This window comes from Salminus brasiliensis, chromosome 3 (genome assembly GCF_030463535.1).
Source record: "Salminus brasiliensis chromosome 3, fSalBra1.hap2, whole genome shotgun sequence".
NCBI classification, from domain to species: domain Eukaryota; kingdom Metazoa; phylum Chordata; class Actinopteri; order Characiformes; family Bryconidae; genus Salminus; species Salminus brasiliensis.
In genome coordinates, this window is record NC_132880.1 from 32,596,070 (window position 1) to 32,740,248 (window position 144,179).

A 144,179-nucleotide genomic window follows, 5' to 3' on the forward strand; every position below is an offset into this window, starting at 1 on the left:
TGAGGTGTGTAACAATGCTGCAGCCGTAAGGAGAGTTTTATGAGGGCTGTTTGCTGTTGTTTCTATTTTCTTGTGCCAAACAAACTTCTTCCACTCGAAGTGGTTTAGTATCAAAACAGGAATAAAAAATGAACCATCACTGGCAAATTATCGGCCCTAAAGAAGTGCTCATTTATGAAGTCAGTTTTAGTTAGTCATCTTCCGCCTTCAGAGAAACCTTTATATACAGAGTAAATAACCCTCTGCGTATAAAAGCCAAACTTGATGATAGTCTCCATTTGATGTGACAATATGGAATCAGCTCTAGCACAGAGGGAAGTGGTGCATGTTTTTGAAAACTAGCCAGTCGTTTTCTTCTACCAATCAAAAAGGGTCACGATGAGCTGGGTCTAAAAACTTTAGGTTTAACTTTAGGTTTTTGAAAAAGAGGACATTCGGGACACTCGGGTGTCCATCATGGGTAGGATGTCATGGCTGGGGGGCTATGAATAGGACGCAGTGGTAAGACTGTGGAGTTAAATATCTTTAAAATCAGGCAACTATGATAATTAACAGCAATGCATAAATATTTACATCTTTTACTAAAACTAATAAACAGCCTTGATAGTTTATATGACCAAATCATTACGTTTTGTAAAAGAAAATGTGACCAAATATACACTAATAGTGGCAATAAGAAGGTGGGCCTTGAACAAATGCGTTTACAGCTGTAGAAACAAATGCTGGTGCAGGAAAAAAAGGACGCCTGTCCATGCTAGTTTAGCTCCCCTCCATTTCACAAAGCATTGTAAAGGTCTAGAGCTTTGTAAGCATTTCAGCTTTTCATATCGTTGTATGGCTTTAAATAAAAAACCTCAACCCTCAAAATAAATGGCAGTTACTTTGGTAGGTCAGCCTTATATACTGATGTTCACATGTCTCCCAATTATATTCAACAACTGTTCTAGATTTGTCTGAAAGATCTACAGTTATCTCTTCATTGTTGGTAGAGAAGGGATTTGGGATTTCATATGCTAACATGACAACGCAAGACCCCACACCTCTTATCAAGTAATATGTAATGTCACATAATGTCATGAAAAACTATACCAGATTTAAACCCCAGTCAGAACCTGTGATGGGAAAGGTCTGGAGAAAAAAGGAACAAGCACAGCGGGAGGAATGTGGACTGCAGTGAAGAACTTGTGGGAAGAAGTTAATTTAGATAATTTCAAGAAACGTTATGAAGATGTGTTGAAGTGGATGAGAACCTACAAAATACTGATACATGATCTAAGAATTCATTTACTCCTGGCATCCTGATAAGATTGTAGCCATAGGCATTTACACTTGGTTATCAAATGCTCCTCCAATTAGACTGAAATCTGATTGCCGTGTGGGACGGAATTGGCAAGTTCACTCATGGCGTGGCAATTATTACTGGTGTTATGGTTGTACTGGGAGGGGTTTTGATTGTCGAATTTGTCTTGGAGAGATGGATGCGCTTATACTGGCTCAAATGTGTCTCAGACCACCTCCTGAAGTGGTTTGAGTGACAGGATTTGTATCTGGTTTAAATGTGTCTTGGGTGTGTTTACACATGTTTTTTTATGTGGCTTGGCCTGATCCAGAAATAATTCTGATACTTAAGATGCATGAAGTGACCAGGTGTAAACAGGGTCTTAGAAATTAAAAGTTACCAAACTGACACCGTAGTGGTAATTGCAAAGTTACTTGGGTTGTACCATCAAGATTACATCTTCAGATAGGAAATGTGAACAGTGTGTAATTTTAAATCATGTGTTAAACACCCAGTTAGAGTTTTAACACATGAAGGAAATTGTACCTGAAGGAAAAAGCACCTGAAGGAAATTGTGCAGTCCACAAATTCTGGCTTATCATTGTTGTAAGTATCATATTTGTCAGCAGTATTGGTCAGTCTGTGTCTTTTTTCCCTTCTGTAGAGTCTATAAAGGATGTTTGCAGTGGAGTAACGGGTGCTTCTTAATCACCTGCTTAACCCTGCACTGTAGAGGGCATTGCAGGACAGGAGTCACTTTAAGGTCTAAAGGGCCAGTTCCATTCCTGGATTACACTCCATGCAGCTTACTGCTTTATGAAACCCTGGCACACGTACAGGGCTTCTGACACAAAGTTTGGAATGTGGTGCAACAATCAGCTTTAATTCTACTGCCGTGATACACTGCAGAAATATGGTGCAAATATTTCCTCAATCTGTAGAGCATTGCATCCGTTGTGAGATCATATTTGATGCACATCCAAAGTTATATGAATAAGCATGAAGAAATTCATCTTCAGTTTCTCTTTGTGTCTAACCGGTGGGTTTTTGTGTCTGTCATCTGTCTCTTATCTGTAACTGATGGATTTATGGGTCCATCTATGTTTTTGTGTGAAACTGACCAATGAATGGACACCAATGGAAATCCAATAAATTACTCTCAAGTCATTTTTTTTTTCATTTTGTCAAAGTTCATTACTGATGTATACACATATACATGTATATGTACATATATCCCACAAACGCCCAAACAAATTGGTCACATGAGGAAAGGCATGCTTAGAAATATGAAGAATTTATAAAATCAGACTTAAATTTTTTACAGGTTTAGGGTCAGAGTATCTTTTTACACAGTGTTCAAGGAGAGTGAGCTGAGATTGTTCTGAACGTTTTGATATAAAACATGTGGGCATTATCTTATAAAAGGTACATTGCAAAAGAAAAAATGGTCAAAAGTCACAGTGTAGTTGATGGAAATTTGGAAATGGATTATTTTACTAAGTAATTTGCCATAGTTTTGTAGTTGCTTTGACTAACAGTCAGTGATGTATGGGGAGAAAGGGTCTCTTGAATTGCAGTGCTTATTGACAGAGACAAGCCTACCCTGCTAGGTCGGAATTTGTCAAAATCTTGAAAACTAAGTCTTGAAACTGATTCTATTGACCATCTAGGACATCCAAAACAAAGGAAGGTTTGTGCTTTATCTAGAAAAGTGACAGATGATCAGAGGTGTATGAAACTACGATATTGTGGGTGAATCGTGTCCACAAATGACAGAAGGAACAGAATGAGGAGAAAAGCATTGCCTGTCTTAGTTCATGCCAAAATCTGGCTGTGAGAATTTGGCTGCTTCATAAGCTGTGTTTAGAAATGCATTGTGAAGTGGAGGAGGAATTGTTTTCACAGTTTTTTTTTTCCTCTCTGACTCTCATATTTGTGGCTGACTTTGTGGTCAGCCCTCCTCGAAGCAACACACACACACACTCACAGTGTATAGGGCAGTACTTATAACCCCTTGTTAAAGAGACTGCTACGCCTGTTGTCCGTTTCGCGGGCAGGCATGATAAAGAAACATTTTGTCTCATTTTTCTCTTGCAATGAATTTTTTATGAACTTACAGTGTGTCAGCTTTTTAGATGGTTCATAGGCGTAGCTTCTTTTCAACCCAGCTCTGTGGCCTAGTTTATCATACACAACATGCTTGTGTGTGTGTCTGTATGTGTATGTGTGTCTGAGGACTCTTGATACAGCTTGTAAAAAAGCAACAGCGACACTGAAGCTTAAAGCCTGCCAGCAGCACTGTGAGGGAAAGGCCCAGGAGGAAGACGAGGCAGAGGCTTCGAGCTGTGTGAAGTGTACTTTCAGGCATTAAATTTACAAAAGAGAGAGACACACAGAGAGAAAGAGAGAGAGCAAGAGAGAGCGAGAGAAAGCTCCCTACCACAGCAGAGTCGCCGCCATTTGCACAGAATTAGGTCAACACTTTCTCTCCTCCAAGTCTTTCCCCTCCCCTCTGCCTCATTCCCTCTCTTCCTCTCGCGCCTCTCGCTCGATTCTCCTTCTTCTTTTTGTTGAGCGTTCAATTAGAAATTCTCTTTCACCTCATGTAAGCAGCTGGCAGCAGAGTGAGTGAAGGAGAGCGAGAGATGAGAGAGAAGATAGAGATAAAGGCACAACGAGAGGGACAAAAGTATTGGGACACCTGCTAATTCATTGTTTCCTCCGAAATCAAGAGTATTAAAAAAAGACTTTATCCTGCTTTTGTTGAAGTATCTGTCTCAACTGTCCAGGGAAGGTTTTCTACTAGATTCTGGAACTTTGCTGTGAGGATTTGATTGCATTCAGTGACAACAGCGTCAGTCAGGTCAGGATGCTGAATTCTCATCAACCCACCTCATTCCTCAACTCCCCAACTCATCAAAAGTGTTGGATGGAGCACCAACCATCATTCCTGAGAACACAGTTCGACTGTTCCACAGCTCAATGCTGTGGGGCTTTATATCCCTCTAGCCCACACCTGGCATTAGGCATGGTGCCCACATGTTCATGTCTATCTGCCCCAGAGAGTCCTATTCTATTGGCAGTACTTCTCTACAGGGACTAGACTAGCTGTGTGTGTACATTTGCACATATGTGTCAGCAATCGGTGCAACTTAGAGTAGCTAAAAAAACTGAATGCATTCATTAGAAGGGGTGTCCACAAACATTAGGACACCTAGTGTGGATAGATATACAGATACACAGACATACAGACAGATAGAGGAGGAGAGAGAGAGGGAGAGAAATAGCTCCTGTAAATATCTATCCCTTGTATATGTGAGAGCCCCATCACCCTTGAAGCAGCATTTCACACACTCTCCATCACACACAGGGCTACAAGACATAAAACAGATGGAGCTGCTAGCAAATGGAATTATGTGGTATATGATACTGCATATCATATTTTATCATGTAAGCCATGTTTTCTCATGCCTCAAACACATATGAACATATCTATATATTCACTATATAAGGAATATAGATTATAGTAACATGATGTTAAGGATATTAGCGCTTTCTGTTGGTCCCTTCATCCTGCAATATTGGCTATTGTTTGAAATGATGAAGTGTTGATATGCTGATATAGGTTTTTTTGTATTTATCTTGTATATTTATTAAAAACATAGTGTACTCCCCTTAATTAAGCATGTTATGTACGGTCATTTACTAAAAGAAAGTCCTTGTATTCGTACCAAATCAGGCCAATTAAACTAGATCCTAAATGATACTCTGACAATAGTAGCAAACTGGAGCTCTAGTCCCCCTCAAGAGTTCCCTTGTGATTAATCGTAATTAACCACACATTATAATGTGATTAGATGTGATTAAATATTTGAATTGTTTGATAGCTCCTGTAATTACAACATGAATTACATTTGCATTCAGTTCATGGTGTTATGTACTGTATAAAGGCAGCTTTGGAAATTGTGTTATCTCAGCAGTATGTTTTTACCTGTATAACCTATATATACCAGCGCACAAACTCTTACCAAGCACTTTATTAGGAACATAGTAATATACTAATACTGGGTAGGACCTTTGTTTGCTCTCAAAACATGCCTCGATTCTTAGTGGCAGCTTCAACTTTCTGTTCTTGGCTAACAGAAGTGAAACCTGATAAGGCATTCTGCTGTTGTAGCCCATCCACCTCAAGGTTCAGATGCTAAGATACTTTTCTGCTCACCACAATGGTACAGAGCTTTTCTGTCTGCTCTGACCAGTCTAGCCATTCTCTTTTGACTTCTCTCATCAACACAGCGATTTCAGTCTGTCAGTTAAACGAACACAGTTAGAAGAACACAGATTTGGCTGTTGACTTTTCTGTACACTCACTGTATGGATTTGTTCAGGTACACCAGTGGCTGGCCAGATTCGAGTGCAGGTCAGGTCAGTAAGTGCTTATTATTGACTTGTTTGATCAGAGCAACTTACATAACACAACTGATATGTAATTCCTATACTGACTTAAATGTTTTTGATTGAACGTACAAACTAAATAAACATCTATGATTATTTATTTGGCTTTTTCATGAAGTCCCTAATATACTGTACCAAATAAATACAGAAGGCTGGGAAATCATATTTAAAATAAATAAATAAATAAATAAAAACGTTAAATGTCAGCTTTACAGGAGTCAACACAGTGATACGCCATGAAACATCTAGGAGGCTTTCTTTAAGTGTGTGTCATCATGGGAGTTCAGTATAGGGTCAGTAAACACACAATGGTGTAAAAAGCTAGCCTTGTCTGATTTGTCTGAATGGAAATATATTAGCAACATCCGTTTCCTCTCATATATATGTCATCTCTGATCTATGTTTGAAACCTACAAAGCTAACCATTCATTCATTTACCTTCTCATTTACATCTTACTTCTCCATCTGCTTCTTCCTGGTCAAGGTCACAGTAGGCCTAACTGGACTCACTGGGCACAAGCTAGGAATACCTCCTGGACAGGGTGCCAGTCCGTTGCATGGTACCACAAACACCTATTCATTTTTCTAACCATGTGTTTTTGGGAGGTGGGAGGAAACCAAAGTACCGTGAATATACGTACAGAGAACATACCCCAACTCTTCATAGACAGAGATCAGAGCTATGCAGCTTACATACTACCTGCTGCGCCACCATGCCACCCAAAAATGAAGCAAAACCTCAAAATATATATGTCAGTATTAATTGACCAATCTGTGCTTTCGCCATAAACGTGTAATTTCATCAAAACCACCCAGCAAGCACCAGACATCAGTTTGAAATACATTTTCTGGTACTGCCACCAGTTCATAGCTCCCCCTAGCATTAAGAATGCTCCTGACACAAGGAGAGTAAAGACCTAACCGATAAATGCAAAGCCAGTCATCAAACTCTTTTCGAACTGCCGCCAGTGCTAACAGACTTAGCCTTAGCTGTCCAACATCGCATCAAGTGAGATGTGCGACAAAGTTCCATCTATGCACCCGGAGAGAGCACAGCCAATTGTGCTCTCCAAGACTCTGGCTGCTGATGACAAAGCGGCCTGTCTCAGGATTCCATCTTGTGACTCCCTGGCAAAAGTGGTGGCACATTAGGATGCTGAGGACACTGAATTTTTATTGAAAATGAAAAACAAGTTGACGTCAAAAAACAGATGCTGAAGTATGGTTAAAATCAGAGTCACATATCTGTCAAATACCAACATTGCACTGACATCGAGGTCCAATGTTAGACAGATGTTGAAACACAAAACTTACAGTCAAGTCTAACAACGAGAAGAATTTTACGTTGCGTGGACGTTGACATTATGGTGTTTAGCAGACATTGGGTTTTGGTCACCATACCTCACAACTAAATGGTGATTTTATGTCAATATGATGTGGGCATGTTATGTTTGGAATATGTGATTTTGGTTACTTAACATCACAAAATGGAATTTTGGTCACCCGATGTCACAACCTACATTAAACCAGACAGCAGCGTCTACTGACATTGGTAGCCAGCTGGGTGATGTTACTTACAACTGACAATATGCTGACTCTGTACTAACTGGCGTACTTTATATATATATATATATATATATATATATATATATATATATATATATATATATATATATATATATATATATATAAAATATATAAGCTACTTATATAAGCTACTAATATTAAAGAGGCTGACTCAATTAAGTTTGCATTTATTTTGTAATGTATTTTTGAATACAATACATTTCAAAAGACATCAAAGAAAGCATAGGTTCTTTTAACCATGAGTGTGTCATGTGTGTAGTACTGCGAGAAGGAGCTGTGAGGACTGAGAGAGCTAGGATGATCATTAGAGTTTAAAATGGCGGCATATCTGAGGGCCATGTATGATTTATGAACATTGGCACAGCGGAGTGGAGTCAGAGTGAACTGTCATCATCAACCCCACGCTCTCTCTACCTCTCTCTCTATGTCTCTCTCTCTCTCTGACATTTACTCTCGATCTCTTCCCTTCTGACTCTCTGTCTCTCTCTTACACATGTTTCTTCTGTCACTTTTTCTCTATCTATCTATCTGTCTGTCTGTCTATCTGTCTATCTAGCTGTCTATCTAGCTCTTATTGCAGGAGATGGACAGCTGGACTGAAACACAGAGGTCATATCTGTTTAGAGTTACATGTTACATCTTCCAGAAAAAAACATTTTTATAAAATCTTAAATAAAATTTTAGAAAAAGTCTTCATCATATCTTAGATTAAAGTCTCATTAAAAGTGCACGTATTTGTCACTGTGGACTGTACAGTGAAATGTGTCCTCCGCATTTAACCCATCTGGTAGTGAACACACACTCACACACACACGTGTTAGGGGCAGTGAGCACACACACACACACACACACACCCAGAGCAGTGGGCAGCCAACTCCAGCGCCCAGGGAGCAGAGAGGGTAAAGGGCCTTGCTCAAGGGCCCAACAGTGGCAGCTTGCCGAGCCCGGGAATCGAACCCACAACCCTGTTATCAATATCCCGGCGCTCTAACCGCTGAGCCGCCACTGCTATAAAAGAATGCTGTTGGATTTACTAAACTAGGCATGGACTTACTAAACTTGATTATATTCTAATTATATTGTAGTATATGCACTATTCTGTAATTCTTGATAGTTTATGCCTAGAATTACCCTCACTGGGCAAGTCAACCAACTGGTTGATTTGCATATCTGCATGTATTTCCTAGCGATGACTGTTAAAGTTTTAAACAATTAAAATAATCATGTTTGTATAATGTATATTTTGGCACAATTTATAAATAAACTATGAACTAAATGACTCCTATTCCACATATTATTGACTGTCTTTTTACTTAACCTGATGTACATGTTTTACTTTTAACTTTTAGTTTAACAGATACAAAATGATTTGCACAGCATATTTATTTTCTGTCATTTCAGTCATTTAAAATATATTTTATGTATGTCCCAATGTTGTGGTCAACTCTTCCACCAACAATATCTTAATTATTTGTAAAATCTGTTATTGTGAAACTAAGTGAAAATCCATGAAATGTTGAAAACCTCCTGTTGTTAGGAATGCCATGTGGTATCTAATACAAGGTCAGCATGTGGAGCTAAGGCAAAATGAACAGTTAAACAATAACATAAACAATAGCTGACGATAAATCAAATCTTCCCATACTTAAAATGTACCCACAATTCAGGATTTTTAAAATTTTTCTCATTATTATCATCCTGGAAACATCATGCATGTCGAACAGTATTCCTTCCAGACCTTCCAACTCTGTAGAGATTATATACAAATACATCTAATGTGTTGAATTCAATTCATGAAGGCCATGCTCAGTGGTTCCCAACCCTAGTCCTGGAGGACCCCCTGCTCCCAACACACCTGATCCAGCTAATCAGCTAATTAGCAAGCCCTTCCTGAGCTGAATGTAGTGTGTTAGAGCAGGAAACCACTAAAATGTGCAGGACAGGGGGTCATTCAGAACCAGGGTTGGGAAACACTGTTCGAGCTGATGGGCAAAGTCAACCAAGTGTGTTCAATGAGAGTCTCCACAAGGACAAGAGTGTGACATATGTGGTGTACACCCTGAGTTTTTCCTCATGATTGGACACATACTTGAGTCGTCTACTACTGAGGTTTTCTGAGGTCTTCTAGGTTTTCACTGTATTCTTAATTTTAACAATGTACTTTATTAAAAAGTTGATTTGGGCTCTGAGTCTCCGTGGCTTATTTTCAGCCTGCATTCCTAACATTGACACCTCTTTCATGCTGACCTGTTGCACAGTGGATGTCATCACTTACTACAATCAGGTCTGCACCTTGAATCACATTTAGTCACATAAGTATTCCAGGAGCATTCTGGAAAGAAACATCTTGGGATCTTTTATAGTTCCTCACCTGGCTATTATGAGTTGGGTCAGCTGCTCACTGGGAATCCCCTGGTGGCAGAATTTAGAGTGGAAGAGTGAGGATGTGGGATGCGAGAAAGCTTCCAGTTAAAATCAATGACTGCCCACTGCAGGTTTCCCACACATAGCTGACTGGAATATAGGTCAGGGCTGCCCATACATGTTCCGCTGCCAACTCACTGTGCATCAGCATAGCTCTCTGAGAAGGCAAATGTGGATAATTGGGTAATTAGATAACACAAATGATGAGGAATGCCACCTTCACCTCAGTAAATCTGACCTGGTGACATGAGGATTTCTATAGAATCTCCTGAGAATGAATGTGAAACAATGGAGCTGCTTTTTGATAATGATCACCGAACACTCTATACTTAAGAGACTCCATGCATTGCTAAAAAGGCTATCTTGGCAAGTGAAATCCTCTTAAACCTAGCTTACTTCTAGACTCCCCAATCATGTGATGCCACTGTTACTGGGAAGGTGAAGGCATTACAACTTTTCAAACTGTTGCTAACACAGCTCAGCATTAGACAGCTCAGCATACTTGAAGGACAATGCTAACAGCTAATTCTATTACTATGTTGAGGGAGGGGGGGTGGGACTCACCCAGAAAGAGTGATGTCAATTATGCTCTTTTAAGCTCCTAGCCACAGATGCTGTTCAGACAGAATCAATATACACAGTGCTTTAATGAGTCCACACTGCTAATGCTAGCACTTATCATTAACAACTGTGGATTACTAAACTTAACTAGGATAATTTAGCATGTGGGGCTTTCAAAGAATCATTGAGGTTACTGATTATGGATCCTAATGGTATTATGACTCTCTTAACTTAGAACTACTATGTGACTGTCCCAGTGAATCATTCTCAAAAAAAGGCTATGACATCCTAAAGTACGCTCTAAACAATGTATATATATACATATACATATACAATATATATATATATATATATATATATATATATATATATATATATATATATATATATATATATATATATATATATATATGTCCTTTGACTAGTAACAATATTGGACGCCTTTATATAAAATGTTATTTTTGAATTGGATGCTTTGAGTTCAATTTAAAAAGGCCATTGAGCTGATCAGTTGAATCAAGTGTGTTGAATTAGACAGATCACAAAAGACAGAAGCGTGGCCTACACTCTTCAGAGTTCCTCTTCATGATTGAAAATATTTGTCAGTCCTTTACCACTGAGGCCTTCTAAGGTCTTCTAGATTTGCTAGCCTCACCACTGTACCTATAATTTTGTTTCCAGCCTGCCTTCCTCACGTTAACACTACTTTTGTGCTGACTAGTTACACAGTGAATGTAATCATTATTTCCTATCAGGTCTACATGTTCAATCACATATGCTCACATTAGTATTCCAGGAGCATTCTAAGAGGGAACTTCTGTTTCTCTTAGGACCTCTTACAGTTCCTCACCTGGTTATTATTTGGTGGATCAGCTGCTCAGTGGAAATCCCCTTGTGGCAGATTTTAGAGTGGAAGAGTGAGGATGTGGGATGTGAGAAACCTTCCAGTTAAAAATCAATGACTCTGCCCACTGCAGATTACTGATAGCAGAGTGGAGCCCTCTATATAGAATGCTACTTGTTTTATTCTTCATATATGTTACTGTCTATATACATATAACACATATGTGTTAAGTTGAAGTTTTTTGTTAAATCTGTTCTTTGAATAGTAATATACACTTTTTACAAGCCTTAAAAGTCTATACATCTTCACATAAAGTTATAGAAAATGATGACTATGTTTTCTTAGTGTTATTTGTTTGCAAATATTAGTTACTATAGATTCAACCAGTTTTTTTATTGCTTTTTAATTTATTTCAGTGTATTTTGTAGGGAGCTGGCATGTTGTCTTTATGTCACTTTTGTCGCCTATCATGCTGAACTGCACTGATGGGAAAATATAGAATGATAATAGGACAATATGGCACCTGGCTGGGAATATACAGTAGTTCCAGTTATGACTAAATGGTGATTTAAAAAATGAAAGCTTTAGTAAATGTTCTACCAGGAGACTGGTATGCTAGGTCACCTATTACTCCAATCATCCAATCATCAGCTTCCATCTGTCTTTAAAAGACTTACACACCTACTATGCTGTTTTTGGATGCTAAAGTTTCGCCTTTTCCCTCCTTCCTCCCCTCCGTTATCAGTTTGGGCTCAATGGTTGCCCAGGGGGTTGGCTCCGCCCCTGTCATCCATGTATGGCAGGATCTGCGAAGGCCCACAAATGCCTGTGTGAACTAGTAGACCCCTTTTTAGAGAAAATATTCATTTAAAAAGTTAATTTAGTGCAAACCATGTCATTCTGACATGCCTAGTAGTATTTGTATCACTGGTCCCTGCAGGTCCCTGTCTACGTGTGCCTTTGTTTATTCTACACTCTCTGTTAGTAAAGTAGTATTTACTGGCTAATAAGACATGGTGGAGCCGACTTGGTGGGTGGAAATATAAAACAACGTTGACTCTTCAAAAAGGCACAGAGCCATCAGCTGTCCTGTCTTCCCCAGTTGCTCAGCATTTATGGGCATGACCAACTCTGATTGGCTGAAATGTCATTGGTTGATAAGCGATGGCAATACATGATTGGCTAGCTGCAGCACTGTCTGGGTTTTCCCATTGTCTTGTTGACTGTGGGGGAATTCAGTGTGGTTAAGGATGTTGAGCTGTTTGAGTTTTATCAGCCTAAAGCCCCCTGTCACTGTCAGTGGGGGGCTGGGGGGGGTCATACTGATCAATCCACATACTTCCATTTAGTCCTTCAGTAGCTATTATTTTTCATTTAAGCCAGTGTACACACCCTTCTTCCAATCACGCTCAGTTGTAGCTTAATCTATGTGACTCTGTGTGTGTGTGTGTATGTGTGTGTGTGTGTGTGTGTGTGTGTGTGTGTGTGTGTTCTGTATGTGTGTAACGGTCCCAGCTGTCGGGTTGTTACTCAGCCCTTCCCCCATTCCCCTCAAAGCAAACACCCCTCCTATTGTTCCCATTGAACACAGGGACTAGTGTTATTGACTCAGCATTGCACATATTGACCACTGCTTGGCCCTGCCCTAGTGCAGCCATCAGCAACACAGTCCTCTATCACTGCATGTCCCAGCACCATCTCGCACATTACATACCACTTTAATGGGCCTTAAACACTAAATCACTCAAAACATATGCACACACACTTAGTGGATGAACTGACTAATACAAATGCTCCAAAATTAAAATTTCCCATTTACATAGTAATTTCCACAGTTACCATTTTGGAGATACAAGGTTTTTACAGGAACTGTGGGCCTCACTCACCAATATCTTCACAAGAATTTTGCTTAAATGTGTTCTTGAGAAAAATGCTAACAAGATCCATAGGCCTAAGGCCTAAAGGCTTACTTATTGAGCAGATGGAGCTGAATTTCTGAATTTATTATTCTCTGTCTGTATTGTGTTGTGTTGTGTTGTATTGTTGTATTGTCTGTCTGCACTTGTGTTCTGTATGCACTGTGTCTATGTTGCACCATGGTCCTGGAGGAACGTTGTTTCAGTTTACTGTGTACTCTGTATGTAGTTGAAATGACAATAAAAACCCACTTGACTTGACTTGACTTGACAAAGTTTTGAAACTGCAGATGTGTTCACAGTTTAAAACGATGGATCCCATTGTCCTGGAAAATTGAACAAATCCCAAAGAAGAAAACACTGATGAATGTCTGATTCTTCATGGAAACTGCTTCTTCTGAAGAACGGTTGATGAAAAAGGCTCCATGGTTTTATTAGAGATGCATGAGTATGAAGGGCCTTTTAAAGGCTTACATCTCTTGCTGTAAATGTTCTTTACCAATTTAATGGTTCTAATTACACAAACATGGTTCTTCATGAAACCAAAAGTGGTTCTTCTATGGCATTGCTTAAATAACCCTTTGCACCTTTAGCAGTTCGATCATAACATTAAACCACTTCCTTGTTTCTGCACTTATTGTCCATCATATCAGCTCTATACATGCCAGATACATACCTTTGTTTCTCTGCATACTTTGTTAGCTCCCTTTTACCCTGTTCTTTAACGATCAGGACCCCACAGGACCACCCAGAGCAGGTAGTATTTGGGTGGTGGTCATTCTCGTTGTGGTGGCGTGTTAGTGTGTTTTGTGCTGGTATGAGTGGATCAGGCACAGCAGTACTGATGGAGTTTTTAAACACTGTGTCCACTTACTGTCCACTCTATCAAACACTACTACCTAGTTGGTCCACCTTGTAGCTGTAAAGTCAGAGACAGAAGCTCATCTGCACAGTTTGTGTCCTTCATCAGGCTAACAAAGTATGCAGAGAAACAGATGCACTATAATCTGTAATCACAGAACTACAAAGAAACAAGGAGGTGGTATTAATGTTATGGCTGATTGGTGTACAGTAGATTTTCTGAACACTTTTACCCTGGAAATGTATGACAGCACACATTCTCATACATACATAACATCAGCTGGGACATGGAAAGGGAGGACAATAGGCCCAAGAACGAGACGAGAGGAGGGTGAGAGGCAGTGAGGAATAGGAGGCAAAGAAAAAAAATGCATTCCTCAGTATGAGACTGAAAATAACTGAATGCAAAAGAGCGACGTTGAAGAAGGCAGAAAGAGATCCATGGTGCTGACAGAGAGGGTGTGTATGTGTGATCAGACTTCTGTGGCTGTGGCTAGAGCTGGCAGATTAGTCCTTACTGGCTGATGGGGCTGTAGTGGCTACACTAGGAGCAAGAGATTGTGACTAATGAGAAGGTCTCACAAAGCCCTGTACATCTCACCCTTAAAGATATCAGAGCACCCCAAACTGCAAATTAGCTTTATAAGCAAAATGTACAGATGTTCAGCTGTTTGCAACAAACCAATTAAACAAGACCAGTTTAAATAGCTCAACGCAACTAATATAACATGTGTTTTTTATTATATTCAACTCCTTTATGACAAAAGTCTTTAGTACTCAGCAGATTACCCTTTTGCTGTTATGACCTGCTGCAAATGCCATGCATTGACAGACACCAACTTCAGTCAGCATTTAACTTCCTTATGGGCAGTGGTTTTGCATCTCTGCAACCACCTTCTTCAAATCCCACCAAATATTTTCTATGGGGTTCAAGTCAAGAGACTGTGACAGCCAATTCAGAATCTTCTAGGACTGCTTCTGAAATCAAGCCTTGGTGGACTCTGAGGTATGCTTGGGATAATTGTCCTGTTAGAAGGTCCAATGACGCCCAAGCTTCAGCTTGCTCACAGAAGGCATTAGGTTTTATCCTAAGTTTTCCTGATACTTGATTGAATCCATCTTGCTCTGCACACACTGCAGGTTTCCAGTGCCAGAGGCAGCAAATCAGCCCCCAAGCACCATCACCCCGAGCCACCACCATGCTTCGCTGTAGCTTCACTATGTTCTTTTTAGCTTATGCTTCGTTCTTCCTCCTCCAGATCCATAGACCTAAAAGTTCCCAACATTCCTGTGGCTTATGGAGCTGATGGAGCTGAATTTCTTGTGCTTTTGGGTCAGTAGAGGAGTACGGCCATGGAGAGCTTCAGCATTTAGTAAGCACTTCCTTGTCCACACTGAAACCACATTTTGCTGCAGGTCTTTTGCAGACACTCAAGGGTTTGTTTTTTGACCACCTGCCTCCTCAGCTTTATTGGTCACATTTGAATCAAGTAAAGACACTTGCTAGGATCTCTTCTTTTAACTTGCAACCCCAAAACACGTTAAAGAGTGGAGGGTCGCCTGAGTAATCCAATGAAAGGCATTTCTTCAGGCATTCTGGCCTTGGAGCATGTTCACCCTAGGACAATTTACACACTGTAAATGCTCTTCATTCCTCAGCAATTCCTGAAATTCCAACAATTCCAGCAATGCATCTTACATTATGTTTGGGAGCCATGGCCCATTCTGCACAAACACTGCATGCTGGAACTTGTAAATCTCAAAAAGTTCTGTAAACACTGGTCCAAAGCAGGAAGGAAGCACTGACTATGCAAACCATGTGGTTTCTTTTTCCTTGTCTCAAATCAGAGGTCATATCTCAGTTCAGTTTCAAATATGCATATTTCAGCACAACTAACAGTGCCTTACTGTAAGCAAAAATAAATAAAGAAAAGAAAATGCAGGAAACCTAACCATGAGATAACCCTGATCCAAACATGCCCCTGTTGGCCAGCAAGTCAGCATTAGTATGCTGATTGTAACCTTTCAATGTGCACAATGGTTGATGGCCCTCTTTATTCATGACTTTGGAACTGAAAGCCCAAACAGTCTTTGCTTTAAAATGCAATGAGTGCTAATGAGTCAAACCCAGCTCACCAGTTGTCCTCCACCTTCAGTTTAACGCCTTGCTGATGAGCCAGAATGTCATTAAGACCTTTGTTTTGCTTTCTTTCTCTCAGCTTGCAGTACATCACCAGGAATAGCTAGGGATAGCTGATGAAAACTCAAATGTTTACAATTTCCACTCAACAGAAATGTAGTTGACCGGCCAGTTAAACATAAATACAGACCCAGTTAGGTAGCCTCTACCGCTGTTATTAGCTATTTAACTTCCCTTTTAAGCTTTTATTAATAGAAGTATTCCATAACCGCAAAGAGACGTCTGGGTGAGATTTATACTTATCTACAACAACTAGAACACAGTTTAAGGAATGGATACTATATGTCCAAATGTTTGCGGACCCCTCTTTTAATAAATGCACTCACCTACTTTAAGTTGCAGCCATTGCTGACACACATGCAAAAATACACACACAGCATGTCTAGCCCCTGTAGAGAAGTACTGTCAATAGAATAGGACACTCTGGAGCAGATAAACATTAACCTTTTGGTACCATGCCTAATGCCAGGTGTGGGCTACAGGGGTATAAAACTGTGATCATTCAACATCCTAACCTCCCTAATGCTCTTGGTGCTAAATGCAAACAAATCCTCACAGCAATGTTCTAAAATCTAGTAGAGAGCCTTCGCTGGATAGTAGAGACAGAAAAAAAACTCTTTTTTGATTTTAAAAGAAACAGAATCAGAATGAATGAGCTGGTGTCCCAATACTTGTGTCCATTTATTGCATGTCTTTGCTAATTAGTTAATGGGTTTTTAAACAAGATTCAGCTTAAGCAGTTTTACTGATGACATTAAAAATATGAAGAACAGGACCAGGCCTTCTATGACAGGAGACATCAGTGAACATAGTGCCAGCAGACTCAAGATTGGAAAAAAAAGATTGGATGTTATGAAGAGCCCAGGCAGATCAATTGTCAGGTAGAGTGTTAAAACATGCGCAGATCAGCAAATCCTTTTATTTTTTCCACTATTTTTTTCCATTGTTTCCACTGTTACAAAAGGTTCCAAAGTGCCAGTGCCTAAAATACGTTCTCCTGAACTATTAAATGATCGTAGGCCAGTTGCCTTTACTTCTTTAATAATGAACTTTTTAAATAAGAGATGTTTACACAGATAGAAACAGATAGTTAGATCCCTTACAGTTTGCGCATAGGGCTGGTAAAAGTGTTTAAGATGCTATTTTCACGTCCCTCCACCTTTTGTTTAAACATCTTCAGTCTCCTGGGTCACATACCAGACTTTTCTTTATTGATTTTTCCCAGGCTTTCAATACCACTCACCTGCACATTTTAGCTGAGAAACTTATTTCTCTTCATTATCTTTATTTAAACAGAATTGGCTGGATATTACATTTCTCAACTGGTCGATCCCAGTGTGTGAGAGTCGATGCTGTGTATTCTAAAACATTGTATTCCTCCACTGGTTCATGTTGTTGGTCCTCTCTCCTTTATATTATGCATACCAATGAGTGTCAGAGCAACTCTGAAAATAGATATCTCATAAAATGTGCGGATGATATGGTAATTGGAAGGCAGGCACCTTGATCATGGAGTAGTAGTTCAGGACTTTGTGTGAAAAGTCGTTTCTTCATTTAAGGACATGAATATTCATTTTTGGAAGTCACTGGAACACTCACAAAAGGCTCTGCGCTTGAACTGGTGGACAGCTACACTATATGCCCCCTTCAAATGAATGCATTTAGCTACTTCATGTTCCTGCAGAGAATTTTTGCCAATAGAATAGGACTCACTGGAGCAGATAAACATGAACCTATTGGCACTATGCTTAATGCCAGATGTGGGCTAGGGGGGTATAAAACTGCCCAGCACTGATCTGTGGAGTCGTGGAACTGGGTTCTCTGGAATGAAGGTGGTCCATCCAGTACGTTTAGGATGAGTTGGAGAGTTGGGGATAAGGTGGGGTGGGGTGGTGATCATCAAATATCCTGACCTGAAATCACATCCTCACAGCAATGCCCCAAAATCTAGTAGAAAGTCTTTCCTGGACAGTAGAGACATAAGAGATAAACTCCTTTAATACCCTTGATTTTTCAGAGGAAACCATAGAGAGCAGTTGTCCCAATACTTTTGTCCATATAGTATACTTTTCTTCTTTCCCCAAGATGAACATCACCGCGACACTCTGCTAGCTGCCGTGACCACGGCTTTGTCTGTGCCAGCGTCCACCGAAGGGTAGCTCAAATTCGGTCAGCTAGGAAGCTAAAACTGGAGAACTTAACTGGGGTAGGCTAGGTGTTTAGTCTTTTGGAGAATCTCAGCGGTGGAAAGCACACCTCAGAGAAAACACTGTGGCTATTGACCAAAAGCTAAACCTTAGCCAGTTGGGTCATATTGTCATGTCTTATTGACATGAGAGGACAGCAGCACTTTGTGGTAAGATATGCTCGGCTAGGTTATGTGGCTCCAGTCACAAGCCTTTACACCTATTTACTTTATTTTGCTCCTTAGTAGCTTTCTTTTTGCAGTAGAAACTGAATGTGGATCAGGCTGTGTTATGGTTAAGCTGAAGAGAGCGAAGACGAGCTCACGTCAGCCTCAACACTGCAGGATGCCACTGCTTTCCATTCACTTCAAAGCCGGGAACTTCACAAAGCCTGGCTTGTTTAAGGCTGGTTAAAGACCCAACAAGCTGAATTGTTGCTCTCCCCCCCTCACCCGCAGTCCCCTAAATAGAGTTTTAATGACTGTTACACAAAGTGCTCTATTGTACCGGACACACAGCATCACTGTCATTGAACAGTAGTTAGATCTATATGCTTTAATACATAGTCATTAAGATTATGCTTTGAGCTGGTAAATGCCAAAAAGGACTGTTAACAAGCCCCAGTAGCTTGATAAAACTAAGGCCGCAGCAGAAACTGGGGTAACCAGAGAGGAGTGAAAAGACTAGGCCAACAACACAGCTAGCATTTATCAAGAGCTTTTTAATATGACATGCTGTGTTGCTTGTTTAACAACCCGGCTCTTGTAATGTTTGGAAGAACATGTCCTGATAACACCCTTAAATAGCGGACCAAAGAGGAACTATACAGTGCCAACAGAATGAAAATAATAGAGCAAATAACTGTCTGAAATATGCGCTGCCATTCTAATAGGACTAGGAAAACAAACAAAAAAAAAACAATATAAGAAACCTACATACCTACCTTTCCAGGAAATGATTACATACAATAGCAGGAATAATTTCAGTATAACAAATAAGCAAAAAGGCCTGAAAGAGAGGTTTGGGTACCCTGTATGGTCAGTAAGTAATAAGGTTTCTACAGTAAAATCTGTGGAAGTCATCTTCAGCATTCTACAGTCTAATGTTCCCTTCCAGGATCCGCTGGTATTTCATTGAGTCCATTCTTTTCTCTACCAGTGAAAAGACCTTCACTTTACCTGAACTGCCATTTCTTAATTACATTATGAACTAGAGAAACATCTACTTGCAAATGCTTTGCTATCTTCTAATGGCCTTCTCTTGCTTTGTGGTCTTTTTGGCAGCTGCTTACAGAAGCACATGGCTGCTAATCTTTCAGGAAGGTTTGAGAAGTCTGAGTATTTATAAAGTTTTGTCATATGTATCATCTGGTCGTCCGTACTAACCTACTAACCTTCCTACAGGATGGACACAAATGATTGAGACAAGTAATGCCAGGTTCATCAGATTGTTGTACTCTCCACAAAACACAGCTTGAAGTGGTTGTGGTTTGCACACTGATCAGCGACATGGGATCTTTCACCAGGAGGAACTTGAGATGAGCTCTCCAAGAACATGTTTTGTCATGACAACACACACAAGATCTGATGCTGATAGATATGGTCCAGATATTAAACCTGCTAGATATTTGTAATGGGCCTGCGAGACATCTGCGATCACTTGGAAAGCTCTTGGGTCATGTATGAGCAGTTCACACATAGTACCCGAGCCAGTTGGCCTCCAACCTGAGGCTTTTGTCGCCGATCTCCAAAAATTGCAGATTGTGTAGTGTGAACCTGACATTAGGCTTACAAACTAACATACTTCTACCATATGGGGACATACACCAAAAAACATTTAACAGACACAGCTCAGCATCTTAGCCGAGTAATCAGGGTCACTAAGTGTAAGCCCCAAAAAGATATGCTCTGTTTTGCAAGTCTTGGTTAAAGTGGAGATCGACAGCTTCCTCCCATCTCCACTTTATCCAAGACCTGCAAAACAGAGACAGATACAGCAACACAGCAATGACCCACTCCAGCATGCAGAGTCTGCATGAAGCGACTGAAAACATGCAGCCAGCAGTCGTCGCATAATTAAATTCAGCAACGTCATGAGCGATCTGCTAACGGCCTTTAATGAGGTTATCAGCTGAAGGTATTTCATCTCACGCCCCTGTACCGAGTGGATTTATGGAGGCTACACTTTTGTGTCTGCGGGTATGCAGTCGCTTTGAAGCTGCATTTGCATCCCAAAATATGGTAGGGTTGTGATTGTGATGAAAATAGAGTCGTGTTGTGACAGTCTCCCGCTGCACTACTTCCTCCTGAGCCAACAAAAAGCTGCTTCCTCCTTGCTGGCTACTATTTTGGAGATAGCATTGTGGCTGAAGAGGAAACTGAGTGATGGCAGCTGGTTTTATCAAAGCAAAACATGGTCAACACAGAGACAAATGTGAACCAGATAGTGATGATGACACTTTATAGAAAATGAATTTAAAATTTTAATATTAGTTTAGCCAAAGATCTGATCTAACCAAATCTTTGCACAAGTTTTACATTAAAGCCAGGGGAGGGCAATGTAGCTAGTAAGAAAGAAACAATGGAAGCTTATAGGTAGTGCATTGTGCATTGAGTGTACGTGGAGTCCTGGGGTAATGTCCTCTTTTAAAGCCGCTACTTGGTGATTTTATTTCCATTCAGGTCAACCATATAAATGTTTTTCCCCTGCTATGTTTGAGATATTCCACAAACTCAGATCTGATCATTTCCCTGCTAAAAATATCTAACTCTAGACCAGCTTTTGCTACTAGCTGGTTTCAGATGGTCATAGCTAGTGTTTAATCTTCGAAGTCGGTCATTCAGGCAATAACATATCCTACACTGGTTGACCAGCTTAGCTCTTTACCAGCATAGTGTATGTTTTTTTTTTTTTCATTTGATTATGATGGCTGAGACGGTCTATTAGCATGACCAATTTGACCAAGCTGGTTGTGATGCTGGTTGAACAGTGTGGTCTTGCTGATTGGCCAGCTTGGTCATGCTGATCAAATACCTTGTTCATATGAGTTGGTTGGTCATACTGGACATGCTGGTCAACAAGCTTGGTCATGCTGGTAGACTAACTAAACCATCAAACTCAATCTCAAACAAAGCATACCCTACCCTGGTCAAGAGCTAAGCTTAATCACTTGACTAACTGGGTCCAATTGGGAATCCGAATGTTTTTTCCATGGGTTCTGTGTTGGCCTCACATACAGATGCCCACAAGGGTCAGTGATGGGACTAGGAGGGAAAAGAGGGGTTAGGAGATCTGTAGATAAAGTGGTTAGACAAATCATTTAGGACCAATACTTTTAGTCATGTAAAGACACATCTCAATAATTTTGCAGGCAGATTCTGCCTTGTGTTGGGAAAAAAAGGGGGTTTGGAGTCCACTCCTAACCATTTACATGCCCTGAGTGGTATAAAGTATTACTGGTAATAAAGGCTACATAACACCTACATAAGACTTTTATAACAACTGGCATGAACCTACATAAACATTGCCTTATTCCATTAAGCCTCAGCTGTATCTTTCTGAGGTGCGCAAAAGGTTAGTTACAGATGTCCCCATTACACAATTATCCAATCCAAACAGGGCTGCAGACCAGCTTAAGTGGTTTTGGAGGTTGTCTGACATACTGTTGTTCTTTCAAAATGGACAAAAGGAATGTAGCATAGCGAAAACAGCAGTAGCAGCCATCTTGAACCATCCAATTGGTCTGTATTTTTTGTCTTTTTTTACTGTTACAGATTACAGTAACCACATACACATTTCTATGTGAGATAAGCTTTGGCAAGTTTGTAATGATAAGGCTTTAATGTTCTGTGATGCTAACAGTGGCAATAAGCTTCCATTGCCTGTTACCCACATTGGCCTTGTCGCTAGTCTTGAAGCATCAAACATAATGCTTTCCTGGTCAAACTACATTTGGAAAAAAGGGAAAACTTTACATTTGATTTTTGACTGACTGACCCATCACTTTTATATAAAGGCAAAAGCAGTGAGGAGAGCACTGGAGAGAAGGAGGAGGAGTACGCTCCGAACAGCCTTGCTGCCTTTGAGCTGAGCTGCCATGTGGGATTCTCTCTCTTCGTTAGATTTCGGTCGGTGACCTACTTTGGCTGCGGTTCACGCTGAAGGGGGAGAGAGCGTTTGACTGAGCCTTCACCTCTACAAAGGAGCCGATAATGGTTGGCTACTGCTCTTCTGGGTTTTTTTTTTTCCAGCACCACGAAAGGAGGACTTAATGAAAGTGATCAGTAGTGCCACTCACCTTCCACACCAAATAACTGGCCTACAGAATCTCACACTTTAACTGAAAGGTTGGGGATGGGGGTGGGGGTCTCATCAGCGAGGGGGAGGAAAAAGAGGGTGCACACTCGATTAAAAAAGGAGTGGAGCTGGCAAAAAGGAGAGAAAAGGAAAAAAGAAAAGCCGAGGTGGAAGCAATCAGAGGAAGAGAGTTGAAGAGGGAAGTGAACGGGGAAAGTAGAGGTAGTTAGGAAAGAGAAGGGGAGGAAGAAGGGCATGATAAGATTACTTAGATGGATTGATGGATAGAGGCTGAGAGAGATACAGCCAGGGTGGGTCTCATTACTGTTTCTGCCAAGAGACACCGCACACACCCCTCCCCAAACTCCTCAAAACCCTCACTACCCTCACCCTCTTACACACATGCTTGTTTTAATATATTAGTGAGGACCACCATTAATTTTTGGATTTCTGTAGATGAGTAACACCTACACCTAAACTCCTCAGGCCCCATATTTAAGCTTACAAGTTGACATTCATAACTACATTATTGTCATAATTAACAATAGTTTCATAGGCCCTAATATAGCGCCTGGTGGGATGCCACAAAATATGCTAAACCAGTTACCAAATATGTCTTGGATTCAGAAGGTAAACCCTAACCAAACCCCAATTTAATTAAACCTCAGCCCAAACCTAAACCTAACTTTAACCTTAGTAGTCGCTTCTAAACCTAACCACAACCCTAACCTTAACTTAACCCCAGTAACATCCACCCAAACCTAACCCTTACTACTCTAACTCTACTAAGCCTAAACGTAATCCTAACCATTACCATGCTAACCTTAAACCTAACCCTAGCCGAACGTTAATGCCAGTAACCTACACCCAAACCTAACTAATCAAAATTCAACAATCAAAAATCTATGATTTTGCTTTAAATGTGTTACATTTGTTTAAAAAAAAACATATGTAGAAACAAGGACTAGAACAAATGTTGTCACTTCTGCTCATTTTTAATGTTGGCCTATTATATCTTTGTGAGGGTGTATGGTCCTCAGAAAGATAGTAGTACAAGCACACACACACACACACACTTGCACAAGGGAAGGTTAGCTCTCTGTCCATTCGCCATTAATTAGATTTAGCCTCTGCCAACCAAAAAGTGAGCTTATCTTTCACTTCAGTAATCCCAGTGCCTATTAGCTCTTCTGCTCCAGTGCTGTCCCCTCTATCAGACTGTACAGCCTAAACAGCCCTGACTACTGCTCTACAGATCAGAATCACTTCATTTTTTTATGCTTTCACACGTATAGTCTTTCTAATGTAGCTTCTTTATGTATATAAAGTAATAACCTAATATATGGTTGTTTTTTTACCAATCCAAAGAACCAATTAAGCACACAATGAACTTGTATGATTAGCTCAAATGGAAACCAGAAAGGTTTGTCCTCATATGGATGTCCACCAAGGTCAGTGATGGGACCAGGAGAGGTTAGACATGGTCCCCATTTAGGTTGTAAACTGCACATGGGGCCTAGATGGGAGATTAACCTCTTAACACTCATATTACTGAGTAACTACAGGGATTTCTGTACAAACTGGTGGGGCTATTCTTAATAATATAGTAATATAAGTTATGTATTATAGTAATAAAAGTTTGTAATATCACTTTTAGGGGGTTAGGTTAGACTGTTTTTGTTAAGGTGGGCATTTTTAAGTATTTTTGGTATTTCTTAAATACTCACCAACATGTACATGTTTAGATGTTTTAATCAGTATTTCAAGCATTTTGGGTAACATACGTATATCTTTTCTGGTCATGTTACCTGCCTCAAAATTTGATCGTCATTTCAAGTAGGAGACATTCTAATGTTTTTCTAGAATTTTCCATCATTTTAGAAACACCTACACCTCATCATTCTAGATACAGCTAAGGAGGCATGCAGACAACACTCTCTCAAGTGTGCTCTCAAGTGTGCAAAGAAACAATGCTGGCTTGTGTTATTTATGTCTTGTATATTTTATATTATATTATATTATATTATATTATATTATATTATATTAGTCAACTCCAGTGAATTTAACAATTCAAAACTTCAATTCAAAAATTTTCACTACTTAAAAGTAGCTTGTTTAATGGAGCGACTTTCACCAGCGAACAATAGGCATAATTGTATACAACTTTATTACAACATGCAAAAAAACAGCTGATTAAAAACACAAGAAGAACCGTTTTCTTTTGTTTGCATTTAGATTGATAAGTGGAGTTGTGACGTAAGTAAATGCTCCCCATCTCCCAGAATCTGGGGGCTTGGCTGCATGCACCCACCTGGCAGTCGCCCTGAAGTCCAGCCCAAAAGCCTCCTGAGCTCGACTCCCTGTTCCAGCTCCATTAGCGTGCACAGTACTAGCAAAATGACCACTGACTAAAGCCAGAATGTACATTCATATTGCTTAATTAGTAAAACCATTATGTGAAAACAAAATATGATTTTAAATGTCAGTATGCACAAATATGATGGTTTACTTATATTCAATTCTGCATTGAGCCAGTTATGTTGCTTGGCAACCATAGTCTACTGTTCATGAACTACAAGGCTTGGCAGAAATAATGCTAAAGATTTAGGATCATTTGGTGTATTTTATCATTCTACATTTAGCGTCATGTGCCTGTTTACCCTTAGTAAAACCTCAATATCACACCGCGCCTGCATAGTATAATGATTTTATACATGAAAGAGCCAACAAACGGGTTATTGCTGGAGCTCAGAGGGTTTGATTTGATTGTGAATGTTGATTCAAACTTGTGAATGGTGATCCCAAACTTTTGAACGCTGGTGTAGATGGCCGCCTTGTTTCAGCTCCACTCCTCCATTTTGTGCTTTTGTGCTGTGGGTGGAAAGGCAGCGTGTGCAGACTGGAAGCTTTTGAGAGCCGAGCTGTATTCCTGCAGTGTGTCAGCATTGTTCGCCTCTCTAAAATGCCACTGTCTGCGGGTGCGCGCATCATTGTTAGAGCAATAGTGCGTTATTATGCACAGACAAACTCAACGACAGCTGGGTGTGAATGTTGTGTGTCTGAGTGTGTGTACCGTGTGTGTGTGCGCTTTAGATGGAGCGTGACGAACAGTTCACTAGGGCAGCACGGGCCCACTGGCAGTGCAGCTGCAGCATTAGTGGGTCAGTGTGCCATCATCCCATTCATCAGTATCACCGTTCTCTCTCTCTCTCTCTCTGTCTCTCTCTGTCTCTCTTTCTTTCTCTCTCTCTCTTTCTCGCTGCCCCCTCACATCCTTTCATTTAAAACCTCAGATCAGGCAAAAATCTGACGAGTACCGCCAAACGGATCACTTTACCTAAGGCATGCCAAGGATGATGGACACTTAGCCACATCCACCTTTAATAAAGTCCAAAGTTGAATAGTGTAAGAATAACCTTGAAGGCCTTTGTGGCCCTTTAATAGTTCAATTCAAGTTCCTTTTATAGCATTTACCGAAGTCCTAGTACTTACTTAACTAATAGATTACTTTTCATACAGGTTCATAAAGTGATCTTTAGACAATGATCTCATTAATGATCAATGAGATAAAAAGAGGTTAAAGGCTCCATATCCTACATTGTGTGGTTTTATGGGCTCTGAGAGGTGCAACAGACTAAGGTGCTGCTATGACCCTGGTTTGAATCCTGTGGCCTGAAAGAGCACAATTGATCTTGCTCTCTTTGGATGGGTGGATGACTCTCTCTCTCTCTCCCCACATCACTTCTGTGTGATGCTGGCTGGCGTCTGTTAGTGATGCATCAGAGCTGGGTGCCTAAGACACGGTAAGATAAGGTAAAGGTTTATATTTGGTGAGGGTATTGTCATATGTACTGCATATGTACTCCTCCGCATTTGACACATCTGTGGTTTTGAACACACACGCTAGTGAACTAGGGACAGTGAGCACACACACCCAGAGCGGTGGGCAGCCAACTCTAGCGCCCGGGGAGCAGAGAGGGTGAAGGGCCTTGCTCCAGGGCCCAACAGTGGCAGTTTGCCGAGCCCCGGGAATCAAACTCACAATCCTGTCATCAGTAGCCCGGAGCTCTAACCGACGAGCTAGTTTGAATAGGCAAAAAAAATCAAAGATACATCTACATTTAGACGCTACTAAACACAAGTCAATATGGAGACTATAGTACTCTACTGTTCGCCCAAGTATTCTCAGAAGAGGTGGGTCTTCAGTCTGAGTTTGAAGACACCGAGGGACTCTGCCGTTCGGACACCCAGGAGAAGTTTGTTCAACCACTTTGGTGCCAGGACAGAAAAAAGCCTGGTTGCTTGTCTTCCATAGATTTTGAGGGATGGCTTTTGACCATTGCCAAACAGTGTTATACTACATCACAATTTAGGATGGAGGAAAAAGAAAAAGCAATATATATATATATATATATATATATATATATATATATATATATATATATATATATATATATTTTTTTTTTTTTTTTTTTTTTTTTTTTTTTTTTTAATTATTATTCTATTGAATAATAAAAAGCCATGGTTTAAAAAAAACCTCAGTGATTTTCAATCTAATCTATAGAAAAATGGTTGATTACCACAGACTGTACTTTCAAACCTTCTGCATTTCTGGAAAAGAACATAAAACCCCTTGACTTGAAACTGACTTGAAAGTAGAAGTACCTGCCCACTGACGTCTAGTATGCGTGTGTTGCGATACAGTAGGTTTCACAACTGCTGTTTTGGGAAACTGATTTGTTTGGCAGTCATCAATATCTGAATGAATATGAATGTGGCAGATATAGATTAGGCTGGATAATGTAATATATATTAAACGTATTAAACATATTAATAACCCATAGATTTTTAGGAATTAATTAAAAATAGAGAGAAAAAAAATGTTTTTTCAGTTGTTTTACCCCACTTGAATGTATTTTTTAGTTTACTTATTTTGAGCAATAATTTTTTTTAGCAATTGCATGACTGTGCAAATTATGTGCATTTGAACACAGTAAATACATCGTTTTTGCAGAGTAGAGCATTTATTGTATATTATACATTGTGTTTAGCGTGGTATGGTGGTCCTACAGAAGGACTATAGTATTATGCATCAGCTTAGCTTATTCAGGCATTACCTGCTGACATCAGCTTTCCACTCACGTTTTATATATGTATCCACACACATACATACACACACACACAGAAACAGAGAATAAGGATTTGCAAAGTAATGTACTCAGCTAAACAGTAAACGGTGAAGTGTGGGTGCAAATGCCTCTTGACACACGAGCACACCACTGACCTTATTACTATGACAACAGATGTAAATGGGGGTGGGGAGATCACATAAAAACAAAAACACACTCACAGCCGCAATATGTGGCTATTTTTACATTTAAGAATCATAGTGATGACACATTGAGGAGCTGGACTTTTTTTGGACTGACTGCTTTTCACCTCCAGCTTTTTTTAAAGACAACAGTTTTTTTTTAGTTTAGCTCAGATTTAGTTTGTAATAAGCAAAGGTTTGAGCTGAACTGAATTAAACGGAATAGAACTGAATTGGATTAAACTGGATTGAATCTGAGTATGGAGTGTGCATTGAATCTGATGCGTCTTCTGAACACGGATGTGTTTCCTAAGATGGTTCTCACTTCCTCACAAAATCACGAGTGGCTATGCGTGAGCGTGTGTGTATGTGTGTGTGTGTGTGTGTGTGTGTGTGTGTGTGCCTGTGCATGCATGTGGAGAGGCTGCAGTGCCCACGCTGAAGGTAAAAATAATCGCTTCTTCTTTCATCCTTTCATACATGTGAGCACATTCAGCAGTTCCTCCCCCCTTAAACATACACACACACACATACACAGCACCTTCCTCCTGTCGTCTTCTCTCCCAAATCCTATACTAGGGGGGTGGGTTACAGGGAAAAAGGAAAAAGAGGAAAGAAGCAGAAATAAAAGGAGAGGAAGCAGACAGGCTGGAACTAAGAAACACACGGTAGAAAGTATGACCACTGTAGTGTATTATCACTTAGTATAGTGATAATACATAGTGGGTGACTAGTGTTGGGATAATTCACAGTGGATGGATAGCATAATGATAATACACAGTTGATACATAGCATAGTGATAATACACAACGTATGGATACTACAGGGATAATACACAGTGGATGGATAGTATAGTGATAATAAACAGTGGATGGATAGTATAGTGATAATAAACAGTGGATGGATAGTATAGTGATAATAAACATTGGATGGTTAGTATAGTGATAATAAACAGTGGATGGATAGTATAGTGATAATAAACAGTGGATGGATAGTACAGCAATAATACAGAGTAGATATATAGCATAGGGATAATACACAGTGTATGGTTAGTAAAGTGATAATACACAGTGGATGGATGGAATAGTGATATACAGTAGATATACAGTATATATACTACAGTATATACAGTGGATGGACAGCATAATGATAATTCAGAATAGATGGGTAGTATGGAGATAATACAGAATGGATGGGTAGTATGGAGATAATACAGAATGGATGGGTAGTATGGTGATAATACAGAATAGATGGGTAGTATGGAGATAATACAGAATGGATGGGTAGTACGGTGATAGTGAAATGCTTTTGTAAGTCGCTCTTGATAAGAGCATCTGCTAAATGCTGCAAATGTAAATGTAAATAATACACAGTGGATGAATAGTATTGTGATAATACACAGTGGATGAATAGTATAGTGATAAAACACAGTGGATGAATAATATGGTGATAATGCACAGTGGATAATTAGTATTGTGATAATACACAGTGGATGAATAGTATAGTAATAAAACACAGTGGATGAATAATATGGTGATAATGCACAGTGGATGAATAGTATAGTAATAAAACACAGTGGATGAATAATATGGTGATAATGCACAGTGGATGGATAGTACAGTGATAATACACAGTGGATGAATAGTACTGTGATAATACACAGTGGATGAATAGTATAGCGATAATATACCATGTATGGATAGTATAGTGCTATTACACAGTAGATGGATAGTATAGTATATATATATATATACACTGGATATACAGCGGATTGACAGCATAAGGATAATACATAGTGGATGGCTGGTGTTAAATAAAAGAAATACAGCTCTACTGATATATAAACACATGCACATGTAAAACAACCTGCTGGTCAGCTTGGGGGGGGGCAAATCCATTTACTCTGCTATCCATCAAATGCCAGTGGCTCATACACAAACACACACACAAACTGGCTGCTGTGCACAATACCTCCTGCTTCACCAATCCCATGTATCAATCTGGAGCTTGGTGCTATTTGTGGCACACATGTACACTCAGCCCTATGTTAGAAAGACAGAAACCTTAACCTTGAAACCCCTTCATTACAGCCCATAACTCTACTGCCTGGTCCCACACTAAAGGAAATGCATCATCTGTTGATAAGGTAGCACTTCGTCATTGTACAAATACACACATCTTACATCGGTCTACCTGTATATGTCATATGAGGTCTTATACATGTACATATACACATATTCATTATTTGATTTTTCTACATTACTTGTGCGTTTTCAGTGGTGGCTTTATTTATTTTATTCCTTTCCTGGAACAATTGAAGAATTTAATTCCAAAACCTGTCCCCTGTCTCAAATGTGCCCTCTTCCACTTGACCTCACCATTGTCCCTTGAGGACATCTCAGATGCCATCTTAAGAACTGTTCCATTACTGTGTTGGCCAAAGTGAGGTTGGTTATATGAGCCCTCGGAGGGCAGGGGACAGAGTGAACACAAGCCCTGTCTTTGGCAGCAAAATGTGCCCCTTGCCTTTCAATGTAGCCTGATGCATTTCTCTTTTTAAGCCCAGATAAAATGGGGGACAGTGCTGTTTCTGATGCATAGCAGTAAACTACTATTTCAAAGCCCTTCAAAAAAATATTCGATTTGTTGAGCTTTAGGTTACAAATTAATCTATTTGTAATGTGGCCACTGATTCAGCTTTGTTACTTTACTCAAGTTTGCTATTTAGCAAAAACAAAAAAGATAGCCCACACAGCACAGTTTTAAACAAATGATTACGGCCAGACAAAGACACTATTCACCACATTTCTTCTCAAGAATATTTTGCATTGCAAAATTTGCATAGCTAACTGATAAGCACACTAAAGCTAATATAGCCAGGAGTGTGCCAATTGAAAGCTCACCTCCTTGATGTTTCAAATGGCCACTTGTGTAACATAGGTATGACACACTTTTAAGAGATGAATCCGTGAGATAAAGGTCCGTAGTAGAGACAGTTACTCCAACAAAAGCAGGATCCTTGTTTATTATTACCATTGATTTTGGAAGAAACAATGAAAAATGAACGAGCAGATGCCCTAATACTTTTGGCACATGGCACATTCTATACAGTTCCCAGGAAAAGTAAGTGAACCCTTTGGAATTACCTGGAATTTTGCATTATTTACTAATAACATGTGTGGTCTGATTGTTATCTAACAATAACACACATACAGTTGTACTGTTCATGTCTGTTATTGAGCACATTGAGTAAACATCCTCAGTGCGGGCTAGAAAAAGTAAGTGAATTTCTGTGTCAGTGACATCTCCAAGAGCTAACTGGCAAAAGGTGTTCCAGCTACAGAGATGGGATTAGAAGTGTGGGTGAATTGACTATTAAATAAAGGCTCCCGAAACCTGGTTCTCAAGGAAGAACTGCTTGAACAGGGTTGCTGCCAGAGATTTTGGGAATGGAATATATTACACTGGGCCCCATAGCTCTTACAAATCTGCCAAATTCATTAAATACTCATTTTCTAGGGCCCTAATCAGTTACAGGCCACCACAATTGTCCTAACATGTGGGTTTTTGTTTTTATAATGTGTTACATTCTCTACAATATTAAATGCATTAAATGCAAAAAACTGCACAAAACATGGTGACCATTTGAATAGGGGTGTCCAAAGTTCTGCTTTCTATTGTATGTGCATAATAATTGGTGAGCCGATTCTGACTCTTCTACTGATTCAAATGCATAGCCATGGTCCTCATGCATGGCTGCTTGCAGGCTAGTGTGTGTAGCAGTGAGGCATGCGAGAGGAAAAGACGGTGTGTGGGAGAAGGATGGAGAAAGAGTAATAGACGGAGGGAGGCATCTGTTCTCCATATCCAGGCAGCTTGAGTGGCTGTCCTAATTGAATTCACAATATCTCTCCTCCTGCAGTAAACAAACCATTTTTCTCATTTGGAGATTGCTGCGGAACAGAGGCCCCACAGTTGAGATGGCATGAGGGCCATTGTGTGGCTCATTAGTGGTTGGGTGAATGAGGGTTGGGTGGCAGATAATAGAATACAGAGGACAAATAAATCCACCTTTTGTTTTTGTGATGTAAACAGCTGATTCGCTTAGGTGTGGTTGGGTCTTAATGATCTGCGGAATTAGGGGAAAACTCTGTTCAGTAGCCTGCCCTCATGGATTATTGACACATTTGCAGAGAAGAAGAAATACCAACTTATTACTCAGTTATTTGGCTATCTGACATTTCTCGTGGAATCTCTCAAACTTTCCACCTGGGATTTCCCCTCATATTCACTGGCACAGAGTCAGAAAAAGGGAAAGCAAAAGCAGTAGAAAAGGGAAGTGACGAAGCGAAAGCGAAAGCCACAGCACTCTGTGAGTAACACTTTGGAGTAAATGATATGATAATGAACTCGACTGTGGGATTCCCAGTAGAATCCTTGCTGAGGAAAGCACCTTCTGCTGGCAAACTAGTTGGCAAACACATGGCCAGGGCCTGTGTCAGCGTTTACAGCTCAAAGGTCATTAGCGTACAACATTCTCTTCACAGAACAATGAAGGCATGAACTAGGATAGGGCACAGTTCAGTGGATTAAAGCTGTGTGTTTGAAATGCTTGTGGAGTAGGAACTGCTACTTTGAGCCCTTAAACCCTACAGGCCTCTAAGTGCACCCAGGCCTCGGTTCCTTGTATACGCTCAGAAATAGTGGGTGCCAAAAAGCATTCAGTTCTAGTTCCCTGATGAACCTTTCTTTAGTGCAAGTTCTGAACCAGTTACATGTTTCCCTAGAATCATACATCAAAGCCACTATTTTTAAGAGATTAATTACATAACTTCATCAAGGGTTCTATACAGATTTGTGGCAACTTAAAGAACCATGTGTATGCTTAAAAGGTTCTTTGCCTGGCTTTTAAATAGCTTTCCTCTGTGATGGAAAAGCTCTTATATGTGGTGCATATAGGTATAGAACCTTTTAAAGGATCTATATAGTACTTAAAAGAGTTTCATTATTGTTATGAATCAAAGAACCATTTTTGTACCATAAAGAATCCTTTTGATTAGGAGTTTCAGTTTCATCAAAAATTAAGGTTCCAAAAATAGTTGTTTGAGTAGTGGCATAGAACCACTTTTGGTTCCCTAAAAAACTCTCTATGATTTTTTAGAGAACCATTTCTTTGTAAATATGATGCAAAAATGAATGTGAAAAGTTTATGAAAGTTTAAAATAACCTTCAGACAAATTTACCGGGAGGGGGGTTCTTCAAGGGTTCTCCAGTAAAGCAAAGGTTTCTGAATTGAGAGATTACAGCTCAAAGATAAAAGAATATAATGGGTATATATAATATACGGAAAGCCTTTTGGCTTTTTGGCTTTTGGAACCTTTTAAAAAATAGAGTTCTATAAAGGACCACTGGGGGTTCCACTGTAGTTTCTACTCAAAGAACCCTTTATCGGTACTATATTGTACCAACTGTTTTTGACTGGACTGTAGTCACGCTTTTTAACCCCTTATGTTCTGTGACTTTTATAACACCCCAAGGATTAGTAACCAGTGACTACATGGAAAGCAATGCTAGCTGGCTGAGTTGTTCCGAAGGTCCTAACAGTGGGGTGAAAAAAAGCCAGAAATCACTGGTGGTTCTGAGGAGTTTAAAAGGTTACGAAACCAAAAATGGCTGAAAGGACCCAAAAAGATGCCTGATATGAAGATGTTGTGGGTAGTTTGAAACAACTGTCCCTCCATCGCCACCAGCACACCCCTCAAGCTCACTGCACATCAACAAGGCCTAGTCTGAGGCTTGTCAGGGGGATCCCAGATGTGCCCAGCCTTTGACCTTTTGATCCCAACAGCTCCATGCTAAAGCTCAAAGCTAAAGTCAAGGCACCTCCTCATCCCGGTCCAAGTGGGACATCTGGCTGATAGTTGCTCAGGCCATATGCTCACACTGTCTTAGACGCAGGCTAAGGTTCTTAGCTTTCCTTACAGATCAATAAGCACTCATTATTGGAGATTTATTAGGGATGCGGCCTCCTTCGGGATTTGGAGTGATGATGGACAGGATGTAGGAAGACAAAAGACAGTATTTTTGACTACAAAAGATAAGAGGAAACACATGGAGCAATACGCATGAACCCGTTTACAGTAACATCCACTGTATAAAGTCCCAACTTACATTCTTGGGAATTTTCCAGCAATTTCTTCACATTGCATGCCAAAAAGCTTAAGAGGAAGTGTCCACTTCTATGAAAGGCAAAGGGGGAAATCTTGATGTTGCTCTAAAGCTATTATTTTTCCATTTTCAAGACTCAACACTGTTACAAAATATATTAATATACTACCACTAACTACCAGAGGTGGGTGGGGAGTTGCATGTACTCAAGCAATATTGTGATGGATTTGTTACTTCATTCTGTTACATTGGTAAAAGGCTTTGTATTGCTTTGTGATTGATCATAACTGTTTAAATTTAAAATTGGTATGTTAGACCAATTATTAGCGTAAAAAAGAGAAAAGTATAGTATAAGAAACCTTGGTTCCTGTGCTGAGAGATGCTGGATGTGAAGGTGGTACATTCTATGTGTTACTCAGTACTTACATGTACAGTACTTACTTACATCAGCTTTTTTATCTGGCTTCTGGCTATCTGTGCTCCTACTAAAGTTAGGTAAGATAGATCAGGGCACAGTCTAACAATGTATGGGTCAAAGCTCATATATGACATTGCAATGTGAATGTGGGAAGATAAGCATTCGTTCTAATCTTACATTTTACCCCATGTAACATTATCTATATATACTATCTATATATGTAACTGTTTTTGTGTGAATCTGCCAGTTGTTCTTTACATTGTATAAATTTTTATTAATGAATTTAATGACTTCCATTAAAAGTTTTTTTCTCTTCTCCTCTAAAGTTGCCATTTTTAACATACAAGGTTTTTGCATGACAGCGACAACATGAGTTGTATTTACTAAGAAACCAAAAATGTTGGCCCATATGTAGGTCCTTAGAGTTTAAAGAGGTTAATTAATATAGTAATATAATGTTGAAGTCACTCATCCTTCTCACTCTCTCTCACTCTCTTCTCCAGGCCTCCCCTCACCCCAGCTTGTGATGCTCATCAGTTGGCTTTCTGAAAAGAGAACAATAGGGCCTTTTCAGGATATAAATCTCACTCTGTGTTCAGGCATGAAATCTGGGCAGCCAAACAAAAAGAGCCATTGACTCTTGTTGAGGGAAAAAAAGGGAGAGATAAGATGCCCCACGTCGAGCCTCGCTGAAACCAGTTCACTGCTCCAGGGCCGCAGCCAGAGAGGGGGCAAGAGGGGCAAAAAGCTGTAGGAACCACCCCAAAAAAAAAAAAAAAATAGTGAGGGTAGTGGGCCATTCACCTCTTCTGTTTGTCCTTCCCCTGTAGTCGTTCCGCTATCTGGGGCAGCGTTCTCTAAATGAGGCTGTCTTCAACAACAACAACAAAAACCCTTGTACTTCTGCTTTGTGGGGTCGAGGCTGAGTTTAAGAGTTTAAAAGTTGAAATGGTCTCTCTGCAGCTGACTAGACACACAAATACCAGGGCCAGCACGGTTAAACTAACATGAAAACATCATCTTCACTCATTATTGCTGGTAAAATCAATCATGCTCTGTGGCTTGTGCTCTGAAAAGATTGGTAGAGTTTAGGTCGTCTTTTGTAAATTTTTCATCTGAACTCAGGTCGCTCACTGAAGATGGAAGACTGAGGATGATTCTCTTCGCTTAATGACTCCACTTAAATGCATTATGCATTAATACAGCACAGTATTCACTGAGATAAATGAAATATGCCCTGAAAAAGCAGTTATAACCCTTAAAACCCTTTAAAAAATTCCAAACTCAACACTAATAAAGTGAAGAATTGAAATGTAAACTGCTGTTTTGGGTGATTCTTGCATCACTTGGACACTTTTGCATCCATAAAGAACATTTTATAGGAATCCTCTTTAAAGAGTCATTTTGTTTGAGATGAGATATAAAAGTATAAATAACCTTCAAGTCATGGGAAAGTACTTAGGACTAGAATGATATGTCCAAGATTGGAAGGGCAAATGCTAGCACAGGCTTCCTTTGAGACACATGAAACAGTTATTTTTTAACTATTGTAAATACAACATTATTGGACAGCTGAAACACACTTGGAGGGGAACATTAACTGCCAGTTCAGATTACCACGTTGGCTAGCACCACACCCCCCATCCAGCCAACTATGCTGTCTTAGAAAACTTCTCATGGATGGCTATGGCATCGCCAGCGATTAGACTCGTAACAGGTTGGGCCTATGCACAGATCTATGCAGAAAACTCAGTGAACATTGAAATGTTCCAAGAGGTCTTCAGGAGGGTAATGTGAACTGGTTTTATGACCACAAAATCCTAGATGTCTTGAAGAGGCAGGACATGATTGAATAGTTGTGTTTCTTATGGAATATAGCACATCCTCAATCTTCCCGAAGTCATGCTGATTACAGTCATCTTTTACATTTAAAGTGCTTCTTCAACCCCTGTCCTGCTGCTTGCAGTGGTCGAAAGGGTCGACTAGAAGGGGTTATTTGCGGTTCTGCGAGTTAAAATCCTTGTAAAGTGGATGAGCTGATTTACCTGTACAAGACCTAGTATAATTCCTGGGAAATTACCTGGAAGCGTGGTCCCAGATTTGGGTTTTAATATTGGGGAGGGGGAACTTTTATCCAATGTGAATTACAGACGATTGATTTGGGTGAGGGATGTTAACATAGAAGCAGGAATCATGTGGGAATGCATTAGGTTGATTAATAATGTATTTGGTTTGGCATTACATTGCCATGGTAAAGCTCATAAACTACTAGAAAAATAAAGAGCCAAAAACAATGTGAATATCCCTGCATTGCCGTCACCAATATTATGAGCAGATCATACAGAAGGAAAATAGGGAAGGCAATTACATTACCCACGTTTAAAAAAATATTCTCTGAAATACTTCCAATTATAAATCCATTATTATGTAAAAATGCGATTTTGATTTAAAAAACAATAAAACACAACATTCACTTAGCTTAAGCTCATGCTGTGCTGCTGTTTTTGCTTATTAATGCTTGCTTCAAGACTGTCAGCCTTACTTTTTCTTGAACCTTTCCCACTCAAAGCAGAAACTAGCTCAAAATATGTGTTCAAATGTGAGTGTAATCTTAATGATTTTTTTATAATCTCACTTTATAATCAAATATTACTCATGGATATTCATATTGACCTTGTAAAACAGTATTTTAAGACCATTTAAGACCATTTAGCTGCTAGATATTTAACACTGGAATCAATATTCCCTCAAAAGACCATGCATTTTCATTTTTTCACAGTTACACAGCCAGCCAAGATGCTCATGGGTGGAACGTGGGCTAGGTGGGTTCCAAGTGGGCATGGACCATGAGTGGGTTTGTACAGACTTTGTTACTTGAACCTGGTTGGGCTTTTCCATTGTTACAGCCCACCTCAATCTCACATCGGCCTCTTCTAGGCCCCATGTGCAGTCTACAACCCAGATAGGGCCCATGCTTAACCCCTCCTGGTCCCATTACTGACCCTGATTGGCATGAAACTTCCTGGCTCCCCTATGGGACTGACATGGACATGGTTTCCTTTAGAAAGTAACTAAAACACAGCGAATTTGTCATTTCCACTGCATTTTCAAACTACCCCAATTTGGCAGGACCCAGGCATGATAGAAAAAGCACAGTGTTCCTAGTTGCTGTAGCAATCCTGCAGATTAAAGTCCCTTCTGTGTAATATGGGTAATACAACCCTTAGTTTTAGGTGTGCAAACATTTGGCGCCAAACCAGAGAAAAGCCATGATTGTGAAACTGTTATAACAGTCTGATAACAGCAGTGATAGGGAAACTGAAACTATGGGATGGCTCATGCATGAACAGAAGCTGACTGAAATGAGGTAAAGCCCAAACAGATCTGGTAGAAATCCTGGTAATTCCCAGAGTTTGGAGTCTGAAATGGGCTAAGGTGGTAGAAAGGTAAGTGAGAAGCCTTCAGAAATGTCTCTTGACCATGGAATTCCAAGATGGCTTGCAATTAGTTTGCATGTTGACTCCTCAACACAATTTCCTTCTCCATAAATACTGATAACTTTCATATCTTATGTCCTAAATGCTCCTATATTCCCATCGACAGCATCCCCACCCACCAGTCCTGCTCCCTGCCATGATCCAAACAGTGGTGACGGAGAAAAGGTGTGTGATAAGATGTGTGATAACTGTCTTCAGCTCCTCTGTCCATTGCTGCCGTCCCATCACAGGCCCATCAACACGCCCATTCACATTCATGCCTGAGGTCGCGGTTATCTCCCCTCTGATAAGGCCGCTCTGCAGGGACATTAAACACCACCACAATGAGGACTCTCTGGCTGAGCAGAAAAACGTGTGAAATGCAGGCTACTCTGTGGAGCACTGCAGCTATTTGCTTTCACCCCTGACTCTCCGACTGATCTCGTGACAATGAGGCCCTTTCACACCAGCTGATTGTGGGGAGGGGGGGGTGAGGCATACAGAATGAGATGATGTGTCCTGACCCGTCATCAGGAAAATAAACCACATCACAAAAGCCCTGGGGACTAGGAGACTCCACCCCCAACTCCTCTTTCACTCTCAACCCCCAACTCTCTCTCTCTCTTTCCCCAAGAAAAAAAGAAGAGACTGTTTCAATATACGAGCATGACATTCCCTCATCTGACACACACAAAAAAGCATTCTAACCCCCCCCCCCCCCCCCCCCGAGGTGGTGACCATTCTGAGAAAGAGGCAAGACGCAAATGAGGTAAAAAAGAGTCTTCATGAGCACTGCATGCCTCACATTCCTCGTTCTTCCACAGACAGTAGAGACTTTATGTCATTTGGCAAGGCCAAGGATAGGAGGGAGATAGAAGGCCACGGGATGGAGAAAGAGATAGAGAGAGACAGAAACCCAGGCAAAAGCTATGAACAGCATATCGATTTCTTCTTTTATTTAAATTACATCACATATCATACTTTAAGCAAAGCCATAGAAGAACCACCTTTGATGGCAGCTTGCCGAGCCCGGGTATCGAACCCACAACCCTGTCATCAATAGCCTGGAGCTCTTACTGCCCCAACACCTTTATTTACACCTTTAATAAGAATGTATTTAGTAATTTTATGCAATGCAAACTAACTGTGCTATTCTCCAGTTTTGGAGTGAGGAATGAAAGCTTGGGCTCTCTAGCCAGTGCTGGGTATTTAGGGGGTTAAGACTAATGCCTAATGACTAATTTCAACATCTTAATTGACTATAATACTCATCGCATGTACAGCCAGTGCAGTTGAGAATTCGGTTATCATGTGATGTCAACACACACTGCTAAAAAATAGCAATCTGCAAACACTGAACACTGAATACATGCATGTATAGATGAATATATAGTTTGTTTGTAATAGAGGCTGAAAAAATGTACTCTATAACATAACGGCACCATTTGTGTAGTGGAAAATGCTTGCTCACGCAAGTTCTTATTGGCAAGGCTCCTAACACTGCTTTCTATTATATCATCATAGTTTGTAAGTTTCTCTTTTGATAAAAGCATCTGCAAAATTACATTATTTTCAATGTAAATACACATGTAGGCCGTTTTCGCACACACACATATTGTTGACTTTGATTCTGGTGACTTAAGCTTATCCGAAATTGTGCCCTATCTACTGTATAGTGCACTACTTTGGGGTTCCACAGTTTTGTAGCAGTGTCTGAAAGCGTTGTGTCGAATTTTCAGTCCCATGTAATCATCCCGAAATGCACTGTTATATATTGTGTAAATACAAATGTGGGCCGTTTTCATAGACATATATTGCTGTTTTTGATTCTGGTGACTTAAGCTTTTTTATAATTGTGCCCTATTCACTATATAGTGCACTGTTTTGGGGTTTAACCATTTTGTAGTGGTGTCCGAAAGCATAGAGCCCGATTTTCAAACCCACAATACACCATAATATATAGCAAACTAACAATGCAGACTAGCGGACATGGAATATCCATAATCCTTGGGATTGTTGTTACGAACACAGCTTTGGTCTAGGACAGGTTGGTGAATTCCCCTCTTAAACACACCTGATTTCACATACTTAATTACCAGGTATTAGAGCAGGGAAATCACCAAAATGTACTAGACGCTGGCCCACCAGGACCAGGATTGATAGCTCTGAGCCGTTGAGGCATGCACTCCTCAAGACCTCTGAAAGAATTGTGTGGTAAGCTAGACTTTGCTCTTCACACACATCAATAAGCCTTGGGCACCCATGACCCCGTCACTGGTTGTCCGTCTTGGCATTTTGAAGACGCTCTGACCCAGTCGTCTAGTCATCGCAATTTGTCCCTTGTCAGAGTGGCTCACATTCTTACGCTCGTCCATTTTTCCTGCTTCCAACACATCACCTTCAAGAACTGACTGTTCACTTGCTGCCTATTACAGGTGTCATTACAATGAGATAATCAGTGTTATTCACTTCACTTGTCAGTGCTTTTAATCTCACGACTGATTGATGTATTTACATCTACATATGTACATATACATATATTTATTCTCTAGTAGGCTGAAGTGGTGGTCCGATATTTCCACCAAACCATTTCAATAACTTCAATAACAACAGATCTGCACTTATATAGCTTATATTTGTGCTGTATACATACTAATCATTCTAATGACGCCTACATAGAGATTTCATAGCACAAGCCTGAAGGAGTACTTGAGTTTTTACGGTCATATTTATGCCAGATGGCATCAGACGCTTTATGAGATGTATGACATTGTATTGACTTAATGACCCTTGAGGTAAAAGAAAAAGACCCGTGTTACCATTATATGACTGTTCTGAATCATTATTTCCAAATGATCAACCTTAAAAGGCAGAGGCCTTAATCAAAACACCATATATCAGCTACATTTAGTCTTAATACTTCAGTGTACCTAAAGGCAAGTACATGTAAACCTACTTAAGTAGAATTGTGCACATATAACATCTACCTTTGCTCTATATTTTCCTGTCACTCAAGTACAGGACTGATCTGAATCTTCCTTAGAACTGATATACTGTGTTCTTCAGCAGGCCGCTGCCTTGTGAGCTCTGTTTCTTGGGAGCGATGCTTCATAACAGTGTTATAAATGAAACAAAGCTGCTTAGTCACTCTAGGTTTAGCCCCCCTATGTCAGTACAGCGTTATTTACTTCACAAAACATCTAATTTCATCTTGTGATCACTGGTGTAACTTGTCCATTAATACTGTATTGTCTTATGAATAGGTTACTCAGCGCTCTCTGCTCTCTGCTCAGTGTACCTACTTGTGGTCAACTTACTGGGGATTGATCTATTCTGCTTCACCTCAAGTAGAAACTTAGGAACTGATGTGTTCTTGAGCCTGTGCTTTAGAAGTGCTGCTATTTGGGAATTAAGATTCACGACAGTGTTGTTATAAGTGGAGCTGATCCTTCAGGCTCTTCGTTTAAAAGAGCCCTTATGTCAGTAGGACATGTTATCTTAGGATTTCTGGAAAATTCATTCGTAACATTCTTGTATGCTTTTATAAAGGTGTTATTCAGTGTGTTTCGAGGTCCCTGTGTCATCAGATGTCGTGTTACTGTGCTTTCCTTAAGCCTCAGGGCTTTATATCTTCTCCACCGAACAGGCCCATAACTTCCAATAACTTCGACTCTCAAGCTCAGCTCAACAGGTCCAGTCCCCTCCACTGGATCTCAAGCTCTGATGCCATTTTCTTTCCCACATAATGAGCGAAGAGGAGGGTCGCGGCGGGGGTCCACAGGAGGGCGTAACACGGGCCCTGATTGGCTGGGGCGGCGGAGCCACGCCCGTGGGCGGGACCCGGGGTTTTCTTGAAGCGCCGTTCAACTGGTGTTGTTAGTAGTGGAGCAGCACTCGGAGAGATCGGGCGGAGGAGGACGAGAAGGGAAAGAGAGTTTTTACAAAAAAAGAAAAACACAGAAAAGACTCGCACCTTTGGATGCGCAGCGAGCCCGAGGCTTTGGATTTACTTCTCAGCGCCCTGATTCGGTTTCGTTTGCTTTGAAACACTCAAAACACCCCGAGTGATCGCGATGGGATCCCAGGCATCTAAGGGAGGAGTGGCCGTGGAGGGCAAAGCCGCCGAGGCTTCCGCCGCCAAGACGAACGGACAGGTAGGACCGAGTGGATGCGCTCAGACTGTTTTTCCACGATGGTTTTCTGTGAGGAAAAAAAAACCCAGTCCGTTTTCGCTCCTCGAGGAGCATTTCGATGCTAGGCACGCGCCCCCTCCCTCCTCGCCACACGCGGGAGAGTCAAAAAATTCTCCACCGACCCACCCACCCGTTGCACCGTACACGGCCATTTAATCTCATGCACGGGCTATTTAATCACAAGCTTGGTCAATTAATCGTGGTCGGTGTTTCTTAGGGGGTGCGTAAGGGTTTGGAGACGCCGCCGTGTAGGAGGATGCTCCGGTGTGCTTTTTTCAATCAAGCATTAATCAATTAGCTAGTCAATAGGGGCATGTTTTCGGTGGTGCGACTGCAGTTTTCTGGTGTTTTTTTGAGCTGGGAGTCACATTTGTGTGTGTTTTTCATTCATGCGTCGAATAATCCAAGCCTAAAATCCGCCAGACGCGCGCGCGTGCGTTCAAGTCTAGACACACTGGGCTCCGTAGTAAATCCACATGTCTCAGACTGGCACTAGTTATGAATCAAACTGGTGATGATTTTACGCAAAAACATGTCCCACGTCAGTTCCCCGGTCGTACTCGTGGGGTGTGTACGTGTTTCGGTGTTTTTTGAGGTAAACTGGTCGTCGTCGAGCGAGTGTAGCGCAGTGAAAACGCACCGCGCATCGATCCGTTTCAGTCTTTTGTCTGAAAGCCGCCGTCTCGACCAGCCTCGACCGATCCGTGCTCTGTAGTCGCCCCCTGTGTGCAGGCTGCGGTACTGCAAGGCGTCTCCTCCATCACTTGCATTGTGTACGTGATTGGTCACCGGCGTAGTCGTCGACGATTGAATGGATGGAGATGAGGTTTTCCTCCGACGGAAACAATAACTATGTTGTACAACTAGAAAAGCGTGTGTACATCCATTATGAAAAGCAGAAACACATATTAATTAAATTTCCCTCCCTCCCTTTCAGGAGAACGGACACGTCAAAACCAACGGCGACGTGTCTGCCAAGGCGGAGGGAGATTCAGCAGCCACCACCAACGGCTCGGCTGAGGCAGCCAAGGAGACCGAGGCCGGAGCGGGAGACGCCATCGAGCCGGCACCGGCCGCCGAGGGAGATGCCGCCAAGCCTGAGGGCGAGGCCGCCAAGGAGACCCCCAAAAAGAAGAAGAAGAAGTTCTCCCTGAAGAACTCCTTCAAATTCAAGGGCCTCTCGCTGAAAAAGAGCAAGAAGAGCGCAGAGGTGAAGGAAGAGGCCAAGGCCGAGGAGGCCGCAGAGGAGAAGCCCGAGGAGAACGGGGCAGCTGCAGCGCCCGCCGAGGAGGAGAAGAAGGAGGAGGCCAAGGCAGAGGAGACCCCCGCCCCGGCCGAGACTCCCAAGGCTGAGGAAACCCCGGCCAAGGCCGAGGAGGCCGCCACCCCCAAGGAAGAGGCTGCCCCTGCTGCTGCCGCCGCTGCCGCACCTGCTGCTGAGCCCACAAAACCCACAGAGGAGACCAACTCCACACCCGCACCATCCGAACAGAAGGAGTGATTGTACTTCACAAGGACTTTGTGAACTGTTTTTCAAGAAAAAATATATATATATTTATATATATGTGTATATGTATACATATGTATATATACATGGATATATGTATATGTATATATACACATGTATGTGAAAAAAAAAGAAAAAAGAGAGACTCCTCGTGCCACTTTCTTCAAGATTAATATGAAATGACAGACTAGATTCACTAGTTCACTTCCCTATTAATGGCTCAAAGATCCGGGACTCTGAATTTAGGCTGAAATCACCTCGGAACCGGGATTTCAAAGCAGGAGTGAGAGAAGTGTGAGTTTGAGAACAGGATGAAGAAGACAGAAGAAGGAAAGACGAAGAGGCATCTTTCAAAACCCATCACCACAGAGATGCTATAATATAAAAAAGAGAAGTGCAAGATAAACATCACCACATAATAATGACTGTTAAAAAAATGGAAAAGAAAAAAAAAGACTTGCCAACTTTCTACATTCCTATATTTTAACCCAAATTTAAGTATTTTGTGGTGTATAGAGAACCATTTTAAATATCCAGAAGGCTTTGTCTTGTTTGTTTGAAATCGCATTTTAATTTTCATCTTGGCTAAAAAAACACATTTGAGCTTGCTATGTTCACATTTGAAGTTTTAAAAGAAGCAGAGTTGTTATGTGTTAAATGTGAGCCTTGATCTGCTTTTTTGTCTCTGTAAATACATTTGACTGATTTTGTTCTTTATTTTGCTAATGTTAAAAGATGTTACTGGTTTTATTGTAAAGTTGATAATGGTAAATAAATGTTGGTTACCTAACGAAGGCTGGGAAGTGTCCTTCTTCTTTTCAGTGAGGATGAGGTGGAAAAACACACTTATGCTTCTTCTTGACCATCAGGTTTTAATGATGTTTACATATGAGAGGAACGTTTACGTTAAGTACAGGAACAAAAACACCACACACATCACAGAGCTACACATGCAGAATATATCCTATACATACAATGAACCACTGGGTTAGTGTGGGCAGAAACATATGTCACCCCTGGATGATGATTTTACACATATTTAATTTGGGGGCATTTCTGCCTGTTATTAACTTTAACAAGACAAGGATGTTATTAAATATTATTGTTAGGTGCCAAACATATAGTACTATCAGAATCATGCACCAGTTCAGTACACCAGCAGCACATAAAGAAAGGAGAAGTCCGCTGCCTGCTGAAGGCCCAACATTATTCTCATTCAATAAGATGCTATCACTCTACCCTTTACCCAGTGTGACTTAGCCAATAACCAATAAGGCCCCATTGACCATGAGGGCCTATAGACTCAGTGCATGTAATGGCATTCACACTTTTAAAGCCAAGATATAGCCTGGTATGAGGTCAAATGCCAAGTGTTGTATTTTTTTTAATATTGTGTGTGAGCCACAGACAAGATAAGGTGAAGATATGGAGATTTGTGGTAATTTCTATGTAATACAGCATCATGGACAATAGCTTGTGTCTGTAATTAAACAATTTATGCTTCACTCCACTGCAAATTACAGGATTGGCATAATTACTATTTTGATTTTTTTTTCAGGGAAAATAATTGTAAATGAATGGTCAGAAAGGGATTCAGTGGAAGGGAGGAGTTAAAAATAAATAAATAAATAAATAAATAAAAATTAGAGACTTGGTGTAAGATTCTCTGACTAGCTTACAGCATGTATGGTTATGAATATTATACATCTATTCTAACATGCAGCTTTTTAACACACCATTTTGAACAGCAGCTTCTCTCCACTGTCCCCCCAATTTCAATTTTGTTTTGTTCTCAGTGCTCGAGTAAACTATGGGCATATGACGCCATCGGGTGTCAGATTTGTGTATTGCAGCATGTACGTCTGAAGTGTTTGAAGGAAGCCCAGTCCTGGTGGTCTTATTAAGTTTCATATCTTTCATTGGATTCATTGAAATTGTCCAGGGAAACTAATACTAAAACAAATCAGCAATTAACAAATAAACAACAACCTCAGTTTTACATCACTAAACATGTCAGCAAAGTCTTGTTAGCTTGCAATGCTTATGATCACTTACTAGACAGTGAAACTGGGATGCATTTTTGTGTCTTTAAGATGAACAAATTCATATTTGTGTGGGAAATATGCTTATTTTGCAGTTGCATTGCGGCGCTGTAGGTACCCGGCCAATGTGGGTGGCACGTGAGCAAGGTGGTTTCCAGGTGGGCATGGGCTCTGAGTGAGTTGTTACTGTTGGGCCCCATCTTTACAGCCCATCCTAATCTCCCATGGGTCCCATTTTGGCCCCATGTGCAGTGTATATCCCGGGTGGGCCCATGCTAAACCCTGATCCCTGGTGGACATCTGTAGGTGGGGCCAAGATGGAACCCATGGACAAAACTTTCTTTTTCCCAGTTGGGCTGCCAATGCAGCCTAACCATCTGGGAAGCATGTGTGCCTAACAGCTCCTAGGGTTATGGGTTCTGTCCTTGCGCCAGGCTTTGTGGAGGAGTTTGGTGTTTTCTCCCATGTCCGTGTGGGTTTCGTCATGTATTATATGTGTACTAAAAGTATTGGGACACCTAATTCATGCTCATTTATTGTTTCTTCCAAAATCAAGGGTTTTAACGAAGTGTTTATGCTGCTGTTGTTGGACTCTTCTGTCTTTCTACTAGATTTTTGAGTATTCCTGTGAAGATTTGATTGTATTCAGCGACAAGAGGTCAGGATGTCAGATGAATACCACCCCACCTCACCCTAAAAGTATTGGATGGAGCGCCATCATTCTTAAAGGCTGAGGGGGGCTTTATGCCCCTCTAGGCCATGCCTGGCATTAGTCATGGGGCCAGTAGCTTCACGTTTTCTGCTCCAAAGAGTCCTATTGTATTGGCAATACTTCTCCACAGGGACTTAACAAGCCGTTTGTGAGCATTTGCACATTTGTGTCAGAAACTTAAAGTAGCTGAATGCATTAATTAGAAGAAGTGTCCACAAACATTTGGACATATAGTGTACTTCGGTTTAGATAGTGTACCTGGTTTCAGACTGATGGTTGTCCTGGAGGTTCGACATTATATTTTTTGCAAAACCAAAATAATTTTGCAAACCCCTTTATATGACAGGAAAGTAGAAAATATGACCTTAGAGGTGAAATTTACTAAAACTATATTAAATACATTAATCACAGTCCCCAGTCCTGGTCCTGACGTACATGCTGCACTGCACATTTTTGAGATTCTCCTGCTCCCAGCACATCTGATACATCTTAGTAACCATTAATAAGGCCTCCCTGTTCTGAACTGAGTGTGTTAGAGCAGGGCTATCATGGTTCTCCAGGACTAGGAGCAAAAAACAACTAATGTGTCAACCTCAATTTCTGTTTAATCATCCAAAACACATTTGCTGTCCAAAGTTTGCTTCTATAGTTTTGTGCTGGAGTTACAAGACTAATATTTAATATTTAATATTTAATAATAGTTAATGTCCACCTTCCCTAGCTTTTTGACTACATTAGCCTTGTAACCCAATTGCAACACCAAACAAGCAAACTTTAGACACCAGGCATGTCTTGACCCTTTAACTGTTTGTTGTACGGTGGCAAATGTAAGTGGTATCAATACAGATAGAGTATTGTAAAGGTAAAGGTGCACGTATTTGTACAGCGAAATGTGTCCTCTGCATTTAACCCATCTGTGGTAGTGAACACACACACACACTAGTGAATTAGGGGCAGTGAGTACACACACACACCCAGAGCGGTGGGCAGCCAACTCCAGCGCCCGGGGAGCAGAGAGGGTAAAGGGCCTTGCTCAAGGGCCCAACAGTGGCAGCTTGCCAAGCCCGGGTATCGAACCCACAACCTTGGGCTCTAACCGCTGAGCCACCACTGCCCATAATTGTGACCTACAATGTTTACTAGAAATTACGAGTGGACTGTGGGAGATTGTAGTGCCCTCTGGAATTCTAATTTACAATTCAGACACTATACAAAAAAGGCAGACAAACTTAACAGTACCCTCAAACACACACAGGGATCCATTTTGGTCACAGCCATTGAGTTAGTGAACAGTTGGAGTTGAGAGGTGTGTAAATGTTAATAATTCTAGAATACACACCTGGATGATCACCTGGAAAAAGTGATAAAATGAGAGATAAACAGAAAATGAAAGCAAGTAAACTAAAATCTAATGCAAAAAAGGGACCATAAAGGAACACAAACACTACAATGTAATAAACATTTTGTAATCAGCAATAACTGCAATCTAATGCTTTCTGTAGTTGTTAAGTAGTGTCTCACAACACCATGGAGGAATGTAGTCTACTCTGCTTCAGATCAATGACATTTCCAGGACATTGATCATGAACTGCATATTTCCTAAATAAGCTGAAGTTCATTTGGGTCACGCAACAATACAATGATCCAAAACACACCAGTAAGTCTAACTCACAGTTTGGAATGGCTTAGTAAAACTCTAGTCTAAACCCGATTGAAATGTTGCTGCAGAACTGAAGGAGGAGTGGGCCTAATACCTCCATGGCACCATGGCATTGTGAGATACTTACTAACAACTACAAAAAGGATTTGATTGCAGTTATTGTTTATTAAAAATGTTGCATCTATTAAATTAAAGTAAACAAACAGTAATAAAATGTGCAAATGTGCCCTTTGTACATTTGTCATTATTTGTGCATGTAATATATACATAGGGTTCTTCAAGGTCGTTCGATATAGAACCATGATGCTTCAACGTTTCTAGCCATCTAGCCAAACGTAGCCATTGTGAAAAACATTTTATATGTGGTTTATGTAAAAGAAAAACATTTTTAAATGGTTTTAAATAGCACCTATAAGTATAAGTTGTTGAGTATGTTATTCTCACATACTACTACATTACTATATTTTGCTCACTTTCTGATATGCTGATTATTTAATCTGTTTAATCTGTTAATATCAGCATATTTAATCATGTGGCTTTGTTGTCCAGGATGTGGATTTTTATTACATTTGTAATGTAATCAAAGCTAAGATTGAGACACACATGACTCCATGTTAATCCTTTGTGTTGAATCCGTTTCAACAAATACACATAATGCACATAATCCAAAACTGAAAACTATCATCTGTATATGTTGTAGCAGAATACACCCAAGCATTTTATTAGGAACGCCTGTCCACCCACTCATGCATGCAGTTATTTAATAAGCCAATCGCGTGGCAGCAGTGCAGTGTATAAAATCATGCAGATATGGGCCAGTTTTATATTAACTATCAGGATGGGGGACATGTAATCTCAGTGACTTTAAGCAAATGGTGTAATAAAGTAAAAACATTCTGTACACAGCTCTTCTGCAGATGGTAATGCCTTGAGATCAGCAGTCCTGACTAGTTTGAGGTGAGAGAAAAGTTATGACAACTCAAATAACCACTCTGTACAACTGCGGCAAGCAGAAAACTATCTCGGAATACATAGCTCATCCAATCTTGAGGTTGATGGGCCTACAACAGCAGAGGGCCACATAGGGTTCCTTTTCTGTCAGCCAAGAACAGAAAGCTGCAGTGGGCACAGGCTCCGCAAAACTGCACACCTGAAGAATGGAAAAACTAAGCCGGGTCTGGTGAATCTCAGTTTCAGCTGAGAGTTAAAATTTGGTGCCATCAGCAGAAATCCATGGACCCAACCTGCCTTTCAACAATCCTGGCTGGTGGAAGCAGTGTAATGGTGTGGGAAATGTTTTCATGGCCACAATCCAATTCCAATGGCTCTGTCACAAAGCAAAAGTCGTCTCAATCAGGTTTCATGAACATGAACATCATGAGTTCAGCTTTCTTCAGTGGCCTTCCCAGTCAACTGATCTGAATGTAGTAGAAGATTTTTGCTGATGTGCAAGATTTGCAGCATTAACATACTAGTAATAAGGTCAATCTTACAGTACAGAAGTGTGCAGATATTTCCTTTACAGTACTCTGTAGTAGCTCAGTGTGCAAGCCATTTTAGTAGTGCTCAGTAGTGTACAGTGTACAGAGGTGGTAAATAAACAAGGGTGTGTAAACAGGGCTCTTGAGTGACATATTATGATTATGAAGTATAAAATTGTTTCTATAACATACAGTAATTTTATTTTTGCTTTAAAATTATATTTAATAGTAAATTAATAGTAAATGACTTCATAAAAAAACGTAAAAAATAATAATATATACATATATTAAAACACAGGTTTGACCCTAACTACACCACCACTTACAAGAAATTGAGCGAACAGTCTATTGAGCGGATTGGCTCAGACACCGAAAGGTAACGCCCCCAGAAGAAAATTCTGGACTGTAATTGGTGGAGGTGAAATGAGGTCCCGCCTGCGACGCGCTGCGCTGCTGAAAGCCGGCGGGTCGCACAGTAACCGGAGGGAAAATGGCGCTGAGTTCGCAAGGAACAAAGAAGAAAGTTTGCTATTACTATGATGGTAAGAAACTGTGCTCAGAACGAGAAGATTCTGGCATTTTCACTCGCTTCGGCCTCGTAAAACAGCAACTGGCTTCGGACGCGAGTTGTAAATTCCTGAGGTTTAGCCGGCTAGCTCGTTTGAGTTCGCTACGGTGGTGTTAGCATTAGCTTATTAGCAGCGCTATAGTCGGAGTTATCCCCCTTATCCACGGCTTTAGCGAGTTTGACGCTGAGCTTTCGTGTTTCTGGGTGGAAACTATTTTTTAGAGCAGTACAGCAATAATAAATTGGCTCAGTTGTGGCTGCGGGTTATTTGTTAATGTTTAAGATGCTAGTTCGTGGTCGCTTAGCACGCCTGCACAAGAGAGCTGAAGTTAGCTTAGCTTAGCTTAGCGAGCTAGTGTGTAAGCTAGCTAGCTTTGTTTGGAAGTAAGATCACGACCGTGTGAAATGAGAGCTCGCTGAGCTCGTCCCGGTAAAGAGGGAGTAACGTTATTAAGGGTGATATCCGAGCTTGTTTAGTCGGTGTTTGTGTAGCAGCTTCATTGTTGGTGAATGCTGCTAGCGCTAGTTAGCCTAGCCAATGGAGGCAAACGCAGGTCCAGAAAGTAAAAATTCTCCCCTGGATTTTATTCCTATTGCCTGGGCAGCTGGGCTGCAGCAGAGCTGTATGTGAAGTAGGAACAAAATCTTCAGAAGGGTTTTTACTTTCTAGCCTGGAGTTTGCCACACATGAGCATAGCACACACTTGCAACCCTGCGGTCTGTGCAGTATAAGCTGATCGCCTTGTTTTGTCTGCAAGTTCCCTCTTCACACAACTTCAGTTTCAAAATAAAGCTTCAAGTTGTATTTTGAGATCCTCTGCGTTTAATGTTTTCAATCTAAGCCTATTTTAAAGTGTTTAACTGTTTTCTTTTCTCACCATTTTCTAGGTGATGTTGGGAATTACTACTATGGCCAGGGTCATCCCATGAAGCCCCACAGAATCCGCATGACCCACAACCTCCTCTTGAACTATGGGCTGTACAGGAAGATGGAGATCTATGTAAGGGAATTTGAAATATTGGTAGTTTGGAAGTAAAGGGGTCAGTTAAGTGCTGGGGATGACGTGTGTGTTTTTTGACAGAGACCACACAAAGCCAATGCTGAAGAGATGACCAAGTATCACAGCGACGATTACATCAAGTTCTTGCGTTCCATCCGTCCAGATAACATGTCCGAGTACAGCAAGCAGATGCAGAGATGTGAGTAATGCATCTGTTAATTTGAATCCAGGCAGAATTATTAATATGGAACTAAAGGTTTAGTTGCAGTCTTGTATAATCTGATGGCCAGGTGTTTCCATTGAGCTGCCCTTTTGCATTATATATAAAACAAAATTAAATTCATTCAGAGATTTTAATTGACAACTTACAAATCTTTTGAGCAATGCACTATTGCATATTTATGGCTGCTAAAAATGTCCATAAACTAAAACGTTTGGTTACATCATTGGTTTTCCTTTCACTTCTCAGCTCCTTTAAAATTAGTTTCACAGTGACTGTAATTGCTGGATAGGAAAAAAGAAACCAACATCAGGTATTTGGTGGACAGAAATTCACTTAAACTGAACTGTGGTGTGCGTGGAGTAATGCTTCTGTTTTTGCAGCAATGTAATGAGGGGTGTTTTATTGTATTTTCTCCTTAGTTAATGTCGGAGAAGACTGCCCTGTGTTTGATGGCTTATTTGAGTTCTGTCAGCTTTCAACAGGTGGCTCTGTTGGTAAGTGCTTTTTATTCTGAATGGTTGTATGTGCTAGAAAAAGCCAAGCATGTTGCAGAGAACCAGAGGTCGTGTGTTTTAAAAAACAAAAAAAAACAAAACACTTTTTTTTTCTTCTTCTTCTCCCCCATCTCCTTTAGCTGGGGCTGTGAAACTAAACAAGCAGCAGACCGACATAGCCATTAACTGGGCGGGTGGTCTTCACCATGCCAAGAAGTCTGAGGCCTCTGGTTTTTGCTATGTCAATGACATTGTCCTGGCCATCTTGGAGCTGCTCAAGTGCGTACTCTATTAAAATGTGTTATTTTTAAAGCTGTTCACGCAAAGATTTTTGCAGTCTTTTTTTGTATTTATACATAATGTAGTTGATTTGAACAGTATTTGACTATTGCAGATTGTTTGACTATTATTAATAGAAGGCTTGTTATCATATCATAGATACCATCAAAGAGTGTTGTATATTGACATTGACATCCACCATGGTGATGGAGTAGAGGAGGCCTTCTACACCACAGACCGTGTCATGACTGTGTCTTTCCACAAGTATGGGGAGTACTTCCCAGGCACAGGTGACCTCAGAGTGAGTTTCTCAATTCAATCTTCTGTTTATTGTTTTCTAAAAATTAAAATTTTAATTAAATGACTTAAACTGCCTATGGACAAATGTGAATTTAACAAGTGAGACTAATGAGTGATCTTCTGCAGGATATCGGTGCAGGAAAGGGAAAATACTACGCTGTGAACTACCCGCTCAGGGATGGGATCGATGACGAATCGTATGAAGCCATATTCAAACCTGTAAGTCACTTTAATGCTAATATTTACACTGAAACATTCTGGAAGTCATCCGGTCTTATTTTTAAAAATCTGTCTGCTTCAGATCATGGCCAAAGTGATGGAGATGTACCAACCCAGTGCTGTAGTTCTTCAGTGTGGTGCTGATTCTCTATCTGGGGACAGATTGGGCTGCTTCAACCTCACCATCAAAGGTCACTTGCTGTGCTGCGCTTATCTATAGTCTACAGTTTTCTGTTCTGGTTCTCTCTGTTAACACCGAGCTCCTGTGTTCTGCAGGCCATGCTAAGTGTGTTGAATACATGAAGAGCTTTAACTTGCCTTTGTTGATGCTGGGAGGAGGAGGCTACACCATCAGGAATGTGGCTCGCTGCTGGACCTATGAGACAGCTGTAGCCCTGGACAGCACTATTCCTAATGGTAAGTTAATTCTGGTACTTAAAGTTGAGGACTATAAGGCAGACTATGGATAATTGGCAAATTCTTGTTTTTAGTACTATAAATTAAAATTGTGTTATGTAATTGGTTAGCATGGGGTTTCTCTACAGTTTTCATTGACCAAGTTGGACATCTTTTTAAGACTATAGTATGTTTAAGAGATTAAAATAAGTATGCATTCTGGTAGGCACTGTACATGTCTGTGTAGTGTAACCATAAAGTATCTGATTTAAAGTAGTTGTCTGAAGTTTAATCATTGCCACAGAATGCCACATTTTCTCTGCCATCTTTTGGCTTTCACCATGCATGTTGAGGGATAGAAGCCTGGCCACCCTCGCAGTCATTCTTGCTTTCTTCTGTTCGGCTTTAGTGGATTTTGTGGTTATGGGTTGTTGAAACTGGAAATATTGTGAAACATTCACTGGAAAGGGATACATGCATTTAAATTGGATATGCATTGGAAATGTAATTTAATTGTGCAGCATGATGGAAACATGGCTATAGAAGTGATGATAAGGCCTTGGTGACCTGTGTGTTATGGTTATCATATCTAATTTTGTGATGCTGATGTGTTTGCTTTTCTTTCTCTCGTTTTCAGAGCTTCCATACAATGACTACTTTGAGTATTTCGGACCAGACTTCAAGCTCCACATCAGCCCTTCCAACATGACCAACCAGAACACAAATGACTACCTTGAGAAGATCAAGTAAGTGTGTTGAACAGAAAGCAGTCACCTCCTGCTGCGAAACAAGCACCAACACTGGCATGCTTGACAGTTTTCCTTTACCCTGTGAGAAAACGTGCTAAATTGTCACCCTGAGACAAGTGTTTGTGAAACAGGCTGCGGCAGTGGAACAAATGCAGTCAACTTTCCTCTGAACTTTCCTAAATGGCACGGTTCGGTGTTTGGAGAATTGTCTTTGTAAGCAGCATGTAGCCTAAAATGTTTCCTTGCTGCCAACATTTGCACCTAATTATCGCTTTCTTTATACTGATTCAATTCTTCACTCTTGTGCTCGGTCTGTACAGGCAGCGTCTGTTTGAGAATCTGCGCATGTTGCCTCATGCTCCAGGAGTGCAAATGCAGGCTATTCCAGAGGATGCTGTGCAGGAGGACAGTGGTGATGAAGAGGATGACCCAGACAAACGCATTCCCAGTGAGTACTGCTTACTTTTGTTCTTTTTCCTTCAATGTTTTCTTATTTAAGTACACCCTCAGCAAAGCTTGGGGGGGGGGGGGGGGGTGTTGAGGTAATGTGTACGTAGTGGTCAGGGTAAAGTTTGAAGGCGTAACTAATGTTTCTGTGATCTGAGGTTATGTTGATTGGCTGTGCTGCATGCATCTTGGATTTTTATTCCTCCTTTTTATTTACTAGTTCGTGCCCATGACAAGCGGATAGCCTGCGACGAGGAGTTCTCAGATTCTGAGGATGAAGGACAAGGTGGCCGCAGAAACACCTCAAACTTCAAGAAAGCCAAGCGAGTGAAGACTGAAGAAGACAAAGATGGAGAAGAGAAGAAAGGTGAGCAGACAGGTATATCCGACAGCATTTTACCTTGATCAGCTTGGTTACCCTGACTACTTGAGCACTTGAAATTAAAATAATACGTTTAACCACCAAGTTATTGTAAGGATCACGTATTATCTGATTCACATTACATTTGACTTGTTCTTGATCTTGAACTCTGACTTTAGCCCTGCTTGTTTTGGTGACAAGTGAGGTCTGTGTGCTTCAGTGCTCATACTCCAGTCTGTGTGATGCCAGAAAGAATAAAATACTGTTTACAAATACAACTCCATTATCATCCGATCATTTTTTATATGAATAAATGTTGATACTTTTATTTCACCAGCATTCGATGCAGTGCGTATAGATTAATGATATGTTGGATAAAAAAAACTATTGGTATTGAATCTGTGATTAACTTTGAATAATTTTGATTTATTTGATATGAATTACTTCATAATTCGTTGGCATTTTATATTTGAACACTTCTGAATATATCCCGCCTTAGTGCCTGAAGCAGTTGAACATTGAATTATTAAACTCCTTAAGGCTTAAACAGCATCAGAACCGCAGGTCAACCTCGTCTTTATGAGCTTCTGAAATGAATGTGCGTGAACCTGTGAAATTGACGTAAGTACAGTGTGTGATGCTCGTTCTCATGTTTTATAGATGTGAAGGAGGAGGAGAAGACTCCAGAGGAAAAAATGGACACAAAGGGGTAAGAGTGTTACTGAGCTACTAGCTTTTGTTTAAGCTACCTGCAGAAATATGAACTTGGAATATGTGTATATATGGAAAAATGTACTCATGAATTTGCTGTAGCATGAAGGGAACATGAGGGCTGTGGTCAAACTGCTTCATTTAAATAACTTTTTTTTTTATTATTATTATTTTTGAAGGCCAAAAGAAGAATTGAAGACAACCTGAGAATCCAACCAGAGTCCAAATGGATGCATGTACCGGCCATACCCCCTATGTTACCACACATACACAATCTTGGCTTGCAAGCTAAAGACTGTAAATTATTTTCTAAGGCTCATTTTACTATTTGTATTCTCGATGAGCAGTATAAAGGTTTTTTGCATTACAAATGTGAATTGCAATGTAAGATGTATGTTTTCCTTTTTTCCCCTTTTTGTACTGAAACCTTTTTTGCTTTTTTTTGTTTGTTTAAGTTGTCACTGTCTACCAAAAGTAGCATCAGTTCAACAAGACCAGAAACGGTAGTTAGATTTGGTGGTCATTCTCTTTCCCCACCAGGGAGGCCTCACCTCTAAGTTATTTTAAATCATGGACTTGAATACAGACATACATGCATCACTTTCCCTTATTAGGTCTTGTTTTAACTGTGGATGCTGTTTCCCTGCTACAGTGTCCTTTACCTCATTTTTAAGAGATAATGTTTGTTTTAATAACTGTCTGTGTCGATGGCTGGCTTGGCTCTGAAACTCTCCCTAGTCTGTTTAGGATTTGGAGAAAGACTTGCGTTTACTGCCGTTGGACTCCAGATTCTTTCCTATTGTGGCTGTGCTAGCAGGTCGGTGGCACTTTTTGGCTGGATATAGCAGTTTAGAGTTCCAGAGTTCAGTGGTTTTGAAATGTCCGTATTATAACAATGCCTTTGGTAAAGTAAATAAAGAGGATGTTCTCTCATGTCCTGTCTTCTGTGGCTTTCATTGAGTAGCTATAGGATGCATAGCTGTATACTAGTATAATTAAAGAAACTAGTGATTGCTGTGGAATGCCCACAATTTAATCAGATTTCATTCTACTGTATGTGACCTCCAGCTTGGATGTGTAGGCATGGAGACCAAATCTACTTTAGACATTCATTACACAAAACCTTTTGGGTTTTGTAAGCGAATGTGTTCTATATAAAACTTATGCTCATATAGTAACTTGTTAACTGAAAAGCATGAGTTCAATTCTAAAGCTAGGCATTTGAGGTGGTAAGCCCTTGGCAACAACCTGGATTTCTGAATTGATGAGCAATATAGACAATTTAATGTGCTGTTTACATTGAGTGCACTGCACCCACAGTGCAGACTACAAAAAAAGTAAATGGGTATTAATGACTTCTCTAAACACTTAAAATGTTAAGGGGACAGAATTGGATATGTGGATTAGATAAAGTCTCGCAAAGCCGCACTGCTCAAGCAACATTTAGTGTGGATTCTGCGTCAATTTTCAGAAGGGGTGTTCTAGACTATGGATGAGACTACATTAAGGTGGCTAAACCCCTGTATAAATGTATGTAAGTATGTAATCCACTGTCCTGTGCAACACAATACTCATTTGTCATTTGTCTTTCATACTGTGCTACAGTTCTGTAATGTTCAGTTTTAGAGAGTAATGGAGCTAGATGTCACACCGTTGTTCACACCCAAAAATAAGCCTATACATTACCCTTGTAATACGCTATGTATTATCAGCCTGTATTTGTGAGAATTCATGTATGTCTTGTACAATCACAGACATTTACATCAGGTGGCTGTGCCAAACACACTGAACTCAACACAAGCTAATGTTTTTTTACAATTATTTATTACACCACTTTCTAGCTGTTTTTCCAAAAGTGAGACATTTTGCCATGTGGCTTAGACATCCAAAAGGACAAAAGCTTTGACAAAAGGAGTTCCAGAAACTAGGTTTTAGTGACTGGAAAAAAAAACCCCTGTAAATTCAAGGGTTCACTCACTTTTTCTAGCCTGCACTGTGGCTCGATGTGCTTGATAAAGGACATGACCAGTATGTGTTTATTAGTTAGTGACAGATATTCAGATTACATTATATCTTACATTCTTCTATTAGTGACCAATGCAGAAATCCAGGTACTTCCTAAGACCTCACTTTTTTCTTGCAACACAGTGACGACTACATGTGCACAATTCTTTTTAGAATTACTCAATGGTGCAATTGCACTATGTTAGCAGGGAGAAATGAAAGTAACATTAGAAATCTCAGGGAAACTACAGGCTGCTATTGAGAAAGACGTAGTGTTACCCAACTGCAGTACCATCATCACAATTAAACTGTAGGCCAAGACCATAGGGCTAAATGCACACCACCAATGTAGGTGCATCTAATAAAGTGGCCTGTAAATAAAGTGTTTGCAGGCTGCTGTGGCTGAGGTCTATACCAGCTCCACACATTACCATCAGAGTCAGCAACAGAGGAGCTGCAGCCTTATTGTAACCATAAAGAACATCTACAGTAGATTGCTGCAAATAAACTGCAAATGTGGCTAGCCAGCATCATTAGTTACAAGGCAGAAATACTCCAGTTTACCCACTCCTCCACACTTTAAAGTAAACATTTTAGTATAAGCAAATTCACCCACTGTTTTTGTAGGAGGCTAGAAGAAACCAGTGCACCTGAAGGAAACCCTCACAGGCACAACAGACTCCTCACAGCTAGCGACCTGAGCAAGCATCAAACCCACAACCTCAGACTCCTGCACCTGTGTGGCACACACTGCCTACTGCACCACCGTTTCCCTCCTTCCCTGAACTGCTTCACTTCATCAATAATAAGGAAGTCCACAAAAGCATATTTGTATGTCAAACTCAGTTTATTTAGAATATTTGATTTATTAAATACACTGTTAAACCTGATAGACATTATTTGCAATGCCTGTGATAAACTGATCATATAAAACAGGCTGTGTGACGGGCTTTGACCAACAAAGCCCATTACGGAGTTGACTGGTGTTCAGATGTTACTCGGGTGACTGCTGGCAATGTTCTTAAGTCAGGGAATGCTACTGGTAACTGAATTTAGGCCTCAAGCTCGAAGTCAAAGTACTGAGAATCGAAGTAATGAATTCTGACGTAGCCGTCCTCTCCGCCGCTACTGTAACTATAAAACAAAACAGAAGAGACACTTCAATTAATATGCTTAAACAAGAGCTCTCTTTTTACTTTTAGTAATCAGTACTGCAGTGATGCTACAAGTAATTCCACTGAGGCTTTACAGAGCACAGTTGCTGGTCATTTCACTGAAAGAAACAGATTAGCAAAGGTGTTTAGAAGTGAAGAAGAATGAGTGGACATTAAGAAAAATAATTAAATACCTTTTTCCATCTGGATGGAACGCCACACAGTTAATAGGTCCAAAATGACCCTTCACTCTTCCAAACTCCTCTTCATAGGCCGCATGGAAAAACCTGTTCAGGAATAAATTAGTTATGGGACCAAAACACAGGAACGATACGGTAAGCAAAGGAAGCAAAACCAATTTGTTTGCTTTATTTTCTGTCTTCAATTGATTTTTGGTCAGATGTTGATGCACTGGATAGCATTTATAACTGGCAGAAAACACATCAACTGTGTCCATCAACTGCAGCTAACCATTTGAATGGCACCAGTCTCAGCCTCAGACATCTGTCATCAGCGTACTGCAGCAATTTCTCAGACGGTAAATTATACTTTAAAGGAAAATGTCTGTCCATCATCCCCAAATAAACAGTTACATTTGGTATCCCAGCTTTTTTTGATAGGCCAATCTAACAAAAGTATGTGACATAATTGACAGTTAATTTGTGTACAGACCTAGCCTCGAATTTTCCAATCCTAGTAGAGGTGGTTGTGACCTCCATGGCTTCCTGACCTCCTCCCATGACCACCTGTGTGTCAAAATAAGAGAGTTCAGCACAAATCATGTTCCTGCTGACACTAAAGAAATTAAACTGCTGAAAGCATTGACATCCTAGCGGTCAGAACATTTTTGTTAATTTTCTTAATAGTTTTTAAAATGTGAGTTGATTCAAAATGACTAAAAGAATCCTAGTTCTTTCCTTCTCCTGTAAAGAGGTATATTTTTGTAAACACTGTAACCAACAATCCCATTTAGAACACGGTAGGTGTCAGAATTAAAGCAGTTCACTACAGCCTGTGCAATCCACCAAGACAACAGCACAGAAATGTCCTCTTATTGCAAAAAAAAATTCTGTTTAGCTTGTTGAGATGCACTAAAAGCCAACCCAGTATGTGCAGCAATACTTTAGAAATCAAACATTATAAATAAAATCTCTTACATGTTCCATGTTGGGCGAGATGGCGGCAGAGTTGACCGGCCGCTCAGTCTTGAAGGTTTTAATGTGGTCTAGAGACGTAGAATCAAACATCTGCATAGAAACAGACAGTCTGTCAGGATGGCTCTTTTCAACAACGTGTAAAAAAGGCTCACTCTAACATTAGACAATTTCTCTGCTGATGGACTTTAGCGCATTTATCCATATTCCTCAGAAATATTTTAACAAGAATGTCCATAAACCTTAGCAGCGGAGTCTTTGGAGGCTGTGATGACCATCGTGAGATCCACAGAACTCTGGATGTCGTTGATCTGCTTCGTGTGCTCCTTCACCTTCTTCAGAATCTCCCCAGACTACAAACAAATAAAAATACATTTGAAGTGTAACAAACTAAATTTAGGCACCAGACTCTTCCTTAACAGTCTTCATGGATTCAAACATGCTTTTGTATCACTGATTTACCAGCACTATTTTCTTTTTACACTAAAGATGCAGATGATGTAAATCAGTCTTATCTAATATAAAACGTATTTCTTCTTGTCAATGTGATCAATTCTAACATCACATTTACATGCACACTAAATGTAATCATTATCTAATTTCAGCAGATGATCAAGTGGGCACGTAAACAGCATACTGCGATTTCAGATTAATAATATTAGAATAAAAAACAAACAAACAGACAAATCCACAGATCTGCATTTTAGCCTAGTGCCTTGAACGGACAAATAATTACCATTAACAAAAAATTCCAAGTTCATAAAACTGTGGAAGTAGGAATTTTACACACTGTGCTTCTTTGGTAAATTTATAAAACAACAGAAGGGGTTCATGGTTACTCATACAGACCGGGTGTTTTCTGATGATCAGATTTAGTGTTTGTACATGCAGCAACATGTAAACAAATCTAATATATATGCATAATTCCATATCACGCAAATAAGAACTGAAAATATCATCGGATTTCATGTGCAACATTAAAAAAAAACAAACAAAACAAAAAAAACAGATCTTACCTTTGCACTGAACTGGTTGATTTCTCCATTTTCATGGCCAGCAATGACAAACTCCCCCAGAGGACCCCACACAGCACTTGTGATCTTTGATTCACTGCATGGCACTGAGAGATATGGCTGGTTGTCCTCTGAGATGGGACAAAAAATAAAATACAGGCTTGTCAACATAAAAAACTTATAGTATGACATCCATAGTTAGTTTTCTGTTACCATAACAAGGTCTAACTAGGGGTGCAACAGTATGTGTATTAGCGCAGATCTGGGACAGTGCGGCTGGTGCGGTTCAGTGCATGCAGTCACATTGAGAATATACTGTACAGAGTGGGACTTGCATGTGATCAGCATTTTTTTTTTTACTAACAGAAAATAAATTAAATAAAAAATAGTGACTTACATTTTACTGCAGAAATTGCAGTAAACTGATACTATACAACACTAGGACACAACAGTCTGTTCAAAACCAATGACAGAGAAACTTTGTTTTATTTTTTCTGCCCTTTCTCCCCCTCTGTGGTACCAAACTGCTGTGTGAAACGAGTCATTACTGCTGCACTGCTAACGCACAATGAACAAATGATGCTAAAGAGCTGCGTTACACACTACTGTATGGGTAAAACTGATACTATACATACTGTTGACATAAGCAACCACATTTACCAATCTGTTGGGGGTCCCGCAGGTCAAAAAAGTTGAGAAAGCACTGGTAGCCCATCTGTTTGTCGGTGGAGAACATGATGATGTTTCCAGTGAAGTCAAAGCCGCATGTTCTCACTGCTGAGTTGGTCTCAAGCATGGCCAACTGTTTACCTGAAGACAACAGAGCAAAAAAAAAGTAAAATCCATGATGCAAAACATATGATCTAATTGTATAGCACAGAAAATAGTCGTTCTAATTACGCCACCATGCAGTGCTTAACTGACCTGTCTCGCAGTCCCAGAGCCTGCAGCTATTGTCAGCTGAACCAGTCAACACATTTTTTGTATCCCCTTTAATATGGGTTAAGGTAAACCAACACATCCAGGTACAGGTTTAAAAAAAAAAAAACAGTTATAGAAATGATGTAGGTTCATTAAACAAGTTCCCAAACTTAAGGCAGTGCATCACACACACTAAAGCTCCTAGCAGAGTACTATGGTCACCTTATTACCTTGTGTTTAGTAATGTCTAAAGCTTAAGGGTATATTTGAACTATTAGTCTATTCTAACTTGCTAAAGTTTTTCTTGGGTAAACAGCAAAGCACTTTTGTAAGTCGCTCTGGATAAGAGCGTCTGCTAAATGCCTTAAATGTAAATGTAAAGCTCAGCACAGCAGAAGCATCAGCACTGAAGGATACAGTCCACATCCACACACCACACCGCTCCCGAGTGGCCGTTGTAGGTGCCCAGCCTCTCTCCATTCACTGAGTACCACACATTGGCGAACTGAGGGGAAATGAGAATCATTTTTTTTTTTAACAAACATTGTATTTAATAAACATGGCACTAGGTTAAGCATAATTACACTTAATGTCCTCCACATACCTGATCCTTAGCCACAGAGAACAGTAGGTCTCCTTCTCTGTTGTATTTAATCTGAGTAATGGCCCTCTCATGGCCCTGTAAAAGAATCGGTTTCTGGAGAAAACAAAAAAAAAAGGATCAAACGTTATTACACCAGCACAAGATGAACCGCTGATAAAAACCTCTAACTTAACTCGGGATTATATAAAACTATTAAAACGCCAGGGGTACATTTCAGTCTTCAATAATAAGGAGAAACTAGCAGGAGGTCGTATAAGCCATAGGCTCTTTACGCCCCGCTAGGGTGAGAGCTGGTTATGGGTAGTGATGAGTAACTGCGATAACAAGGGCCAGCCACCCCCCAAAAAATAACCACAACGTTAAAAGCATGGCATTTTGCTGAGATTTGGGCCAAATATTTAGCTATTAAAACTCCCAGTGCTAGCTAGTGCTAAACAACGCAACATCTGGAGCTTTGGAAACGCTAGCACTGGCACTAGCACTAGCACTGGCACTAGCACTAGCTACCGTCAGATAATAGGTGCCGTTACCCAAAGCGAAGCTACGCTTGCTAGCACTAGCCATCATAGCAAGTTCGCAGATCTCATAAATAAAGATTATAGGTATAGAGAAATAATGTAACAGTGGTTATTTTACCACGTACTGACTGCTGGAGATCCCTTTAAATGTGCTTCCAAACAGGATGCGAAAATAAGCAGCTGATTCAGTTTAATTAAGAGAGACAATGTAACGTTAGCTAGCTTTGCTAACGCAGCTAGCTAGCTAGCTACTCACTTAACCTGCTGGCTACACTCGGTTCTGCTTAATAACCGCTAATTACAGCGATCGTGTCCTGCTGGACATCGTCGTTTTTCAGTTCTGAGTGTGAATTTGACTCTTACCATGGCCGCGGATCGTTTGTGTTTCCTCCGTTTTTAAAAAGTATCGGTAGAAACCGTCCGACACACCACCCGCGTGTAACACCGGCACCGAGCAGAGACCGAGCGGACCGACAGAGGGCGCACTTACCGCCCGCGTCCGGTGAAGCATTTCAAAATACAAGTTCCCAATAAAGACGCCTGTGTAGTTTAATGAACCACAAAAACCACAAAAAAACCTAATTCATTTGAATCTGGCCAGTTTCCAACCTGTAGCTAGCTATATTATTCCTGTTTTGTTTCGGAGGCGTTAATGTTTATGATTATCGTCTGTTCTGATCGTCTGTTCAGTGTTTCTCTCCTATTTAAACGCAGTTCAGACTGACACTCCTTCTGTAACACCTTCAGTTTTAATGAGCTGTTTCTGTAGTATAGTTTTCATATACTGTCCTATATACTGTCTAGTTTCTGGGCCCTATTTTAGCTATTTTAGCACCGCACAGCTTGATTTCGGGCGAGTCAGTATGTCTTTGCTAGCCTAACAATTCGCCATTCCCTTTAAGATCCGGGTGCAGACTTTCAGTGGCGCATCATGCACAGTCTGGGAAGGCTTGCAGAAGCGATGGAGTGCATCAACTCTAAAATAATGTTAGTTTATTTTATATTCTGCTTATTGTTGATGTAAAAGTCTGCACAGCTGCCAACTGGCCTGTGCTACGGGTTTGTGCACTGCTGCGTGTCCATGTGTGCATAACTAGCGGGGGTGTTCGCGCGTCGGGCACGCGCCTGTGTTGACTATTCACTGCCAAGATGGCAATGAACGCCTGACCGTTGACGTCTGTCTAGGTTGTTTTTCACGCCTAGCTTCGGGGACCACTACGTCCATCAGCGTAGATATTCGCAAGCACTGTTGCTATTTAAATAACGCAGGTAGACAGTGTGAAAGTAGACTGTTGGCGGGGTGTAAGACAGCAGTGAACATCACGGTGTAGACAGGGCCCTGTCTATCTGTCTATATGGACTGGATAAACTGTCGCTTAAATTGTGTAAATCTACTCTTAAACAGAGTTACTATACAACACTCTTAAAATGAAGGTGCTACAAACAGTTGTTTGAGCAAACAGTCATTTTTGTATGATGGTTACATTTACGGCATTTAGCTGATGCTTTTATCCAGGGTGGCTTACAAGGTTACTCATATTACAGAGGTGGGCCAATGTAGTGTTAGGAGTCTTGCCCAAGGAGTCTTATTGGTGTAGCGCAGCACCCAGACCGGGAATTGAACCCCAGTCTCCCACATGGTGTGGTAGCGCACAGGTAGGTAGTGGTGTTAACTGTTGCGCCACACCAACCACATGATTGTTTATGAATCCAAAAGAGTGTACATAAAATCCACTTACGGGTGTCAGGACAATTTGGTTTTTAATAGTATGATTTATTCCTAAACATGAGCACTGGCTTTTACAATGCAGACCCTTTCACTTTTTCACATTTTGTTATGGTAAGACCCCATAATGAAAAAGTAAACATTAAAAAAATAATAATAATAAATCAACTTTCACATGGATGGTATTTAGACCCTATAAATATATAATCCGTGAAATGTAGCTCTGGGGGTCTTCCATTTCTCATGATCATCTTTCATTTGTTTATATAGCGTGAATGGAGAGTCCACCTCTGGTAAATGTAGTTGATTGGACATGATTTGGAAAGGCCTATAGACACACCTGTCTATAATGTCTCTATATAAGGTCTCACAGCTGACAATGCAAATCAGAGCAAAACCCAAGCCATCAGGAGGAAGGAACTGCCTGTAGAGCTCAGAGACAGGCTTGGAAAAGGCTATAAGGCATGATCTGCTGCGCTGAAAGTTCCCAAGAGAACAGTGGCCTCCCTAATTCCTAAAGGGAAGAAGTTTGGAACAACCAGGAGTCTTTCTAGAGCTGACTGCCCCACCAAACTAAGTAATCAAGGGAGTAGGGCCTTGATAAGAGAGGTTACCAAGAACCCAGTGGTCACTATGGCTAAGCTCCAAGTGTCCTGTGTGCAGAGACTTCCAGAAGGTCAACAGTCACTGCAGCACTCCACCAGTCTGGGCTTTATGAAAAAGGCATTTGGGATTCTAGTTCTAGTCTACAGATTTTATTATGGTGTATTTAGTGCTTCACTGTTTACTCAAGAATAACCTTAGCTAGTTTGTTTAGACTAGGGTCCAAAAGACACCTCTAAGCATAGATCCTACTAAACACAAAAGTCAGTATCCTGCCATTCTGACACACAGGGCAAGTTCCTTCCACCACTTCGGTGCCAGGGCGCTTGTCTTCCGTGGATCTTAAGAAATGGCAAGTCGAGCCGAGCCGGCCTTGAAGCTGGAAGTGCTCCTGGTGCAGATCAGCTTTTGACCATTGCCATCAAGTACGGAGGGGCTGGTCCAGTCTTTGCTTTGTAGGACAGGGTCAGGGTTCTGAATCTGATGCGGGAAGCAGCTACAGGAAGCCAGTGAAGAGAACGCAGCAGTGGAGTGACATGGCTTAACTCAGAAACGTTGAAGACGACCCGTGCTGCAGCATTCTGGATTAACTGCAGCGGCCTGATGGTGCGCAAAGGGAGACCAGCCAGAAGGGAGTTGCAGTAGTCAAGTCTTGAAGTGATGAGAGACTGAACAAGCTCTAGAGAGGAAGGGTCAAATTCTCCGGATGTTGTAAAGGAGAAATCTGCATGAGTTAGAACTGCAACATGAGTTGAGAACGATAACTGATCATCCATAACTTCACCAAGGCTTCGTGCCTCTGTAGATGGAGTGACCAGTGAGTTTTCACTCAGTGGGGTTCTTTTATTATTTCTTATTTTCCTTGTTAATTTGTATTTTGGAAATATAAAATGTATGTACAAATAAAATGTAGACTAATTCTGTACAATATATACCTGCTTATTTCTGAATTACCCTGTCTTTTTGGCCATCAGACAAACACATAGATCACAGCTTGGCTGCCACAGGCTTAGCGCAAGAGCTTGTTCCTTCCCCCAGATCTGGGGGGTTAACTTATCTGTTTCTCTTCTTTTACATTTTGGGGGGAAATAATCTCAAAAGAACTTTTGGTGTATGTTTAGCATTAATTGTCAAAGTCAAATTTATTTGTAAAGCGCTTTTTCCAACTGTTGTAACAAAGCAGCTTTACATAATTAGTAATCCAAGACCCCCAATGAGTAAGCCAACAGCGACAGTGGCAAGGAACAACTCCCTCAGAGCTGGAGGAAGATACCTTGGGAGGAACCAAGACTCACAAGGGAGACCCGACCCATCCTCCTCTGGTCAGAACTATTTAAACATTATTGATAAAAGTTCCCAAACCATCTATACTGTTGAACTGCTGTGATTATAATCATAATATATTAATCATGATGTAGTAGAACTTAAACATAGTCATGGCAGTGATGGTCAGTAATGATAGTTAATAGTGCTAATATTAATAGTGGCCCTTTTTTTGTTTTAATTTAATAGATTTAAATGAATTTAATTTAGGTTTTAACATGGTCATTAGACAGGTAGCAGTGGTAGGAGGGTGTACTGCCGATCTGACATGGGTGGTGGTGGGGATGCGGCGTGCTGGTCGGGAGAGCCAGAAGGTAACACAGACACGGGAGCACCCTGAAATGCTAGCGTCCATCTGCTCCACCATCCACAAACCCGAGAGATCGCGTGCAAGCAGCGAGACAACAGATCCAGCAGCTCAGTATACTACAATTCCCTTTTCAGTTTTCAGCCTAGATTTAGGGATTGTTCCGAACATTATCTGGAACGTTAGTCCAGAGTTTGGGGGCTTTATAAGAAAAGGCTCTTCCCCCTGCTGAGGTTTTTAAAATTTTGGGAACTACTAAGAAGCCAGCACCCTGTGGTCTAAATATTCTTGATGGTTCATAATATGTAATAAGATCTTGCAGGTACTCAGGAGTGCCATCTTCTAAATGCACTGCTATCTTCTTATAGCCTTAATTTGCAGATTTCCAGATGAAATCTGCATCGGCTGCCCTTTCCTAATGATTGTGAAGTCACAGCCCGAACACGCAGCGTAAGATCGGAGACCTTTACCGAAGTCTAAATCTCCTGTAATGTCGAAAAGCTGGTTCCGTCCTTGACCAGGGGTGTCCTAACCTGTAGCCATCATATAGACACAAAATGTGAGTCATATGAACAAATTCAGACACTCAGGCTGATTATTTTGTGTGTAATTTAATTTGCAAATAATGTTTACAGGGTGTGGAAAAAAAAGAGGAAATAGAACAAAAACAAACCAACAAAGATCTTTGGTACCTTTCAACAGTGGATGGGTCCAGCATTACTGAACATCAAATGAGGGGGGAGCCCATGAAAGCTAGCATGCTGTTATTGTGTACGGGATGGAATGTGGATGAATAACAGTTGTTCTGGATCCATGTTGACATCTGACTGCTAGTCAACACATGGAAGACGTCAAGTGGATTTAGCGGGACTGATGTTCAGGTAGATGAAGCCCTCACGCTCAAGTATAAAACAGATCAAAAATAAACGTAAAAAGGGATTAGGGCCAGAACTGACTTAGCAACTGCTGTTGCCAGCCTCCTGTTACTGTGAAGCTACGGCGAGATCAGAACAACGTACATCCATTTTCTAGCATGTCAGACCTTTTCGTTTTATAGCTAAATAAAGATCACATGAACGGCACTAGAATTGCATAGAGTTGAACTTTTTAGAATCTCTTTATTGAACCTGATCACACACAGAAAACTGGATCTGGTCTGCAGTTAAATATTTCTGTAATGTAAGTTGCTTTTAATCTGTATACAATCATGTTAAGAGACACACTGTATATTAGCAACAAAAATGTCAAACTAGTGTTCCACGATGAGGAAATGCTGGATTAAACGGATAGATTCTGTGGAAGTTAACTCACTTCTCAGTGGTCATAACCTCTGTCCAATGATGCATGCTTCCCCTCTGGAATGAAGTCTCATGGAATGATTTTGGAGAAACGTTTGTAAAACTGGCCAAATGACCAGATGATGAAACTGACCCATTCATACAGAACTTAGACTGTGTACTGTTTGAGAGTCTTAAAGCACAAACACGTTCTGCAAAAGCTGCGAATACAAGGGTTTGGGAACGGGCTGCACAAACACATATAAATCATTTAAATATTATCCACTGCATTTAAGTGTGGATGGAAAACGAGGTTTACGTAATTCCAAACTTTCTCCCAGATTTCAAATCACACTTATTTTTATCCCAGTATGGTCAACTGAGGGCCTTGATACTCTATATATACTATCTAGAGTCTGACAATGACGTAGCATGATGATGAAGTAGATGATGAAGGCAACAAATTTACACTGCAAAGACAAACAGCAGTAACTTTCATGATTCTGCTACCAATTTCAGAAAATGCTGATTATTGTTGGTTTTCTTGTTAAATACAGAAACACAAACGTCCCTAGTGTCTTTCCAAGTCGAAGTACTTCTCAAATCTACAGTCATACAAAGGGGTCTTTGAGCGATGCATTAGAAGAACCACTTTTGCTTCCATTAAGACCTATTTTTGAAAAAGAGCGCGAAACATGAGTGTGAAGAACCTTGTAAAAAACAAAAAAAAAAACGTATTTTATTTGTAAAGGTTGGTTCTTTATGGAACCAACAGTGTTGGTTTCTATGACATCGCTCAAAAAAGGCTTTTGTAGCACCTTTATTTTATAAGAGTGTAAACTAAAAGCTAGTGATTCACAAATGTGGGTATTCTGGGTCCACACATCTGATTTATAAAAAGCTGAATCCACCTGGAATAGTATTACAGATTAATAGAATATTTATTTATGTAGGGTTACAAAAGCAGTAAAATGAATAAAATATTACTTTAGATATTATAGTGCAGTAGTTCAGCATCACCTGAACGTTCTGCTCTTCTCGTGTTTAATAAATACACTATCACATACATCAGTTTGATGCTGACAACTTATATATATATATATATATATAAGCAATTATTTGCCAACACCAATATGATTCTGGTATCATCCTACATCTCTGTCAACATTACATTATGGCATGTCGAAGTTATGCTAGTGTATTCAGGCCCTTAGATTGTGGAATTGCACTGAAAAATAAATAAATAAACAAAAACAAATGAGGAAAACAATAGAAGAGCTGGGAGAGATGCAATGGACAGTTTCCGATACTAAACCCAGATTTAAGAACACCAAAAGACACAGCTACTGCCACACAATTACGGCTTTGCGTTTTTCGTAAGAAATAAGGCGATGCTCTTAAGCAGCACATCTGGCCATCCGTCTAGATTCTTAAAGGTTTTTCAGCCAAACTAAGAAGACCCGAGGCTAACATTCGTAAATTTAAGTGAGAGGTGGACAATAATACTCCATCAAGTTAAGCAGCAGCTGAAGCAATGTTCCATGCCCCTTTTAGCGTGTTAGAGTGAGGGACTTCCACAGACAGGAATTTTCTGAGTGATGAAAGAGTAACAAAGACAGCCAAAGGAAAAATACAAAGTAAAAATGCAGCATAAGAGCCATCTTGAAGGCACAATCTTCCCTGACAGAATGGACAACAACACTGCCGCAAAGGCAGAAACAGAGGACCAACCTCAGACACTGAAAGTTGGTGGGCACTGGCAGAGGTGGGGAGATTGTGAGGAGCGGTTAGCCCAAAGAGAACACCTCAATCCTGGGCTGAGCACACCTCCCTCTGCGCCTCAGCCTCCAACTCTGGACCACAAGGACATGCCTGAGTGCAGGTGGTAGGTGGAGTCTCTGATTCAGGGCTGCTCTGGTGGGCAGGGCTTCCTTCTTCTGAGTCCATGCCTGGTTGTCGTGAGTCAGCCTCTGTTGCTGCCCCTGAATCTAGGCCTTGGTCATCCTCTGGTTTGCTGAGGCCCTGAACTTTCTTACTCAGTTCATTGCGTTCAATCTGAAGAGCGCGGCAAAGCTTCTCAAGCCTCTGCACCTTCACTTGCAAGCTCTCCAATTCCTTATCTCGAAGTGTTTTCTGGAGAAAGAAGAACAGTATTGATGAGAGCAGCACAAAATGTTTTATACCACTTTCTTGAACACTCTGATCTCCGCTCCAGACGTTATAGTGCATTATGGTCCTGAAAAGTGAAGTTGGGGTAATTACTGTGGAACAATTATAGTTAATGAGAAGGACACTACTAATTCAGATAATGCCCAAAAATCTCCTTTTGAGATCTTACATCTATTATAAATGAGGCCAGTCTAATAATATTTACCATTATTTGAGCACTATCATCGCCGGTGCTTAGTGCTTGAACCCCACTGATTGCCACTTGCAGTGTAATCTGCAAGTCTCATAGCACTTATGTCAATTCATAGAAAATCAGCTTTTTCTTCATCAATTTCAAACAAAAGCGATCCTTTACAAAAAGTAACATTCTTTCCCTAACTGTTAGTACACTATTGATAAAGAAATTCAAAAACCAACTTGCAAAACACAGCTTTCTTTTTATGCACTGTTAAAGCTATATTAGTTCTGATGTGCACATAAAAAAATGCCATGTATATAAAGCTTTCAATCAACTCAACACATACCTCCTCAGCCATCTCTAATAGGGCTTTGTTACTGCTCTCCCATCGTGACCTGTACATCGTTGTCTCCTTCTCCAGTTTCTTTATCTTCTTTGTCATCTGTGGGCAAAACACAAAAACATGTTTTTCCAATTCTGCACTGCAAGGTTTTACATATGCTAAAATGCTTGCTTTAAAACCAAAATAGACTTGACAGTTAGCTAATAGAGTAAAAAAAGGAATTTCAGTGTGTGGCACACGAGTGTTCAGTACTCAGATGCGCCTGTGTGTGAGTGTGTAAGAAACAAGAAGTTGCATACTGCAGGATGTTTTATGTCAGAGAGTGAACAGAACTGTAAAACATTTGGAAACCACTGTCAAACAGAACGAACGTGTCAATAGAAGTTCAATCACTTCTATAATTTTGTTTAATTACCTTTTCCATCTCCTGCTTGAAGGTTGTGAACACCTCATTACTTTTGGACAATGTGTTCTGAAATTCTTCAAACTTCTCTGTGTATAATGATAACTGTAATAGAGAAAAATAATAAACAACTTCATACATAAACACCAAGCATCTAGGAAAGTTTTACAGTGACCTGAGCAAAAAAAGACAAAGGGCAAAAACAGAACAAGACTGCCTTACAATACTCTTCACACCTTTCAAGAACCATCTGCTGTGTAATAGAAACAGATGCTCACCTGTTGTTTGAGGTGAACTTCTTGCTGTTTCATAAGTTCATACATCCTCTGTGACTCTACAGCCTCTTTCAGCAGCTGTAAAGGGAAACAGAATTAAATCAGAGAATGGTCGAATGATTTTACAGGGTCTGTACTCTGAATTTGCACACAAATGACAAAGTTACTTTTACAGCATCTTATTTGAATGTATATTTGTGTCTAGTGCACGAAAATGTTTAGACATTAGATGTTTGTTTGTCTATGACTGGCTGTAAACACTGTCTGCTAGCTGTCTAAAATTGTTTTGTACAAAAGTATCTCTTGGAAACTCACAAACTCTTTTTCCTTCTGGTGACGGTCCTCAGAATCCTTAAGCAGTGCCTGAGCCTGGTGGAGCTTAGCATCTACCAGCTGCTGTTGAAGATCTTTGTGCTTGAAGACCTTGTCTATGTGCTGCAACAGTGAATGAACAAGATTTAGCAATACACAAAATGATGGAGCCAACAGTTCATGCAGCAATTCTCTCTCTCTAACGTTCATCTAGCCATCGTAATTTGGCTCTTGTCAAATCCCATTCTACTGACAAGTGCCACAACAACAAAAAAAAATCAAATGCTAACCACTTCACCTATCAATAGTTAATAGGAAATGTACATCTGTAACAACGACTGTAAAACTCTCCACCATTCAAAATAAATATCATGTCACATTTTCAACTAACAACTAATACAACTAATTCGACTTACAACTAATGTCATTAAAGACACAGAGAAGTAGGCTAAAGACTTCATTCATTCAACAGGTCTTTATAGCAAAACAGACAAAACAGCTCCGCAAAAAAAATAAAAAATAATTAGGAGAGAATGAATGGCTTTAATACCTAGGCCTCGCTCATGTGACTGTAAAAGTGTTAATGGAGAGTTGTTTAGTTTGGAATATTTTAACATTAATATTTAACATTGGGTTATAATTTCAGGCACTATAAACTGTTCATAATTATAGTTATGGTAACAATTATATAATAGTTATATTGTGTGTCCTTCTTTAAAGTATATGCTACTCTTTAAAGGTAACACTTTGTTGTTACTGATTTGTAATAAAGCCTCTTTATTAACTACCCTGTGTTTGTTTTAATTAACCTTGCTCCAATTAATCTGGCCATGTACAGCACACGGTGAGTGCGAGTATCCAACTCTATGCTCCTCACTTTACTTCTCCTTTCTTTATCAACCACTGACCTCCTCCCGTAGCTCATACTGTTCAATAAGTTTCTTCAGCTTCTCGGCCAGCTCCATGTTCTCCTGCCGCAAATTGGCATTGCGCTCATTGTGCTGTTCCATTTGCGCCTGGATGTCATTTAGGGTGACCTGAAAGTGGGAGGTGACCTCCTTCCTTTTTTCCTCCTCCTGCCGAGCACGCTGCACCCCATCCTCCTGTCAGGGAGAGAAATCACAAGCGGCCATAATGCAATGGCATATAGTTATATCACAAACTCAATCCCAATCCTTGATACCACACGGTCTGTGCAATTTAGGGTTGTTTTCCTGATTCTGCACATCTGATTCATGTGATAAAATATCTTCAGGAATTAAGATGTAATGAGTGAATGAGTACCTTTAGTGTGCGGTTGTGTCTTTGTAGTTCACGGCACAGGCTCTCCAGCTTGCTGCGGGCCAAAATGGCTTTGCTGTGTTCGTTTCTCAGGTGGTCTTTCTCCTGAATGAGCTGCGTCTGCTTCTTCTGTAGAGCCCGCATTTGCTTCTGGGAGTTCCGGTGCTCTTCAAGCTAACAACACAATCAGGCATATTTAACAATGTAACAATCCACCAGAGATCTTGATAACACATAGGGGGGTAATCTTAGTAATGGAGAGTGGCATGACCATTGGTACCAGACAGGCTGGTATTTGTAGGATTTCTGAGCATGAATTTTTAGCACAACGCTCTCTAGAGTTTCCTCAGTATGGTGTAATAAAGGAAAAACATTCAGCAAGCGGCCTTCTTGCGGAGAGGTAAATAGAGAATGGTTTGAGCGGACAGAAAAGCTATCATAAAGATAATCATTGAGAAGAAAGGCATTATGTTGAGGCAGACGGGCTACAACAGCAGAACACCACATCAAGTTTTAATTCTGTCAGCCAAGAACAGAAAGCTGAGGCTGCAGACCGCACAGGCCCACCCAAACTGGAGGCTAGAGGCTGTTTTGAGAGCAAAGGGAGACCTACCGAGTGTAGTGTTCCTAATGGGTTAAAATACAAAAACTATATTTTAAAACAATTACTCTTAACTGCACAACTAAATTACTACATTACCAGACCTACAATTTTACCAGAATCAGTCTTGAATTTGAGCAATTAACATCACCTTGGGAAAACAAAATTTGATAGATTCTGTGTAGAACAGATAATATCAGTACTGATTGCTGTGTGGAGAGTTTGGTGAAACAGCAGCGTACTTCCCACTATTGTTCTCTGCATGAATAAACTGCCTCTGAAGCTCAATACATGAACTCAATCAGCTGAAATGGCAGTGCAGGGTCTGCCAAGAATGTGGGCTGTTAGCTGACAGTGCGCCAGAGCACTCTACATTACAGCTTACCAGCATAGACACAGAAACAAGGTTGGGGGGACTGCAACTGCCCAGAACAAACAACAGCAACACTGTTGAAACCATGAAATGAGAAAATGTAAACCATGGGACTTACATTTTCAATTAACCTGGGGTTCTTTAAGTTGCCATACTTTTACACATAACCACTGGCTTTAATAAAGAACCACCCCTCCTTTTTAAGAGTGCAGTTTTGCTTCGGGCAAAGACTGTGTTTGTCGTGTATATATAAACAACAGAGGCCTTCAGATTTGATGCTGTAGTCAACAGATACTCTGAACTAGTTTAAATCCTGATGTTTTTTTAACTGTGTCTGCTCAAAGGTTTACGACCTTGGTAACAGTGTTATAATATCTGACACTACAGCATGTGTCATTTGTGACTGACAACACTGGTGCATCCATATAATAAACAGAATGCCAGACTTACCTGCACATACAACATTTTTGGCACATCATATACACAGACCTCATGTTTCTGGCATGAACTTACTTTGACGTTAGACCACATGGTGAGATCATATCTAAAGCCATAGGTTTGGTCAAGCACTAAAGTCTGATTCTAAGGTCAATGCTAAATTAATAAATACTTTAAAAAATAATAATAAAAATTCAGGAACAATTAAAATAAAATTTCTAAGAACAGGATCTGTTCTCTTACCAGCTCGGCATACTTCTTGCACAGACCAGCAAGTTTCTCCTCTGGAGTGCTCAGTGTGTTCAGAGTCTGCATAAGCAGCGTTATCTCCTTGCCTATAAAAAGCAGAAGTGAAGAGCTTGAGAGAGATTGAATGCAACTCCACTTTATGGCATATACAGTAGCAGAAGCCTTCATGAAACAAAATACAAAAAAATAGTGTACTTCTAATTTTGTGCATTCTGTTTGTTTACAAAACTAAGAATCAGATATTGTGAAAACATCTTAAAATATTGTGCTGTTATGTCTTTGACATGTTGCTCAATCTTGGTTGATTGTTTCTTTCTTCCACCACTCACCCAGTCCTTTAACCTTCTTTTTCTCCTGGAGCTTCTTCTGGTCCTTCTCTGTGCTGCTGCTACCATTCAGTTTGGCATCTTCTGTCTTGCCGTCCTCTCGGTAAGTCAGTCCGTTGACCTCCACGCCATCAGGTTGGCCGTTCGGCACAGCTGTGTCCTCACCACCATCTTCCTGACAATAAGTGCTGAGGATATCCTCCAGCTTTCTGCTCAGCTCCTCGGCCACATCACAGGAAGCAGGAACTGCTCCAGCCTCAGCCACTGAGAACGGCACAGGGAAAATTTTAATAATGGATATAAAAGCACCATCAATGTTTATGGTGATTTTGTTTAGAATTTTTTTTAATGTATTTTTAAACATATTCAAGTTCTGAATGTCACGTATACTGTATTGAATGTTCCTCTCTTAAACATACATTTATTTTATTTCAGTTTGGTGTAACCTTATGATTAGAGCTACATGATGATGTCAGAACCAAATCTGTATCAGTAAATAACTACTGGTAATCCAGGTGGCTTTAGTCCAAATTTGGATTGACGTCTGCAGGCTTCTTCTTCCACTTACGGCCTTCATCTGCTCTGGAGCTAAGAGTTGGAGAGCTGTCTGTCTGTGTGCTTGGCTCTTTTGGACTGTCGGTTCCTTCAGGACTAACTGTACTCTCTCCTGTGCCATCACCACTGACAGGAGACCCGCCGCTGGTGTCCACAACTTGATCCTCAGTGTCTTGTCTCTTCATTATTGATCTGTGGACAAACAAATACTATTAAGTCACACCTTCAAAGGCAGTGTCCTCTATGGATTTCTCAACCAATCATGCCTGATCTATAACCTCACAACAGAATACTACCTTTAAACATACTATACTTTACTTTATCTGGTCACAGCTCTCATTAGTCCCAACACTGAAGACACTCCGCGCTGTCGTTAGCTAGCTAGCCACTCACGCAACTTGCTAACCTGGCCATGCTAGCGAGCTAGCTAGCTAGCTACTTTAGCTTTGTGCTAGCTAGCTAGCTAGCTTCTGTAGATAAGTCAGTTCGAGCCAAGTAGTGCTAGTACATTTAAGAATATCTAATCAAGGTCGGCTGTGCAAACAATGTGTAGTCATGTAAAAAAAGGGCGAAATGTCCCAGCTGACGATCAGTTAGCTAGCTCGCTAACTAGCTATCTAGCTAGCAAGTCAGGGCTGTCCCGGATAGTTCTTACTACTTGGCTAAGCTAGTTTAGCCAGCTGCTAGCTATCTACTGAACACTGCCATCAAATTATGACCATAAACGGCCGCATAAACGATAAAACACACAAATACACCCGTGGTCACAAACTGTCTGGATTATATAACTAGCTAGCTACAGCTTTACAGTTAGTTAGCTAGGTAGCTAAGTAGCTAAGTAGCTAAACTACACGGACTGTTGAAAGCGTTTGCTGGCTTTTCTCACAAGTCAAAACTAACGTTAGATAACTCGAGCAGCTAAAGCTCGTTAGCGCCTGGGATAAAACCCAAGTAAGACGAGTAAAACCTGTAAAATTCACAGTCACAACACACACTGTTTTAAAACAGCACGGCTGTGATTATATAAAGCTAGCTACCTCAAACAGGTCCCAGAGAAATCCTCCCCTCTTCGCAGAAAAAGAAAGTACTGAATGTTTGCTCCGCCAACGGCCGCAGGAAGCAGAAAGGACGAGTGGAAGCGGATTGGCGAGGAAGAAACAGCGCTTCCGACACAGCTAGAGCTAGCCCACCGATTTCCCCTCACAGGCAGTAAAAACAGCCCACAAAAGTCCCCCAAAAAACCCACTCACCAAACGCGGAGATCCCTTCGGTCCAGAAAGCAAACTAGCTACGCTCAGGTTCATTTGCTCCATTAGCCACGTTTGTCGTGAAGGCAGGTTAGGGCAATACTGCTGTTTCCACCACCCCAGTGGTGGGGAGAGGACCAGGGGCCACAAATACAGCCAAGCCACCAGTTAACTTCCATACATCATATGTCTAAATGTTTGTGGACACCTCTTCTAATGAAGGCATTCATTTACTGGTTTTTTAGTCTCTGTAGAGAACTATTGCCAAAAGAATAGGACTCTCTGGAGCAGATAAACATGAACCTATTGGCGCCAGGTGTGGACTAGAGGGGTGTGAAGCCCACCAGCCCACCAGCTGTGGAGCAGTGGAGCTGTGTTCTCAGGGATGATGATGATGATGGTGCTCCATCCAAAACATCTGGGATGATCATGATCATCTGGGAACTTCCTCACTAACGTTTTTGTAAGTGAATGCAAGCAAATTCTCACAGCAGTGCCCCAAAATCTAGTAGAAAGCCTGTTAGACAGTCTAACAAGAGCAGGATTATATATATTTTAATACCCGTGATTTCAGAAGAAACAATGAATTAGTAGGTGTTCCAAGATGTCCGTGTAGCGTATATATTTTTGTTCAGTTTGAAATGTACTGCTAATGGTAAAATCTGAAAATAGAAACCCTGTAGGCACAAATTATTCTAAAAGTTACATGTTAATATATTTTAGGCCAAAAGCTAATCTCAGAAATATCAGGAATCAGGCAATGTAGTCAAAACATTTAGTAACTTTATGAAATATAGAGGCATTAAACTCTTCAGACATGTGGCTCCTATCACCTCCATCGTGAACAATGTGGACTTGGCGACTTTCTCTGGAAAGGAGCATTTCACTCACTTTAAATACATTTGTGTACATGTATATAATTCCTTTACGTTTCAGTGGCGCTCCCTTAATCATTTAATCCTTTCCTTGGCCTCCATAATTACACAAATCAACACTCTAAACATCAGCAAATAGCCTTTCACATTTACCTCCTACTGTTTCCCCCATTCCTTTAGATTATTTAATTCAGGTAATTAACTTACTTTTTATGTCTACTAAATCTTTATGACATAAAAGAACATGGTTCTGAAGTGATGAAGTAGTGTACTGTTAGAAGAACACCTGACAGTACCTCATTTTTTTCTTTATTACATTTTCATACTTTTTATTTATAATCACATTTAGATGGGAGATTAGCTTAGTGGGTAACACCACAGCCTTTTAATTGGAGCCTGTAGTTTGAGTTTATATGGATGCTTGTGGATGTTGTCCCAGTGTCACAGACCATAAAATGTATGTATATATATATACACACACACACACACACTGATAAAACCTCACATTTCAGCCACATGGCTTGACTGATTTGACACTTTCTGTAATGAGACACACGGGCCAAATGAAATGTTACATTACTTTGTTCCTCAAATAGTAAAGGCTTTCTCTTTTTTAATGGCTTCTAATTGTAACATCTCTGTTCACTGTCCATAAGAAAAAAACAGCAACTTCACATACACTTATCATGGACATAAACTGCTTGTTAATATTGGGCTTGAGTGTCCAATATACCTGTATAACAGAAACAAAAACCCCACAGAATTTGCTGAACAGTGCAGTTAATGTTTTGGTGCTTTCCGAACATGACCAAACCCACTTAAATGACTGGAAGTGATTGTAATTGACTACATCTGGTAGCTTCTCTGTGCTCACCTACAGAGTTTGTTACACAGAACTTACTGGACAATGGGAAAGCCCAAGGAACTCTGTGCAGATCTGGGAAGAATGTTTGGACACAGCCATTTCTGTCACCATTTCTAAACAACAGGGTCCAAGATCATCCGTTCAAACAACTGTTTGTAAGCAGTGGTTTTCGGTAGGTGTACCCACTTTGCCATGGTCTGAAAGAAGACGATCACCCTCAGCTGAGAGGAAATTAGTTGGTCAATGGCTGGTCAGGAACAACCCAAATCCAAAAAAAAGACACTGGCCTGCCAGAACCGCAGGCTGCTGGAGTACCAGTGTCCCGATCTACAGTGTAGTGAGTTTTACCCTACATTACCGTGGATTAAAAGAAACCCCTGCTTCCACAGAGTACCTCAGAATGCTTCAGCATAACCTCAAACCATCAGCTAGACAGTCGAAACGACAATGACCTCAAACACATATCAAAGGTATTGGTGGAACAGATGAAGCAGGCTAAAATTAAGACTTTAGAACTGAACTGAATGAAAACATGTGGACTGTGTCCACATTAAAAGTCTGGTCCATGCCAGAAAAACAACACATTATATTAACTGAACCAATTTCACCAAGAATAGTGGTCAAATATCCAACCAGGGGTATGCCTGAAACTTGTTGATGGCTACCAATAGCATCTGGTTAAAGTCTGTATTTTTGACCCTGTACGTATGTTTTCTGTGAAAGACATTTGCTGTACACTCATACTGTCCCAGGAACTAGACAGATTAAAGAAATCAGTGGAAGCCTGATATTACCATGACATTCCTGTTCAAAATTAATTAAATACTCAAACACAATTTTAAGTTAAATTAGTGCAGGACGTCGCTGTCAGATCAAAACCTTGTATCACCAAAATGGCAACATTACAGAAGAAGCAAAAAGCCTTCTTAGCTTTCAAAGAAAATCAATGCAAAGATTTTATTCCAAGTCATTTTGGAGCATTTCTATTGGTCCACTCATCATGCAATTCTGACACACTGTAAAGAACAAGTGGCAGATTCACACTAGGTCAAAAATTGAAAAACACCAAAATTAGAGATACAATGTTTTTTGCAGGACAGCGATGCTATATAAAACAAGCGAAACAACTCAAACACTAACAAACTACAGTAGCCATGCAGTAGACATCTTTATTATCGCCGTTTTTATTTTTTGCATGTTATTTGCATTCTGGACAAACCTTTTAAACCCATTTAAAACATTTGTTCAGTAATGTTAATGTACATGTTTTTGTTTGTGTGACATGTTCAGTTTGTGTATCTGTTTTTAGTCACTCATTCATACCGTCGGTAAAGTCAAGTCAGTCACAGTATAAGATGGGTAATAGTTGGCAAAAGAAGGAGAAACAAAAAATACAATTAAAAAGAAAAGAAAAAAGGACCGGGACACAATATTCAACCAGGGTGAGACTAAATAGAAGATAGGAAAAAAACAATTGAATAAACACATTGTAAACAAGTTAGCCTTTTTTTCCTTTTTTTTTTTTCTCTACTTTTTTGATGAGACATAGCCAAGCATTAAGCACTGGCTTTGGATTTGGAGGAGACAAAAAGTCTCCAGATATAAACATCTACAAGATCTAGGACGGAAGACCAGAAAGACTCAATTCAACTGTACATGTGTGGCCTTTTATCTATTTTTTTTTTTTTTTTTTTTGCACTTCTTGGAAGTCATTGTTAATCAGGGACAGTGTCTGAACTATTCATTCAGTAAATTGTGCCAATAATAATAATAATAATAAAATTAATAATAATAATAATAATAATAATAATAATTATAAGAAGAAAAAGAAGACCTTGCCCACACAGGTCTCCTTAATTTCAGCTTTAAATGTAAGTAACTTACATCATAGTTTCATGAAGCCCTGATTTGTTAATCTCTCTAAAGGATGTCCTTCAGTGAGCACAACCTGAAGTGAAGCTTTATTTATTTATTTATTTATTTATATATCCCTGGATATGGCAGATTTAGAGTGGCACAGATGACTGTGGTTCCTGCCTTCCTTCCCTGGATCTTTACTGCCCATTTTTCATGTCCAATGATTCTGAGAAGACAGCTTTAAAAGACCCAGAAGTCTCTTGGAGTGCTGTAACCGGTTGCACTGGAAGTAAAGCCAGGGGGACGTTAGATTTGAAACAGTCGATTGGGTCTCCACACTCAGCCAAAACTTCGACTGAGACTGTATAAATACAAGCAACGTCACAAACAACGAAAGTCCTTGAACGAATGGAAACAAAACGTGTAAGATTTCTACGACAGGTGGTATCTTTCTTGGCTCTTCTGTGCCACTATGAAAGAAGGGTACATTTTCCAAAAAGAGAAACAATCCAAACAAACCCATGTAAATTAGTCCAGCATAATAAATTAGCTTTACATTTCAATTTCTATTTTTGATTTACTCTACCAATTTGGTGTACAAATAGCAGACTGCCACATGTCTACAGAAACTGTGCAGATAATGTAACCTCTGATTTTTATAAAGATATGAAAATAGAGCAGCAACATTTGCACAAACGCGTGCACATTCAAGTAAATAAACAAAGTCCGGAAAAAGAAGGGGTGGGACACAATTAGACATGTTGATATGCATCAACCTCCAGTCTTTGTTGGTCTGATTGGCACTTTTGTGAAAAGGAGTGCATTTTAATTTTTAATTAGGTTCTTTCTTTCTTTTGATTTGCTGAATATTACCGCACCTCAAGTCTTCCCAAACACAAGAACTAGTGTATATACTGTCTCCCCCTTCCTGTCAATTATAATCCTATTATAATTATAATCCTACAGGAAGCTTCAGTATCGCTGTTCTCTGACTATTCCCTTTCAGGGCATCTATAGTCTGATTAGCCACAGTATTTATTTTTAATAAAATAGTCAAAAATGGCATAATTAAAGTCTATCCAGCTTAGGCTGTTCTCAATTATCTTTATATATAAAAAAATAATTAATCAAGACAATACAAGTGTATTGGCTAGATATCTAGGTTTTCAGCAGGCTATTTGGGATTTAATCAGTCATCAATTCCTTTAAAGTTATCATTATGATCTAGCAAACGTTCTAGGAAAAAATGGCCTTCATTTTGAAATTTAAAAGGTACTGAAATTCGAGTCAGAAGTAATTTCTTTTGGCTTATTCTTCACACGTTCAAGCTATTTAAAAGGGCAGCTGTTTTTTTTTTTTTTAAGGAACTAAGGGGTTTTACCTCAACAGAAAATATTTCTTTACTTTCTCAGTACATAATAAATTGCTACGTTGCTTAAAGTGAAATGAAAAAAAAAAAAAAAAAAAAAAAAAAAAAAAAACCCCAAACAAAACAAACAAACAAAAAAAACTAATACCACAGGAGCCGACTGTTTGCCAACTCTAGACACAGGCGTTTCAAAAAGATTAACCTCCCCACCTTTTCTGGCGAAAAATCAAATGAACATGATTTAATCACAGACCCCAGATGAAGTTGATGAGTAAAGACATGTTTGTTATCTGAGGTTAACAAACTGGTCTGGTCTAAGTCTTGTGTTTGTTAGCCTAGTATCTCCTGTTGTAAATATGCCAAACATGTTTGACTGACTGCATCTGGGGGTCAATCATGCCAATTTAAGCTTCTTCACAGGTGGCATAAGAACTCTTTTTGCCCCCAACACTTATAACCTTAATTGTAGCAAAACTGCAAACCTGTCTCTGTTTAGTGTAAAAGAGCAACTTCTACAGACACTATGAATAGCGATAGCTTCATCCAATGCTACAGTAAACAGAGGACATTTCCATGCACCAAGTACCAGAAAACGTCACAGATTGCAACAGCACAGCTGACCACAAGAGGTTACATATATAAAAAATAATAATTACAGTTAAGCGTGAAAAGAATTCTTACTTTATGTCCAATCCGCTGTTAAATAGCTCCATAGTTTCACACCTATGGAATGCTATCCCTTACCAGAGAAAATGGAAACAAATCTAAATGTCAGACAAATAATAATCATCGCTGTTAATAATAATTTGTTCTAGTCCATGACCACATTTTCTGGTTTTGGGGAAAAGACAACAGTATCAAATACTACAAAAGATTCCCCTTTAAGCAGCTGCAATACTAAGATGAATCTTACTATGACCAAAATGCTCACAGAAGCTAGTACAGTCTTCAAAGATCATGCACTACACTGAAATGTGTGTGAAAAAGACAGACCTCATTCACCGACCAAGATTTACTAAAAAGACCTTCACTGCAAACATGAGAAGCAACACAAGCTACAATATCATGATGTGAACACACAGCTTTGAAAGTTCTTTCCTTTGCTTCACACATCACCTGTCAGTCAGTGTCCTATTTTTCATCCAGACCTATTGACCCTTCTGTAGCCAAACGAAAATCCAACCTTCACTCATTAAAGCACCCAAAAGTCAGTGTGGTGTAGAGGTAGGAGAAAACAATGCTTCCATAATAACAAGGAAAAAATACAAAAAAGGCTCACAGTATCATGCTTTCTTGATCAAGAGGTAAATCAGCTTTAAAAGCAGTTCCTGTAAACGCTACGAGAAAAATCAACAGAAACTCCTTCTCGTTAAAATGGACGAGTCGTAAGCTGCTGCAACATGTGAAAATGATAAAGCATTTCATAGAGGGAAGAAGTTCAATGGAAAATTCTACCAAATTTTTCAAAATAGCACGATTCAATCAATAAGATGGTTTGGGTCAGAATTGTTCACAGTAATGGTGATGGGAATCAAATCACAAAGTTAAATTACACAGTTGGATACAAACACATTGCCTGATCCCTGTAACACAGTTATATGATAATTTTGGAAGGTGGTTTTGGCCTAAGGTGTAGTTTAAAAAATCCATGCAGAGCAGAGAAGTTGGGGTTGAAGTGAAACCAGTACCAAAGGAAATCCATTTTTTTTCAGTATTTACCACTATTTTACATCATTGCATGTAAAACTCAGAAGGCACATATAGGTTCACTGGTGGTTTTGGATAGTAAATGAAATGGCTATACTTGTGTTGTAAACATCGCAACCCCTTGTTCCCATCACCACCACTGCAAAGAAATCCAGTTAATTTCCAAAACCATTTCACACCAAACCCACTCTCAGGGGAATTTCCCTTTGACTGAGACTGAGCTTTAGTGAGGTCATTTAAAGTGCCAATTCTTGTCGTTTTTGGGGTAAAAAATACTGATATTGATACAGATATACTGAAAACAGCGGGGTGAAAAAAAGTGCAGAAGTGTTTAGTCAGAAATTATGGAAGCCATTTCCCCTGTGTGTATGTTTTTATCTGTATATGGTGTGTAAACTGCATGCTGTTTGTATGCATGTGTGCAAGAGGTGTTGTGCAAGTATATAGCATAATATTCAAATATATCGATTATTTTCCCTATACATGTTAAGATTTTGTTAGGTTAGTCATGTATCCCTTGCCAGATCTTTAATATCTTTAAATTATTGCTCATGTGAGTAACCGTAAACTAAGTGGAATTAAAGGCTAAAGGGTATTTTTATAAGATGACAATAGACGCAGACAAGGGTATTATGTGTTAAAGGAACTTATTTTGTGCCAGTCTCTGCCATTTTATAGCCTGTGCAAAAATCATCATTAGCAGCAGATCAGCTAATCCACACTATTATGTGAAAGCAATGACTGAGTGTAGATTTGGCAAGGGATACACAGACACTGTTGATAGAATAGTAAAACCATGCAAAAGCCTAACGTGGATAAACTGAGGGCTGTTCCAACAAAGATCACAACACTGTCTGCACCAGCTATGCTGCAATTAAGAGAATCTATATTCCAACAAAGACAAAAACCAAAACTCAACTCAAGTGAACGCAGAGGTCCAAATGTATTTGTGCATATCTATGAAATACACAAAACAACCAAGCCTCACTTGCAAAATCTGGTCTTACAGCCCTCAGCTGTGCTCTAATCTTAAATCTTGCATGTAATAATTAAATCACAGTGTGTTCAGAACTATTCATAACACCACACACCACAAACATTACACAACTAATTAATTACTCTGCCTCTGAATTGCCACTAGCCTGGATACAACTGTGCTACCTCGCGTGTTTGAACACTGCCCAATGTATTATTTATGCACAACCATCCAGCTTCTTTGAAACCCAAGAGTAGCATGAAACAAAAAGTTAGTTTTAAAGAAAAAAAAAAAAGTTCCCTAAAGCCTCTGAATATGAGTGTAACCTTTCAATGACAAGCATATGATGGTACAAAGCCGTGTCTAAGAAGCATGGCTTACTTAACAACTAGCAATGTTTTACTACTAACAATTTTGCCATGTTAATGGACTTTGTGTATTTAACCATTATTGTAAATGAAACTCAACTCAGGGCAAACTAATAATAATAAAAAAAAGCAGAAACAAACAGGTTTATCGAATTTTGTTGGGAATGAAAGCTCAGTGAACGATATTTTCAGATAGAGAGAGGAAAGGAAAAAAAGAAAACCCAAACAAAAACATCCTCTCCAAAACAATTCAATGCCATTAGCTTCCACCTTCGGGCCACACTATTTTAAAATTAAATTTAACTTCAGTTCCTGAAGTCTTGCATGTATGCAAAACAGTGGTAACGTCCTTCTGCAACAAGCACGCTTTCACAACTGGTCTTAATAAATCTACTCGGGTGACAGCCAGGCTTTACTGGCTGAGCTGTGAGCAAATTTTATACAGCCTGCAGTACAGGTATGGGGACTGAAAGGGTACAGATGCGCTAGGGGAGGATAAAGAAGTGTTGGGAAGTTGATTAGAGCTGAAAGCCCTCCATGGGGGCCTCCTGCTGAGGAAAAAGGTACTGCTGCTGGTTCTCATCCACCTGTGGTGCCAGAGTAGCATCCTCCTCCTCTACACCAAAGTAGTGCTCGATGAGATCAAAGGCTTTCTGGTAGATCTCCTGATTCTCATGGCTCTGAAGGAACTCAATCTTGTCCAAGCCTAATGGAGAAGATGGAAAATGTTATTGGTACCATCGTGGTGTGAGAGTGCAATTGTTGAAGGCTGCAGCCCTGCAGGATTTAGCTTTATTTAGCATTTAACGCACCTGATTCAACTCAACTGCCAAAGCCTACATAGTATTTGGTGTGTTATATTAGAAGTGACAATAATCTAAGAAGGGCTGTGAATATTATCTGGAAGATTTGTTTTTTGTTTGTGAGAATTGGTCCCGACTCTAGTGAAGGAACGACCCACTACCACCAACAATATAAATGAAAATATATATTAACCATAGGCCTCCTCTATGAGACTGCAGTATGGGTTGATTCCACTTCCGTTCTGTCTGGCCTCCTGTTCGCCGAGTCTCAGAATATTCTCCAGTCCATTCAGAGCTACCTGCACAATCTTAGAGTCCATCACCGTCAACAGGTCACATAAGGGCTTAATGCAGCCCAAATTTACCAGATACCTGCAGAGAAAATGAGTGAGCATGAATGTTAAGCAATATATCCATTAGAAGGCAGTTCATAGTCAAACGTTTCAACAATGATTTAAAAAAAGTCGATTGTGGAGAAGGTCATGATAATGTATTTACTACAAAAGCATGAAAGCAGCAGCAGAGTGAACGGCAAAAAAATAAATAAATAAAATTGTAAAAGGTTTTGCCTTATGCATATTCTTTCTTTTGCTCCTGCAGTGGCCATGCCTCACTTAAACTACTGGCTACACTGCCCCAAGACTTCCAGTGATGCGGCTCTGTTCAGTCCGTATCCGTAAGCTTTTCAAGTCTCCTTTTGTCTTCTTGTCATCACTATAGACAGTATGAATTTCATACATTGCAAAGATATTATTTTAGTCTAACTGAATGTAAATCTAGGTTTTGTCTCAGCTTACCGGATCTGTTCAGGTGTGCCTCCTGATGTTGCATTAGTGATGGCCCACGCTGCCTCTTTCCTGGTACGGAACTCTGCTTTTTGAAGGACTTCAATCAGCACAGGGAAGATGTTTGCATCTATTACCGTCTGAGAAGATGAAAATTAAAATATATCAAACAAAGAATCACTTCTTTCTGCTCTATTAATAAATAACATTACATTGGCAATTTAGTCTCAATTTCAAGTTAAAGACTAGTCCAAGATTTTAAAGTAATATGTTTTATATTAAATATAATATTAAATGAAATGAAAAGTGCCTGAAAAAGAATTCCTAACTAAGTACATTCAACTTTAGATCAGCAGAGCCTTTCCCAGTTAATTCAGGGTTGCTGCTTAGCAGTGCATGTACACATTACAGAAAGCAACCTCAAGCTTAACACCAACTGACAGAATCGATGTCTGTGCAGATGAATTAACATGTCATTGCTGTCTTCTAATTTGATAATGTATGAGCCTGCTTGTACCTCAATATTAGCAGTAAGGTGTAGAAGTCCTGTATGTACCTGTATCTGTGCTCGGTTCCCTGCTGTGATGTTGGAGATGGTCCAGCAGGCCTCCTTCCTGATGGACTCCTTGGCACTGCTAAGCAGGTGCAGGAGACAAGGGAGTGCAGAGCAGTTCAGCACCACCTGCAGTGCACAAAGCAGGAGGGGAGAAAGAAAGGAGGAGAGACAGAAATAAAGACAGGAAGGACGGAGCCAGTTTTAGCAAGTTTTAAACCAGAAATCAAATGCATGTGAACACAAACAGATAAAAACGCACAAGCACACAGACCTGTGTCTGAATATCATCTCCAGTGACTATGTTTCCCACAGCCCTCAGTGCTGGAGAAGCCACTTTATAATCTGAGTGCCTGCAAAGAGAACAAAAGCAGACCCACCTCAGCCAACGGTCAAAGTGAAACCAATTACATTGAGTGAAATTGAAATTTCATACAGATAGATCTTTTCTAAAAAATGATTTTCTAGACACCAAGACTCACATCAGAAGCTCCACCAGCCTCCTGCAGACCCCAGAGTCAATCACAGCCTGAATTTTCTCATTCGGCCCATCTGAGAGGTAGGACAGGGCCCAGCATGCATCAGCCAGGAGGTCAGAATCACTGCTGAACAGCAGGCGGGACAGCACTGGCAGACATGGAGATACCTATATGCACAAATCGACAAAGGGTTGGAGAAGTTTATGGATTAGAAGCACATGGCTCTTCAGAGATGTTGAGTGCTGGAATTAACCATAAAATACACATCTGTCTTCCTGCAAGTTTTACCTGCAGCCCAAACTAAACACACTTTGTTTCACTAAACAACAACAACAACAACATAATAATAATAATAATTCCAAGAATCAGGTGGGGTTGAGTCAGTTTGGAGCTAAAGTCTGCATGAAGGAAGGTCTCCAGGAGCATGGCTGGTGTCCACAGTATCATAGGCTACATTTTAAAACAGTAGAACAACCCAAACCATAAAGCAAAATAAAATAAAAGATCACAGGTTTTCAGATAACACAACTGTCCAAGTTGTTCAGAGCACAGATCCTGGCTGGTGTTGTTTGTGCCTAGCCCACTCCGTGGCTCAGCAGCTGTATCTTTTAGAGGAATGTAGGGCGGAAAGAATGCAATCTGGCATGTGAAGGGTTTATAAATTCCACCCACTTTCTTGCTCTTCACCTACATCATACCCAATTAGACAAGTGAGGGGAACGCAGGACAACACGTGCCTTAAACAGTTACCCATTACTTATAGATACTTACATCCACATACAGCACATTTGTATTTCATTTACATTCAGTCAACATGCAAATCACCCTTGTGAATGAGTGACTGTTCCTTAGTTAATCAAACAACTAATTAACCAAATTCAACTGACAACTGTCAGTTCAACTGAATGTACAGCTCACTAATACTGAATTTTACCATCAGAGTGACTGCTCTACCCAAACATCCAAAAATAGCCTGGAAAGGGCTACACAATTTCTAATAATCTAGAGCGCAAGACCAAAATGAAACCCAGAGAGGAGTTAAAAATATTAAATCTAGACAGACAGGAGGACAGGGGAAAGAGCAAGAAATTGAAACCTTTTCAAATTCTGGGGGTGGACTTTTGCCTCTGCATAAGTTGGACAGGGCCCACACAGCATTCCTGGTCATTGTAAGACGAGTCGATTTGGTCAGCAGCCTAAAAGGTATTAAGCATGTCATATAATTATATATAAATAAACATTAGGCATCATCAAAAATAAACAAATAAATAAATTGATATATATAATTTATAAATAAATTTAAATATATATACTTGCTGAAATCAGGTGAAAAGGAAAATGAATATGAATGACACAGATGACCTTGAGACAAGAAAAATGAGATCAGCAGGTGCAGTACATGAGCACTCACATTAATAACGGTGGAAGGATATTGCAGTTCAGTACAAAGTCTCTGCATACGGCACTGTCTCCAGCAATATTGCCTAGCGCCCATACAGCCTGGAAAAAAGGCAGAGTGTGAGATTCCAGGAAAGCTCAAGGCATCTTCAAAACTTTGATAGCAACACCATTAATGTTTTCAGCCTGACGGAAGAACACCTAATTGACTCTCAGGTTGAACACACTTAGAGTGAACATGTGCTTGAAAGTTAGGCTAGACAACTTTTCTGACCTTTTGCTACTTCGGTCTCCATGCAGCCTGTCAGTACCTGTTCTTGGACGTCTTCAAAATCAGAGTTGAGGAGCTGGATGAACACTGGTACCGCACCCGCTTCTATTACATACTTTGTCTGCTGAGATGTCCCAGAGGCAATGTTGGTCAGTGCCCATGCGGCCTCAAACTGAGAACGATTAACACAGGAAATAAACACAAAGACATAGCCAATCAACTGGCTTAAGTCAGGAAATGATTATGGATTGGAAAGATGATAGCAAACATTTTACCTGTAATGTGCAATCAGTGCTTTTTTCAAGAAACTCTACAAATCTGTTTACGACTCCTGGTGTGCCGATGACCTCATCAATGGGTGGGTTTGGTTCTAAATAACAGTAAAAAATTTGATAGGAATAATCAAAATTCCAACATTTATACAGCACTAGACCATGACTCTCTAAGTGCAGTAATGTGTCATGAATACCTTTGGACAGTAGTTTTCTGAATTTCTGTGTTGTAGCCAGCTGCATTTCAGGATCATCTGAGAAGAGCATTTCCACCATATCTCTTGTAATAACTCCTTCCTGAAAGGACATGACAGGTAGAACCAGATATAGAATGGAATCTTGCAACTCCACTAAGACTAAGACTTAGACTATGGCCATACTCCACATGAGATTTAAAGTAGTGAGCTTATGTTCTGATCCACTGCACATAATAATCAATGTTTTTCCAGTTCACCTCTCAGTGGTACTAATGTTATGGTGATGTGTGATCAGTGTGCATGTATATGTAAATAGTCCTGTAAATCTATCCTGAATATGAGCCCAAACTCAAGGGAACGAAAGAGCTTGCAACAGAAAGCAGGGGAGTTAATTTTGAACTCATTTCTAAATTTAGGAGTCATTACATCTGCAAACTTTAATATAGTTTTATATCTTATTTGAGCCTGGGGGGTAGATTATGCATACTTTACTTTTTAAGAACACATTTCTAAAAAATCTATCATTAAGACCATTTAAAAATACTGCCAATTGGGCAAAAGGCTTTTTCTGGAAAAAATAAAATAATGTATACATGTAGCTGGACTCCCAATAGGCCAACTGTGGGAGTGGAATGCACAGGGAAGGTGTGACCTACTTGCATTGTGGTCGAGCTGACATAGGAGTCCATAAGTGGGCTGTCAAACATGCCCCCTTCCTCATTCAGCAACTCCACATTTCTCCTCTTAAACAGCTGCCAGACAGAGAGGACAATGACAAGCATTACAGTGTGCCAGGAGAGCTAGAAGTGTTAAGAATACAATGTGAGCGAGACAGACAGACTTACTTGCTGTTCTCTTTTCTGCTTTCTTAACTGAACGCCCTCCTCTTCTCTTCTTCTGCGCATCTCCTCTAGATTAAGTGCTTTGTTCTTGTAGCGGTTCATCCTGTAGTTATCCTTTGCAGGACTTGCTGACGGCTCTGCAGGACAAGAGGAATAGAGTATGTAGAAGCATACTTCAGACCACTTCCTACATCAACTTTCATCAATTCAAACCCAATGGTAGTTACCAGATAAATCAGAACGGCTTAGGACTACTTTACACATGGATCAGTGGCAAGAGAAAATGGAGGACTCTTTATGCAGCAAACCAGATGAGAAATTCAGGCACAGCACAAACTTTAAAGTCAATCTTGCATACAAAGAACTGGTTCAGCAGACATTTCCATATGTTGAAACGATATCAACATAAATGCAGAAAAACACATTTTCCCTCCATTGCCATAATAAATAAATAAAAATAAGTGTACAGCAGTCTCAGCAGCTTTCAATCACAGCACATTCAGTTGATCCTTAGTCTGCTGAGCACTACACACTCATGCAGAACCATTCAGACTCACTTAGTAGAACCAAACTGCAGAGGAGAGCTAATCGCTGTTTGCTTGAGCAAGCATCTTAAGTTCCCACTCTCAGCAATTGTGCACCACTGTGTTGTGTCACTAAATAAAAGCCAAAAGAGACTGAAGTGCACAGGAGTATTAGGGGAATACATCACACACATTCAGTTAGCTTGTATTTAGCAAGTTGTCATTGTGACACACCGCAAACGTTAAACTCATTTGTTTAACACACACACACACCCACACACACCTTGTCTAGTCCCTATAGAGAAGGATTGGCAATAGAATAGGATTCTCTGAAGAAATTAACCAAGAACCTATGGGAACCATGCCTAATGCCAGATCTGGACTACAGGAGTATAAAGCCCTCCATCATTGAGCTGTTGAACTGCGTTCTCTGGAATGATGGTACTCCATCAAGAACTTTTTGGACTGGTCGCACGAACACTCATCACAACACAATCAAACTCTCCCAGCAATGCTCCAAAATCTAGTAGAAAGATTTCCTTGGAGAGTAGAGACAAAATCAGGACACAATTATTTTGCCCCATTTTACCCCTCAAGTCTTTTTCAGAAGAAACAATAAATGTGCATGTGTCTCAAAAAGTGTAGATAAGAACATCAATAAGACAGACAGACAAGCCAAGACTAGAGACATGTGCTGTAACATAGTATTCACACTGCAGAGCTTGACAAAATATTAATACGGACAGATCTTGGTGTCACACAACAAAGAAACTGGGACATGTGTAGGACATATGCTGGTTGCACAAGATTGTTTTCAGATCCATTCATTTTTAGCGTCTACAAATGATCTAAAATAAACCGAACAAATATGCTTCACCACAATAGTTCAGGGTCATGTAAATTATGTTCTTTTCCAAAGTATATATATAAAATATATATTTCAACTGTAGGTTTAAAATACATACACAAACCTGAGCAGTTAGTAATTTACCCTCACCAAACAAAGTAGAAAAATGTAATCAGTCCAAGCTGTACAGGACATCCTTTTCAGATCAGGTGTACAAGACATACACTTGGCACAGTGCTGCAGCATTAAACAGTGCTGAAGTATCAATGCCATTAACTGCATTATATACATTAACAGTTCTATATTGGACAGTGGTTGGCAGTGACCAGAACCAACCCAGTAAACAAATTCAGCATTTCCGCTTTCCCCGCTTACAGGGGTATCTCCCACAGTTTTAATGTTTTACTGGGTCAACCATTAAGAACCACTCAAGATTTGTTTCCCTGCTTTCAGGCAATCAGCTAGCGGCCAAACTACTGATCTACATTTAATAAAAAGCTGGACAGCAAGCTCAGGGTCCTGCTACTCTTAAAGTGTGAAGCTTGACCTACTTTCCAATACGTCAGACAACTAAGCAAGTCATCTCGCCATGAGAGAACAGAACAAAACTATTTACCATGTGTTACAAATTGAGTTTGCCAGAAAAGCAAACTGGGCTTCTACCTCACTCAGTGAGTGCACCATTACAGTTATAGTTGTCCATCACATGTTACTCCAAAATAGCAGTGTGGCTTAGGCCCCAGTCACAGGAGCTATTTCAACTGAACTGACCACATGCATGTCTTCCATGCTTTCAACTAGAAGCCACAGCGACGGAGGAAAAACAAAATATGCCCTTTCTATGAACATATTTGCATAGATACGATCAAATAACCTATTTGTTTGTTAGAGCTCGTCTGATCATCTATTTAACTATCATCTAAAGCTAGAAGGAATTTGAACCTTAATGCAGTCAAGTACAGAACCAAACCTTTTTTATTTGCTCAAAAACATTACAGTTTAAATGACTAATGATAAGGGCTGGGCGATATGAAAAAAAAATACTACAATATTTAAAGACTTTCTTCGTGATACACGATATTTAGCACAATACATGTAAACCAGACTAAAAACATCAGTAGCAACAGATTCTTATAAACCACTATTCAAATACTCTCCCGTACTGAACAGAGTAATTTGTATGCATCTGCTGCACTTCATCTAATCAAACTCTTTGTAATGAAACCTGCAGCTGATCAGTGTTTATTAAGCAATGACAGTATGCTTGATATGTTAAGAAAAGCATATTGTCATCACAATAACAAAATGTATCATGACACAATAAAATACTGTCATATTGCCAAGTTCCTCTAATGATTTACATAATAATGTGAATAGATTCAACATCATTAAAAACTACAGGGACATGGCTTGTAAGAGATGGGGCTTGAGAATCCTCTTTACGGTAAAGTCATAGAACAGCGAGGTAAAACAAGGCCAAATACTCTTCAATAATGAGTTAATGTAGGCTAATAATGAGGCCTAAGGGAAGGGATGGTACATTTAGCTTTAAGCTGAACGAGCGTGCTTCTCTTAGCACAAAGGCAAATCTACATTTTCTTATTCTGTATTTAATTTATATCACTATTATAATGGTAGGCTTGTTTTCAATTTTATTTGTCACATACATAGTCATACACAGTATAACTTGCAGTGAAATGCTTTTATGACAGTCTGCCCACATCAAGCTACACAATAAAAATCTACATTTAAACTTAACTAAACCTTAACTTAATAAAGTGAAGTGCAAAAGAAAAATAAAATAATAATAATAAAAAAATAGAATAAGTTACATTTAAGTTAAAGAATAAAATATAAAAATATGAAAATATAGAAATATAAGCAAAAAAAATACAAAATACAAATATATATACACAGCTGAAATAGTGTGTGTCTGTGTGTGTGTATATATACATATATATATATATATATATACATACATATATATACATACACACATACATACATACATACATACATACATACATACATACATACATACATACGTTTTGCTATTCCTACTAGTTTCTGTGCAGCTATAATGTGTGACTTTCCCTCTGGCATTAATAAAGTGATCAATATATCTAACTATGGTAAAATGAGGGGAATATGGATTTCAGACAATCACATAAACCCACTGTTTCCAGAAGTCCCTTCTGGAAACCTCAACAGTGATGAGGCAAGTCAGCATGCGGGTCCAATATGACTAGTCATCCTAGAAGGTAAACACTCCCTAACAGACTGAAACAAGGCAGCGTTAGCTAGCTAGCAAAAGTACTGCTGTTTCGCCAGGTTATCTGTTGGAAGGAAGTGTTAGTGATCAAAGTCCTAATATCTACAGCTATAGCTAGTTATACTGCACTAGCTTAACCTGTGGTCACCAGACATGCTTGCTAGCTACATTACTGGATATAGCACTAGCTACCGTTAGCTCCCCGGCTAGTTAGCTAACAGTTCCCCACTAAGGACAGCTTTTTGTCTGCTGGTAGCTAGCTAAGTCACCTCAGGAATGCAACGAATGTCAGGCGTGTGAGCTTTAGTGCTAATCGTAGATCTAAAAAAAAACTGTCTATTTACCCATTATAAATGTCTTATGTGGAATAAAACACGTCTTTTTAGCCGTTAGCTAGCTTCTAACGGATTAGTTACGACGTCTGACACTAGCCCCTCTAAAACATGTCTATCAGTGCAGCTGGCTAATTCCAGTGTGTTCCCCATAACGGCTACTGCAGCACCCAGTCATGATAGCTCGCTAGCTAGCTAGCTAAAAGGAGCACTAGCTAGCTAGCAGCGGTAAACGTGTTTACCAACCCAGCTTCACCACAAACGACACGTTCAACCGACTAACCTCAGGACACGTACATTCAGATATCACACACACTCACCCATCTCGCTGTCTTCACAGAAAAGTCGCTGTTGTCGGCCTGTAAGGACCAAAAGGATAGAAGCTTCGCTCCCTCAGCAAATTGCTCCTCACAAACAATATGTCGGAGATCTACGGAGGCCCTAAGAAGACAAACGTTGTGAACTCGTTTCCGACGGCGAACGCCAACGAAGCATAAAAACGACAGCTCGAGTGAGGCTGTGTCTTCAAAATAACACCTCAAAATGTCCACTTAAAAATAAGCCAAGTACAAAAAAAAAATACATTTTTTCCTAATAGCTATTTTCTTGAGCTTATCACGCAACGTAATGTTAAAATGAACATCAGCAGGTCTTAGGGTAGCTAATGCTAGCTAGTTATCTAGATAACGATAAACATGCGAAATCTGCGGTGAGCTTAAGATTTTTAAGGGTGAAAAATAGGGCTGCTGTTTATAGTCTAGGACCAAAACGAACAATATACACAAATATGTGTTTCTTTATGTTAACTAATAGCTACTTACGTTAACACTGCTTAACTGCAGTGTCTGCACAAAAACCGTTACACCGCGCCCGTCTCCTTAGCAACAGTCAACAACTCAGCGCTAGCCAGGCTGAGAGTAAAATAGCTAGCTAGCGCTAGCATTAGCTACCTTTTTGGCTTTATGCAGCATTCCTCTATATGTAGGTTAAAGAATATCTAAACTAAGAACTATTATATTATTGTTAATATTATTAATAGCATCCCAGGACTGGTTATTGTCTAATGTTCAGTTAGCTAGCACTAGTTACAGTGGTATGCAATCATTTGGGCACCCCGGTCAAAACACCTGTTACTGTAGCTAAATACCTGATTTCCAAAAGGCTTAAAGTTAAAGATGGCATATTTTCTTTAATATCGTACACATTGTCCATGTGTAAGATATTAAAGAAACAAAAAGGGCCCAGGGCACCCTTTCTGATATCCTTTTTGGAAAGTATCACAGCTTGTTAATGTTCTTCTGTAGCCAGCTAAGAGCTAAGAGGCTTTTACTTTTTGTTCTGAGTTTTTTCCCCCCATTTGTTCTTGCATAAGGCTTCTAGGTCTCTTAAGGTCTATCTGTAGATTTTTGATGATGTTTAGGTTGGGGCACAGTGGAAGCAGTCCATTGTGGATTTTCAGGTGTGTTTAGGATCACTGTCCTGCTGCATAACCCATTCCTTTTGTATCTTCAGTTTTCATTTACAGAAAGTGTGTTGCTTGTTTCCAGGATTTCATTTCATATTTCATTGAATCCATTCTTCCTTCTACCAGTGTAATGTTCCTCATGCCGCTGGCTGTAACAGAAGTCCAAAATATTATACATCCACCCCCTTTGCCTAACAGTTGTTCTACATCTTTTTTTTCTCCAAACATACCTTTGTTTGGTCTTAAGCTACTGTAATGACCTTGGTTGGTAAGCAAGTAACACTGAATTCATGCAGAGTGCAGCCTTGTGCTCTCTTCATGTAACATAGGGCATGTTGATAGGCCTTCAACATGTATTGCCTTAAGACATTCACTTGGGGGCACTGTTGCATAAGCTCAGGCAAACACATCAACTGCTAACCAGAGACGTTCACTTGCCTACCCTACTCTATTGGACATTTTTACCAGCAAACAAAAACCTTTGCCAAAGATGTGCCTTGTGTTTGGGGGGTTGGGGGAGACTTAGTGTGATGGAACAGAGATACAGTCCAGCCAATGATGAGATGTTTAGATCCGCAAGCTATAAGAAGTACTGTGAGTGAAAGTTTTCCTGCAGCAGTGGACAGTTTTTTATGCAATTCTTAATTTAAAGGACCATCAGTCCTGATCTTGTGTATCTTGCAGTTTAAAATAATGGAAGATCCACCCAGAGCTATTTGTCAGTGCCAGACATCGAGGCACAAGTCTTGAACCCGAATATAGTGGCAGTATTATCATGTGTATTACAGGTAGCCGGGACGCTTCGTGATTTTATTTGTGAGCTTAAAGCTTTGGGTTCTCTATGTAGCCTAGAAGAGGGCAGCAGCTAAGATCCATTTACATATAATTGGATTTGGCTTATCTCCTATGCTTTAACGTTACTTCCATTTCCTCTCGAACGCAAAGCTCTCAGATCCTATTATGAAGTCCAAAGAAACCTCACCTGGGTTACACTGAGGACTGGACTACAAAACTATTGAGTATAATAGTTCATGTTGCAAATGAGGTGCTTTTATGACATCCGCATCACTTGTATTAGTTGGCCAGTGTGGGCCTATTTATTTCAATAGGCACTGGGTGGCAAAGACTAATATAATAGATCGTGTTCCTAATGGGGTGCATTTTTGACACATTACTTGAATTAGTAGGCCTAGTGCAGGCCTATTTAGTTCCCTAGGCAATGGATGTGAAATGGTGTAGAACAATCTTAGCAGAGAAGTGGAAAATCTCAGCTTTAGCTAGTCCAAGAAATCAAATTCTCCTCGACTAATCACAGTTTAATGTGTTTTAAGGTCAACATGAATTCATGACACAATTTTCTGCTGTACAGTGACTTTGTGAAGCCAAATCTGCTCTTAGGCCTGTCGATTTCTGGTCATCATTTTTTACAGTGTGATTAGAGGAGTCATACGTATTAGAGCCACCAATCAACAACTCGTGACTGAACCTCAAAAGTCATAGAAACTATATAAGATAGCAGACTAGCCTGCTAACTAGGCAGCATTAATAGGCTAACACAAACAAACAGGGCTAACATGATGATATCAGCTAATACCACCAAAACGCTCTGGTTTACAGCTTTTCTCAGACTAAGACAGACTTACTCTAACAAACATACTTAATGCAGACTAACATTAGCTAATAGTATTATATAATAATATAATAACAGTTTTACAGAGTACGCCATAACTGCCCGAGGTGAGTGGGGAGTGGGATGAGGATGGGGATGTGTGACTATTTCAACCAATTCAGTATTTGTGTTTTTATAGATAATACAGCCACATCATTTAGGTAAAATATGCTGGGCAGCCTCTTTACATTTCAGTTCAAATACCTTAATTGTTAGAAAACTAAATTATGATATAATAAAATACAATAAAATTATAAAAATAAAAATATAATGTGATGATGCTAATTAATTAAATGCTTTAGGTAAGATAATCAGGGAAGCCTGTTTACATTTCAGTAAAATGAATGAAATTTTAGAAGACCAAATGATAATATAATAAAATACAATATACAAATACATTTTATTTTAAAAATGCAAATTATAATATGTTTATATTGATTCAAATCAATTTTGATTTACCTCCAATCTCCACCTGTTTTGGTGGTCTCTCTAATTTCACATATTTTGATGGAAATGTTTTTTTTAAATGATTTACAAAACTGCAAGCAAACTGGATTTCTGTCTTCAAAGGTGAACAAGCATAAATAATATTTAAATAAATAATATTCTTAAAGCTTTTATTATATTTAAATGTCCTTCTGTTCCACTGTTTTTGATATTGAGATGTAATTGTGCTGTTTATTTTAACCCAAGGCCTTTTATAGCAGGGTGTTCTCAACGCATCCATTTTAACCAATGTGCTTAGTAGTAACTCCATAAAGAACCACAACATTTCACACACAGGGTCAGCAGTTGTCCTAGTTAACCTGATTTATTGGGAAAATTTTCACATATTTGATTTCATTTCATTTCATTAGTTAAACGTATCCAGATTGCCAGCAAAATGGCCACTAGGGGACCTACAGGAAGAGGCTGCAGAAACCTCATCAAATACAACAAATCTGGGTTTGTTTTCCAGTTCCTTTTCTGTTCTCACACTGAGTACTGATCATATGGAAAATAATTACAACATAAACATCTGAAAACACGTTTGAGGCAATGCCAGCATGCCTCCTCATTCTCTAATTCAATTATAGTACATATGCTAATGAGCAGCAGGGAAGAAGTGCGAGAATGGGAAGTGACTGGCTGTCACACAGGAAACCTGTATGAGGATTCCCTGAGCACACAGCTTTGTGTTGCTCTAATAAAGAGAGTGTTAGATAGCAGAATAGGGAGGAATTGACATCGAGAAGAGGGTGTGTGAGTGCAGAGGAAGCGAAATGTCTTTATTAATAAAATATAAAATTAAATATACACTCCCTCACTCCTCTCGTTGCTCTCTTTATCTGCCCGTGTTGGTGTGGAGCCAGCAAGGTGGCAAGAGAGATAGCAGAGCTTGTGAGTGAGTGGTTGTGGAATTGTGGAGTGAGAAAAAGAAGGCTGAAAACAGGTTCAGATGACTGTGGGTTCTCAAACGGATGCAGTTAGGTGCTTATAAGGTGGCAATAAAAACCCACTACTGGCAGGCCTGACTTTACTCCATACGAGTTGTCACTTTTGACTGACAGTCTGTGATACTCCTATTTTTGGCTGTACCCTGGGACTTGTGCTAAAGTTTTCCAATTTCGTTTTTTTCCTAAACTTCTGCAATGTTCCATGGCTCAGGTTTTGGAGCATCGCAAGTGTGCCTTAAAAGCATATTAAATTTGTAGGAAAATAAAAGAAAAGAGTTTAAACAGCTTGTAGACACATGTTCCTCCAACATTCTGCAATCAAGATTATTAACCCCTTAACACAGAAAGGCTTATGACACACTAAGATGTATTACTCAGTAACTACAGGAACGTCTGTACAAACTGGCAGGGCTATTCTCTGGTAATAGAATTTTAAAATTACACTTTCCTACCCGCCAGCAGACCATATCCTGTTTAGAGGGTTAGTAGAGCCCCTCCCTCCCTTTGTAGGCTCTATTTGTCTGGAAAGACATTACAAGGAATATTACTTAAAATTAGATACTTATGGTGGATGATTAGTTCTGGATCACAAAGGTATTGGTTGGAGCTCTATCTTCAGAGAGTGCAGTCACAGTCCAATGCTGGACCTTTTAGCTGACCCTTGGCATTGGGTTTGATGGCCTTAAGTTTATGTGTGGATAGTCCAGAGCATGCTCTTCTATGGAGATTATACAAGCTGTGTGTGCAAATAACTTTAAAGTAGCTGAATTCACTAATTATACAGACTGCATAGATATTTCTGGACATACAGTGTAATGCATTGCGATTTCTGGACTGTCCCTTCATCAAGAAATATTCACACAATGGAGAGAGCTGGCATTTTAAATGATGAAAAAATAGTTACAAGCTGTTGATACAAGCTGATGATGGGACCATAGCACCTATACCACACAATTAATTTGTATCAGTATATCAGTTCTATCCTTATAGTCGGTTCTTATTCATTATTACAGTGAACATTCTGGAATATATGATATGAAAGTACAATAATACCTTTAAAAAATGATTTTATTTATTCATGAAAATCACGAAGCATCTCAAAATCTCTTCAAAATAACAAGAAAACATATTCAACTTATAAGGATGTCAAAATAATGGCATACCATCTTAAAAAGGACTTGACTATCTCAAACTGAAATTGTATCTCAAACTAACGACTTTCCATTACCATCTTAAAAGAATGACATAGTATCTTAAACTAATGAGATATTTTCTCAAAATAATGACTTCCTATTTGCATCTTAAAGTAATGACTGAATATCTCAAATGAATGAGATAGTATCTCAAAATAATGACTTCCCATTCGCATATTAAAATAATAACTTAGTATCTCAAACTAATGAGATAGTATCTCAGAATAACAACTTCCAATTAGCATCTTACAATAATGACTTAGTATCTCAAACTAATGAGATTTAAGAATAATGGCTTAGTGTTGACATCACAAAATTAAGACTTACCACTAGCATCTGAAAACCATGACGTACCATCTCAGAATAATGACTTAGTATCTCAAAATAATGACTAAGTGTCAACTTTAATTTGAGGGTAGCTACATATTTTTGTGAACTATATATAAATCACAGATGATCATTTTGCATTTTTGTAAATACGACTACAATATATGTAAGAAAATTGTCATGTTTAGTTGGTTTAAAAAGGTTATGTTAAACAGCACAACTTTCTTGCATTACCAGTCTTAGCATGTTATCTATTCAACACATTTCATGAAATAACTTACTGAGTTTAACACATCTGTTTTAAGAGTGTTGCAGATTGTAATTAATGCCTATGTGGAGTAGCTGACCTATAGATCGTCTCTGGTGATGACCTGCTAGACTTATAATGTAGGTTTGTTCTTGCTTGGAAGTCATTATTTTGAGATACTATCTCATTAGTTTGAGATAGTCATACTCATTACTTTAAGATGCAAATGCTATGTCATTATTTTAAGATGCTAATGGAAAGTCATTATTTTTTCCATTAGTCATTATTTTTCAGGGTCCCTTTGCCTTCAGTCTTGAAATAATCTTTTTATTGTTTATTATTTTATTGGTTTCAGAAAAATTAAGATGCTTCTGCACACTTGTCTGAAGTCACATCATCTTTAAAGACAAGTTTCGTTCTTTCTTTCCAGATTTTCAGGATTTCATGTTGTCAAATTTAATCATCGCATATCTTTTTAAGAACGTTGTGTGTAAACTCTATAGACTTTTAACATGCTTTACTAGAAAAGGCTGTAACCTGGCTTTTCCTGAGGTTTACCAGTGGATTGCATTTTGTGCTAAACCCAGAGAGGTCATGCTGGTGTTTTATTTATGGTATTTTTTATATCTCTCATTAAATCCTGTAGAATGATCTTTATCTGTTCAGAGGTTCAATTCCTCAGCCCTTTACTGTTGTGGTCTGCCAGGTTGTTTGCTATTACTAAGCTCACCAGTGGGTTCTTTATTTTTCACAATGTGTTGAATAGTTTTAGTAGTTAAGGTAAAATAGTTAAGGTTTGTCTCTGGTTTTAACATATCTGATATGTTGTGAAGTCTTTTAGGCGTCATGACACCACCTATACACTATTGGGTTAAAAACAAGCCAATTTGGTAATTTCCAGAGTCCTTTGATAACACACGCTGGGTTACTTTGATCCAGCACGGCTTGGTTATATGAATAACCCAACAAACTAGGTCATAAGTGTTTCTCTAATATAAGGTTACTTATATTAGACCCTTCACTGTGACTTTCTCCCCCTCTTTTGTTGGATAAAGGAAAATACTGATTAGTCTAATACAGTGGTCTCCAACTCTGCTCCTGGAGACTTTGAATCCAACCCTAATCCACCTACCTGATCCAATTAACTACTGCCTTTATAAGTACTTGATTGACTTAATGGAGTGTGTTAGAGGTTGGAGTTGAAATCTGTAGGAAGTTGGCTGTCCAGGAGGAAGGTTGGAGACCACTGGTTTAACCCTGTAAAAAGCCTCAAAAGGGCCAAAAGTGTTATTAAAAACTTCTGTTACCATAGACTACTCTAATTATCTAGATTAGGTATCATGGATAACATTATTGTCTAGCTAAAATGACTTAATTTTCAGCTATAAATGTAATTAATTATCATGTAATGGGCTGCAATAATCAGTGACCCTGCAGTTAGAGTCTATAACATTATTTTGCTTTAAATAAAACATGTATCTTTATTTCACTATACTTAGTGAAATGTCTACATATTGATCCCATTGGCTGGGTATTGACTGACTGGGCTAAAGAAAAACTAACCAGCACAGTCAATGACCAAACAAATTACTTTGTCATTATCATTTCAGTCTCTGGTCTGTAGTTGTGTTGACTAGCTTGCCTCCTAGGTGTCGGTGAAATCCAGGTTTTGTACGGTTATTTTAGATGACTGGCTGATCTCTGTACCTTAGCATCCACCAGCATACTCTATGTTGTCCTGGGAGAATATTTTTTGGCACAAAAAGGGCACAGGGAATCAGAGGGTGACGCATTGCAGACTGTACAGAAGGAAATGTCAGCGTGACAGAATGGCCAAAACTAGACCATTTTAGCAAAAAGTCAAAATTCCAAATGCTTTGAAATCCCAAAAGAGGACATGCCATGCATGTGCACAGCTTTTATTGAGGGGACCTCAAATTTTCAAATGTATATTTACAACAGTGGTGTAAAAGTGAATTGCCCACAACTGTCGGGGGAACTAGTAGCACAAAATACAAATTCTTACAGTTCATAACTTCTTCTTAAGGTTTTAGAAGAGCTGCTGCCAGTCTGATTTCGCAAGCCTGGGATGTCGAGTGTGCTATTCAATAAGGGGAGACAAAGCGGGGTATTACATTGGAAAGCACTTAGCTATGTTAATAGATAAACTCCCTTGGATCAATACACCGCAATTATTGTACACAGAAGGCGACTGATGAACACAGTGGCGGAAGTGTCATTTATCCACTGTTCTCACAATTCAAATGGGATCAAATAGACCCAATAACACCACAACAAAGCAGAGTCTTACTCATTCCTTCTCAGACAAAACCCTGCATGCAAAATAACAAAAAGAATCAGACAATGTGTGACAGTGTTTGTAGTATAGATTGACCTACAGTGCTTATAAAAAATATGCACCCCCTTGGATGTTTCCCCCTTCTTTGCTTTTATAAATGGAATCATGGTCAATATAATTCACAAAGAAACTCAAACTCAAAGTTACTGTCGAAGTGAAAATTGATTACTACAAACTACACCCCCTTTTTAAAGTGACAGACCTCAACAACAGAGGTTCAGGCAGTCGGTGCTAGAAGTCTCACAATTAGTAAACTGGAGATCAGCACTGGAGTGCAGTAAATGTGCCTCAAGTGATTGTAGTATAAAGACACCTGTCTGGATGGTCCAGTCACTGGTTAATCAGTATTCCTGGCTACAAAAATACACCCAAGACAACAGTAAGTCAGAGGATGGATACAAAAACAACTTTAGTTCAGTTAAATTCGATATTAGGAAATGTGGCACATGTGTAAATCTGCCTAGAGCATTTGTGGATAGAGCATGGATAAGGTCGAAGAGCTGTCAGAAGTCTTTATTAAAAGTACAACAAATCAGACCCATTTTACTTACTCAATCTCACTCATTTCCTCTGTGGCAAAAGCATATTTTCGTTTTTCACTGCTGTGCACACCGCCGCCTTAATTAAACCTTTATATTCAGAGGCAATGCTGACATTAGTAATGCAGCAGGGTTTGAGGATGTCTGGAGTGAGTAAATTTGACTATAAAATCTTGGAGAATATAGTAACTATATCACATTGATAAGGCCATGTTATATTAATAGACTAACTTGCATGCGAGCTATCTAGCTAACATTTACTAATGTCTCTGGAAACAAATTTTGATATATTGGGGTTTTTGTACAATACTAAACTTGGGTGTTAAGTGAAGCGTTCAGCTTCACTTAAAAGATTCAGTAGAAAACACAGATAAGAAATATGATTTTAAAAATGACTCATCAGACCTCCCTAAAAAGGGTCTAGCCGTGGTCTTAATATTCTGTTGAACATGCATGACTGACAGCCCTCTATCACTGGCAAACAAAATGTGTTTATGTTACCATGGAAACGCACAGTCTTGAGGCCAAGAAGTTGTGTTTTTTTTACTTTTTGGTTTTGATGTCTGTAACCGCGTGTCCAGCCCATATGTGGAGACAAGCTTGAGACGCAACTGGGGGAGCGGCTGCCCCTCAAGCCCTGTCATCCCTCCGCTTCTCTGCTTTGTGCTCAGCTATGTGCTGTGCTGGGACTGGGTATGGATGGGTGGCAAGTAGTGTATCTCCCCGGCTACGGTGCTGCGTCGGGACCTCCTTTCCATCCCAGCACCCAGTCGCTAAATTCTGAGATGAAGCATGGAGGTTATGAGAGGTTATGAGGGACGATTTGGCGTGTGGGACAGCTTGAGCTGTAGCTCACCAGGTTTTGTTTTAGCTTTAGTCCTAGCAGACATTTACTTTGGGACTTTGGGAAGATATACATGACATACTTTGTGCATTTACACTGGGGGCCCAGAGGAGCTGGATTAACTTAATTAGAAAGCAAAAAGAAAGATTTATGTCCCCAGGGGCTTTAAGTTAACCTAATAAATCATTAAAAAAGAACCTTTAGAAAGGTGACATGCACTCCTCAATAATTCTAAACCCATCTCCTTTATTTTTCTCAACAATAGTCTGAAACAGATGTACACAGTAGATCTGCACACACCTTTTTAAACATGAAAAGTCTTTGTAACGTTGCTTGAGCTGTCAAAAAGTTTTGAACATGTCCTAGATGTTGCGTTCCTGCATGGGTATTTTATGATGCCAACAATCACGTTTAATATCAGAGCACAATGGAGAGAGTCTACACAGTCGAACATTGAACAGCAATATACAGGAGCATACAGTGCTGTTATGTTGCTGCCCCCCCCCTCAAAGCTGATAAGAGTGGGAAAGCAGGAGGTAGTAGTGGCCCTGGAGGTGGACGTGTTATTAGAGAGAACTCTTCTTGACACGCTGCTGTGCTCATAAATCCTCACAGTTATCCAAGAGCAGTGGACATGAGAGACAGACAGCCCCAGGGCCACAGACCCCCACTCCTGTAGTAAATCTGTGTTTCTCTGGAGCGGTCTCCCTGCCCAGCCTGATCCCCAAACCCACAGAGACAGACCTGGCCTAATAAAGCCCCCAACAGAACAGGCCCTGCCCCAGGCCTGGAGACCTTCTCATCAGCATTCATTCCTAACAGGAGGTCTTTATTGCCTTTGCTGTAATTAATGTTAGTAAAGGATGTCCGCGTGTATTCATCTCACTATTTATGAACCGCTAAAGTAAATGTGGTGGACTTACGATTGAAGTAAAGACCTTTATGCTATAAAAATGTTTTAATGGAGAATGAAATCTTGTATCTACTCTATATTTCTAATATCTTCATATCTATATCTTTTCTTTTGAGATTGTTGAAAAAAATCTTATTTATGTATTCTTATGTCTTAAAAATCATATAATGAAAGACACTAACTACAATTAGTCAATTTGTTGTGACACAAAAAAGCACTGAGGTAGAATTTTAAACCAGGGCTTATTTATTTATTTTATGAAGTGGCCTCTCATTTTAGGGTTTTCAGATGGCATGTGATGTTATAAGAAATCCTTCTTGTGCCAGAACTTTCAGAAGGTACCTGATTGTTACTTGTTACGATGCAGAATGCCTGCCTGTTGCCTCATGATGACGTGTTTCGAGTGAAGATTAACATTTTAGATTACCAGCAGTTATATAATAATACAATAATACTGGCAGTAATCTCACTAGCAATTCAGGAAACTGGAATAATAAAAAAATCAGACTTGTAGCATAAAACTGAATCTTTGAGGCATACGCCAAAATGAAAATGCTATATATACATATTGCCACATATACATTTATGTTTAAAAAAGACTGCTTTAGGGAACTAGAAGAGGTTATAATTCCCTACGATTCATTTTTTTTACAGCTTTGTTTTTTAAGAGAATACAGTATGTATACTGTGTGTGTGTTTGTGTATATGTCTGCAAAGACCATTATCACACTTCCACGTTCATTAATGCAGAAGCATAAATAGTAGAGTTAGATTAATTCCGGTCATGTTGTAATCAGTAGCTTCTGCAAAGGTGTCTGTCATCTTAAATACACACATACTTCAACCAAATACACTTACCACTTACTCCATCAAGTTTAAAAACTCACATGTCCTTTTTAACAAGGCAACCAATAAAACGAGAGTTAAACTGAACCGGAGACGCGGGGATGAACGGTGGGACAGATTTACTCATGTTTGTGTTTGAACCGCTAAACTCGAAGATCAACGTTAATTCATTTACCCTTTACTCAAACTGTTCTCAGCAAGGTCTGCTTAAAACTCTTGAGAAACAGACCCCTCAGTGCTGTACCTAGATGAGTAGTTTAATATAGATTTATGATGCTGTGTCTCTTTGCTAGTTGTGGCGTTCAGGGCCCTTGATAATGTTGCTAATGTTTACGTGGACTGAGTAAGAGGAATTCAATCTGCTAGATGTTCCTCCTCCAGAATGAAGCTCAGTAAATGCTGATCTTTAGTCTGTCCATTCAGAGATGTGATGTGGGCTCTGCTCCTTCTGTGCATAGCAAAGCTTGTCACAGACGTCACAGACACAGCTAAATTTCCTTCGGGATTAATAAAGCATCCATCCATCCATCCATCCATCCATCCATCCATCCATCCATCCAATCATTCATCCATCCATCCATCCAGCCAATCATCCATCCATCCATCAGGCGGATTTCTAGCAGATCCACCTCTCATACTCGTCTTCTGAATGCTGCTGCTTTCCACACTGAACATGTTCACAGCTGAGCTCTGTGCAGCGGTAAACAGCACTCTTCAGCAGACGTTCAGGGGCACACAAATGTTTTAAACTTCATCTAAGACTAACCAGCCTTTCGTCCATCTTGGAGGCACTTTCAGACATGTTAACTGCCCTCCTGTTGGCTGTGCAGACGGCCAATGAAGATTTTTGAGGCTGGTTGAAAACCAGGTGCAGGTGCAGGCGTAAGTTCATTAACGCTACTATTCAAAGCCAGACGGGACAACACAGTCAGTGTGATAAAGGTCTATTGAGATGTTTAGACCTGAAATGTGACTTTGTTGCTCTAATTGACTCCAGCAGTAAATAAAATAAAAAACAATAATTTAAACAATCATTTTCATACCTGTGAGCATTTGTAGCATTATTTTATTTTTTTAATCTTCTAAGTCATAATTGTTTCCAACCCTATCTGCTCCTCACAGCTTCTCTCAGCATATTTCATTTCTGCTGGTGTCTTTAATCACACTGTCTAATAAAATGTTAGCTTGTTTTGTTTTTTTAATATTAAAGCAGGTACCATGATGACTGGTTTTGACAAAAAGGGAAAAAACAAATGCTTGGAAATGGCATTCATGCAATTATGGCTATTGCTTATATGATTAGCTCCTCTGTAGTGCTAATTTCGTGTCAGAATTATTAATTGGTTTTGACTAAATGCAGTTTGACTAAATGAGGCTTGTTTTTAGAATAATTAGATGTGACAACCCACAACAGCTCCATGGAGCTATTTCTGAGTAGATTTGTATTTTAGCATTTTAAGATAAGCTATTAACTAGGTATTTTGGAGTGTGAAAAATCTTCACATCTACTGCTTTAAACCTTTTTAAGGTTCTTCACACATACACCATATGGACAAAAATGTTGAGACACCTGTCGAGACATTCAATGTTTCTTCCAAAATCAAAGGTATTAAAAACAGTTGTAGTTGGAGTAACTGTCTGTATTGTCCAGGGAAGGCTTTCTACTTCTATTTTGGAGCATTGCTGTGAGGATTTCATTGCATTCGATGACAAGAGCATTAGTGAGGTCAGGATGTTGGACAGTGACCCCCCCACCTCATCCACAACTCCCTAAAGTAGCTGAATGCATTTATTACAATACTGTATATTATCTTTTATACAATATGCTAGCAGTTTTAATTGTGACTGGATCTTTTCTTTTGTGGGGGGGATGGCTTTTTATCCTGAAAATATGAACCATTTTGCTGATATTACTTCTGGGAGAAAGTATATCCTCCTGATTTTACCCACCATTGTCAGAAGCTTTTAACATCAAAAGCTCTTTCTTCATTGCCTTCTAGAATAGCCACAGCAAACAGCCTGTATCTGCTGTTTTTTTGGATTTTGGGCCATGCATCTGTGTGTATCTGCCGTAAAAGCTGGAATTACGTCCATAAAAATGATCCAGTAGCTTGTAGGGTGTTAATTAACCACAGACTAATACTGTTATTGGCTCAATACTAAAATTGTGGTTCTAAAGGGAAAGACAAAGCAAGGCCAGGCCAGTCCAGGATATGAGGCTCCAACTCCTGTGTTGTGTTCCACCGTCCAAAGAAAGCAGTGCAGGCCAAGTTGGACAAATGCTGGAGGATCATTAAAGAGAGTGGAGATGTTTTAATAGGGTCATCCAAAACCATTGCAATTTAAGTAATTCTTTTCCATCCATTGAAAAGAATACTACCCAGCTAAGTTCAGTAAGTCTACAGTACATATACCACATGGCCAGTGATCTTCTCATAAAAGTCGATTAAAAGTCTCATTTATTTAAGCAGTCCAGTATAGGATTCACTCAACAGTGTGAATGTTTTTCTAATCCTTTTGAAGAATCTGAGGCCTATGAGCTTCTACAGTCCATTAGGTGCTTACTCGTCTTCAGAATATATAGACAAAATTAATCTGAGAACGGTACAGAGGAGTAAAGTGTATTTTATGTTTTAGATATATTTTATGGTTAGGGTTAGATTTTTGTGTTGTAATGGCCTTTACTAAATAACCCTTGAACAAAAAAAAAAATTCAAGAGACACTTTCTGATAAAAAAAAACTGAAGAGGGCTCCTGAGTGGCACAGCAGTCAAAGTGGCTGCATCGGTTCAATCCCTGGTGACCACAACCTTCCATGGTCGAGCATGGGTGGGTTGGATGGTCTCCCTCGTCCCCCATCATTCATTGTGTTATTAGCCCTGCGATGTTAGCCAGTCCAGGTACAGTACATACACAACATGGCAGTTAAACTTTAAAACATGTACAAAAAGTCATGGATATGTTAGAAAATTATTAAAACATCATTTTGGTACATTTTGGTTTCACACAGCATTTCAACCAATGCTAAATAACATGATATGCTCACAGCCTGTCATAATCACCTATGTGTGCTGCATTTTCCTATACTTAACATTGATTGGCATATTGTCAATTCGGCAGGTAGCATTTCCTGGATAAATTTTTAAATAGATACATTTGGCTACTGCTATACTGCTAAGATCATGGCATTACTACCAGCAGCACTAGCAGAAAAAACATGCTTGTCGTGCAGCAATTACATCGTCACCCACAGACATAATGACGTCCATGTGCTACTGCGCCTCATTTTTACTTCTTCACGTTTTTTTTCTTCTGTTGTTGGGGTGAGGACAACCTATCTCAATGTCCTGCAATTGGTCCACACCTCTGAACCATCCAAAAAAGTGTTTTCACACTGCAAACGGATCGAGACCATCTATTTTGGTCCGGATCATGATTTGTAACATATTTCATACCTGCTATTTTGATTTGGACAAAACTGAAAAGCCTTAAGGTCCAAACCATACAATATAGATATGAAAATCACCCTTCATTTCACTTGCTAAAAAAAAAAATATATATAAATATATATATGCTGTTCAAAAGTGGACCACACTTAGGTTTGCAGTTTGTAATGGAATGTAGTTGCCTTTGGCTTTATTGCATCTGAGCCTGCTGACCCAGACGTAAAAACACATGAGTGATATTTGGCAAAGGCTTTTCTGGCTTCTGTTTAATATGGACTAACCTTGTGGTTCAGGTTGAAAAAAAGAATAAATCAGTATGAAAAGGAACTTTAAGCGCTGCATTTATATATGCGTTACCATTTGCTGAGCTCAAAACACTAAACAGTAAAAGAAAGTGAGCATTGCACTAATGCTGGAAAAAGGGCAGAGTCAGGTGTATTTACAAAAATTAAATGCACTTTGCCATGCAGCTTAAGAGCCCTGCTATGTAGTGCTGACTCTACAGAGTGTGTGTGTGTGTGTGTGCGTGTGTGTGTGTGTTTGTGGTCCAAGTAGTATAAACCCGCAGCACAGCGTTGTCCTTGTGTGCTGCATGGTGGGGTGGAGTGGTGATGGCTATAGCCGGGCTGTTTATCTCCACTCGCTGCTGGACAACTGTGTCCTGCCTGGACAGCCCGAACTAACGGCCAAAAACACACACACACACACACACCCCCAAAAAGGTCACACCTCTTGTTAGACTCAGTGGGGCCCAGAGACACGCACACTGAGCAGAAAAAAATAACATGCCTCAACTCTTCTCTCTGCTTATCTTCACCACACACATACAGTACACACATACAGTGACCACACAGTGATGCAAAAGAAGAGACATGCTTTGACCCAGGAGAGTCTCTTAGGTGCTAAAGCTGGGATAGTGGTGCGACACCACGACAAGGGCATTGCAGACAGACATAAAAACAGCACCTAGAATCCCTTCAGACAAACCCACAAATATATAAATAAATGATAAACAACAACAACAACAGCAAGGGGAGGAAAAAAAACAACAAAGCTGATTGCTTTTGAATCGACCTTGTTCCCCTCCTAGAGCCGTCACTGAAATAGACTGGCCAGAGGCAGGGAGTCGAAAGAGAAAAGAAATAAAAGAGGGGAAAAAAATAGAAAGGCCCAGCTGAGGAGCTAGGTCACATCAGACTTGACATTTTGATCATGTTCTGGCTATGTGGCTGAATTCAGAGCGGGCTAGCCAGGGTTTGGCTTTTCCTTCTCCAGCATTTAACCAGTCCCTATATCAGCTTGTGACTGCTAAGATAACAGGAGATGACACCAGTGGACTGTCACCATTCCCTTCTATGTAAATGCACGCCCAAAATTGTCTCTCAAACTGGCCAAAACTTGACAAACTGATGTGGTTTAGAATGTATGACTTGCTTTAGTTGTTGGATGTTATACCATATGATATCAGATTTTAGCATTACTGTTTAAATGAGGTCTATCTATGTGTTTTACCAATTTTTTTTATTTATTTAAACATGTTTACATCACTTTTTGATTGATCTTTGAAGTAAATAAATTGCAATTTTGGCAAGTGTTTTCTGAAATGAGGTTGATGAGTGTTTGCTAGGAACATTAGCTTAGCACCTCATGTTCTAAACTAAAAAAGCAAAAGTAATTTCCTGGCTGACGGACTGCATCCATTGCATAACAGCTATTTATCATTTTTCAGGAGGTATTTTTGAAAGATTTGATGTAAGAAAATTACTTGCATTAACATTTAAGCATCATCATTTTATAAAAAAAGAGTTTAATAAATCCAAAACAATGATAACAATAATAAAATATACATAAACCAAATAAATAGAAATAAATATGTAAGAAATAAGAATTGATGTGTACTCATTTTTGGGAAGTAAATCCATCAACGATTTCTTCATAAGATATATTTCTGCCAATTCCAGCCATGTGATTGGCACATAAATACCTAAAGGAAAACGTCTTAATGTTCTTATCTCTGTCCGAGGGGAAATAAACCAGATCTTAATATTGTTTCACTTGTTTCTGAAATCTTTCTCCTAATCCCCCCTTAGGTGAAAAGAGGAGATCAACATCAGTGATTAACTGTAGGGGGTTGGGCACAAAAAAAAAAAGCAAGTGATCTCCTTCTTCTCTGATGGACTGCTGACAGATCTCTGAGATGTAGAAGATAGAGCTTTATAATGAAATAAATAAATGAAATCTTACACTTGTCTAATGTTAATCTTATTCATCTGAAACTGAGGTGAGATCAGTCTTGCCAGAAGGAGTTAAGTCACCTGTGAGACATTATTTTGATGATAGTTAGAAAACACAAGTGTTGTTTCTCAGGAGCTGAATTTTAAAAACTTGCTTAAGTCTTGCATTGGTCTCAAACAGGATATAATGAGACTAAGAGGAGATCTTAACTTGAGTATTTCTTTCATCTGGGTAAGAAGACATACTCTCTGGCCTCCTTTGGTGTGTAGGCCATAAGGCCTTACTGCTTATCTATCAAGTAATGGCACTGACCACATATAATTGATATGCTTTATTTGATCCCACATCTAAAAGTTAACCAGAAGCAAATATTAACAGCAGCAACGAAGTCTAATTTGGGCTGGGATGTCTCACGTTGAGAAACTGCCTTGAAAAACATAAAGGAGACATTAGATAAGATATGTGGGGAAGCCTTTATCATGAGCGCCGGTATTATTTACCCTGTCCAATGGAAATATGACTAAAACTAGTTTTCCATATCTGTCTTAATGTCTGTTTTAGCTAGAGTTAGTTTGCAGGTTTGAAGTCAAACCTTACATTTTTAAGCATATCTTGCAAAACAGCCAACAGTACTCTGGGCTACTCAAAGGTTGGAGCATAATGAACTCATTTATGTAGCAAGAAGAAACTTGAGGTAACAACAGGACTGAAAGTGCACAAGTTAGGAGTCACCTCTTAAAAGCATGAAAACATTTAACAAAAACATGATGATGAAGTGCTAGAGGTAGAGGAAGTGGATGGGTGATGGTAGCTGTAGGTTTTTGATTTTGACATTGATGGGGACACAAAAGTTGTTCATAGGGAGCTTCTGCTGGAGGCGGAGGCTTTTTGCATTTATGATAGATTTCGAACTACAATTTAAAAACATCATCTACAGCTTTTTTTGTTCTGTCAGTATGTCCCTGTGACAATAATTACACAATTTTAATTATGTTAACCAACAGCATCACAGTTAGCTTTCTGTTTAGTTTTTCTCTTTTTATCTTGATATTTATAAGTATATGCTTATAAAAATGTACTGGGTAGCTGCTTGTTTCTGCTGTGCACATGGCAATAAACTCTTGAATCTTAAATCTAGATACTGACAGACCAATGTATTATAATTTTTGGTCAAAATTATTGCTAGGGACAATTTAGGAGTTGCTGGATATTGGTAGGGACATGTCTTTTCCGTCCCTTCCCAATTCTGTGCCCTTGAGCTGTAGTATTTGTCTGTCACCCTGAATAGTGATTACTGTGTTAGAAATGATTAACATCCATAATAGCAGCTCAGTTCCACCTGCTGTTCACGTAAACCAACGGAGGACCACTGACTAAATTGTTGTAGTGTAAACTTTTCACAAACCTGTGGATAATTTAGAGGCACAAATGTAATCAAAATCAGCATATTTTCCCTCATAATTACTTCCTCAGTAATCCTCACAGGGCCCCCTTGTGCCCAGGGCTACGGGTAATATGACCTGACCCTGCCAGTGATAGCAAAGCCTATGGTTTAACACAAAACACAAAGTGTAAAAAGTGCCCCAGCACACTACTGACAGTAAAGGTTCTGGTTAGTTGAACATCATGCTAAACAGACACTAAATGCTACCATTTCTCTGGTCAAACACCCAAAAGTGAAGATTAGGCTACTCTGCTGTTGTGAATGACCTTTCTCGGCAAGACATTTCTTAGTCTGCCAGGGTACATGGCCAGGGTGTCAATCTTTAGCGTGCATTTTGAATTAAAGTGTGTGTGTATACCTTATCTACACAATCTGTCCGTGTGTTTTCCTTCCCTGCTGTCAGTGTATTGGCTGCTTGTCTGTGAAGCTGTGCTATCCCGGCCTTTATCCTGGTGACATTTCCGCAGTCACGGCTGTCACCACTCACACAAGGGGGTGAATGACGCTAGACCAGATGAAGGCATGTCTGTCCCTCGCTTTATGAGGAGGGGGGGCTAATTTATGCTGTGGCATGATCACTTAAGAGCCTTTTACTTTGGCTTTCCCATTTTTCATGTTGCGTGTGCATGTGGGTATCTGCGTGTGCCTGTGATGTTAAATACACTATCATTCAAAAGTTTAGAAGGTACACAATGACAGCTATACATGAAGGTATACAATTCTAATATGCCCATAGTTAGTTCATAGGCTTGAAGTAGTCGAAAACGTTAAAACGAAATGTTAGAGGTATCCAGAATAATGAACACTGCTGTAGATGATTCTAAAACATCTGGAAAAGCTGTAAACCATCATAGTATAATTCAAGTCATAATAAAATGAACATGTAAAATCACTAAAAAACAACAACCACATATTTGTAGTTCATAATTTCAGTATCCTATTAATCATTTAATGACAAATTGTTTCTAAAATATTTGAAATATTAATTTCAACATCTAAAAACACCACATATCCAAAAATGTGTGGACACTCCTTCAAATGTATGCATTTAGTTACTTTAAGTTGCACCTATTGCTGACACAGATGTACAAATGCACTACCAATAGTACTCTTTGGAGCAGATAAACATGACCCCGGCTAGCATTAAGCTGTGGAACTGTGGAACTGTGTTCTCTGGAATGATGGTGCTCCATCCAATACTCTTGGGATGAGGTGAGGAGTTGGGAATGAGGTGGGGTGGTGACCTTGACCTCACTAACGCTCTTGTCACTGAATGCAGTCAATTCCTCACAGCAATGCTCCAAAATCTAGTAGAAGGCATTCCTTGGACACTAAAACTGTTAGTCCAACAAAAGCAGGATAAACTGTTTTTTAATACCCCCTGATTTTAGAAGAAGGAGTACTTAGCACACTTAAGCCAAATTATGCCTCTGCATCAAATCTAGGCCATAGCCAATGTGTAACTTACACCGTAGCCTGATGTGCACCCCCCAGAAATACAACTACAAGTTGTGGGGACACAGACCGCAACAACGGTGATTGGTCTGCTTGGTAGCATTATATTTCTGGCTTCCCCACCACTTTTTTAATTCAGTTGGATGAACACGGTTCATGGATCGTGCAAAGCACACTGATGTGAGATAAATGGTTGCATATGACCAACCCAATCATCAAATCTACCTGCATTTTCTCGTCCATGTGTCTCAGTGGCCGGACAAGCACAGAAAATTCCCCCTCCTTCTGCCTCAATCGGTTAAATGGCCATACAGACCATTTCCTCCCATATATCTTCCTGCATATTAGTAAAAGATAACAACAGTTATTTTGCTCCAACTCCCACCTAATCAGTTTCAGTCACTGTTGTTTGTAGTACACAAATAAAGTCAACACAGTGGCATTAAGACCCCCCTCTTGCCAGACTAGTGTTTTGGCTGCATAGCAACTATGTAGATGGAACTATGCAGAAGTATAAATGCTCACAACACAAACTATGCATTGGCTGGACTCATTAACACACAATATTTACACCAGGGATCTTCAGTTCCAGTCCTGAAGAGCAAATGCAGAGCTCTGAGGAACATCAGCCCAACACATCCCTCCCATCATCCATTGTGTGAAAGTGACTGATGTACTGTTAAGCTTCTTTCTCAGTGCCAGTTAGGGGCACGTCCACCACTTCTTAAATTTCAGAACTTGTATAAACTCATGAGGGCACATTTTTTAGACATGTCTCTGATTTTACACATGTTCATAGGAACACATCTACTATATAAGAAACAATCTGACCCAAATTTGATGTTTGTCAGGGTCCTGATATATGTGGAAAATCAGGCCTGAATGATTGGACCTCCTGTTGTGTGCTGTTTGAGCTTCACTGTAAAGCTTTTCTGGGATGCTTACAGATATCGGCCTGATCCACTTACATCAGCCAAAGCACACGATGTGTGTATGTGTGTGAGAGAGAGAGGAAAAGAAAGAGAGGGTGACAGAAAAATAGAAAGCCAAAGAGAGAGAGGGCCTAGGCTGAAAATAGGATGAAAAGCAGCCAGAGCTGGCTATGCAAGCAGAAGAAAGTGGAGGGAAGAAAGAGAGAAGAACGAGTCAGAAAAGGAGACATCATCCTTCAAGCCTCTTCCATTATTTTCTTTTCTTTCTTTCTTTTTGGAGAGAGCCAGGCTTTGTTCCATTTGAAACGAGGCCTCTGGCAAAACCAAACAGACACGACACACTCAGGCCTCGTGGCGTGTGTCTGCTAGGCTCACGTCTCTCTCTCCCTCACTCTCTCTCTGGCTAGACAGGAGGAATAAAAGAGGTTACAGCGTTTTCAGCCCCCCTTCCCGCTGGCTCTGTGTGTGTGTGTGTTGTGTGCAGGATTGTGGTGTGTAGAGAGCCGGGGCAGACGGTGCACTGTGTGTGAAGTGGCAGGTGCTCCATGCTACGCACCGGTGGCCACCAGAGAGGGACTGGATTGTAAACCACAGGAGCAGAGCGACATCCTCATGCTGAGACCTACACCTCAAATCAGAAGAAAAAAGCAATGTGGTGAGCTAACTCTGCTTTACACATAGAGGAGCATTAGTTACCACAGTAAAAGCACTGTAAAATCTATTCAACCCTTAATGTACACAATTGCAAGCTAAAGTGCCAGAAATGGGTCTTTTTGGAGCCACAGAAAACCCATTTGGATCCTCCAAGAACCTGAATTTTGTGTGAATAAGCTATTTACAGACTTAAGAACCACTTAATGGTATACTGATTAAACTAAATATTATCCTGATTAAACAAACAAACAAAAAATGTGGTTAGAAATCTTGAAACACGCATTTATCCAATCAGGTTTTTTTCCTTGTGGTTTCTGAGTATGTACAGCCAAATGAGCTCTCCCATTGATTAGGCCTTCAGGAGCTGGACAGAAAGCCTTAAACATCAGATTTTCCACCAACATAATTAGGAAGTGACAGTGGTAATAAATTAATCACTTTTTCCAATATTTCCAATAGATTAAACCAATTCCACATCAGAATAAACATCACTTTTGCCTTCTTTAAGTCTGAAAAATGCCACTGACTGCGAATACAAGACGCTCTTTAACCAGATTTCAGTCTGTTGGAAAGAAAACGGAATACAGTGCCAGCATCTCTGTGCCAGTAGTCTTACTCAAAGATTCTGTGAACTGCAAAACACAATGCTATATGCTAATGTCTGTTATAAGCATCATATAAATAAACATACATTTTAAATGTGTGTTTCCCCATAGATACCCCATTGGAATAGCACAAGGAGTTATTATGATAGAGGTGTTTTCCCCTCATTTGTTTGATTGAGGTTTTAATTTAGGTAACTTTGTGTAGCAATATTACATGAAAATAACAGCTTCACTCTCATTCCGATGGTACACTGAGCTGCAATAGTGAGAAGGACGTCTCTGTCATTGCCACTCCAGGCCTGGAACGCTGTTCTGCATTATGTAACTTGGGTGGAGCTGCACTAGATCTCTCCTGAGAACTGCATAACCCAAGTCATATTTGTGTAGAATCCTGTAATAATACTCTGCCTTGTCAGCCCACATGCTTCTTTTACTTTGAATGCCAATATTGTATCTTTGAGCTAGTCAACAAATGCACATGCACAGCTGCCCATTAGGGGGAGCTCAAAGTGTCATTTTTGTTTACTGCAGTGGTGTAAAAATGAATGAACCTCCCAAGCTGTAGAGGAAGCCCATTAACAAAAAAGATACATTCACGCACAATGCTGCTTAAGGCCTAGCTCTAATATTCACAGTTTCCAATACCAATAACAGTGATGAGCTGGATAGCTAAGAGCTTTTTCAGTCTTTCATAGAAAATTAAAGAAAGTGAAAGCAGGTAGACATTTCTTCACCTTTCCATGCTGCTCTCAAAAATGTGTTTTTTGGTAGCAACAGTTTCATTGTTAGACAAACTCTAGAGCAGTGGTTTTCCAACCGTGGGTCGCAACCAGCTGGTTGAGTGAGTCACAAGATGGAGATGAGTGCATCGTGAAGAATCCGCACCTGTGTGTAAATATGTATATGCATTTATTCATGTGTATATTTAGATATTTATAAATATTAATATATATCTCTTGTAAAGTTGCCATTTTGGAGATGACAGCGACAATACGTTTATTTGCTCTCCTCTCGTTCAATGGCAGCATCAGTGGCTGCAGTGTTAGTGTAGTTTACTGTATAATTTTCAAAAAATATTTTCCCTGCTGTGAGGTGGTTAGAAAAGTCCACTCATTCATCCCTACACACACACACACACACACTCTCTCCTCAGTCCTAATGAGGGGCCAATGGGAGCAGAGCATGGGCACTAATTACCAGCCTGGTGGCACTTACCTCTCTGTAACCATTGGCAGTGAGCGTCAAGGTCATTGCTACTTAAGAGCTAGAGCAAGAGAAGCCCACTCAGTCACTCACTGATGAGAGACCACTGGCCCACGGCTAGAAAAAGCCACGCTGTGACCCGACAGCTAAATACAGGTCGTCCGCTAGCAACTGTAGCTCGACTTGGGCCAGAGTGTCACCAAAGAATTCGCCAGCCCGTGTTCTCCCAGAAAACACTCCACTTGTAGATTTGCGTCTCAGGAAGAAAGAAAACACATTTACACTCTGACAATATTGCATCCACTTAAGTTCATTTGCCTTTGAGTGTGGTGCGCTCAGAGAGGCTGATTTGACAGGCTGGCTGTCATCAGCAACGGCGTGCTGGAGTAATGGTGTCACACATCACACTCCGATTTTTTTTTTCCAGCGGACCAGCAACACTTCACTTGAAGTGGCCCTGAGAGAGCGGCTCTAAATTGCTGGCAGGGAAATTCATTTGCATTTTTAAGGGAAAAGCTGAGTTTTCGTGGGCGCTGCTATGAATAAATATGACTGCGGTGTTATTCTCAGCTTGGCGAATGTGCCCAGAGGACCCTGAGAGGAGCCTGTCAATACTAATCAAAGACGAGTGCAGACAGTGGTGGAAACTCTGGGGGCTACAATTCACCCTCTCAACAGAATTACACGCAAAACAGACAGATAGGTGACCTTGTACGATCTGCTGTAAACGGAGTCAGGAACAGGAGATGTTATTTCAGGTCCAGTACACTAATTCCTTCAGACTTTTGCTTTCATCTGCTCTGAGTTGCCAGTTTATTACATTTATGGTGGCGCGGTAGAATGTGTGGCAGCTTTGCTTGGGTTTTTAAATTGTCAGTGCCAGGTTGAGAGTGGATCCACTGCAAAAAAAAATATGAGAAGCATCTGTCTGCAGAGCCGAAGAGCCAGCAGCAGTTCTAGACCAGCAGTTCCAAGGCATGCCAGAGGCATAGTTTTTGACATATACCACCTAGCGGCGTGTAGTGTAAAGGGAATGCTGTGATAAGTAACGCTGATGTAAGTTTACTAAAAACAAGAGACAGCTTAGTCAGCTAGTTTAGCAAACTTTAGCAAGATTATATATGAGTAAAACAACTTGTCGCTAGCGTTAGCTTCTCAAAAACTGGCACACCCTGGAACTAGTGGTCTGAAACAGCTGGTCTATAAATGAGGTCATTGCACTCAGATTTGTATTGGACTCAACAGTGTGTAAACTTGGACTTGTCCTGGACTTAACCATTTTTGTCCTCTTACTTGTCTTAGACTCAATAGTATTTGTACTTAAACTTGTCTTAGGCTCATAATAGCTGTACTCTTGTACTGGACTTGAGAGTATATTTACTCAGACTTGTCTTGAACTCCATAGTATTTGTACTTTGACTTGTCTTAGGATAAAAAAAATTTACTCTTGTACTGGACTTGAGAGTATATGTACTCAGACTTGTCTTGAACTCGAGAGTATTTGTACTTGGACTTGTCTTGGACTCAACTGTATGTGTACTTGGACTTGTCTTAGACTCCATAGTATGTGTACTTGGACTTGTCTTGAACTCGAGAGTATTTGTACTTGGACTTGTCTTAGGCTCAAAATAACTGTACTCTTGTACTGGATTTAAGAGTATATGTACTCAGACTTGTCTTGGTATCAAGAGTATTTGTAAATGGGGTTGATTACAGACTTCTGTCACTGATTATGTAAATAGAAAGTAGTATGAAACTGTACAATTAATTTTAAACTCATTATTGACTCCACAATGACTTGTAATATTCGTACACTTTGACTGTTCTCAAGAGACGCAGCCTTAACAGCCCTAGTACAAAGTCACACTCTCTCTCTCTTTCTCTCTCTCTCTCACACACACACACACATGCACATGATTATGCATTACCTTGAAGCCATTCATGAGCTGTCTGAATTATTTGTCCGATTTATCCCCTACGATCTCCAGAGGACATGCTAAACTCTACCTCAGCTGCTCTCTCTTGTGCACTGTGAGAGTGAAAAGGTCTTTAAAGTACATCCTGACTCCTTCATTTCAGAGCTACCCCTCAATGTACATAAAGCTAATTATGCTAATTATGCAATCATTAATGGACGGTGCAAACATTATGAGTCAAGTTTTATGGAGTATGCTGTCAGTAGAATGAATCAAAATCTGTCCACTGGCTGTTTATAAATATGACTAAATATGAACACTGTATTGGCAGGCAAATTTATGAGACAAGCGAGCTCATGCTGTGTTCCTACTGTAAAAAGATTCCTCATGGTGGAGTGGGGCGGCGTCTGCAGGGGATTTGTGGGATTGGAGACATATTTGTCACAGACGACTACTCTACCCTCCTCACCCTCGCTCATACATTCACCCAAGTTGCCTGTGGCATCTGCAATATGAAAAGCTCAACATCTCTGTTTGCGTGTGTGTGTGTGTGTATGTGTGGGAGCGGGTGGGTGAGTGTGCTTTTTAAATGAAAGAAAAAGAGAAGGAAAGAGCAAGGCCCTGAGGTATACATTGCCCCCCTACATTCTTGAGTTGACCTCCTCTCGTTCTTCGCCGTGTTGAGCAGAGAAACCTGTGAAAATGTTTTGACCCCTTCACCCAAAGAACTCTAACCTCAATAAGTTGTGTGTGTTCTGTTAGAGCACTAGACTGAGCTGTTTAACCATCTTTTTCATGACCATGTGATCTCACAACCTCAGACTTTCCATCTCCACTAGTCTTAGCTAGTTTTAGATCTATGACACCTGTTGGTTTAGCTGAAACCCCTAAACAACCATGAAATATTCCCAGAAATATGCTTGATTTAAGTGAAGTTGAAGGATTTACGCTACCCTTCAAATTTTTTTGAGTATTAATAACGCCCCCCTCTCAGAGACTTTTTAGCCTTCTACATGTGAGTGAGTGAGATACAGGTCAGGTCTATAAGGTGCTTTACATCTTAAAGTGTGATTGCAGATGCATCTATAAATGATGATAAGAAGTTATTAGAAGATATATGTACACCCTTAAAAGCACTTATGCAAGCACTTAAGCTGTTTAGAGCATACCATCGTTTTGAACCATGTCGTTGTGATAAAGTCACTGGTAGCTGATTCATCAGCAGCCCATACACAGTAGAAACAGTCACTAAACATGTTCCCTACCTGGTGATCCTGGGGGAATGAGGGTGCTGGTGAGTGGGTCTTCTTCTAGGAGCTGGTAGGATCCACGGTTAACTTAGAAGGGGGAAAACACACCACCAATAACCTTAGGATATAATAGCAAATAATAGCTAGACTTTACCAATGTATACCAATTACTGGTATACATCAATATGGCAATAAACAAGACATGAAGGTAATAAAAGTTAATTAACAATAAAATATTGTTCATGTTTATGTCCACCCTTATAGTAGACACTTGGTCCACTCCAGGCTGAGGAGGGAGGAGCGTACGGCTTAAAAGGGCTGTGTGGGCAGCAATAAAGGGGTTCAGCTTGTACAGAGTAGGCTGAAGTAATAGTTTGGCTGTATCCTTGCTGTGAATCTTCATTCATGTCTACACATTATCACCACCACAGTCGTCAGCATATGGCAATGTGGGAGGAGATTGTGGCAGGGAGAGGCAGGGATCTCAGAGAACTTTGGCCTGGAGTTCAGGTGGCTTCTGGTTTGAGCTAGAAGGCCAGAACCTTCTTTGATTAGTGGAGCTAGGATTGAGAGATATGACCTAGGGTGTGTTTATACTTAATTTAGTGGTTAGTTTCCCTTGATCCGGGGAGATTTGCACAATGCAGGTGTGATCTAACTGCTGAATCCTTATTAAGTCATGCTATCTTGGTATCAGTATTAAACCACGTTGTTTATAATGCACACATGCTAATTTATTAATGGAACAATGTACGTTATAGCTGTAAAATGTAATGTTACTGTGGCCATATTCCAACTCACACACACCTTTACTTTACGGAGGCACCTACAGTAATACGAACACTAATTAAGACATTAGGTTCATGTACCTTCTCCCAAAACTCTAGAATATTACAAATCTTCATTACACAAGTTTTTATTTTATATAAAAGAAGAAATGTATTAATATGACAAATGATTCCAAATTGTGTGTTTTGTCAGTGTAGTACCCAAAGAAAAGCTAGACTTAGATTTAATCCAGATTTCCAATTTACTACAGTTTAACCCCTTAAACAGCCTTGGGCCGACAATGCTTTTACAAATTTCCGTTACCATAAAATAGCCAGACCAGTTTGAACAGAAGTCCCTGTAGTTACTGAATAATGTGTAGTAGTGTGTAATAAACCGTACTGTGCTGAGGAGTTAACCATCATCAGCATCATCTATAAAATCTCAGAAGACACATGCTGGTTGTGTATAACGCATGTAGGATGGAAGGCTGCAAGTAGAGATTTACACAAGGCGGGTGTGTTAGTGGGTCCTGCATGATTCACACTATAACTAGCGATCAAGACATAACCGCTTGATTCTGAAATCAGTTTTATTAAATCACATTGTCTTGATATCAGTATTAAACCACGTTTTCGACACTGTACATGTGCTAATTTACTTACGGAACAACATATGTTACGTGCTAATAAACCTTATAAGGGGTTAATCATCATCAACATCATACAACCTCAGAAGACACATGCTGGTTCACTGGTGGTTTAGGATAATAAATAAAATGGTTATCATCATTCTAAATATTTGTTTGTGTCTTTTTGTTTAGTTATTTAATTGTGCAGAAATTTGAACAAATTGGCAGAATCCCACTGACGGGCCGAAAGCGTTATTATTACAAACTTCTATTACCAAAGAACCAGTTTGTACAGAAATCCTTGTAGTTACTGAGTAATATACCTTATTGTGTAATAAGCCTTGAAGTGTTAAGTGGTTAAGGCAAGTGGAGGAATAATCACAGATTAGAAAAATGTAATTAATTTGTCTAAGCTTTATGAGCATGTGTGAAAAGGGCTATTTAATGACATGCAATTCATGTAACAGTGAGCACAAGGTCTTGGATCTTGATAATAGTTTGAACAAGAGCAAAAATGCCACAGTGGCATGTTCTTTGAAGAATGCAGAGTCATTCACAGAGTCTTTCACATGTTCCTGACAAACATTTCACACATATAGGTCTACAAATGTGTTTTGTGCTGGCATATGGCATATAGGTCAAAAGGTCAACCTTAGTCTCTTTCTGCTCACTTTAGCTGGTTCCGATACGCTCTTCCTCTGTTCCTGCCCTCCAGTCCTCGCTCTCTCACCCATCACTGTCAGCGGTGATGAATGGAGGGAGCAGGTCGATTAACAGGGAGCAGGGTGAGGAACAGACACAAGCCCTCGTTTGGAGGATACCTCCTGGGACGCCGAACAACCGCTCACAATGACGAGGCCTTTTGACTGCTGATTTATGTTCACAGTGCCACAAATGGGTCCCCTCGGACCTCAAATGATTTAGGCCACTATAAAACACTGTTCGATAAATTGAACATCCATATTCATAAGTGTCTTGATTGAGCATCCATATTTACAAGTGCCTTAAATGATCTCTGAAGTGCGTCTGACTGCTCATATGAACCATCCTTTACAGCATGAGGACTAAGTCATCGAGTCCATCACAACCCAGTTCCTGCCCTTCAGTTATGCATGAAAGGGACCCAGCTGAACATGCACGCCAGCACTTGTGGTGACTGTGGCAATTTAAAACAAATGTAGATAATGTTTTCTTGATTAGCTGTAATTGTATGGTGTTTGAAACTCCTTTGGAGTTGTTTAAATGTGCACACTTTAACGTTGGTAGTTCTAATTGTGATACCAATAGTCAAACTAGACCACTTCTTAACTTCAATAAAAATAGGACAACCACCAGTGGGTTTGGTATAAGTATAAATACATATGCATATAAATGATTCGAATTAGACCATTGCAGTGTTTAACACCTTAGGCTTCTAAAACACAAAGGTGTATTACTCAATAGCTACAGGGCCTTCTGTACGAACTAGTGGGGCTATTCTTTGGTAACAGAAGTCTGTAATAACATTCATGGCCCACCGGTGGTCCATAGATTTTTTAATTTGGATACATAATGTTATGTTTCCATTTGAAAATGCTACACTTTTGAGTTGCACTACATACATTGTTGAAGATGCCAACAGCATTTCCAATCTGCATAGTTCTGGTCATCTGCAACAATGTATGTATTGCAACTCAAAAGAAATGTCACAGTAAACAGTGTTTATTCGAACAGTGTTTATTCTAACTGTCACACACAGAGCAAATGAAATGAATCAGAAGTTCAGGCATATTGCCATAAAAAAGAGTGACTCACTACAATTTCAGATGATTGAATGGGATTTCCGCCAAACATTCAGCACAGCCTGTCCAGTCTAGTAACAGGTACTTGGAAGACGTGTACTGTGGGTGGAGCATGGGCTGGTCGATTAGCATGGTCTAGTAGCTAATGTCATCTCATATTGATGTCTACTGCATATAAATGAGCCATAGTAGAGAATAATGTCAAACGTGATTTAAGAAAGAAACACTGTTCACTAAGAACATTTCTTACAGGGGAAGTTCACCCAACAGATTCACAGCTCTGTGAAGTAGCTTTGTTCCATTATGAAATCATTTAGTAAATAACTTTTCAGGTTTTCTGGTCTAACTGAATATGTTTAGCTTGGTATACTGTAAATTATATTATGTGTTGTATATTGCACAACACAACTCAGACGAACTGGTTACAAATGCCTTGAATATTATCCAAAATTCGTACAGTGCAGAAAATTGTATTGTCCTGTCATTGTGGGGACTTTTAGTCCTAATAGAGATAGTAGTACACAACCACACGGCCACACGGCCACACACACACACACACACACACACACACACAAAGGTTTGCTTTAATACTGTACTTTTTTTTCAAGATTTATTTATTTAATAACTGCTAAACTCTAAAAGGAGCTGCTGTTTTAATTGAGGCACTTCTTTAAAATGAGCATCTGAAAGTAGGCCATTATCAAACTACTTTATTTCCCCAACAGAGGAGAGCCAAAGCTAAAAACTTGTGTGCTGTTTCAGGATTTGTTTTACAGGAATGGATCAGGCTCATTTTGAAACTGATACAACATCTTTATCATACATATGTCACTGTGAGTATCATAGGGAATCGTCATAAGAAAGCTGTGAATCTTCAATGGTGAATTTAGAAGATAATGAGACACATTATCAACTTAATTGTCATATTTTATACTATATTATTATTATTATTACTACACTATAATATTATTATAACTGTGGATGTTGATGGATTAGCATTCATACATTTTAATTTATTTAATGAGTCCTCAACAGGGGTTAATTCTCAATATCTTAGGGTTAGGATTAAAAGTTGGGTTGAAGTTAAGGTTAGGATTAGGTTTAGGGTCATATTTGGAGTTTATTTGCATTGAATAGATCTTTAGGTGAATGCAGGTTGATTATCTACAAAACGTCTACAGGGCTTTCCCAGAAGCTTTCGTGTGAAAGCGCTTCACAAAGTCAGGACCTTGTCGATGGCCCTGCAGACCTGCAGGCAGTTTTTCTTTGGTTTTCATACAAAGTCAAGACATTTTATGTCCTGAAAATGTGTGAAAACACAGACACACATACACACAGGGTGCAGAGAGGGGTAGGACTTGCTGGGTGGCTGGCCGGCAGAGTGGCGCAGTGGAAGATAATGGGAGCGCCAGTGCCATAAATAATGCAGAAGCGACAGCGCTTACTGAAAACTCTGCCCTGTCAGCACACCTCCTGCAACCTCCTCAGGGACTTCAAAAAACTGTTTTAATCTCCCTTGCTCGCCGCACGTCCCATCAGCCACCACCCCCCCTTCACGCCCAAAAGAGAAGCCGAGCGAGAGAGAGAGAGAGAGAGAGAGAGAGAGAGAGAGAGAGAGAGAGAGAGAGAGAGAGAGAAAGAGCGAGAGAGAGAGAAGTAATCTTCAGAAGGAATAAATAAGTCAGTTTCACTGCAGCTCTCACAGAGAATACATCCATCAGAATAAGTGTTTGTTGTCTGTGTGTGTGTGTGTGTGTGTGTGTGTGTGTGTGAGTGTGTGTGTATGCACACGTGTAAAGTCTGCCTGCCGTGTGTATACATGTGCCTGCCCACGGTTCACACTGGTAAAGTTCAAAGGAAAAGTATGTAATGCTTTCCTCTTTGAATGTCTGAATGTCAAACAGAGGAGATTCCATTCAACTGCTGACCACTATCATTATGCACACCTTTGCCTGCTCTTAAGCCCTATGAGCATTAAATTGCTGCAGGGAGAGATACAAGGTGGAAAGAGTACAGCGGATGCGCCGGCGAGGATGAATCACTGAATTTCCTGCGCTTATACAACTATGTTTATTGCGTAAGCAACAGCAAGGCATCATTAATGTCCACCTTTTTCACACAGCAGGACAAAACATGAATTAAACCCATAACCTTCAAATACCTGTGAACAACAGGTGTTATTTACATGGTAGATATTAAATAATAAGCTTTTAAGTTGAAAAGGTTAACCACTTAATTTGCAATACTAATAATAAGAGCACAAATACTGCTACTACTAATAGGGCTAGTGGAGGCAGAGGGGCTAGAGACCTGGGCTACTGATGACAGGGTTGTGATACCTGGGCTCGGGAAGCTGCCACTATTGGGCCCTTGAGCAAGGCCCTTAACCCTCGCTGCTCCCCAGGCACCGCAGTGATGGCTGGGCATGTGAGCTCACGGTCACTGTGTGTGTTTGCTCACTAGTGTGTATGTGTGTGTTCACTGCACGGATAAGTCAAAGGCGGAGGCCATATTTCATCAATTTTAGAGAGCAGTGTGGGGCCCAGTGACAGAAATATGGATCTTTGTCAGAAGTCATGGGTCCTCCAGTGGTGGCCAGAAGTGAGTCCAGATCAGATCAAAATCCTATAGAACATCATTGGAGAGATGTCAGGACAGCAGTTAGGGAGTAATAGTACCATTCACATCTGAGAGACCTGGAGCAAAATATCAGGAGAGGTGTGAGAAACTCATTCATGGTTGCAGGAAACAATTGATTCAGTTATTATTTACAAATGTTAAGTTGAGATTGCCAATAATTTTGTCCAGTGAATACCAAAGTGTTTGTAACTACTACAAATGTCTGGGGGAAGTGGTGCATTTTCTGAAAGACCCTGCTGTGTCCTCCAAAAGCTAAAAAAAAAAAAAATTATGACCGTATCTGAGAGCTCTCAGTCCACTACACAGCTCACATAGAATTAAGCACAACAGCGCAAGCAAAGCAAGAAGAAAGTAGTGTAACTGTCTCTACAGGAGGTGTTGTGGACCCCGCTGTGTCCTCCAAAACCCCTGTAAAACATTCCCCAGCTTTTATGTAGCCACATTTTTATTCACTTGGACATCCATGTACATCCAAACAGCACTCACCCAAAATGCTGGCATTGATTACACCGTCAGACGAACAACTAGATGCACAATAAGGAGGATCTCTGAGCTACAGACATATACCGAGAGTGGTCAAAATTGCTGTAAAGACTGCCAGTAAAAGTTTAAATGCACCATGTTAGGTGAGGATGTCCCTGTTTTTTTTAGAAATGGTGCAAAACAGTGGCTAATGGAAACACTGATTAATTTGCATATTCTTTCAAAGACGTTTTGGAAAAGCCTTTGACAAAGCCTTTGAATGGAACTCCTGCTAGTGGCAACACACTGAATCCCCAGAGAGGGGCAGATCTCATCGCTATGTGCTTGCGAAGCAATAAGCACACGGGCGATTTCATTTAGCACAGAGGTCAAAGGTCAGGGCCAGCCTCCTCACCCTCTCAGTGTGTCCATCCCTCAGCCCAGCCTGCCAGAAATGCCCACACTCATCTTTTTCTCATGATAAGCCGCTCGCTCCGACACCTTTCATTGTGGCAAGGCTCAAGGCAGCCGGGGAGGGGGCAGCGGGAGGGACTGCCACAGGTTCATCTGCAGAGATATATTTAGAGATGTAGGGCTCTGACAGCTGAACTCCACTTTTACATGTGTTTAATAGATTTCTGGGAAACGGTTGCACATTCAGCAGCATGGAAACAGGCCAAGCGAGGCTAGATTGCTTAGAGGGCGAGTTTCAATGGCTTCCAGTTTACATTGGCTCATTTATCTTTTCACTTAACTGTTATTAAAGTTGCCTGAAAGAGCTTTGGTCCGTTCTGGGAGAAAAAAGGTGCTACGGAGCACAAAAAGCAGCCTGGCAATACTGAAATGGCACTCTTTAAATAGAGTATAGAATCTTTACGTTATGTGGAATTGCTTTAAACATCTGAAAGGTTTTTGGAGTCTGTGTCTCACACTCAAATGGTTAATACACATAACTCAAGGGACTGCATACAAACCAAATAATGTTCTTTAAATAGGTCTTCAGGGGACAAAAATGGTTGTTATTTTATGGAGTTGCTCCAAAGAACCCTTTATTTACAACTCTTTAAATGTTCAGGACCTCCAGGCCTTTATTCCTCACTCCTATAACAGAAGAACAACCCAGGTTGTGAATAACAGGCATATAATGCTCAGTAAAAATAATAAAATGTCTAATGGCATGTAACTAGATTTGAATTTCCCAAAGGAAATACATAGTGCTCTGTGTTTTTTCTCGGTGTGTATGTACACGTGCATGTGTGTGTGTGTGTTTGTACTACAGCAATTAGTGAATTTCTGAATAATGGATGGAAACTCCTGCAGAAACTATAAGAATTTATACTTTGGTTATGGTTGGGGTTAGGATAAGGATTTGGTTAAATTAAGGTTATGGCTGAGTTAATGATTGAAGTGAAGGTGATGAGGTCAAGGTAATTTGCTACACATGTATAAATCCAAAAAAGGTCTTTTAGTCACACATGTAAAAATTCCTCTTGAAACCAACTTTTAAAGGCACATTTTTCAATAATGATCAATCCAATACACTCCATAAATGCATATCCCACCTCTCACTGCTTAGAAAACTGGGGAATAATACTAATAATAATGATAAGTAAGAAAAGGGAATGAGGAACAACAATTTTGTGCTTTTCAGGCACTGTAATAATCTCGGGAAAATGTCCGAGCCTTGTTATGCCTTGTTATAGAGTTACTGACCTGTGCCACCTGTGTTGGGCAATTATCTCTGTGAAAAGACTATATTACTCAAGTAATACATGATTTATTCAGAATACAGGTTCATTTTCCAAATGATTGTCTTTTTTATTTTAGACATGAAAATAAAAGGTGATCTATACCGTTCTGAGTAGGCTTTCACATTAGCCCTCTCACCCACATCACCCTAAACAGTTTGGTCTAAAATTAACTTGACAGTGTGTTCCTCTAACCAGCTATAATTTTTAGTCAAAGGGCAGAAATGGCCTCTGATATTAAAGTGATCCTACATACAAATAATCTCAGACTTTAATGGATTAGTCGAGCTCATAGTTATGACTGTACGTAATGCATTTGAAACTCAGGTACTACTGGAGGGTGCTTATACAATTTCCTATTCATCCCAAAGTTGATTTACCCAGACAGAGATTTGGCTTAATGTGGAGCTATGACACTACCATTGCTAACAAACACTAGAAATCAATAGTGAGCCAACATGCTTTCCATAAATATGCCCAAACACACTTCTCTCAACCCATTTAAACCACATCCAGGTCTCTTGCTAGTGTGGTCTAGGGTGCTGTATGACTCATGATGAAATTATAACATAGCGCCTGTGTTCAGCTACGTGGTTAAGTTTTCTTTCTTTTTGTAGTTCTCAGTAAGTCATACAAGACCAGATGTCTGAACAACCTTATTGAAGACCTGGATGTGGTTTGAGCAGGTTGAGAGACATGTGTGGGCATGCTTTTGCATTTACATTTATGGCATTTATCCGATGTTCTTATCCAGAGCGACTTGTTGTGCTAATGTTGTCAGCGAAACATGCCAAGATATAGACAGATGGACACCTGGGTGTCAGACAGTGGAAAAGAAAGGATGAGAAAAGTCAAAATCAGGACTATTTACAATTTGGCTGACCTTGCTGCATGGAGGTCATTCAGTAGCTGCTATGAAGATATGTTTCTGTAGAATAATCGGGTTTAAAGCCATAATGGTTAGGGTCCTCGAAATTCTATGAGAAAGAGAGACTGAGAAGGAGGGCTGATTTTAGAATGAATATTCAAGAATTTTGCTGAGAAATGCTGAGCAGACTAGTGTTGGATTCTTTTAGATGCTGGATTCTTTTAGAAAAGCCTAGTTTTGCCAGACCACATTTGGCTGCATAGAATCGTCAAAGGCTTTTTAGCTAATGGGCAGTTTGGGGCCAAAATATCTGCTCTTTTGAAAAGGTGCTGTGGCATAAAATATGAGCCATTATCTATTATGTTTTATGTATCTTTTCATGTGATTCTGCCTGGTAAAGGACGCGTCCTTATGAACATGACTTGTGACTAACAGCGTGGGCCGAGGTAGCAATGCTAATGCTGCGAAAGCAGTAGTGGGTGAGGCCAGGGGCCAGCGCAGCAGCTATGCTAATGCTGCGATAGAGATTCTAACACCTGCTAATGCTGCGGTATCACTGCTAACACCAGGGTAGTGATGCTAGCACAACGGTTGCATTATGCTAATGACGTGGTGGCTATGCTTGGCGAAGAGGAGGAGGATGTTGGGAGGGATGGAGGCAGGAGAAGAAGAAGACAAAATCTTTTGAGGACAGGGAAGAAGGTGGAACAAATGACTTTGCAGCACTTACTTCCACTAGGACCTAAAAAGGGAAGTTTTCTTGCAATGTTCTCGAACTTCTCTCACTCAGCCTTCTCAGTTCTCTTCGGCTGCTGCACAGAGGACCGGTCAGCCATGGTGCATGGTGGCGCGAATCTTACTGGTCTCAAAAAGAGGGGAAAAAAAAGGTTAATTGAGAAAGAGAGTGATGAAAGAAAAGTGTCCAAGTGTCTCTCCAAGAAAAGAGAAGACAAAGAATCAAAGTGTGGAAGAGTGGTTATGATAGTTGTGGAGATAAGGGGGGAGTAGGGTGTGGTTATGGTGAGTAGTGGAAGAACAGTCAAGTGGTAGAACGTAAAAGTAGAGGCTGGGGAATTTGCAGAGTTCTCACGACAGAGTCAGTAGTAGTAATTGTACTGGCTATTGACATTACTAAGCTATTCACTTTTAGGGTTTGTTAGCTACATTAGCTTCATTAGCTGCAGCTAAATGAAAGAATCACACTTAGGACTCCAAACATGTCTTGGATAACGTGTTACATTAGATTTTTCTATTTCTTTAATATTAATAAAAAATCTTAATTTTACTCTGTAATGGTTAAATGACATATATTACAAATGGCATTAATCCAGATGCCATTAATAAATGACTAAGTGGCCCCATAAAGGCTTTGACTTCAGGCATCCAAGGCCCGAAGTTTCACTCAGCTTCCAATGAATAAATGATAACGTTGCCAAAATACAGCAATAAACAATCAAACAAACAGCGAAACAAAGGCCATTAAATATGGATGCAGACGTCCTGCGAGGGTCTATGCTTTAACAGCGATAAAATTAATGTTTAATCCATGAAGACCACAAAATGAAGAAGTTCCCTCAAGGGGTGAGCAGTAAGTCATGTAGTAAATGGCACAGCAGTAGCAGGCACACTTTCGCTTAGCATACACAGCATGATGAGATGCTCTTACATAAAAACATGCTTCAGTTCCCAGAGGCTAAAGCAAACCTGCTGACTCATGACTATTCAAACAGCCACGGGGGGCTAGGAGGAGATAGATTTATACACACACATCCACATGTACCCACACTCACATACATACATGTACATGTGTATATACACACACGCTGGTGTATATTTACCAAAGTTGCGTGAAAAACAAGCGCAGAGTATACAGAAAGAACCGCAAACTACTCCATGTCTGATTCATGGAACTGTTCTATAGCACCCAGATTTTGAACTTGGTTGATGACTCGGCTTCTGTGTAAAAACTAACCAGTTTGAAACATTGTTAATGTCGTTAATGTCCCGTATAAATGACACACCTTAAACTGTCAATGGAAGTCAATGTAAAGTAAGCCTGAAGCATTTCTATTGGCCCATCCATCATGAACTTTGGACACAATGTGAACAGCTGCTAGATTCACCTTCACAAAAAAAGAACCTGGGGAAAATGGAGATAGAAGCGACGATTACATGTAGCGTACCCTAATTCATGCAAATGTTTAGACAGCTAGCCAATAAAAAGAAAGCATTCAGCAGGTTCATGAGCCAATGGTTCTCTCATAGATACATTTTGGGGATGAGTAGTGAGTGCATAGCTCCCCTGCTGCTCAGAGCCTCATAGGTCTACAGTATTACAAAACATTTTTTACAATATCTGAAAAGAATCAAATGTAACAGTTATAGACTGCAGTCCATCTGTTTCTCTGCATACTTTGTTAGCCTCACTTCCTCTTGTTCCTCAATGGCCAGGACCCCACAGGACCACCACAGAGCAGGTATTATTGGGATGGTGGGTCATTCTCAGCACTGCAGTGGTGTGTTAATCCGTGTTGCGCTGGTACGAGTGAATCAAACATGAGGGGATCAAACACTTACCATGTTCCTATATAGTACATGGAGCTTTTATTAATTTAAGGGATGACATTGTAGGTCGGATACCTCACAGTTAGAGTCCATGGTGAGCTTTTTTATCAGAGAACTAAGGATCTAGAAGGTGAGGGAAAATGAAAAGGCTTTTCCCTGCAAAGGGGATAATTGCTTTGCCCCTTTAACTTCCCAAGTCCAGCCACAGAGTTAACAATCCACTCACAACAAAAACCTGATTTCTCACTAAACTACTCAAAGCCAGCAGCACAGTATAAGCTATAGTTTGAATTTTTGGGTGGTAGTTATTTACTGTATCAGTGGTGTAAAGCAAAATAATAGACGTTATTAAATTAATTGTTAAGAATCTCAGCACAAGTAAGCACAATCACTGTGTAGTATATATTCTCTGTTTGTTATCACTGATATTATTCCTGATTTTAATAATAATTTAATTATTTAGCTGCACATCAAGCATGTGCTCAGATAAAACACCCCTTGCAAATATTGATAAGTTACAAAACTGTCAGTGATTATCAGAAACACACACAGTTATGTCTATTCACTTAGGGTTGTAACTAAACCCTAATACATACTACTACATTATTTAATGAATAACAGATATACTGTATTTTACTGCACAGGTCCTATTTTTTGATTGGCAGGAAACCATGTGTATTTTACTGTTTTAACTTCTTTCCACTCTGCACACAACCTTCACATTTACCGTACGCTTTTTTCTAAGCTCTTGTCCAGATATTCTCTTGATTCAGTGATTCAGACGGATCTACATTTCATGGTCTCAGTAAATATACTGACTAAGCTGACTAGCTTATGAATCCACATGACTACCAGATCAGGGAGAACCTAGGGCAGGATGTTTCAAGAAAGTATTCAGACGCATTCAGCCTTCAGCGGTCCATCCAGTAGCCTGATCTGAACACTGCCTCAATGAGCTCCAAAATTAAACCACATTTCTGACCCCAGTACACAAACTAACCCCCATACAAGAAGAGTTCACACAAATATGCTTATAATTACAGATTTACTGTTTCAAATCTCAATTCAGATACAGATATTTGGATCACTAAATGCATATAACACCATTGTATTACAACCCTAGTGCACACACACACACACACATGCATTATTTATAGCCTTGAGCTACAAGACACATGCATGCAATAACACACACACACACACCCTTGCATATACATATGTCCACACACAAACACTCAGTCATTGCCCATAGCCATGAAATGTTTATCACGTAAAATAGCCATGAAGTGTTCATCACATAAAGCACTGTGTGGTTAAGCTGATGGGGGGAAGGGCAGGGCTTTGTTTCAGCAACAAAATAGAGAAATGCGGTCTTTAATAGGACCTTGAATACAGCCTTTACATGCAGCCTGCGTGGCCTTGTGAAGAGAGAGAGCACTTTTATTAGCATTTTCCTAAGTACACACTACAGAGGCAACAAAAGCCGGAATATTGATTGGATGCACTGTTCACACTGTGGCATGGATAGAAACATCAACATTGTTACAGAAAAAGGAAAAAATGTCAATTTTGGAGCATTATGGATTATTAAATTATAAAAAAAAAATGGCAAGATTAAATTCAAGTCAGAAAGTGAAAAATGTCAAAAATGCAGATACAAGGATCTTGCATGATAGTGACCTCATAGGCATAACGCTATTGACAATATAAATTGTCAGTGAAATCAACATGTTTCTGTCCTACCAAATGTCATACTCGACAGTGACTTTCACTAATGCTCAATAGTTTGCTAGCTTCTGTATGATGGGAGAGCGAGCAGCTCTTTTCTTTCTCCTATTTTTAGAGATGTTTTAATGAAGAGCAGGCCGGAACTCCTTAGTGCTGTTATAGCTACATAATTAAGAGACGCTGCCACTTCCACTGCCTCTTACTCCGCCTCTTGTAGGACTGAGCTGAGTGGACAAGGTCAGAGCTCAATTCATCACTGTTAGCCATTCGGGGGCGAACTTTAATAGAGCGCACTGCAATGTAAATTTAACTGGATTAAGAGCGAAAACAGCGCCATTAAACTTGCCTCCGGCCAAATGACTTTTGAATATGATGACTCGATGATATGCAGTTATGCTGCCATTTTGACACAATCATTAACTATTCAGAAATGCTATGCAAATTATGAATACATTGGGTCTACAATGTATAACACACAGTGTAACATTTACAACATGTTCCCAATATCCTCAAACTACCCACAGCTCCTGCTTATGGTCAGACCCGTTTTTAAAGGGCACCATTTGTCCAAAAAATTGTGATTCATTTCAGATGATATTTTCACAGAAGTCAAATTACTGTTACAAGTACAGTCTGGAAGTGATAGAATAGGTTGCACTTCCTTAATTGACCTTCTTATGTAAGTTCATTGTGATCTGGTTTTTGGGAGCAAATCAAAGTGACTGGTGTATTTTAACTATCAGACCTCATGTAGATCAGTATTCAGTTGTCACTAAGGGGTGTACCAATGATGAGGTAGGTAGCATGTGTAAAATTGACATCCACATCAATGCTCAGACCCAGGGTGTCCTAGCAAACAATGTTCAGAGTGTCACATTCCCTCCACTGACTTGTATTCTTCCCTCAGTGCATCCCCTTTTTACATCACTTCCCCAGGTAAACAGTGCACATGCACCTGGCTGTCCATGTGAAGAAAACCAAACCGGACTCATCAGACCAGGCAACCTTCTTGCATTGCTCCAAGGTACAGTTCTGACACTCACATGTCCACTGTAGACACTTTTGATAGTAGACAGGGGTGAGCATGGGCACTCTGGCCGGTCTGTGGCTACACAGCCTCATAAGCAGCAGGAGTGATACACTGTTGTGACACATTCCTTCTTTAAACATCATTAAAAAGTTCTGTGACTTGTACTACAGTAGTCCTTCTGTCAGTTCAGTCCAGACTGGAAGGTCCTTTGTAGTCCTTGAACATGTTAAGCCTTAGACATCCAACACCCTGTCACCAGTTTGTGGTTTCTGCCTCTTTGGACCTCTGCTGGTAGTTACTGTTATAACACTTAGAGTGCATGTGCAGTTGAGTCCACAGAGTTCTGATTGGCCAGGTTCTACACCTATGTAAAGGCCAGGAGATCACCAAGGATTGATGGGATGCGTTGGTTATCTCACCTGCAAATACTTCATATTGGATGCTGGATAGGTCATTGTGGATACTGAATAATTAATTGTGGATAGTGAATAATTTGTAGTATTTTATAAATACTTCATAGTAGTTACTGCATAATTTGTAATAGTTAGTGAATAAATTATAGTAGTTATTGTATAATTCACAGTAGTTACTAAATAATTCATAGTAGTTACTGAATAATTCACAGAATATGCCAGCATGACTAATAATAGATACTGAATAATTTATACTAGTTACTATATGATTCATAGTAGTTACTGAATAGTCTAAAGTGGTTACTGAATAATTCATTAGTAGTTACTGAATAATTCATAGAGTATGCTGAATAATACATAGTAATTACTGAAAAAGTCATAGTGGATGAGCTATAATACATAGTAGTTACTGAATAATTCATAGTAGTTACTAGATAAATTATAGTAGTTACTGAATTATAAATAGATCATACTAAATTATTCATAGTAGATACTAAATAATTCATAGTGGATGCTTATTAATTATTAGTAGTAACTGAATAATTAATAGTGGATACTAAATAATAAGTCAAAATAAGTTAAAATGTAAGGTTCAAGGGGTTAATGATTGTTTTTTTCCCCCCTAGAGGAAATCTGTGCCAGTTGCCGTCCATGTTTTCATGGCAGCATGTTAATTGATGGGTTGTACGTTTGCTGTCAGCATGTAAAAACAGTGTTTACCTTGGTTGTAGAGTGCGCATCGGTTAGCTGTTACTAGTTAAAGCCAACAGTCAGACATCTATTGCTATCTTGGCAGTGAATTATCAACACAGGTGCCTACCCAACACGTGTACACCCTTGCTTTGCGCCATTGAAAGAGCAATCCGGCAAAGTCAGACTGCACTTGGCTCTTAAAGGGAATGGCAAGTGACGCGCTGATTGGTTTATTGCATGTTACGCCCAAAACAGACGCATGAATAATTAAGAGACTTAGTAAATGCCTTTTGCACGTTTCGAGCCATGCAAGGTGCACTTTTCCTGTTGTTCCGACAGCAAAGACACACTGACCTGCTTGAAATCAAGCTGCGCAGTATACGGTTGACGGCTCGTCAAAAGATCGCTAAAATAGGGCCCAAGGTTGCCAAAGTGTCCATCACTTTTGTTGTTGTGTAATGATTCTGCTCTTGAGCTAAATCTTTAAAAGAGAAGGAGACAGGAATGGTAAAACAGGACGGTACACACAGCAAAGACCTTCATTAGATTGAAAACATGATAAAATATTTTTTCTTTTACTAACAACCATGACTGTAACCTAAATGAGATTTGCACTTTTGACAGAATCCACCCACTTGAATAACATAAAGTTATATATATATAATTAATATACAAATTGTAATTGCTATCCAAAATGCAAAGTAATTGTTGGTGATAACTGTGACTTTTAAGTGTAAACCCACAGTTTTTGTCCCAGAGAACAAGAGTCCTTAATCTGCTCCTGGAGATATGCCACCTACAAAGTGTAGTTCAGAACCTAATCTAAAGCTCCTGGCCTATAATATTCAAATGGGACCTTTTAAGCTTAAGTCCATCTGCAACTGGTTTGTTCAATAAGTGCTGTAGCCACACTGTCCAGGGTTGTTGATCTCCATTAGTATGGTCAGGAACCCCTCCCAAAGACTAGTGGCTTTGATCAAACGTCTAGTGTGCTGTTTCATGCTCCCATGCATAAACTGACCCAGATGGAGTGCAAATATACAACTCTCAGCTCCAAAAGCAGATGCCTTATCCATTAAGCCACTGGGGCTTTTTGTGCGGGATGTTATTGGACATTTCTAATGCTTTTATATTCTTGTTTTCTTTTTAGATGCTCTCACTGTCACTTTTCTCTTGCTTTTCTGTAGCTTCCATTGAAGAGACAAAATGCAGCCAGTTACTGCCAGCCATTTAAAGGAAGATCATATTACTTATAAAAAAGCTGCCTGGCTAGCATCCTCAGGCTTGTTGTGTATAGTATATAATTTCAGACCAACATCAAATCACTAATCCTGTTTTGTTTTGAATAAGAAAGAGCCTGGGGAAGCTTTTTTGTCATCTTGCGGTTTAAATGACTTATGCGATTGATTTTTTGTGATGTACACTGGCAGTCAAAAACAATTGCTTGCATACAATTATACATATGTCTGATTCTGATGTAAAGCAGCTGTTTCTGATAGGATTTTCCTGTCTGTTCACTTTAGAAATGTTAACCACAGTTCATTAAAGCAACATTATGTCTTTTTACATTTTTACCTTAAAATAGCTGCCTCAGAATCATTGTGATGCTCCACTGACCTGTAATAGGGAGAATAGTGTCTCTATCATTGGCACTCTGGGCTTGGCACACTGCTAACTGTAGAGCAGGACAAGCCTTGTAAGAACTACAAATTGTTGGGAAACCCGAGTCATATTTATGTAAAATCATGTAATATTACTCTACTGTGTCAATGCACAGGCACACCACTTCAGATGCCAGTTCTGAATCTCTTGTCCAGAAATGTATGTGTAAAGTGTGTCCTTTAAAGATGACTCAAAATGCCAATTACACTTCCCAACTATAGGGGGAGCATATAATCAAGATAGACAAATTGTGCATAAAGCTGCATTAATTAAAATTCAGGCCTGATTTAAAACCCATTGAGAACTCGTGGGGATGTGTTGGGAAATGCGTGGAGAGGAATAATTTAACCACTATGGATGATGCGTGGATAGAAGATTAGAAGATATGTGGGAAGCAGTTAATAAATAAATGTATAAATATATTAAAAAGCATCATGCAGATTAAAAAAACATTTAATTAATTTAAATCATTCATCATCAACACTTTAGCACATTATGACAGAGCAGTGTGAAGTTGTTGACAAACCTGGATAAGTGACTATTACAAAAAAAATATGGCATCATGTTTAGAAACCTTTCATTACCTGTGTATACATTTTTTTTTTCCTACAAGTGTTTTGTGTTTTTAATAATTCAATTATTGTCAAAATTGTGGATGGTGTAGATATTTTGGATAAAAGCTGAATTTCACGTAACAGTCCAGGCTGTGAACAATCCAGGCTGATTAAAATAGAGTATTGTTGCTGACCAGTATTTATATAGTCTGCCTAGGAAAGCTTTGTGTTTTTTTTTTTTTTTTACTTGAGAATGACACCAGCATTTACACTAATTAGGATAAATATTTCCCCAGAGATGCACAGATAGTTCAACCCCTTTCCCTTTCGTCATTGTATGACTTGCTTATAATATTAGAAGAGACATCATCAGAGTTTGCTATGGCACTGATCACTAAAGCCACCAAAGCTTCCTTTTGGAGCCACAAACATGGTGGATCCCTGACAACCCCACAACCATGCTAGCCAGTGGGGGCATCTGTTAGCATCTGTTAGGCAGTTAGTGTTCTCCTCCAAGCGTGTTAAGCTGGCCATTAGCATTGCGTTAGTAGCAGTGTGAATAAAAGTGGTTGGATGGCATCATATGAGTCCAAAACCTTTCACACTCATAGTGCTGGAACTGGAAATAACAATAATAACTGGTGAAAAAGGCTGATTTATTATGACTTCATCTTCAGGGTTAAAATAAAATAAAAAAAAACATTTATTAACTAAAAAATAACATAATTTAAGTAGTGAATAAATATTGACTTTGCCTACAACTCAACAACTATGTAGAAATTGAATTATGCCCTCCAGCCCTTTAAAATCATTTAGCACATTCCTGTCTTGACTGGAGCGGTCTCTTCTCACTTCTTGGATTAAAATTCCCACCTTCCACAGGAAATGATCTGCTGAGCATAAAAATCATGTAAACCACATATGAAAGCTCTCTCAGATATAAAATCTCAGCCCAGCTGAAGGCAATATGAGATATTCATGAGACAATGTGGGACAACCACAGAGACATGAGGAGACTAAGAAGAACTCTTCTGTGCGCTATGCTGAGCGCTATTCCTCCACCGTTGCTTAGTCTCAGAAGCCACAATTGTAACAAAACTTCTTTTCTTCTGCATCCATTTAATCTGTTCCCTTATTTACTTGAATGAGTCCAATATTTTGACAATAACTCATCACCAATGACTATAATTCTGACAATAGATTTGTTGTCAGTTCAGACCTGATGGCAAATAGTATCAGAGGCCTTGCTTCAATTTGTGGTGTGTAAGGAGAATGAGGAGGATGACAAGGAAGAAGAAGGAGTTGAATGAACAGTAAATGAATGGATCTATTTACGGTGTGTGATTTAATGACTCACATAGAGAGAGCAGCAACATTACACATTATATGATGCTGCATGTGTGTACTTTTTCCAGTAATGAACAGACTTGGTTTTCAGTCTGTAGGAAGTGCAGTCTTTAAATAGCTCTGCAGCCTTTAAAACCCATACTGCTACCGTGCTCTATTTAATCAACAACAACAAAGAATTGACAGATGGATGAAAGTGTTGGGGGGTGGAGAGTGTAGGACAGGATTTTGTTCCATCCTGTAGAGATGATGAATTAGTAACTTCTGGCAGATGGATGAAATGCTTTGCAGTCAAACCCTGACAGAAGACAGACACTGTAATTGGAATGCATATGCTTATGAGACCATACTAAGGTGTATGTGTGTAGATGTATGTGAAGATTTGTTTGGGTGAGTTGACAGTGACAAGAAAGCTGGTATTTTCCAGTCATGGGCAAGTTTTATTTAGCCTTCACAATAATGACGATTCAAGTATAAAAACACAAAGAGCTCTTTGGAATAAAATGGGAATTCAGAAAGAAAGAAAGAAATGTCTAGCAAGTGTTCAAAAATGTTCAGTTTGCAAACTGGCATTTGTAAATATTTAGAAAGTTACATTTTACCTGTGTTCCAATTGACACAATTATACCCTTTCATACAACTATAGCCACTATGCTACACAACTGATGCAGATATAACCCACTATCTAGTCTACAGTTGATACAGCTATACAAACTAATTCAGTCATACTCACTACACTATACCAACTCAATTATGCCTACAATATGCCTACAAGACTATACCCATGGGTGCAACAATACCCACTAATCTATTCAACTGATCTGAGCTAAACTTAATGCACTACACCCATGGATACAACCATACCCACTACAGTATACCAACCAATACAGGTATAATCACTACACTATACCAACCAATATAGCTATACCTACTACACTATACCCATGGACACAACCATACCCATTATACTACACCAGCCAATATAGTTATTCTCACTACACTATACCAACTGATACAGCCATACCCACTACACTACACCAACCAATTCAGTTATAATCACTACACTATGCCAACTAATAAAGCTATATCTACAACACTATACCTATGGATACAATTATACCCACTATAATGTGCCAACCAATCAGTTATACACACTACTACACTATACCAACTGATACAGCTTAAATGACAACACTATATCAACGGATACAGCTATACTTACTACACTATACCAAATGATACAGTCATACTCAATACATTATACTGACCAAAGTTTTTTTTACTACATCATACCCATGGATAAAACTATCCCATCCAATACAGCTATACTTATCACATATATAAAATGAAAAATGAGATAAACTAAAAGAGCTTAGAAGACTTAAAGTGCTTATTTGGGTCCAAGAGGAACATCCAGCGAAGGATCTCTCCTGAGCAGGGGGTTTGTATTATCACCTCTGTGCTGTCACATTAAAAGAAAGTATGGATTGATTCTTGGCATCATTTGATATATAGTTCCAAAGACATTAGCCTCCTGTGCATCCCAGTCTTGCCACATTGCATTAATAATGAAAGACAAAACTGTGGAGTTATTAACTTTCCTCAGTCATCAAAGGAATTCAGCTTAACTCCCATAAATAAAAGGGTTTGGGATATTTCCCCTGTGGAAAACAAACAGGAGTGAACGCTCAATACTCAGTTATTATTCAACAGTGCGTAATTTACAACACTGATTAAATAAATTAGCACATTTGGAGTGAACCTTTGTAATGAAATAGCATCAAAAACACACCCAAATGTGAGGCATCATTTGAACTACCCTAATTAGAGATGTCTCGTGAGTTTAATTTCAGGCTCATTTCATATTAGACAATAACCAGGTTTTTATCCTGACAGTTCTTTTTGGGAACAATCAAACAAATGTCAAGTAAAATTAGAAAAGTTTGACTAAAACTCCAGGCATTTTCAACATCAATCCCAAAGTAATCTGAACACAGTGATTTTCCAGAGAAATATATAGATGACATATATTTATTTTTTAAAAATCTAAAATTAATTAAAGTAGTTTCAACTTACTTACAAATGTGGAATCCTCTTTTGTTATTCACCTACTTATTAATAATCCAACTTTATCAATCATACTGGGTCATTATAAGTGTATATGTGCGTGTATAAGCGTACTTGATAGCAATGGTCAAAAGCCGATCGGTACCGATCAGGCCCTTCGAGCCTCAAGTATGGCTCACTGTCTTCAAACGCAGACTGAAGACCCACCTCTTCTGACAGTACTTAGGGGAAGAGTAGAGTATAATGGTCTCCAAATTGACTTGTGTTTAGCAGTGTCTAAACTTAGAAACTAGCTAATGGTATTTTAGAGTAAACAGTGAAGCACTTTTGTAAGCCGCTCTAGATAAGAGCGTCTGCTAAATGCCGTAAATGTAAATGTACTAATTATGTTAACTGTTATAATATTAGGACAAAAGGGTTATCTGTGTAGTGTTCCTTATAAACACTGAAAAGTGGTGTTTTGTGGGGCTAAAAAATAGGCTTGAAATGATTTATGAACAAATGTCTAAAAAATGTATTTGAGTTAGACCAGTGAGCAGGAGAATATGCAGCAATACATTAATATAAACTAACTAAAAAGTGTCTTGGAGCTTTTTGCTCTGGTCTTAAGAAATTAATAGATTCTTTGATACAGAACTATGCTGGGGCCATCAAACTTCAACTTGGTTCCAAGCCATAAGCCATGCATTAAAGGTTATTTTTTGCACTGAATGCAAGATACAGATCTGAGGCCCATTTGTGGTGTTTTTACATAATTGTACTGATGCTTCTATTAATCAGTCTTCTTAATTAGAAATAGTTTTCAACAAAGGTTGAGTGATGTGTTAATGGTAATTTACATTAGAATCCACTGAGCCCACTGCATAGAGGGATAGTTTAATTGTGTCATTCTACCTATACTGAATCAATTCTATGTTCATTTGTCATGCTCATCTCTTGCCTTTTACTTTTAGGCTATATTGCATTTTTCAGATTGAAAAAGTTTGGAGGCAGACTTAGTATTTGCATTCAATTTAATAATGTAATTACATGTTTCGGTACATAGTTAATAATGGTATGAAGTAACCTTACATTTGCGTTGACATTGTGAATGCAAAGATTCCAGTCTGCACTTGTGAATTTTGTTCCTTTTAGTTAAGAAGCACTTTTTTCATTAATTAAGGAACCTAAAGTGTTACCAAAAAACAAATAATTGTAACTTTATTCACACCAGAATGCATGCTGGAAGCAATCAAGGACTCACATACAGTGTAGTAGAAATGATTCAACCCTCATTTACAAATTAGGTTTATTAGCAAAATGTGCAAACTTTCAGCTGTTTGCAACAAACCAGTCAAACAAGTGATAGAACAACTAATAAAACAAGGGCTTTCTCCACATTCAACACAAACTACCACTTTTACTGATGACTGCAGTCTCAGAATCATTTAACCCCTTCATGACAAGCATCTTTAATACTTAGTAGAGCGCCATTCAAATGGAAGGTCCAAAGATGCCTCCAAAGAGGTCCATTATCACTCCATATAACAGAATCCTAAAACCTAAAATCCCTTCTTGTCATTGTTAAAATGTTCATTGTTTTGTCTCTGTACCTGCCCCTCTAACTTTGTTTATTCTTTTACAAACAATTCTTAATAAATAATAGGGGGTGGAGCTTTGTCTAGGGCAACATACAAGCTAGAACTGTCGCAAAGGTTTTGGTAAAGGTAGTTTAGTTTGTATTTACTGTTCTTTGAGTCTGCCTAGCCTCTGATAGCCTGTTCACTCCCAGGTTGTTGACTCTTGGACTGCTTTTTGACCATGTGTTGTCTTTTTGAAGTGTGTATGTTGGATTGGCGTTAGAATCTGCTCCTGCTGTGCTCATTTGGAAGGGTTAGAGTCTGCACTTCCCACAGACATTGTCCACCAATTTTCATGAGCTATGACCAGGAAATAATTAACATATAATAACATCATATTTTTGTCATTGCTGG

The 144,179-nt window shown here is 39.7% G+C and overlaps 5 protein-coding genes across 6 annotated transcripts; 2 read left to right on the forward strand and 3 right to left on the reverse strand.

Annotated features, from left to right (window-relative positions):
• The first annotated feature begins 41,848 nt into the window (after window positions 1–41,848).
• Window positions 41,849–44,472, forward strand: marcksl1b (MARCKS-like 1b). Its single transcript, XM_072675907.1, has 2 exons — window positions 41,849–42,136; window positions 43,113–44,472. Exons 1-2 carry the CDS (start codon window positions 42,056–42,058, stop codon window positions 43,674–43,676), a joined length of 645 nt encoding a protein of 214 aa, XP_072532008.1. The 5' UTR covers window positions 41,849–42,055; the 3' UTR covers window positions 43,677–44,472.
• Window positions 44,473–50,028: 5,556 nt separating this feature from the next.
• On the forward strand, window positions 50,029–56,258 carry hdac1 (histone deacetylase 1). Of its 2 annotated transcripts, none has more exons than XM_072675911.1 (14): window positions 50,029–50,119; window positions 51,034–51,146; window positions 51,228–51,345; window positions 51,789–51,863; window positions 52,004–52,142; window positions 52,302–52,443; window positions 52,569–52,661; window positions 52,744–52,852; window positions 52,938–53,078; window positions 53,695–53,803; window positions 54,127–54,254; window positions 54,474–54,632; window positions 55,275–55,323; window positions 55,505–56,258. In XM_072675911.1, the coding sequence occupies exons 1-14, from the start codon at window positions 50,068–50,070 to the stop codon at window positions 55,530–55,532; spliced, it is 1,455 nt and encodes a 484-aa protein (XP_072532012.1). In that variant the 5' UTR covers window positions 50,029–50,067; the 3' UTR covers window positions 55,533–56,258. The 2 variants fall into 2 exon arrangements, with proteins under 2 accessions (XP_072532012.1, XP_072532013.1); XM_072675912.1 differs by having other exon boundaries at window positions 54,474–54,620.
• Window positions 56,259–58,157: 1,899 nt separating this feature from the next.
• eif3i (eukaryotic translation initiation factor 3, subunit I) lies at window positions 58,158–63,165 on the reverse strand. The gene is made up of 11 exons (XM_072674781.1): window positions 63,057–63,165; window positions 62,176–62,268; window positions 61,989–62,076; window positions 61,575–61,640; window positions 61,311–61,460; window positions 60,654–60,781; window positions 59,880–59,990; window positions 59,641–59,730; window positions 59,156–59,229; window positions 58,678–58,770; window positions 58,158–58,463 (listed from the first exon to the last, which is right to left on the reverse strand). Exons 1-11 carry the CDS (start codon window positions 63,057–63,059, stop codon window positions 58,382–58,384), a joined length of 978 nt encoding a protein of 325 aa, XP_072530882.1. The 5' UTR covers window positions 63,060–63,165; the 3' UTR covers window positions 58,158–58,381.
• A 4,082-nt stretch (window positions 63,166–67,247) lies between these two features.
• txlna (taxilin alpha) lies at window positions 67,248–76,547 on the reverse strand. Its single transcript, XM_072675909.1, has 11 exons — window positions 76,470–76,547; window positions 75,446–75,624; window positions 74,881–75,141; window positions 74,546–74,637; window positions 72,894–73,064; window positions 72,518–72,712; window positions 71,613–71,732; window positions 71,301–71,375; window positions 71,035–71,127; window positions 70,623–70,718; window positions 67,248–70,062 (listed from the first exon to the last, which is right to left on the reverse strand). Exons 2-11 carry the CDS (start codon window positions 75,615–75,617, stop codon window positions 69,736–69,738), a joined length of 1,602 nt encoding a protein of 533 aa, XP_072532010.1. The 5' UTR covers window positions 75,618–75,624; window positions 76,470–76,547; the 3' UTR covers window positions 67,248–69,735.
• Window positions 76,548–80,082: 3,535 nt separating this feature from the next.
• Window positions 80,083–94,700, reverse strand: kpna6 (karyopherin alpha 6 (importin alpha 7)). Its single transcript, XM_072675910.1, has 14 exons — window positions 94,592–94,700; window positions 90,300–90,433; window positions 90,111–90,206; window positions 89,455–89,554; window positions 89,261–89,355; window positions 89,026–89,157; window positions 88,728–88,816; window positions 88,413–88,512; window positions 87,320–87,483; window positions 87,112–87,190; window positions 86,841–86,966; window positions 86,297–86,424; window positions 85,693–85,871; window positions 80,083–85,402 (listed from the first exon to the last, which is right to left on the reverse strand). Exons 1-14 carry the CDS (start codon window positions 94,593–94,595, stop codon window positions 85,215–85,217), a joined length of 1,614 nt encoding a protein of 537 aa, XP_072532011.1. The 5' UTR covers window positions 94,596–94,700; the 3' UTR covers window positions 80,083–85,214.
• Window positions 94,701–144,179: the final 49,479 nt, after the last annotated feature.

Excerpts from the sequence above, each read along its gene's own strand:
- kpna6 (XM_072675910.1), bottom strand. Across the intron at positions 89,158-89,260 it reads GCACTGATTGCACATTACAG|TTTGAGGCCGCATGGGCACT; the intron begins GTAAAATGTTTG and ends AATCGTTCTCAG. Across the intron at positions 86,967-87,111 it reads GAGATGATATTCAGACACAG|GTGGTGCTGAACTGCTCTGC; the intron begins GTCTGTGTGCTT and ends TGTGCACTGCAG.
- txlna (XM_072675909.1), bottom strand. The coding sequence starts at position 75,617 with ATGAAGAGACAAGACACTGAGGATCAAGTTGTGGACACCAGCGGCGGG. Across the intron at positions 73,065-74,545 it reads GCAAGAAGTATGCCGAGCTG|CTTGAAGAGCACCGGAACTC; the intron begins GTAAGAGAACAG and ends TTGTGTTGTTAG. Across the intron at positions 71,376-71,612 it reads ACCAGAAGGAAAAAGAGTTT|CTGCTGAAAGAGGCTGTAGA; the intron begins GTGAGTTTCCAA and ends TTCCCTTTACAG.
- hdac1 (XM_072675911.1), top strand. The coding sequence starts at position 50,068 with ATGGCGCTGAGTTCGCAAGGAACAAAGAAGAAAGTTTGCTATTACTAT. Across the intron at positions 51,147-51,227 it reads ACAGGAAGATGGAGATCTAT|AGACCACACAAAGCCAATGC; the intron begins GTAAGGGAATTT and ends GTTTTTTGACAG. Across the intron at positions 52,853-52,937 it reads CTTCAACCTCACCATCAAAG|GCCATGCTAAGTGTGTTGAA; the intron begins GTCACTTGCTGT and ends TGTGTTCTGCAG.
- eif3i (XM_072674781.1), bottom strand. Across the intron at positions 61,461-61,574 it reads GCTCTGGGACTGCGAGACAG|GTAAACAGTTGGCCATGCTT; the intron begins GTCAGTTAAGCA and ends TGTTGTCTTCAG. Across the intron at positions 59,991-60,653 it reads TCAACCAGTTCAGTGCAAAG|TCTGGGGAGATTCTGAAGAA; the intron begins GTAAGATCTGTT and ends ATTTGTTTGTAG.
- marcksl1b (XM_072675907.1), top strand. The coding sequence starts at position 42,056 with ATGGGATCCCAGGCATCTAAGGGAGGAGTGGCCGTGGAGGGCAAAGCC. Across the intron at positions 42,137-43,112 it reads CCGCCAAGACGAACGGACAG|GAGAACGGACACGTCAAAAC; the intron begins GTAGGACCGAGT and ends CCTCCCTTTCAG.